The 144,179-nt window shown below is 34.9% G+C and overlaps 1 protein-coding gene across 2 annotated transcripts; it reads right to left on the reverse strand.

The window, feature by feature from the left end:
* Positions 1-40,308: 40,308 nt before the first annotated feature.
* tafa5l (TAFA chemokine like family member 5, like) lies at positions 40,309-113,826 on the reverse strand. 2 transcript variants are annotated; one of them, XM_051117835.1, is made up of 6 exons: positions 113,659-113,826; positions 109,556-110,206; positions 89,077-89,226; positions 76,567-76,694; positions 51,247-51,294; positions 40,309-41,628 (listed from the first exon to the last, which is right to left on the reverse strand). In XM_051117835.1, exons 2-5 carry the CDS (start codon positions 109,650-109,652, stop codon positions 51,271-51,273), a joined length of 399 nt encoding a protein of 132 aa, XP_050973792.1. In that variant the 5' UTR covers positions 109,653-110,206; positions 113,659-113,826; the 3' UTR covers positions 40,309-41,628; positions 51,247-51,270. The 2 variants fall into 2 exon arrangements, with proteins under 2 accessions (XP_050973792.1, XP_050973791.1); XM_051117834.1 differs by lacking the exon at positions 113,659-113,826 and having other exon boundaries at positions 109,556-110,319.
* Between the last annotated feature and the right edge of the window lie 30,353 nt (positions 113,827-144,179).

The raw sequence follows: 144,179 nt of genomic DNA on the forward strand, positions 1-144,179 counted from the left end.
GCAAAAATTATTTTCTTGTTTTCAGAAAAAATACATCAAATCAAGTTTTGCTTAGAACAAGCAAAATAATCTGCCATTGGGGTAAGCAAATGAATCTTATTTCAAGCAGAAAACAAGATTATTTTGCTTACCCCATTGGTAGATTATTTTGCTTGTTTAAGCAAAAAGTTCATTTTGACTTGTTTTTTCTGAAAACAAAACAATAATTTTTGCTTGTCTAGAAAATTATTTTTAAATATTTTAAAATTTAGAATTTTTAGATGTCTGGAGACAAGACAAAAAAATCTAAGTAAGAAAAGCATTTTTTTGCAGTGTAATACTATAGGTAAAACATCACTACAGAAAATTCCTTCATATTAATATAATAATAATTCATATTAATTGTGCCTTATTATTACAGATTTTTGTAACAGTGCAACATAATTAGCTACTTTTATTTGAATTATTAAAAAAACATGTTTAGTATGAAGCATAAATTTAAATGTAAAAATTAAAATCCTTCAATCCCTAACACATCTGAACTCTGAGGTAATTAAATTCTGCTCTGTACGTTGTTTTACTTTCAATGTAATGTACAGAGTGCTTTCTTTGTGTACAAATAATTTTTCAGGCTTACAGCATTAGTAAGACTGTTAATGCCTCTCTGCTCTTAGAGTTGGTGCCAAATCAGGATGGAGGTTTCAGGCATGCGAGTGGGAGCCAAGAGTGCACGGCTAAATTTTCAATGAACGTATATGCCGTCACAAAACCAACTCCCATGCAATGAGTCTTAACGAGAGCACTTGGAAACTCTCCTGTTTGAGCAGCCGTGCTTTTAAACCTCTAGAGCAATTAGCTTGAATGTTTGTTGAAAACAATAGGAAGACGATCACCACATATTGTTTCTCTTTAATTGTGAACCATCATGTTTGGTTTCGAGGTTGATTCTTCAATGCACACAGGAGAAAATTTAAAAAAACAAGCCCCAAGCTGTAGAATAGAAAACAGGGGGGGCGTACGCGAAACACAGAAAGCCTTTGTGCAATTTATGTACAGAAAAAGAAGTGTCTGCCTTCTCTTTGTGCTCAAGTGCGTCTCCAGTGTGCCGCTCTGTATTAGATTAAAACCTCCATTTGATTCTCTAAGGCTAATAAAAGTAGCTCCTTAAAAACCTTTCTATTTTCTCTCGTTTACAACCTAAGTTAAGAGTTCATTAGTGTCACCTCAGTGGTTCATTCATTAATTTAGGACCTTGTCCTTTTCATGCCAGAACGGCTGGCAAAGGAACAAATAGCTTGTTACACTGTTACTTTATTAGGACCAAGTGTTCTGTTCGTTTTTGGTCTTCTTTGATCTCTTTCTCTCTTATCAAAATCTCTTTCACTACGTGTCCTGAGAATTCAGTGAACCATTCATATCTCACAATAAGATACATCTCGCAATCAGTATCAAACAGTCTGATACAGCTTCCGAAAATCGATGGAACACAATCAGTGTAGCCCAAACCAAGAGCAGATGATTGCGCTCTACCAGCTCTTCCATTGATTGTAACGACACCAAATAAAAGACTGTGGGTTTTGTTGTTTACAAGAGGTTTTTTTTTTTCCCACCAAGAACAAAAACTTTGATATAGTGATATCACAACAGTCCTGAAACAAAAGTAAATAACTGACAGCAACCCTCACTTTGAGACACTAACACACCAAAGGTTGTGAAACTTAATTTAAATAAGTACATAATTTCTAAATATCATCCCTTGGTGCAGAATGGCTTTTTCTATTCATTAACTCAATATAAACTGCTCCAGTTTCAAAAAAAATACTCATGAAGTTAATGGTCTACCAAAACTTGTCATAAAAATTCAATAAACAAGACGGCACATGTATAATTAATTTTTTTTTTTTTTTTTTTTTTGAAATTGCGAGTAAATTTCACAAACAGTTACTGGCAATGGGAATGGCATTAGAGATTTGTCAGTTGGTAATTGCAAGATTTTATCTTAAAATTCTTACTTTTTTTTGCAGTTCTAAGGATATATATATATATATATATATATATATTATATACATACATATATATATATATATATATATATATATTTACATACACTGCCTTTTCAAGTCTTTTCTACTTATCAAGGCTGCCTTTTTTATTAAAAATACAGAAAAAAATTGAAAAAAAATACAGAAATTTTTTTTTATTGTCAAATAATATTGCAATTTAAAATAGTGGTTTGATCAGATGCCCATTTTCCACAAGTTGATATGATTCTTTAGGGTCTTAATGAAAAGTCTATAATATACTTTGGTTAAAAATTCTCAATGGTAGTGTAAAACAACACCCTTTTTACCTTGTCAAAATGAGCTCTGCAAAAATCATTGCATTCTGAGGGATTGTTCCTTTAAGTGCATATGTGCTCTGCTCGCCCTGCCCCTCTCTTCTCTCTACTGCTCTGAGAGATTGTTTACTTTAGCTGCATTAGGGCGTTTAGCTGCAAAACTTGCTAACTAGCATGTTATTAGTATAGGTGCTTGTAGAGATTCATTAAAAAAAACCCTTATACACAGTTCTGCTGTAGGTGAAGCTGGATCACAAATAATTTCTGCGAACATAGACGCATTTATGTAGATTGGGAGGCGCATTCCCTTCACAAACAACATAATCCACTATATTTTCAGCGTCTCAGATGTCGGGAGTAAATGACAACCACTATGTTCATTATTACATCCAGCAACACAACACCTCAATCGCTCAGTTGGAGATATTCTTGTGTAACTTACATCCCTGCTTCGGCATCAAAACAATGGAGGTCTGGCTGTTACAGCTGATCTGAGGTAAGACGCTCATGTCAATCAACTATCATGTGACACTGAAGACTAGAGTAATGGTTGATGAAAATTCAGCTTTGCACCACAGAAATAAATTATATTTTAAAGTATATTAATATAGAATACGGTTATTTTAAATTGCAGTAATATTTCGTAATACTTTTCTTTTTATTTTTAATCAAATAAATTGAACTTTGATAAGAATAAGAGACTTCTCATTGATCCCAAACTTTTGAATGGCAGTATATGTAGTTTTTATATATATATATTTAAGTTTATATCTTGCAGTTCTGAGTTTATATTTCCTAATTTTGAGAAAAAAAAATGTGAGATATAAACTCAGAATTGTGAGATAAATAGTCACAAATACCTTTTATTCCATCCTGTGGCCAAATCAAGCCTCTACAAATAGCAAGTAACTTAACTAAATAAAACATGAAATTCTGTAGAGAAAGTAGAAAAAAAAATGAAACATTTTCTTAATTACATCTTCAAAACATCATTCTTTACTGTGAACTGTTAATTCTATTGTTTGTTTATGGTGGTACAGAATCAGGGTTGCCAGGTTTTCACCAGAACCCGCCCAACTGCTTCTAAAAACTAGCCCAAAAGCATTTTGAGGGAGGTCCCCCATTATAAATCGTGTTCTGGGAGATAAAATAGACATTTTTTCTCAGGGTTCCCCTGGTAAATTTGCATTTCAAGGGCTAAATATGACGTTATTGGGGTTGCTTCAACCCGCAGACATAAAAAACTATCCGCGGCAACAGTGTAAAAGTAGCCCAATTCCTCAGTAAAAACACGGACTTGGCAACACTGTACAGAATACACAATGTATGCAAACTGCATCTAAAATTGCTATCAAACTTTGAAGTTTACATTTACAACCCCCAAACAAAGAGATATGTGATCCAGACAATGTTATTTTCCATTCGAACTTCTCCATTGTGCATGAACCATGGTGAATGACAATTTAAAATGACCAAAAAATAAACTATAAATGATAATCCCCTCCAAACACACACATACAACACATTCTCCCACACGCAATCATAATCTTGAGTGCGCGGTGAGTGCAAATGTGCATGACCAATTTGGTGTGGTTTAGATCATCAAATGACCCATCACAGGTACTGATGTGAGAATTGAATGGTTTCTGGCTTTGTCACTTCCCCTGGTACAGGAAGCAGCTCCCTGTGGCCTTAATTATAGAGAAAGCTCACAACTCTAGTCTTTCACTGCCACACTGGCCCCTCTCTGTCTCTCTCTTCCACCCTCTCATCAGTTCAAACACCATCTCACCTTCTGCTCCAATTACCCTGGCCACTTTCTGCAGTGACACTGAGCTCAGAAATGGTGCTGTGGTCACCGTGTGGCTCTGGAGCTGAATCTTGACTAATTCTGTATGTTAGCTAGGTCTAATTCATCACTTCTTAAAACAATATTATAACTGACACAAGGTTTATCCAAAAGCAGTTCAATATTTTTAGATTAATGAATATTTCTGAATTAATTTTGTGATACTTTACAATATAATCTCGTTTTGTTTATTGCTCACAGTACATTAAATAATGTTAACACACAACAGTGAAATTAAATTAGGATTGTGGATATAGGCTGTTGTTCACTGTTTATGTTAACTAATGTAGCTAACTAATGTAGATAGTTTTGCCATGACATATTTTATCCAATAAAGTTCATCAACTTGGTGGAGAGTGTAATTTCTGCAACAGTAACTCCACCAAACAGGGTTGCCAGGTCTGCAAAACTAAACCAGTCCAATTGCTCTTCCAAACCTAGTCCATTTGCATTTTTCCCCCCTCAGTTGGGGCTCTCAAAATTGTGTTTCATGAGAAGGCTATATCTCGTAGTTTAAAAAACAACCCACAGTAACAGTATAAAAGTATCCAGATTCTGCGCTAAAACCATAGACTTGGCAACACTGCACCAAAATGAAATTAAAAACAAAGAATGTCTGTTTTCAAACAGGTTACCTGAACACTCCTCCCACGGCCTGCCATTGGACAAACATACGGATAGTCCCACCTCCAAACTCCCACCACTGGTCAAGCCGCTATTGCTGGTGGAAATAAAACAAACAAATTTTAAATTGCACCACAAATTGGTGTCTCTGCACTGCAAAAAAAGGCTTATCTTATTTAGTATTTGTGTCTTGTTTCTAGTCAAAATATATATGCATATACTAGATAAGCAAAATAACATTAGCCATTTAGTCTTGTTTTAAGCAAAATGAACTTAATGTAGTTTTTTCCCCCCGGAAGCAAGTAAAATTAGCTGCCAGTGGGGTAAATAAAAAAATTTTTTACCCCTGGAAACAAGACTTAATATCTAATGTTAATGTTGCTTATCTAGTAAATCCATCTTAATGTAAGATTTTTTAGATATTTTGACTAGAAACAAAACAAAATGCTAAGTAAGACAAGCCTTTCTTTGCGGTGTGTATATTACGCTTGCATAGAAGGGATTTCAATTTTACAAAGAATCAAAATAGCATTTTCTTAATGAAAATGCATAATCATGCAATTACTAAATAACATTCAATCACAGTAAAAATATATATGTAAAGCCTCAGGAAATGTTCTAATAATGCAAAAATGCCCAGAGACAACATGAGTCATCTATCTCTCATGCAGATTCTTATGTTAGTGTGTCAGAGTTACTAAAATATATATTTCAGTTTCATATATGATTTCAAATATAAGTTTGACAATAGCTGTAGGCTCTAACCATGATATGATAATCTGTTTGACAGTCAATCCTTAAAGAAAAACACAATATGTAGTATCAACTGCAGGGGGATGGATGACTATTTACCCATTTTGCACATACAGAACAGTCATACAGCTCTCTATTACAGTCATACAACTATTCAATAACTACGCAGTTTTCATACTGCATGAATGATTTATTCATATTCTACTTCCTTTTCATATTAGTTATTATAAAATTAATAAAATAATAAATCTGGTTGTGGTATGTCTCTGTGGTCTTTTTCTTGCAATGTAATAAAATCACTTAATCTCAAATCAATATTTCATGTCCATTTCTTTCTTTATGTGTTAAGTAATCGGGCAAGTGGGCTAATGTACATTCAGATGGTCATTATCACAAAATAAACCCTTTCAAAGTGGTGGAGGACCTGATCATCCTGTCTGGGTTTATTTTGTGATAATGACCGGCTGAAAATTATACTTAATTTTTCTCAAGAGTCTGAATGTGGCACAGTTCCTTGATTCATATAATTTTGAGTAGGCCAGGCTACAGGTTGTTATTTTCATGCAGACTGAATTTCAATGAAAGAGATTTTTAGGGACTCAGCGGGAGATTGTTAAAGAAGTAACAAAGAACAACATTTTTTTTTTTACATTCAAAACACTGGGAAGGAAAGCGAAGACGAAAATGGAAACAATATCAATAAAATGCTGGATTAAAATTACCAATAGCACTTTTATTAAAGATTTGGTTGTTCTGCTAATGTTTTTGATCCTCACAGCAGGGGAGATAAAACAAATGAATCACATTAGCAGATGTAGCAACCCAAGCAGAACCTTGATATTTCACAGCAAATTACTCAGACTGACTCTCACTAATAGATGGAGAGAATTTTTGACATTTGTGACATCACGTGTTCTTTCAAAGGCTAAATGGCCTGGCATAAAAAGTGTTAAAGCATGAAAATAATGAAAATTATGTGTGAGCCTAGATCAGATAAATGATGTTTCTTATGCTTCACTCTGAAAGTCTTGAATAGAAGAATCTCTACTAGACAGACAGACAGACAGATAGATAGATAGATAGACAGATAGATAGATAGATGACAGACAGAAAGACAGACAGAAGGACGAATGGACAGATAGATAGATAGATAGACAGACAGACAGAAAGACAGACAGACGGATAGACGGAAAGACAGACAGATGGATAGATGAATGGACGGACAGACAGACGGAAAGACAAACGGATAGATGGAAAGACAGATAGACAGAAAGGCAGACACACAGATAGATAGACAGACAGACGGATGGACAGACAGACAGACAGGCAGAGACAGAGAGACGGATAGACGGAAAGACAGATAGACCGACAGATGGAAATGATGGATAGACAGATGGACAGGCTAACAGACAGACAGACATACGGACAGACAGACAGATAGACAGACAGATAGACAAAGGCAGACAGACAGACAGACAGATAGATAGACAGACAGACAGACAGATAGATAGACAGATAGACAGACAGATTGACAGATTGACAGACAGACAGACAGACAGAAAGACGGATGCACGGACAGACAGACAGGCAGAGACAGATAGACAGACAGATGGAAAGACAGATAGATAGACAGACGGACAGAAAGACAGACAGATGGATAGACAGACATGGATAGACAGATGGACAGACAGATGGATGGGTGGATAGACAGACGGACAGACTGACGAATGGACAGATGGATGGACTGAGAGACAGATAGACAGACAGACAGACAGACAGACAGACAGATAGACAGATAGACAGACAGATAGATAGATAGATAGATAGACGGACGGACGGACGGACAGACAGATAGATAGACAGATGGAAAGACAGATAGATAGACAGACGGACAGAAAGACAGACAGATGGATAGACAGACATGGATAGACAGATGGACAGACAGACAGATGGATGGGTGGATAGACGGACGGACAGACTGACGAATGGACAGATGGATGGACTGAGAGACAGATAGACAGACAGACAGATAGACAGACAGATAGATAGATAGATAGATAGATAGATAGACAGATAGATAGATGGACGGACGGATAGATAGACAGACAGACAGACAGATGGACAGACGGACAGATTGACAGACAGACAGACAGAGAGATTGACAGACAGACAGACAGACTGACAGACTGACAGATTGACAGACAGACAGATAGAAAGACGGATGGACGGACAGACAGACAGGCAGAGACAGATAGACAGATGGAAAGACAGATAGATAGACAGATGGACAGAAAGACAGACAGATGGATAGACAGACATGGATAGACAGATGGACAGACAGACAGACAGATGGATGGGTGGATGGACGGACGGACGGACAGACTGACGAATGGACAGATGGATGGACTGAGAGACAGATAGACAGACAGACAGACAGACAGACAGACAGACAGATAGACAGATAGACAGACAAAAAGACGGACAGACAGACAGGTAGATAGACGCATTTTTAAAATTTGTAAATAAATAAACCTGTACATATATTTAAATGTTCATGCTTTACATGCTGTCAGCATGTAATTTTCAGTCTCTATACAAAAATTTGTGTATATGCTTCACATAGGAATACCTACAAATTAAAAATAAGATGTCACTGGATGACAGCCCCATTAACTCACCACCATCTTCACAGCTCTGTATGTTGTAGGAGACTTTGGGGATCTGCTGACATTGCCTTGAGCTTGTTCTGTAGTTGGTGAGGTAGAAAGGTGTTGAAGGCTCTACAGAAGTCAAAGATCAGTCCTGACAGTAGTGCTAGACATAGCAAGGTGGAAGCAGGACCTGTTGAGAAAGCAGATGAGGGCATCGTCCACACCTGTGTGCCTGCAGTGGGACCGGGTCAGAGCTGTTTAAGGACCAACCTCTCAAAGGTCCTCCTGATGCGTGAAGTGAGACAAACTGATCTGAAGTCCTCACAGGTGCCGGGGAGCTTTGGAAACATTCACAGTGTTCTCTAGAGCTGGGGCACCTTCATCAAACTCAACAAGAACAGCTGCACAAGAGAGTCACATCTGTTGAAGATATGATTCAGATCATTTTCTCTTCCACACAAGTCTGGATTGATGTCATGGTAGCAGACGTGGGTACAATTCTCATCAGATGAGAGTGAAAGACAGGTGCTAATTGCTTGGTCACATTTGATTCTGTCTCAGTTAAGCGAGTGCTGAGAGGTATTCTGGGATCTTCTGAAAGCTTTGAAGTAATTTCACTGTGTGTCTGCTTTCAAATTAAGGTGGAATTGGTATTTTTGAAATTTTTCTAGATATTTTTTTTAACTGTCAAGAGAAAAAGATTGTTTTAACAGTCTTAAATAAATAACTCCTTGGCTAATTCAGTCACGGACAGCCATACACAGTACAAAACATTCAGCTTTTATTTACAAATTACTTTAATATTAAAATGTAAGTCCTCAGAGATCATTTAAGAGAAAATTTTACCCAAAACAGAAAATTTGATAAAAATGTGCTCACCCTCAGGACATCCAAGATGTAGATGAGTTTGTTTCTTCATCAAAACAGATTTGCAGATATTTAGCATTACATCACTTCCTGGATCTTCTATAGTAAGGCATTTTAACTTCAAACCATCATTTCTGGCCAAAATAACCAGTCCACAATCCATAATGATGCTTCCTCAAGTGAAAAAGTCTCCTGTTGTCCTCTCACATGTGGATTATTTCTGAATTATTGTGATGTTTTTATCAGCTGTTTGGACTATCACTCTGATGGCACCCATTCACTGCAGAGAATCCACTGATGAGCAAATCCAAAATGTAGAAATTTTGCATTATATCACTTGCTGGATCTTCGGGTGTGAATGGGTGCCATCAGAATGAGAATCCAAACAGCTGATAAAAACATCAAAATAATCCACAAGTAATCTAAACAAATCCAATCCATCAATTAGCGCCTTACTAGGTGAAAAACTGTATATCTGTAAGGCATTTTAACTTCAAACCGTTGTTTCTGGCCAAAACAACCAGTCCATAATACATAATAATGCTTCCTCAAGTGAAAAAGTCTCCTGTTGTCCTCTCACATCCACACAGCTTTTTACTTCACAAGATAGTAATTGATGGACTGGAGTCATGTAAATTACTTTTGGATTATTGTAATGTTTTTATCAGCTGTTTTGGACTATCATTCTGACGGCACCCATTCACTGCAGAGGATCCATTGATGAGCAAATCCAAAACTAGCGAAAATCCAAAATGTAGATGAGTTTGTTCTTTCATTGGAACAGATTTGGAGAAATTTAGCATTACATCACTTGCTGGATCTTCAGGTGTAAATGGGTGCCATCAGAATAAGAATCCAAACAGCTGATAAAAATATCACAGTAATCCACAAGTAATCAAAACAATTCCAATCCATCAATGAGCACCTTGCTAGGTGAAAAACTGTATATTTGTAAGACATTTTAACTTCAAACTGTCATTTGTGGCTAAAATAACCAGTCCATCATTCATAATAATGCTTCCTCAAGTGAAAAAGTCTCCTGTTGTCCTCTCACATCAAAATCTACGCAGCTTTTCACTTTACAAGTATTAATTGATGGAATGGAGTCATGTGGATTTTTGTGCATTTTTGTGATGTTTTTATCAGCTATTTGGGCTCTCATTCTGATGGCACCCATTCACTGCAAAGGATTCATTGATAAACAGATAATTTAATGCTCAATGTATCTAAATCTGTTACAATGAATAAACTTATCTACATCTTGGATGGCCTGAGGTTGAGCAAACTGACCACAAATTTTAATTTTTGGGTGACTTATTCCTTTAAAAACAATCAACGCAACTATTTTACTGTGTAATGTATGATGTTTATGTAAAACAAGAAAGAGAAAATCAGTCACTCCACCGAAATCTGCTAAATTACTGTTTTCTTCAGTAAAGTAGATTACACACTTTTGTCTTCTAAGCATTTTTGTCAATGTATCCACATGCTCCACTTTCCACTATAATGATAATAACCCCAAAAACTCATAAAAACTTTTCCAAATCCCAACATAGCAGAATATTAAACTGTAACAAGTCCCGCCTGTTCAAAAACACATAAAATAGCATTTAATTTCCATATTTAGGCTTACTCTCCCCATCCAGTCCTATCCAAGGCATGCTGGGAACAAGAAACCCCCTGCTTACATTCAGGAAATGCTATGCGAACGCCCACAGAAATTACTCATATAGTCCCACTGCAAATGGATAAGGTAAACTTCTGTTGGACAAATTTTAATGGCTAGCACTGAAATTGCAGTGAAATTAAATTGAAAAATCTTTATCATTAGCACATTTTAATTAAGTCAATTGAGAAAGGAGGGGAAAAACAGTTTTGAGTGTTTTTGAAAATCCAAATTAAACTCCAAAGGAAACTAAAATTCACTAATTAAATTCACCTCCTCCAGAAATTGCCAGCTACTTTTTGCCACAACAAAAATGTGTGTGTGTGTGTGTGTGTGTATATAGTAATGGGTGTCACAGATGTCATAGCTAAAAATCAAATTCAAGTACATATTTAGTGGATAAATGTATAGATCATACTTGAGTATCAGAGTTTCCATATTATCTACACTGTTTCCAACCCACTGTAACATAAACCACAAGTGAGCTGAACATGAGTGGATATATATCAGGAGTTTGTTTGCATTTGGTGTTGTCATTTCGCTAGAATGGGTAGTGAGCTGTGGGGAAGCAAAAGGGAGGAGGAGAGCACGTCTAATAGCTGTGTGTGGGAGAGAATACTTCATCCGCAATGACAACTCAACAAAACATGAAATATAACAAACCGTAGCACCGGATCGCCGCTCGTTAACACATTTTAGCAAAATGACAACTCCCGTTCAAGAGTTAGAGACACTTCCTCTATTAGACACACCTGTTGTGAGTTATTTCATAAAATGAAGACATGTCCCCACCAAGGGATCAAGGTTTAGCTGTTTAGCATGGTCCAGTTTGCCCCTGCTGGTAGAGGTCGTGACTACACCATCTGCCCAGCTAACAAAAACATTTTAGTTAATTAAGTTATGAAAACGTTACTTCTGAATGTTCTCTGAAAGTTCAAATTGTCCACATTCTGAAATGTTTTTTTCTTGGTTATGTAAATATTAGAAAAAATATTAAAGGATTAGTCCACTTCCAGAACAAAAATATACAGATAATGTACTCACCCCCTTGTCATCCAAGATGTTCATGTCTTTCTTTCTTCAATCGTAAATAATTCGTTTTTTGAGGAAAACATTTCAGGATTTCTCTCTTTGTAATAGACTTCTATGGTGCCCCCAAATCTGAACATCGAAAAGGCAGTTTAAGTGCAGCTTCAAAGGGCTCTAAACGATCCCAGCCAATGAATAAGGGTCTTATCTATATAAATTACAATTTATATACTTCTTAACCTACTTCAAACGCTCGTCTTATCTAGCTCTGTGTGAACTGTTTTTTTTTTTTCCGGTCACGATAGTTAGGATATGTCAAAAAACTCCCATCTCATTTTCTCCTCCAACTTCAAAATCATCCTAAATCGATGCTTTACCTTTTTTTGTAAAGGGTGTGTCTTCTTCACATGTTCAGTTCGTAAACTCTGGGTTGGTACTTCTGCAGTGATGTAGGATGATTTTGAAGTTAACCCTAACTTACAGCTAAACAAGACGAGGTTAAAAGTATATAAATTGTATTTAAAAATAAATAAATAAAATAACCGATCGGTTCGTTAGGTAAGACTCTTCTTCCTCAGCTGGGATCATATAGAGCCCTTTGAAGCTGCATTTAAACTGAAATGTTTTCCTCAAAAAAAAAAATCATTTCTTTACGATTGAAGAAAGACATGAACATCTTGGATGACAAGTGGGTGAGTACATTATCTGTACATTTTGTCCTGAAAATGAACTAATCCTTTAAGGGAAAGTTATGTTTAATTTCCATTTAATGTTTGCAATAGTTCCATTTTGCAAATGTTATGTTAACATCACTTTTTAATGTTTACTTAAGTAGCAACATTTAAAAAAAGTTTTTTGTGCTAACATTTTGAAAATGTTATTAAAAATGACATAAATGCACACGGAAGGCTCTTTAAACTGTATAAAGGACTTTTTTTACATGTTGGCTGTCTTTAATGTCACATTTCAGGAAGGTTTTGCTAATTAAGTGATGTCATTATGCGATAAGTCACATGACATTTACAGTTCAAGTGACTGGTTTCAAAAAGTGGTCAAATATGCAAAGATATCATGCACAATTTGAGCCAATGCCACTGAGATGAAGTTAGATTTCTTCATACATTACAGACCTCTTTGGTCTTTGTTATAAACTATTATGATTAGCATAAATTCTCATAATTCGAATTTCATAAAATGGCTACAACACACATAATTGTCCTGCATTTCTATTTGTCACGCTGCCCTCTTTAAGTCCAATAACAAGCTGCTTTCCACTTCATAAAGTCCTTTGTGTCTAGAGGTGACAAACACATACAGCGAATTGCTTGCAGATTACATTATATTTCTGTTTATTAACTTTCTGAAGAGGTGTAATGAGGGCAGTAGGGGTAGATTCGGTTAGTGCACACGCGCTCTAGTGCTTGGCTCGTTTTAGGGAGCGAGATAGAGAGAGACGAGAGAAAAGGAGGGAAAGAGAGAGGGACGGAGCGCGAGAAAGAGAGAGCGAGCGAGCCATCTGGACATCGCCTGCCTCTGGGGACAGGGGGCACCATATTGGGTCTGGCTCTCTCTTCAAGGCACATTTCACAACATTTGCCAAGAGACCCGGATAACAGCAGCACTGCGACTGAGACCACTGCTTATAATTCATCCAAGCTGTTGGTTTGCATCTCGCAACATCTCTCAATGTTAAAGCTGTCAGTTTCAGCACTCCTTCAGCCCTCTGGGTATTGATTAGGTTCTGGCACACATAATGGTTACAGGGATTAAGGAGAAGATCCCCAGATATGATCCATTGCTCACACCTCATGCATGCATGATCACATGATTTTAGAAGTGCCGTCACTGCATGTTGTTTATCTGAGCATGGATATTTTCCCTCACAGGGATTATATCAGTGTAGATAATATACTTTAAAAGAGCTCAGCTGTTTAGCCACAATACCTTCAAACAGTTTGCTCTCAGGGGACATTGTATACTATGAAAATGTCATTTCTGCTTATGCAAGGGATTTAGCATTTAAAATACAGAGCACCGTAATGTTTAATTCAGATTGCATAATCTGCTAATTATGCTCTTGATAATAAGAAGCCAAATTTTAGGATGACGTATGTTATTTTTTGGATGTTGAAGGGGAAGCTCACCCAAAAATGAAAATTCTGTCATTAATTACTCATCCTCATGTCGTTCCAAACCCGTAAGACCTTCATTCGTTTTCCAAACACAAATGAAGATATTTTTGATGAAATCAGAGAGCTTTCTCACCCTGCATAGACAGCAACGGAAGAGAAAAAATGGTTGAAAAATGTCCCTATTTTGGTTTTCTTTGTACACAAAAAGTATTGTTGTAGCTTTATAAAGTTAAGGTTAAACCACCGATGTCACATGGACTATTTTAACAATATCCTTGCTACCTTTCTGGACCTCAAACATGGTAGTTACGTTGCTGTCAGGGTCAGAAAGCTCTCGGATCGTATCAAAAATATCTTAATTTGTGTTCTGAAGATGAACAAAGGTCTTACGAGTTTGGAACGACATGAGGGTGAGTAATTAATGAAAGAATTTTTATCTTTTGGTAAACTATCCCTATAGCACCAAAGTAACAGTAGATGTTTCAGGAATATGACTATAACTGGATATTGGCATGTAGATGTCTTCAGGTCAGCACTTTTATCAAACATATGAAGTTTGGTGCAGATTGAACATGGTATGTTTGAGTTAGTGAAAAACATGATGTATCTTGTTGCCAACATGTGGTGCTATGACTGTAACTGCAAATTGTCATAGATGTCTTCAGTCCAGGACTCTTACCAAACATGCAAAGTTTGGTGCAGATTGGACATTGCATGTTTAAGTTACTGTTAAACAAGTCATTTACTGTTGCCAGCAGGTGGCGCTATGATTATAATGGAATATTGGCCTTCAGATATGTTTAGGCCAGGACTCTTATTAAACGTGTGAAGTTTGGGGCTGATTGGACATTTTATGGCTAAGCTACAACAACTTCTATTCCCACAGAACATCAAAATTTGTCACACCACCATGGACACACCCTTTAATGAAAACTCAAGATCTTTGCAATTTAACTTCACAAAGGCCTTTAGATTAGACTGACCAAATATAAAGCTGAAGTCATTAAATCTCTAGGAGATTTAATGGTGCAGATCGGACATTGTATGTCTGAATTATAACAACTTCCTTTTTCACGGCGAACCTCGAAGTTTGTCAGGCCACCACAGACACGCCCTCCAATGAAAACTCAAGATCTTCACAATTTAATGTCATAGAGGGCTTTAGATTACACTGACCAAATTTGGTGTTGATCTGTTTAAATCTCGAGGAGGAGTTTGTTTAAATACAACACCTGAAAATGGCAAAAACGGCACAAAATAACACACTTCCTGTTGGGTTTCGGACTTCATAGGTATTGGTGTGTTACATGTGTCGACTGAATTTCATTCATTACATACGTGAAACATAGCTCGTCGGGCACTTCGTTGAAATTTTATAGGTGGCGCTATCAAGCCATTTTGCCACACTCACTTCTGAAACCCATATCAGATTTAAGTTTTTCACCACTTTTGGCGTGTGTCCAGTTTATGTTCCTTGTTTGCTGGTTCTAACTCCAACTAAAGTTAATAGGTGGTAAAGATACGTAGGAGCAGTATTAATTAAGATGTTAGCTTAATATTTTTACCTACCAGACTGGAAATGATAAGAACAAACACAAGTGTTGTCAAGATTCTTGCCCTGGAAATCCTTATTCAGTTTGGCCAACCACAAGCACCTTTTGTTCCTCAAACAGTTTTTGTACTCTTCTACTTAACTTGTTGTAGCTTTTGGCAGTCTATAGTACTCCAAATGTTTTTCCCAGTCCGACTGATTAGTACAGCCCAAAACATGACAATAATTGACTATTTTCAGCAGCAATAATCAGCAAAATATGCGAGTTTCGTTCAGTTCGCTGGCATTGTTTACATTCAGTGCCGATACCGACACTCTATACATATTGTATCTATGCCACTAAACACTCACATTTTATTCAGAGTGCTTATTTCTGCTAGCTTTAATATAATTGAAAAGGAAGTCACTGAAAATGTAAGTCAGAAGCAGTTTTGATTAAGCATCAGCAGCGATCAGCTGTTTGTTTGCCTTTGTCATACGAGGTCGGTTTAGCTGCATACACAATGACCTGTTTCCAAATGCTCTGTGACATTTTGTTGCTCTTGCAGTGTGCATGAGACGTGAACAAAAGCACAGCACACAGCAGATGAAGGGTAAAGGAAAGCACAAACACAGGCGATTTCCTCAGGAAACACTCCGCCAGCAGCAAGCATCTCAAATATTCCCTTTTCTCTCCAGTGATAAAGGCACGTCTATTTGAAGCTAATTAAATGCAGGCTAGTGGCTCAATCTCGCGCTTCTGAGGGCTGCATGCAGAGGGTTTGTTTCAGAGCGGTGAGGTGGAAATTGCGTCTTTATCTTGTCGTTGCAGTGAGCTGTAAAGGGCTCTGTTCATCCAACCACACATTACACTTTGTGGATACAGAACGCAAGGAATCCCGACCGAGCCCTTAAGGGGAGGTACCTGTTAGCGAGTGAAAACAAGGATATATGTTTGTGCGTGTAAGTGAGTGGGTGGCTCGCGGGGTCGAATACAAGTAACGTTTGTTTGCAAAAGGCCTCGTGAACTCTCCTTTGATGAATCGAGATGTTCCTTGCGGCTACCGCGTATTTATAATAATTGCTCTTCTTTCAAATAAAAAGCCCAGCATACGCGAGATACAGTACTTTGATCTGAGCTATTAAACAAATGAAAGAAATGAGCCGGGGAAAAAAGATAATTCATAGATAAACAACAGTGGTGTATGATGATGAGGACAGAGCAGGCAGAGCACAGCTGCTCAGTGGTGGATCTCTGAAGTGCTGTTGCCATGGAGGAGCTGTTTCTAATGCAGTGCTAGATTCATGAGTCATGCTCAGCTCTGGTATATGTTTAAGGAGTTGAAAAGGTAAAATCATGAGAAACTGAAATGTCTTTTTACAGTAAAAGTTTGATGTGCTATAAAAACACATTGGTACTTTCAGAACTCAAAACCTGCTTCACAAAGACGTTTTGTTGAGGTGCAAGACCACCTCGTTCCGGGGTTCTTGCAGCTTTGTTTTTCATATTTTTTGCCATTACAGAAACAAATACATCACATACACACAGCAGCAATGACTATTCAGTGATCAAGTGAAACAAGAGAAGGTAACACAGACATTATTATACCTAAACACAAGAAGAACTAATAAGTTACCAAAACCTTGTTTTTAATTGTTTTAAAGTGCAAGAAAAATATATTTCAAAAGATTTCTTTCAAATAAATGTGATTCTTTTGAATTTTCTATTCATCAACAAATCCTTAAATAAAACGCATTACACAAAAATATTAAGCAGCACAACTATAATCAAATTTGATAATAATAAGATGTTTCTTAAGCAGCAAATCAGCATATTAGAATGATTTCTAAAGGATCATGTGACACTGAACACTTTAAGTAATGAAGCTGAAAATTCTGCTTTGCGTCACAAGAATAAATGACATTTTAAAATATATTCAAATAGAAAACTTATTTGTAACCATTTTTCACAATATCACAGTTTCTACTGTATTTCTGATCAAATAAATGCACAAGAGACTGATAGCTTTGTATACATATGTATATGTAAATTAAATATTTTAAGACTCCAAGATTTATAAAGAAAAGGGGGAAAAAAGTAAAAATTACAGTTAAAGTCAAAAGTTTTCCTACACCTTGCACAATCTGCAAAATGTTAATTATTTAACCAAAATAATAGGGATCATATAAAATGCATGTTTTTGTTTTTTTTTGTACTGACTTGAATAAGATATTTCACATAAAAGACATTTACATATAGTCCACAGGAGAAAATAGCTGAACTTATAAAAATGACCCTGTTCAAAAGTTTACATACACTTGATTCTTAATACTGTGTTGTTACCTGAATGATCAACAATTGTGTTTTTTTTTTGTTCATGAGTCCCTTGTTTGTCCTGAACAGTTAAACTGCCTGCTGTTCTTCAGAAAAATCCTTCAGGTCCCACAAATTATTTGGTTTTTCAGCATTGAAAATTTTTTGAATTTGAAGATCAGGGTAATTGTAACTTTTTTTGTCTTCTGGGAAACATGCAAGTATCTTCTGTAGCATCTGAAGGGCAGTACTAAATAAAAAAAAAAAAAAGATATTTAGGGAAAATAAGAAAAATGTACACATCTTCATTCTGTTCAAAAGTTTACTCTTAACGCATTGTCTCTCCTTCTGAAGCATCAGTGAGTGTTTGAACCTTCTGTAATAGTTGCATATGAGTCCCTCAATTGTCCTCAGTGTAAAAAGATGGATCTCAAAATAATACAGTCATTGTTGAAAAGGGTTTAAATACACAAAAATGCTGAAAAACCAATTAATTTGTGGGACCTGATATTTTTTTTTTTTCTGAAAATTACATGCATTTTGTATGATGCCTCTTATTTTGGTAAAATGACTAATAGTTTGCAGATTCTGCAAGGTGTATGTAAACTTTTGAGTTAAACTGTATATTACTTAAGGCCTAAAACTTCTCTATGCATCTCTATGCAAGCACACATACACCCTTTTGCATTGTTAAGTTCCAAAATTAGTCAGATTACAAGTAAACTGTATAAAACCGTGTTAGAAGTATCTTGCGAATAAGCAAGTCAGTTAAAGTCAGTTAAATACCAACTTGTCTAAACAACATTTAGGTTAATGGCACAGACATCTGAAGGGAATGTTATTGCCCCCTTGAATACTGAAGTTTGTTGCGTCTGCCTTGCGTAAAGCAAGTCTCTTATAGTCACGCCAGGTGCGCCGTCAACTCCCAAATCACACAGAACCTTTCCATCTTTATGACTGTCCTCAAACATAAGGCCTTTTTGCTCCGCTCACATAATTAAGATGAGATTTATCTCTGTAGCAACACCACTTTCTAAATGAGTTTCTGACATTTTCCTGACATTTTGCTTCCTCAAGTGGCCCCAACTCAAAATCCCCACCCTGCAAAACACAGCTGGGCCAATTCCCCTCGCTGCGGCAGTGCAACGGAGAGATGTCAACTTGATAGACATTCACAGACTCAATTATACCATATTGATCTCCAAGGCTAAGAGGTTTAAACAACATAGACTAGCCTGAAACGGCTAATAGCCTATGTCACTGTCAGCAAACATGACAATCCATCCACACCCCCACACACACAATTGGTTTTACAGTAACAGCTTGCTGCAAAAGAGAACTTGGCTGCAGTTACAGACAATTGTCGGTGGAAAATAATGCAAATCTATCTCATTTTGGCCAATTGCAGGTTCCTATGGCTATTATAACTACTAATGTGTGCGCACCTGTGTCTGTCTTGAGTAAATAAGTGCAGAGCTGGGAGTGGCATTATGGTTGACGAAGAAATTTGCCGTGCACCGCTGAACCACAGCTGCTGCCCTCCTCCACATGTGTTTACACTGCCTCAGTTTGATTAACAACTAGTGATCCAGAACGCCTTATGTCTGGCTCTGAGAAGTTACTTTCGTTACTCAACGGTGAAGACTAAACAAACCAAGGAGGTTACATTTTGGCAACATCTTGCAGTTGTAGGCTGTGCTGGAATACACTACATGACTTTTAAAATCCATACATATTTTAAAACACTAGGCATAATATACTTAACGACTTTGTAAATAGTGACAAAGGAAAAACTGGCCATCACTTTAAAATTTACTTTAAAATTGTTCCGATCACAACAAACTTACGCAGAAACTTGCGCCTTGTTGCTAGGAAATGCTTGACAAATAAAAGCAATACGTGTTCAAAAACTGGCTCAAAATATCAAACATGTTTTACATCCTCTGAATGCATGGATTGATTCTTACATCGTGTATACATTGGACACGAACGACGCGACATAAGACAACGGAACCCAGTCTCACCAGCTCATAGAGAAATAACGAGATGAATAACAATGCACAGTAAACCGTAAAACTGTTTGCACTACAAACCAGTGTATTCATAATAAAGACAATCCATTAAAATAATTTGGTAAGACACACCAATATCAAGCAGCAAAATGAGCTGTTTTGTACAGCTAAAAATAGCTGGACACGCATGAGGCCGGAAGCCCGACCCATAAAATGTACAAATAGTAGCTGCGCCCATTCTTATGGGAAAAATAAGATGGATATGTGTGATTTTCTATGAAATCGGTAAACTCAAATCTGCAGACTGGCTATGACTTTTGGTAACTAGTGTCAGCATCTCCAGACTGCAAATCAGGAAAAAAAAATCCTTTATTGAATTCCGACCTTAAGTTTTAAAAACTTCTCTGATTGCTATTGGAATGTTTAAAATGTCTAGTTTTTTATGTTTAATAAGCATTTTTCTTGCACTGTACTAAATTACATTTGTAAGAAATCTGTAATCAAATTGGCTGTACAAGTCAGTTCAACTTAAATTATATAAAATTAACGGAATATAAAAATATAAAAGTATAAATAAATATAAAAGTAACAGAAAAAAAACACGTTACCATGATTTACTGATCACTTTATTTTTTACAGTGTGAACATTAAAGGAGAAGTGCACTTCCAAAACAAAGATTCACATATAATGTCCCCCCCCCCCCCCCCATATATGTCAAAAATCATTTCAGAATCATCCTACATCACTGCAGAAGTACTGACACAGTTTTTGCAAAGTGAACATGCAAAGATCATCAAACACCCTTCACAAAAAAGTTAAAACAGCGATATAGGACGATTTTGAAGTTGAGGGAGAACATGAGATAGGAGTTTTGTGATGTATCCTAACTGTAACGAACCGGAACAAAGTCCAAGCAGAGTAAGTGTGGCATTAAAAAGTATAGAAATTTTATTTTTTTAAATGAAAGTAACCGATTCGCTGTTTCGCTAAATAAGACCCTTCTTCTTCAGCTGGGATCATTTACAATCGCATTTGGGATCGTTTGAAGCAGCATTTAAACTGCATTTTGGAAGTTCAAAATCAGGGCACCATAGCAGTCCATTATATGAAGATAAAAAATGCTAAAATGTTTTCCTCAAAAAACATAATTTCTTTACGACTGAAGAAATACAGACATGAACATCTTGGATAACAAGGGGGTGAGTAAATTATTTGTAAATTGTCGTTCTGGAAGTGGACTTCTCCTTTAAAGAAAACATTCAATTTTATAATTTTCCAAACACTGCGGAAATAAAGATTGTGCAACATCTAGTAACATTTAATATTTAAAATAGGGGTGGGAATCTTTCTTTACCTCACGATTTGATTCATATCGATTCTTGGGGTCACGATTCAATTAAAAATCGATTCATGATTTTTAACCACGATTCAGTTTTTTATAATTTTTTTTTTTTTTTTTTGTGCACAATGGACATCAAATGCACCAGTAGGGCAGCGCCTCACACGTCTGAGGGGCACGTTGTAACATGACCATATGACAGCTTAAAATGTTTTCTGATCTAACGAAAAAAATAAGCAAGACAGACTAAAATATTTTGTCAATAAAATAAAATGATTAACTTTTTCAGATAAAATAATGGCGTTTGTTTAAGAATGAAAAATTATCTAATTTTGGAGTTTGACAATGAACACATCACAACCATGCTTGGATCAGCCCTGATTGCAAAACAGAGCTATACAGTATAGTTCAAAACAATGTGTGCAAATGAAAAAACACATTCAGACATTCAGAAAAAACACTCGCCTCCCTTCACAGGCATCCCTCATTGAACAGGAGACACATAAAGCGAGCCAAAATGCTTTACATTTCTTGAAATAATAATAATTTCTGAATATTAAACCTTGATTGTCTGTCTTTATTTACCTGTTTCTTGTGGTTTCTTATTAAAATCTATATAAGTAAATAGCATATGTTACATCAGCATAGTTTAATATAGCGGGGCACATTGTAACGCAGTGTTACAACATTCCTCATATGTGCAATTGGACTTTTAAACCATTTAGTGTCTTCTGAGATGAAAAATTTACTTCAGGCAGAAATTTACTTTTACTATGGTAAAATACATTTTCAGTGATATCTTCAAAAGGGTTTTGAATTTTGGCACATTTTTTTCCTCTACATAGTGTTGATATGGCAAAAAGTGAATAGCGTAAATTTGGTTATGCTAGTATGCGTGGAAATATTTAAACCATGTGTGTTACAATTCCCATTACAGATGTGTATGTAGCCTACTACAGAACCTGTAAAAAAAAATAAATATGAGATGGGAGGAAAAATATATTTCAGTGCTTTGTCTCGCAATTATAACGTTGGGTAAGTATACCTACTATATAAATTGCGAGATCAGATGTTTGCCAATGGTGCTCAGGATCTGAAAATCATTTGCCATCGTCCCACCAGTCATCTCTCCTTTCTCTTTTTATGCAGTAATTGAAATTTTACGTAATGTAATATAGCAGGATATGGCTAGTAAGCATCTAACCATATGTCCCTTTAGTGGCTCTGTAGAACGTGTTGTTTGTTTTCTGTGCATTTCTGATTATGGATTCACTATGGGCTTGTTAAGTGATGACGTAATGCGTCCAACAAACCCTGTTTCTGGGTCCAAACCCCAGCTTTCTTTTTTTTTCCCTCACCTGAGAATACTCTCTGCAGCCGTTTATGAGCACTGTTTATTCATATTAAACATTTAAGCTAAACATTTTCAAATTTACAGTGTACACTATAGTCTCCGTGCTCACAGCGTCACAAACAAAAATTATTTTTATATTTATTTATTTATATTTGAAGAGTTCAGATGCAAAACCAGCTAAAAGCCATCTCGGTCAAAAATGAGATAATGATACTGAGTGAATGTTCCTGACACATAGTATACGTCCATCAAATACTTTTACTTCAAACTTGTTAAATTCCAGCCTCAGCCCAATCAGAAGTACCAGTACTTACACAGAAACCTATACAAATTGGCCAGAAAGAAATGCTAATTTCAAAGAAATACGTCAGATGGATTTAGAGGCGAATTCGGAATTCATCCCTACTTCCAACAATAACAAAAGATCAACTAGATAAAAAAAAGTATAAGACAAACTTTAAGTTGTCTTCAGAAAGCCGGAACATCAATTTTGAAGAGTTTAAAAAGTTGTAAATGTTTTAGGTTTGATGATTTTCAGTCTGAAATAGTTTGAAGTTTAACATAGTTTTAAAGCTTAAATCTTGAATGTTTTGAAAGCAATACAGTCTGTCAGATAGATGGCATGTTTCTAGCTTGATTAGCAAGTTGCTGGTATGTTGCTAACATGTTTCTAAAATGAGGCTAATCCAAAATTCAGTTCAGTTTTTGTGCAGTTAAATTTAACTGTAAAGCTAGTTTATTATGAAACAGGTTCACTTCAGCAATCAGCAGCTCTACAAAAGCTTGGATAGCACTAGCTCTGCCCTGGTGAAAAAAACAGCATATGCTGGTAGATATGTTTTGATATGCTGTTTTTTTTTTTGTTTTTTTTTTACCAGGGTGGGATGCGCTTCCACGACGCAACGTACTATAAAGTTTAAAAAGTTGTAAATGTTTTAGGTTTGATGATTTTCAGTCTGAAATAGTTTGAAGTTTAACATAGTTTTAAAGCTTAAATCTTGAATGTTTTGAAAGCAATATAGTCTGTCAGATAGATGGCATGTTTCTAGCTTGATTAGCAAGTTGCTGGTATGTTGCTAACATGTTTTTAACATGATTAGCATGTTACTAGCATGTTGCCAACATATTTATCATGTTGCTAGCACGTTTTTAGCATGATTAACAGGTTGCTAGCAATCGAGGAACTGATTGAGGTGCTCTACAAGATTTTTCCTCCGATTCTCAGGAGGGAAAAATTGGGGCAAAATCAGCCTAAAATCCTGTAGTGTGAGCCCCCTATGTGGGACAGAAGAGCTGTCAGTCAATAATTGGGAAAACAAGTAACAGATATTTTCTTGTAAATTAAAAACAAATTAGTTACTTTACTAGTTACTTGAAAAAGTAATCTGATTACTTGTAATGCATTACCCCCAACCTAACCAGAATGTTAGCCAATGTTTTGAGAACATTTACTGTTAGCTTGGTTGTTGCAGCTGTTTGTTGTATAACACAATTTTTGTACATTTTCATCGTGGAGGGTGCTTTTATTACCTCTGTTTTGTTTCCATGGCAAAATCATGTCCACTCAGGCCCCAGAGCTGAAATATATTTCAGATTACATATAGAACCCAATCAGGTGGCCGTGACCTTCTGAAATAAGAAAGCACAGGTACATAAACTGTAACTTATTTGGTCCATAATTTAGCTGATGTCCGTCTCTTTGGTTCTCTCTGGTGCAGTGGGAGGTGAAGTGTCGGATTCGCATTTGATGATGTATGTAAACTGTATGTGTGTGTGTGTGTGCCCTGCAGCCAGCTGCCCAATCTGCTGTGTACAAACCCACAGATATTTCACACAGCACGCCGTAATGAATCGATGCAACTCTGTGATTTTTTTTTTTCTGCAAAGCCTGCTTTTTTTGCTGTCTTGTTTATGCCTGCCTGATTTTAATCACACGTCTTGTTTCATATTCAACCTCATTGGAGGCTGTTTTGCAAAGCGTTTTTACACTTTGATCCTACCCGAGCTGATGCTCCCTCCGGAATAACAATGAAGACGTATGTATTTACGAATTAAAGAATTCTTGTCATGGATATTTATGCTTTTTTTTAAAGATATATTAAAGTATCTTTACGCACATTGTCTGCTTACTGTCTTTTATTCAGTTTGCCCAGTCAAACATATCAAAAACACTCTTTTCTATTATTTTGACAAATTATTATCAAAACAGAAGTCTCGTTTTATCTCGGTCTCTGTGGCTGCAGCAGGATTGACTTCAAAACGAAAAACAGGAGAAAAAGAGAAAAATAATCGAGCCGCGAAGTACAATCCAATTTGGCATACCAGCACAAAGATGGCCAAGTGCCCTGGAGAAGACAAATAATATTAAACACAGCGTCAGTATTTCCAGGAAAATGCATTTTGAGAGATGTCCTGAGGCAATGCAGCCCTGTTATTGCACTAAAGTGAAGTTAGGATGCCAAAAAGTATGCTGGCTGTTTTGCAAGGGTAAACTATAAGGCAGGAAATGAACACTTACTTCGCACTGACTCATCCTGATATCACCGAGGACTTCACATGTTCTTCGTCTTATTGTGTATAATTAATCAGTGCACATTATACCAAAGATAAATATATTTGTTTACGAAATCAAAATGAAGTCATTTGCACAATTTTTGGCAAGTCATATAGGCCAAGCAAGTAGATATTTCAGCATCGTTTTGGATAAAATCATCTGCTAAATATATATGTAAATGTTTTAAATTACACAGTCGATTAACATAATAATGACTGTATATATATATATATATATATATTATTTATTTATATATTTTTTTAAATAGACTGTATAGATCCATGTTCATTTGCATTTTAAGTTACAGTACCAGTCAAAAGTTTTTGAACAGTAACATTTTTTTGTGTTTTTCTTTAAAGAATTCTTTTCTGCTCACCAACCCTATATATATTTGATCCAAAATACAGCAAAATCAGTAATATTATGAAATATTGTTACTATTTTTACTGAACTACTTTCTATTTGAATATATTTTAAAATGCAATTTATTCCTGTGAGCAAAGCATAATGTTCTAAATTTCAGTCTTCAGTGTCACATGATCCCTCAGAAATCATTATTATTATTATTATTATTACTTTTATTTAGCAAGGATGCTTTAAATTGATCAAAAGCGATGATAAAGACATTTATAATGTTACAAAAGATTTCTATTTTAGACAAATGCTGTTCTTCTGAACTTTCTATTCATCAAAGAAATCTACTCAGCCGTTTATATCAGCCGTCAATATAATAATAATAATAATAATAATAATAATAATAATAAATGTTTTCTGAGCAGCAAATCAGAATATAAGAATGATTTCTGAAGGATCATCTGATTGGAGTAATGATGCTAAAAATACAGCTTTGAAATCACAGGAATAAATGTAAATATATTCAGCTAGAAATATTTTAAATCATAGAAATATTTCAAAATTGTACTGTTTTTGCTGTACTTTAAAACAAATAAATTCAGGCTTGGTGAGCAGAAGAGACTTCTTTAAAAAAAAAAAAAAAAAAAAAAAAAAAAATCTTACTGATCAAAAACTTTTGACTGGTAGTGTTAGCTACAAGTCAAAATATAACAGTTTGCTTATATCTTAAGTTTGTACGACTTGTGTATAAGTTTGTTAAGCTATATGAAAAGGTTATATAGAGTTACTTGTATACACCAAAGCATGTTGTATACTCATCGAAATGAAGGAAACTTCCAGAACACCAGAACATAGTAATGGTGACTAAAACAAACATTTTCTTTGACCTTCAACTTCCAAATCCAGTCAAAAAGTCCTGCACAAATCCACTGCAAAATCATATCCAGCTCAATAAATAACCAACAAATAATATGAAGTCCCATCCTGTATTTGCTTCTTATAGAATATCCTGTTTCACTTGGAAATGCATCATGTTATGGAAGTAAAATGAGTTTTGAATGCCATTTCATACAGTTGAACGCAGGTTTGCGCTTGTTTACTGTTGTGGCTAGGTGCTTTCTGAAATATCTAAAACTTGATATGAATCATAGGCCTACCTCCTCATTCAGAAAAAGCACATTTACACAAATGGAGTAAAAACCAAATTGATTTTCATATGCTACTAATTGCAGCTAAAAAACAGATATTTAAAATTTCATGAAGGCGTCAGAAAATGAATATACACGTATGTAGGAAGTATCCTGAGGGCCTGGCTGTAGGCGGATGTCGGGTCTCATTCTCTGCTTCAGTATATGAGTGTCTCTGTGAGAGTGTGTTTTCCGAGTGAACGCTCAGGGTGAGGTGGGTGAGACAGATTTCAAACACTCACATGCTCATGGGCCAACGGCTTCCTGTAGGGGTCAGCTGTAATTTTTTAAGGGGTTTCTTCCTCTTTCTGTCTCTTTCTTCATCCAAATAAACAACCACACCACAAAGTCCCAGTCAGCAGCTGTGGGTTTTCTCTGAGAAGCGAATTCACTAACATTCACTAAAAATGAACTACACCCCCTTATAACATTGTTCATTAGCACACATTGTTTGCAAGGTTTTAGCACCCAATTTAAAGGAATTATGCTAACCTGTTGCTGGATTCGCAAACATTTTAGGAATAAACTACTGTATTCTTCCCTTTTCCAGCTAAACCAAAACAGGTTTGGTTTGGTATATTAGAATATTTTGTATTCCTGTGTTGTCACAAGATGAATTCAAATTATTGACAAAAAGAGAGGTGCATAAAGAGTTATTATAGTTAAAACTAAAACCATAAAAAGCCATTTTCATTACTTAAAAATTAAATGAAAGTTAACTGAAATAAAATATTAAAAAAAAAACTTTTATTTTAGCTAGTTGCATAGGCAACATTTCTTATTTTAATTTAGTTTAAACTTGATGACCTGAAATAACTAATACTATAAATAAAAATTACTAAAGTCTACATAGACATACTAAAATGACTAAAAATGATTACTAAAACTTACTTTTTAACAAAAAATGAAAATGAAAATGTAAAACATTTTAAAAAATAAAAACGGATTCAAAATATTAATAAAAATACTAAAATAATACTGGATGTTTAATATTTAAAATTTTAGAACATTACAAAACAAGTCATGTGTAAAACATTTGATTACTTTTCTGTTTTTGCATCCTTGTAGGAGTATGGGTTATCAACAGGAACTTAAAAAAAAAAGACTTGAGAAAAAAAAAAAAAGATTCTTAGGGAAAAAAGGTTCTTAAGAAACAAATTGGTAAGTGTCTTTTTTTTTGCCATTATTTCAAGTACTGCAGGTAGGAACATCAGCTGAAATGGACACAAGAAAGAAAAGGCCGCAATCATGATTGCCTGTTTTTCCATGGGTGGTAATAAAATGACATTAAATCGCACCAAACAAATTTTGTAAACAAGACACAATCTATAATGAGACTAATTTACATAGAAAGGAGATGTGTTTGCACTACATGCCATGCATTTAGTAGCTAATTTACTAGGCTTAACTAGATTGTGGGTGGTTTGTAAAGAAGACTCAGATTACTGCTGAAACACTGTGTTTAGTGCAAGTCTAGTGAATTCACTCCTGAGAGTGTTTCTTTTTTTTAAAAAATATAAAATGATTCTGACAGTTGGTCTTTTAGACCCAATCAACATATTCATCCAGGACTTGTGCACTGATATAATTTTTTGTATTATAATATAATTCAGGTCATTTTTGTGTTGCACTCAGCCAGATTCCAACCAGCTCGAACAGCCATTATATCTGGCTTTTGAGAGCGATGCAAAGCGAACACCTCAGGTGCAAATGCATGCAACACAGTCGGTGGTCAGTAATGCTGTATCTGGTTTCTCTAAAGGTTTTTTATTTCTCCAGTCTGTCACCTGATGGAGTTTGGTTTCCTTACCGCTTTAGACTTGTTTATTTGGGGTCTAAAAGACATTTAACATTCAGCAATATTATTGACTGGACTGCACTAATAATATTGGTTGAGAATGAAACAAGAATTAAATTTAGCTGAATAATGACACTATTGTCTATGGAGGATCTGCTTTATAGCTGGTTTGAATTTGTTCATAATTAATTTATTTTGCAAAACTGACAGTTACTTAACTGAATTCAATCAACATTGAACTTAGTCAAGCTAAATAATGACACTAGGGCTACGTTTACACTGCAGGCACACACCATATGGAATCTGATCTTTTCAATTTCGATTTGTGCCACTTCCATACGTGGTAGCCTACTAAATCCGACACAGATTAGATGTTTTGCAATGTAACAGCAGCCTGAACATATCGGAACTGCCAATTTTACGTCACTCTGGATAAACAATCGCTACATTTCCGCACTCACTGGAGTTAGTTTACATACCTTAAGTTATCAAGATTGCGAAAGGTAATGTTATTCAGTGGAAGTGTGATGCGTCAGAACTCATAGTATTACAGAGACAACTCTATAAACAAGCAAAATGAGGGCTTGTATCACAAGTTTCAAAAGTCTGTTGTCTTCTGTCACATCCTTGTCTGCATTTTTCATATAGTAAGGGCATCATTCGCTAGCTTCTGGAGCAGATCCTATTATAGATCAACACATAATCGCTTACTTTATGTCCTTGGAGTTTACTTCCGGTGTTATGGATCAACTGGGGATCATGTTAACTGGGGATGTGTGCGTGCACGCAAGTATGTTTACCTGGATTTCCAGCAGATGTTAGACGACAGATTCGTCACATGCGAAATTGCACGGATCATAGATTAAAAAACGCGTCTCACCAGTTGTATACATTTGGTATGAATAATAAAGCGCGTTGATTTCGCCGTGTTCGTGCCTGCGTATTTCACGCAGTTTTAAGGAAGTTTGCCATGCTCTCATGTCACGCTCACAAACCACGCCCACGTCAACATGGGACAATTGTTTTGATGAATGATCAAACTCCTCAACGAACTGAAGCAATAGTGAACGAAATATTCTCTCTTCAATATCTCCGTATAGCATTGTCTGTATACGTGTTGTAATAAACAAATATATAAATTAAGTTAAAATTAGCGGTAGGCTACCTAAAGCAGACAAGAATTACAAAGTCCATTATGTTTTTGACAAGTCTTGTTAATTGATCTGAAGTTTACTGTTGTTCCTAATCAAATTATTAATTTTCTGAAATATTATATTAAAGAAAAGAAATCAACATTTTGCATAGGCTTAGATCTCTGTTTAGACCAATTCATGACTGCTGCTATTCATTTTTTACATACTACATCCTGGGCTCTCATCAGACTACTTGTGTTTCTAACAGTAGAAAACATATAACATATAACAGATTCAAAAGCCAAACTCTATAATATGTGTGATGAACACAGGAAGGTATTTTTTTATACAATTTATATTAGCTATATGTATGTAACATTTGTGGCATGTTTACATTTACAAGGTGACAAAGTGTTTGAGAAGTGTTTAACAATTAAAAATGTAGGGAAAGTTCTTACCAGCTCATGTTCTTTTTCCAGTTTCCATACTGTCTTTTGTCCTGTGACAACCACTCAGTGGCAACCACAACTTTTTCATGTTAAACATGTGATACTGTGATGATGAATTATTACATATATGGCTAATATTCCAATAGACAGTATACATCACTAACCTCATAAACATTTGGCACCTCACATGAATAGGATACCTCTCTCCTAAACATCAATCAGAATAGAATAAGCTTTATTATGTACTTTATTGCAGACTTATACTGAAAATATGACACATATTCAATTTTATAAGTGTAATGTAATGAGCGGGGGCCTCTTTATGTGTGATATAACTTAGAATTATGCCAGTTATCTTCATTTCAGTGGTAACAACCTCACTAACACCTGTAAAGAGATGACAGCAACCCCTGCAAAAACTTCAGATGATCCCATTAGCATGCAAAACTGCAAAATTATCATTATGATCACAATATATAATCAATGCCTTAATATGTTTCTGCTCAGTTGAATGATGTTAATTAACCAGATCCGTATCCAGACCAGATGATGGATCAGAACCTAGAGAGACGATCACAACCTCTCTGAATGTCAGCTGAGACCATGACAACTAGATGTGCCCTAGAGACAGATCCACTTTGTTACAAGACAGCCATCGACACAACTGAACTGAACTGGATGATGACTTCGCTGACTCTACGAAGAGATGACTTTAACAGAAAAATTTACTGTTTATTATTGTGCTCTTTTTAGAGCTGCTTTTCAGGATAATTAAATTTTGTTTGCATTATTGACACACTATTTTCCTGTTTAGCACTGTAAAGCTGCTCTTACTGTATTAAGCACAATATAAATAAAGACTTGACTTGACTTGACACACCTTTATTAAAAAAAAAACAAAACAAAACAACAACATTTTTTTTTGCCATATACGACCCTGGACCACAAAACCAGTCTTAAATAGCACTGGTATATTCAATATTTTTTGTAAATATATCAAAACTTTTTTTTTTTTTTTTGATTAGTAATATGCATTGCTAAGAACTTCCTCAGATTACCCTCAGATTACAGATTTTCAAGTAGTTGTATCTCAGCCAAATAACTATCCTAAAAAACCATACATCAGTAGATCAATAGAAAGCTTATTCATTCAGCTTTTAGCTGATGTATAAATCTCAATTTAAAAAAATTGACCCTAATGACTGGTTTTGTGATTCAGGGTCACATGTGGACATTACACTGACATATGTCTTTTCTGACATAGTAACAGAAACATGCATTTTATGTAATGCTGCCTTGAAGCTACGGTATATGTATTGCGATTTTTGTGATTTTGCTTTAACACCTATGTATATATCTTTGTTAGACATTAAATGTTTTTTAAACATTAAATACATTGAACTTAATCACAGATAATTCACTGGATCCTATCTGTGTCACTAATTCGAAATTATAGGCACAATACAAAACTATAGCTCGTTTATCACTCGTTCTTTATCAATATTTAAAAAAAATGAAAAGAAAGAAAGAAAGAAAGAAAATAAAGTGCTTGACGTCCCTTTAACCACAGCAATATTCCTACTCAAATAAAATTAATACAAGATTTTTAACTACTACACATACAGACGTTTTACAAAGTAAACACCTTATTTAATGGATTTAGAATTGTTATTAGACAAAAAAAAAAAAAAATACATTCAAACTAATGTAGCCTAAACAAAACAATCTGGGCGTGGTCTGTGAGACGCCACTTGAAAACGCATTAAACTGTCCTTAAACTGTCCTTAAACGGCGTCTGATACACTGGAATAGCGAAAGAGAAAACAACAGTCCAATAACGATACAAACATTCACAAATAATGTGGAAAGCTTTGAAATCTGTTCTGTAGAAAATTCCATGTGACGAATCTGTGGCCGTCCAACATCTGCTGGAATCTCAGGTAAAACTATTTGCGTGCACGCGCATGTCCCCAGATAACATGATCCCCAGTTGATCCATAACACCGGACGACAGCACGTTGTGTTGCCAAGTTCTCAGTTTTCCCGCGGAATTAGGATACATTTTCACTGTTGCGCAGGTTGTTTTTGAAGCGACCCCACTAAAGCCCCGTTCACACTACAGACAACGACAAAGCAACGTGATCCCATTCATTTCAATGGAGAGCTACGATTTCCGGCGACAAGAGTGACAGAGGCCGTTGGCGACGCAACAAAGTTCAGAATCCTTCAACTTTATGCAAATAAAGAGCGATTTCGGGAGCGACAGCCAATAGGAAAGGCGACGGTTGAGCTCATATGATCGTTCTCCTCTAGCCTTAGATAAACATATGCAATGGGAAAAAAGTAAGCTCTGCTTTTCGTTCATTTTTTTATGTATTTGTACAGATTTCATTTATATTTATATTATATTTAGTCTTACTCTAGTGGCAAGAAACCTGATTTGCTGTCAAGGCAACCAGTAGTGAGAACGCCCACTAACAACCTCATTGCCAGCCCCTGGCAACATGCAACGACAAAAGTTGCTGCTAGTGTGAACACAGTTTAACACTTTACGGTGCGTTTCCAATGGCAGGTAGCGTGAGCATTTTCAGTACAGCCCAAAACATGACAATAATTGATAATTTTCAGCCGCAATAATCAGCATAATATGCACGTTTTGTTTTGTTCAGTGCCGCCAATTGATGACGTGTTGTGAAAACACTCTATATTAAACTTCACAATGGATGAACTGTACACAGTTATTGAACTGAACTGAATCAACACTAAAAAGACTTGAGGTGAATTTCCCTCTTATTTGAGTTTGTATCTTTTATTGTTATTTTGATTGTTACTCAATTACTTTGTTACTGTGAAGCTGCTTTGAAATGATCTCTATTGTATAAAGCACTAAAAAAGTGACTTTACAACATTGGCGGAGTTTCACTTTTATGCGTGGGGGGGCACCCACTGGCAGACCAGCCAGCAACAGAATTTTTTTTAATTTATGTTCTATATTTCATATATTTATTAGTTATATTTATAGTTCGGAGCCACTTTCCTACTTTCCTCGTAACTGAGGAACTTGTTTCTGATGTAGCCAAACATTTTACTTGCAAAAGCGGGAAAATAACAGAGTCCTCTCTGTCAAGACTCGCGAGGATATGGGGTTTAAATTGAAATTAATTTACCCAAAACTTACTTATTCTATCCACTAAAATAATAAGATAATATAAATAAAATGAAAAAATATGAATTCTTTGATTTTTCATAGCGCAGACAAAATCATCATTGGCTCTTATCTTGTCCCCCCAGCCCCCCCTAAGCTTTACCTATGCTTTACAATGTAATATAAACTGATATTAAAGGAATACCTCACCCAAAAATGAAAATTTGCACCAATATTAATAGTAATATTAACACTGTTAATGTACTCACCCTCAGGCTATTCATAATGTTGTTTGAACATTAATGTGTGTTGGCAGTGTACGTACAAATCTACCCTATAATGATAAAAATTCATGGAGTGGTTTTTAATTAATCTGTAAAAATAATATACCCTTTCATTCTCAGATGCCTGTCGGTGTGACACCGCTCCCACGATAGTTGATTGACATGAGCGTCTTACCTCAGATCAGCTGTAACAGTCCAGTAACTTTCCTCATTTTGATGCCGAAGCAGGGATGTAAGTTAGACAAGAATATCTCCGATTGAGCGATTGAGTTGTTGTGTTGCTGAATGAACATAGTGGTCATCATTTACTCCTGACATCTGAGGGTATATGTAGATCGGGAGGCGCATTCCATTCACAAACAAATGTAATCCACTGCATCTTCAGCGGTGAAGATGCAGTGGATTACATTTGTTTGTGAATGGAATGCGCCTCCCGATCATATACCCGTCTATGTTCGCGCGAATCATTCATGATCCAGCTTCACTTACAGCAGAAGTGTGTATAAGCATTTTTAATGAATCTTTGCGAGTCTTTCCTTATAAAGTGGTAGTTAGGAAGTTTAGTGGCTAAATGCAGCTAAAGTAAACAAGATCGTCATTCCACAGAGAGAAGAGAGGGGCGGGGCGAGCAGAGCTCATTTGCATTTAAAGGAACGAAATTGTTTCCTGTACCTGCTATTTTGATTCTCAAAGTGATGGAACCCATTGACTTACATTTTATGAATCACCAAGGACAATGGTTTTAGCTAAAAAAATCATCTTTAATGTTCTACTGAAGAAAGGAAGTCATCTACATCTTTGATGTCTCAAGGGTGAGTAAATTAACAGCAAAGTTTAATTTTAGGCTGAACCATTCCTTTAATGCACTGCTATTAAAATGTACTTTTTGAGTGCTCAAAAAATGTTTGCATGGACTACAAAATCCTGTGCATGTAATTTTAATATCAGGATCTAAAAGACGACAAAACATGGTAATTATGCCCTTGCATGCTTCATTCATTCTCACACTATCGGCTGTTTAATACCTTCTGGCCCAGACATCTTAGAGCACCATGATTCGTCTTAATTAAGTGTAACGATCTCTTAATCCGGGCATAAACCCCAATTACGCTTGTATTATATAGACTTAATGACAGATGCCTCAGGGTGGATAACTACCAGAAAGGCCTTGGAAGAGTGAAGCTGCGCATCCTCAACTTTTTCAACATCAGCATCCCACAAAACACATTCAAATCCTGGTGGAAAATACATGAGAATTCAATCCACCACATCCATATGTTGGCTTAAGTCATGAGAATGTGACAGGTGATGGCTTCCTTCATGGTTAGCACTGACGGATAGATCATACGGGTGTACTGGAGCTTGATACAGCTGAGATATTGCCATAATAACGCAACCTCTCAAGACCGTTCTGCACTCGTGATTTGATGTTATGGCCTTATTGATCCCATAACCGCAAGCACCGCTCACAATGAGCAAATATGTACATAAATGTCACCTAGGCATCATAGAAATAGATGCTGATGTCCAAGTAAAATAAAGAGTGCGGGATTCCGGCCATTAATGTGGTTGTTCCTATTGATAAATAATAAATCAGAGGTACAGTGGAGGCAGAAGCCTTGAGGTCTTGCAGCATCACACTGGGATGCCATCTGAAATGTAAAAGAATAATGCTGTCAAAGCAGTAAACATCAACCTATAACAACAGCACTTTAGGGATCAACTCATAGATAGCAGTGTGGAGAAGCAGCAGAGTTGTGTGGTTTTTGCCTGGGGCGAGCAACATTTTATTGAAAGTGGGATCGAGGGTGTTCTCTTTCGCTCCAGGATCGCTCCGATACCACCATGCGTCACCACTAACATGGTGTTAGTAGACTTTTAAGATTCGGAAAGAAAAGATGATTTTGAAATATAATTGCAAGAACAATGAGCAAAAAAAAAAAGTTTAGTGAAAATTAACAATGGAGAGCCTATATGTATTAAAGCCTGTTTTGTCTTTGTGTAAAAATAAAGTAATGAGAAACCGAAGTATTACATTAATATTACAGGAAATTAAATCACAATTAATGGATTTAAAATTGGAATTATTATAAAAATGTGAAACATTCTTAATTTTGGCACAATAATTAAAGATTGTGAATAATTCTGTGGTATAATTATAAGAAGGTCAAAACAAGGTCAAAATTGTGAGATATAAAGTCGCAATTATGAAAAAAGAGCTTTAACTATCTAATTAATTACTTTTTCTCTGGACAGCACTATCCTGTAGTTTAATGTCAAACACAACAGACAGAAATAAAATAAATAAATAATAAATATTATAAAATATAAAGTATAACTATAAATATATATTTTTTTCAACCACACTACTATATGTTTAAAAAAAGCCATATCTTTTGTTCAAAAATGATGTTCATATCACATACAACCCTGTCAAATTTTTGTAAAGTTGCTCATTCTACTCTGCATTTAAGCATGAAAATTACCTCAAATATAAATTAATTTCACAGTTTTGCCTTTAGTTAGATTAGGTTATCAAGACATTTAGGTGTGTGCTTCAAAAATAATAAGTGTTTATTGTGATATAACTTGTTTTATTTGTGTCTGAAAAACTATTGTCAACTAAGTTACCCACTAGAAAGCCCCCCCTTCAAAAAGGAATGGTCTGTCCCATTCTCGCACAATTTGCACAGTATGATGATATTTAGTCTAGAAGCACATGGATGAAACACTAGAAATTATGTTCTCTCTCTTTCCCCTAATATTAATTAAACTAGCAAACCTGTCTCGAGTGGATTAATGGACAGTCAACAGTGTTACACAAGTATTATTGCTGCAAAATTTAACAGGACAATTTAACTAAAACTTATGTTTTGTTTATGAAAATATATTTGTAAACATACCATATGCTCAGTAGTTCTAGGCTTCCATGTTGAGTATAGGCCTAAAAAACACTAAAAAATGTTAACTAAGTTACCTATCAACTGTGTTACCCAGTAAAGGTAACATGGTGGACAGTAGCAAACATAGATGGTATTTTATGCACATTTTCCTGCAGATCACCTTTATTTATATAGCACTTTATACAATATAGATTATTTCAAAGCAGCTATGTAAGGTCATGTTTGGGTTTTTGGGAAAAAAGGAAAACTCTTTTCTTCACATTGTCAAATTCTAAATGTAACCCTAATTACTAGAGGTGTAACGATACATGTATTTGTACTGAACCGTCACGGTACGGATATCTCGGTTTGGTGCATGAAGCCTTACGAATACAGGCAATTCGCCCTCAATCCAGAAGGGCGCCGCAGTAATGCAACGCTGTTTGATAACCCACCGCAGAAGAACAGCGAATGCCAGGAGCAGAGTGCACTTGAACATAAAGACGACTAGACAGTGACCATGTGCTGATTGTGAATGCATCTCTCACTGACAAAGGAGTATAACGTTACTTTAAAGGCTTGCGCACTCAAGTGTTTGCGAAATGGAGCTTTGTGCTCTTGTATCCTACCTCACTCATTCGGCACAAATCCAAATATTCCATAATATTTTCATATTGACGATGTATCCAAATGCTAACGTGTTCCTTCGGTGACACAGCGAGGCGGTGTGCGCCGGTGCGATTACTTGAGCTTTCCTCATACCAGCAAAATCAACTTAAACAAAAAACAAATAGGATGTCTCTTTCTGCCATTTGAGTTTCCTTTCTGTCACAAAATTAACTGAAACTCAGCAAATATATGCTACGTTACGTGTCGTTTTTCCCCCTTGTCTAACAGTTAACTAAATTAAATATATGTCAAGTATTTATTCCTTGTATGTATTTATGTACTGCAGATTTTATAGCCTATATATGACATTATAATTTGATATAATATTTAGTATTTTCACATGTAGGTGGAAATTTTTTTTATTGTAATTTGTACTACTGTCTGTTAAAAATAAATGAAAAGAAATCTAGCACAGATTTGTTTTTTTTCCCTGTTGTATTGAACCGTGACCCCCGAACCGAGCTACATACCGAACCGTGACATCTGTGAACCGTTACACCACTACTACTTATCGAAAGACCCATATATATATATATATACAAACAAAATTCTAAAAAGAAAGAAAGAAACAAGGTTTTTTTTTTTTTTAGGAAACTTCATTAGACTTATTTCATTAGTATCTTGTGCTATGACGTCAAAGGCAGTACATAGAAATGTATAATAAATAATATAATATATAATATTTCACAAAAAATATCTGGCACTGGTAAATTATCTACTATAATAAAAGCGCAAATTAGAGAAATATTGGTAACGCTTTACAGTAAGGTTCCATTTGAAAACCACATTAGTAACAAACTATGAAAAATACTTCTAAAGCATTCATTAGTTATTGTTGATTCCAACATTTACAAATACATTATTAAAATCAGAAGTTGTATCTATTAAGGCTATTTAAAATTTAAACTGAGCTAACATAAACTAACAACGAACAGCTGTATTTTATTAACTAACTTTAACAAAGATTAATAAATACACTGTAAAAAAAATGTGGCTTCAACTTAAAATAATTTGTTACCTAGCTGCCTTAACATTTCAAGTTTAGTCAACACAAATATCTAAGTTGTCACTTAGTAGAACTTAACATGTCAAGTTGACTAAACTTATTTGAGTTGACTGAACTTAAAATTTTAAGGCAGCCAGTTAAATTATTTTAAATTGACGCAACAATTTTTTTTTTACAGTGTACTAACAAATGTATTGCTCATTGTTAGTTACTGTTAGTTAATGCATGAAATATAGTGATCAAATGGAACCTTACTGTAAAGTGTTACTAAAATATTTTATGGCTGACAATGAAAAAGTTACCTTTTAGTATTAGAAGGTGCAGTTACAATATCTACCAACAGGGGCAAACTGGACCAAACCTTGACCCCTTTGGATTCTCTCACCAGTGAGTGTGAAACGAGCGAGAAGCATGGAAAACCTGGAGTGGAACTTACCATCACACAACTCCATATACACTGGTAGAGAGAGAATCCATGAGAGAAGGAAAGAGAGAGAGAGAGAGTCCTGTAATTCCTAAATAACTATACGCCATAACGAATGAACACTGAATCTCCTTGAGTTTCTCAGTAATTGGAAGCGAGCGATGTCGTGCTCTGCATATTTGCCAGAAGCATAACAGACTTTATTAGGAACCATAAAAACACCATTAAAATTCACAACTCAGGGAGCCGGGCCTAGCCCACGAGGCTGATGAATTACTGCTCTTCACTGAAAGTGACCATATTCTTTTGCTCTTTCATCTTACGGACTCTGGATATTTTCGCTCCTATACGCAACCAGTTACATCCATCATATGGATTCATCTTCTCTGCTGGCCATGAGGAGAATCTATTTGACAACAGATTGGTGTATTTGTGAATAGCAGACTGCCTCGGTATTAGAGGAAACAAAGAGCAAAACACAAAATATCTATCACATACTTGAAGTCAACATGAAACAGCATTTTTTTGCACTATTTAAGTTCTACCGTGTATTTCCATGATGTATCGTTACGCATTTTCAAATGAAACTGAATATTCACAAGGAAATAGTGTAGATTTTAGCCACTGGAATTTAATTGGATGGTGAAACACAGGCTGACACAGGTTTTGCAGTCTATTAAGGAGGATTACTCAGCATCTGAAAACACCACCATCATTTTTTGGAGATTTAAGTGGCATCAACCGAAGAAAAGATGTTTCAGAGGTGAATTAACATGTTACAATGAAAAGTGCACAAAAAGACCAGGCATGCTTACTAAGTAGATTAACTTTGACTTTTTGACAATATGAATCAGCATCTGCAAAGCATTTAACTTTTTATGCATTTCTGAGTTCTATTGAGATCTGATTGGATTGTTCAAAAATATGATTTCTTTGGCTAATATTAATTTTCTTCACCTGTTATGCCTTGATTAGACAATAAAAGTGTTTTCATGCGTTATATTTGAACAAAGGAATATAAAAAAAGATTTAAAGTTTGGGGGTCAGTAATTAATTCCTTAATTAATTAATTTACTATCTAAAGAAATTACTTTTATTCAGCAAGGATTTTAAACAAAAGTGTTTTATGAGTTCTGCTTTAACAAATGAATATAAAAATGTTTTAATGTTTGAAGTGTGTGGGTCAGGAATGTATTTATCTATTCATTTAAGAAATTAATACTTTTATTTAGCAAGGATGTGAAACAAAAATGTTTTTATGAGTTCTGCTTGAACAAATGAATATAATTTTTTTTTTTTTTTAGATTTATATGAAGTGTGGGGGTCAGGAATGTATTCATCTATCTATTTATTTAAGAAATTAATACTTTTATTTAGCAAGGATGCAAAACAAAAGTGCTTTTATGAGTTATGTTTTAACAAAGAAATATAAATTTTGTTTTAGATTTTTATGAAAGAAAAGTTTGGGGTCAGTAATTTATTTATTTATTTACTAAAGAAATTAATACTGTTATTCAGCAAGGGTGCAAAACAAAAGTATTTTTATGAGTTCTGCTTTAACAAATGAATATAGAAAAATGTTAGATTTATACAAAAAAAAGGTTCGTATAAAAAAATTTGGAGTTAATAAATAAATAAATTAATATTTTATTCAGCAAGTATGCAAAACAAAAGTGTTTTTATGAGTTCTGCTTTTACAAATGAATATAAAAATGTTTTAGATTTATATGAAGTGTGGGGGTCAGGAATGTATTTATTTAGCCTATTTATTTATTTACTAAAGAAATTAATACTTTTATTCAGCAGGGATGCAAAACCAAAGTGTTTTTATCAGTTATGTTTTAACAAAGGCAATATAGAAAAGATTTTTAGATTTATATGAAAAAAGTTTGGGGGTATTTATTTATTTATTGTGAAGAAATTAATACTTTTATTCATCAAGGATGCACTAAATTGATCAAAAGTTACAGTAAAGACTTTTATATTGTTTTTTGGAAAAAAAAAAAAAAAGAATAAAATAAATGCATATTTATTTTGATTTTTTTTTACTTTAATTCCTAAAATCCTGAAAGAAATCTCAGTTTCCACAAAAATTTTAGCTGCACAACTGTTTTCAACACTGATTAAAAAAAACACTTTTCAGCAAATCAGCATATTAGTATAATTTCTGAAGGATTATGTAACACTGAAGACTGGAGTAAAGATGCTGAAAATTCAGCTTTGCATTTTACGATATATTCAAATAGAAAACAGTTATTTTAAACTGCAATAATATTTTGGTTTTACTGTATCTCTGATCAAATAAATACGACGTTATTCAAAAATATTACCTACTCTAAACTTTTGAACGATACCGTGAGTGCACCAATAAATCCAGGACCATTTATTACAAAACTAAACATGCATTTCACGATTTCACGTTGACTTTAAGCAGCGAATGGGCACAGCCCCCAACAGAGAGAGACTCCCCGAAGCGTTGTGCACATTTACATGGACACACCCTTTATTTCCTATCTAGGTCAACACTCCATCGCAAGTGTCAATTTACAGTCAAAATAAAGTATTGATAAAAATGATATATCCATTAGAGACAGACATTTAAAGCAGAGAGTGAAAGAGACGCCCCAGAGAGGAAGGGACAGATGACATCCACACATTGTTTGCTAATCTTTAAATCATCCATGATTAGAGTTGACGGCATCGGTGCATTGCCATTCTCAGACAGAGAGCTCAACAGCACACAATCCATATGGTCAAACCGCGTGAGGTCAAATCTACAGGATACATCAGTCATCTGCTGCAATTTCATAGGAAAACGCTGCTGTTTAGTTCAAGGTCTCTTCTGCACATCCTCTGCCTTTCATCGACGACGCGTCCTCGCTGCGAAGATGCAGTCGGGGTCCTTCGAGATCCTTCTTACGCAACCGCGAGGAACTTATGTAATCGTAGTCTGAAAGGTACAGTCCTCTCTATCGGTTTAACTGGAAAGCGAGTGAAATGTTCTCCTACCTAATGTGTTTTGAGATCAAAACTTAAACAGTTCAGTTATGTCAAGGTTGGGTTGAAGATGTGGCGTGTCCCCAGCGGTGGGACGATGGCGGCCGCTGGGACTCGATGACCTGCGTGTGACGGTGGAGACGCTTGACTGACTGCAACCATGGTGCACGGATTCCATTTCCTGTTGGAGGGTGACGGGGAGAGGGGCGGCTGATATCTTTAGCTCCGAAATGAGAGGATGGACACAAATGTGTGGGGGCTGATGGATGATTCCTGTTTGGCGTCGCTCCTGTGAATGTCAGCAAACCTGTGCACACACAAAGAGAAAACCATCGGCGGGGACATTAGGGAAATGCATTTTGCGGCTGATCAAAGGCAAGAAAAAACGACACGCATTACCTTTTCCTGCCTCGTCTTTTCATGTTTGTTGATCTTGTGGCTCTTTTGTTTGTGTTTACTTAGTGAATGATGATTTTTATATGACAGCATTCTGAAGAGCGCCGGCTTTGAAAGGCACATGCTTTTGAAAAATGTAAATGGCACAGGGTGAACGCCTGTGTTCTTCAGCGCGAAAGCCTTAGTAAAATGATTATTTTGTTACACGCAGGCCTTTCAGCCTTCGTCTTGCGGCACCATTACGTTTTTTAAAGGGAAAATTATGCCACCCGTTGTCTGTCTGAGTGTTAATTCGCATTAAGAGAATTAAAATTGAATATGTAAATGTACATTGCCTGCGCACTAATCAGCATTGTTTCCTCCGAGCTGGTGTCCTGCTAAGATATTCAGTTATTTTAAATACAATCATGCTTTAGTACAGTTCTTTGCTCGCTTTTAATCAAAGTGCATAATTAATCTTTCTTTTGTGCTTTGTTGCTGTCGTACTTGTAATATTCTGCATAGAAAACCTCACGCTTGTACTCTTTGGGGTTCGCACACTTTTAGACCAATGAGTTCACTCACAATGATTCGCTGAGGAATCATTCAGATCTGTGAGTGGTTGAGGCAACTCATCAAAAAATACATTAAAAAAATTCTATTTCAATTAAAAAGTTTAGTTTCTGGCTTAAATTTTTATGCATGACTGAAAGTCATTTCATTTTAAATTATATTAAACTGACTTCAAAATCAAGTCGAATCTCTCATAACTTGAAGTTAAATTTGTTCAATTAATTTGATGAAATAAAGTAATGGCTGCCAAGACTTATTTCTAAAGTGAACTTGAGTCTGAGACTTGGACTTGATAAAAAATACAGTATTTGAAACGTCTACTTCTTTAAGGAGAAATATTTTTTTCTGTTTACATAAAAGTTTCTGTTTAAATAAAAGTTTCTTGTTCAGAAAATGTCTGGCACTTATAAGCATATAAGTGCATCTGTGCATCTGTGACTTTTTCTTCACAGAAAGATTCTAAAAATGCATAATCATTTAATGACGTTAAACGTAAGTATAAAAGCATAAAAGGATATGGATTAGAGGACAAGAAAAACCTGGTTACCATAGTAACCTATTCATTTACCTTCAGTAAAACACTGAAAAATGTCTTAATGAGCAGGCATTTACAAGTGAAAAAGTTCTTAAAGTTCAGAAAAATTAGGTGAACAATTCCAGCCTTGACAACTTGTATAACAGATAATGAAAATATACTCTTAACTGTAAATGCTTAGTATTCTTCAGACAAGTTTGACTAGATTGTGCATCAGCAATTTGTCTGATATCTATAGTTAACAAGCAATTTTTGCACAGAAGATGACACTTTTATGCACTCACAATGTGACTCACATTGAATTAATGCATTTGAGGTACTGTATAGTACATTTGATCAATTCACGCACTGTCCAGGATTCGAACCCATGACCCTGGTGAGAAAGCGTCAGAAAGTTGCAGTTAAAGAAATGTTTTAGTTTAGGAAATGTGATTGGCTAATAAGAGTGCGCTATTCAGTGCTTGAAGTGGAAAAAAAGAAATGCCGGTACTCCACGCCCCAATTAACACGCTGACGCTTTGACTCTGAGTACTGGTAAAACACATCAGAAGTGCCGGTGTTATGCCGAATTCTGACCCCCGCCAGATTACTACCCCCCTAGTATTGGTAGGTTTAGGGTTAGGTGTGAGGGAGGGGTTAGGATTAGGGGTGGGGTAAGGATTAGGCAAATCACATAATGATTTCAAGGAGAGAGGGTAATAATTTGGCGGGGGTTGAAAATGGGTACCGGTGCGTACCTGCCCACTTCAAGCACTTGGTGCTGTTAGAGTCCAACAGAACTCCAACGGCCATTTGTAATTACCGTTTGTAATTGTATCACTCCGCTTGCGGTACTACTTACAGCAAGTGTCATGGCGGACGCTCACTATAATTTTAAAAATATTAGTTTCTGTGTCACTGAATGTACTTTTAAGAGGTTTTCAGCCGAGGATGTACTTGTTTATAGGTCAAATATGCAGTTTGTTAATAAAAATAACGTCTATTTGAAAATTTGCGTCTACGTTTTTGGACGCGAGCTTATTAAGATCTTCTGGAACATACCACTGGCTCTAATGTCTCTATAGTGGTTAAACATGAGATATAATTAGTTTTGGGGTACATCTAACAGGCAGTCGTTGGTCTCATTAATCTATTATTTGTTCCAGATAGGATATTTTTGGCAAAATCTCATGTACATGTAAATTCAATACTGTAAATCAGAACGCCTTTACTTTTGACTGAATTGCCTAGCAACTTTTTTTGATGTTTTTTGTTGTTTATTAAATATTATTATTCAGCAAATAATACTTTATATAAATAATATATGTAATAATAGCGTTTAGTATAGAGTATGGGAACGTGACGTCAGCAACGCACGGCATTCTGGGACTTACGGACACTACAGACTAGACTGGGTAATAGTGGAGGTAGATGTTAAAATGTATATTGTACATTTAAAAACACATTAGAATGGGGAACGCTTGTTGTGAGATAAACTGACATATCTGCTGTCATGACCGGAGTGGAGAACGGATCTAAAATGAAGCGCAATTTTTTGCTTTTCAGCTTGAAACGACACAATGGCGAAAGCAGCTCAATGAAAACAAACAACTTCAAAATCTGGCTTTGTCGTTGGTATTTATTATTAATTACAGATTCATAATTTCTGATCCACTTGAATGTGTAAGTACTCACGCTATGAATAACACGTTTGGAAATGTAATTTAATCTGTGATTATGACTCGTTGCGATCACTGTCATTGTTCATAAAGCAACTCATCTGATTTACTGTTCAGCAGATCTTTGTAAGAAATCATGTATTTGTTCAATTTAAGTCCAGTAAAACTTGGCACTTCATCCCTTAGGCAGTATGATTAAATACATCAGCGCTTACTTTACTTAGGAATATTCATTCATGGATTTGTGCTACGCCACCACCTGCATCATCTTTACACACAGACTAAACTTACTAGAGAAGCGTGACATAATATACCTCTGTAAACAAACGTAATTTAAATTCATGTCTTCATATCGCACACTTTAATGCTTGTTGAATGGAACATATACGCTGTCTTCGAACTGGAATCAGGGCGGAATATTTCGAGTTCGCAGGGCACTTACTTTTGAATTGAACAGACATCTGAGATACACACAAAATGTGCGGTGGTTCACTTGCATGATCAACTGGCTGAGATCAAGCTATGGTGTGTTTATTTTATCTGGCAGATACATCAGTGCCACCTAGTTATTAAAAACTGCAAAAGAGAAATTAATTTGGTCCTGTGTGTGGTACAATAGAAGGCAGCCGTATGATTTCTGTGAGTGTGTATGTGTCGTGTTCTGGCCACACGACTCAGTGCTTGAATGAATGCAATGGATTCCAATATTAGTACAATTATTCTAAGCAAGTGCAAGCAGCTCTTAAAAACATCAACGCAAATACAGTCCTTTTTTCCTCTAGTGATTTGTGTTTATTGTCATTGTACATTATTTAGCGTGTCCTAAAACATGGCGGCGACTACCCAGAATGCAATGCGCGGTGACGTAGACTCCCAAGCTCTATTGAGAAACTTTGCGCGTGATGGTGATTTTAGTGACGTTATTCCACCTTTAGAAGGTGACAAGAGACTGCTTTTATGAGTGAGTCAGAAGTAAAGGGACTCTGTTAAAGATGAACTTCATTTGGACAACTTTAAAGGGAATTTTCTCAATAGTTGGATTTTTTTTGAACCCTTAGATTCCAGATTTTCAAATAATTGTGTCTCGGCCAAATATTGTTCTTTCCTAACAAACCATGCATCAATAGAAAGCTTATTTATTCAACTTTCAGAGTATGTATAAATCTCAATTTCGAAAAATTTACACTTATGACTAGTTTTGTGGTCCATGGTCACACATATACATACATACATATATGTTTCCCCTAGGTTTATGGTTTTGGGTGGGGGGGTTGTATTTGATGGTATCTCAATATTTTCTGGGATTTTATTGATAAGGATAATTAACTTAATATTAATTTCTTGTTTATTGAACTGTTGTATAAAATCAATCCATGTAGAGACAGAAATGACATTCCGTTGTGTAAATAAGATAAATAACATAAGCCTATTTAGTTTGTTTAATAGAAGAACAAGGTATGGTCGTGTTCTATAGGAAAGGTAACATTAAATGACTTTTGTTGTGATTAATAGATCTTTAACAAATTTTTTTAAAAAAAGTTAACTAATTATTCGCACATTATTTCTGAAATTAATAGCAACAAATTTTTTTAAATATACTCTTTACACTGCAATAATTTCACATTGTTCTTTGATTAACAGACATCACAGTAGCTGGGTTATGAGGTTATTTGGCTGCTATTACTTTAAGAGCTTAACGTTCAAACGGATTTGACACGCATGCTCATAGTTTCATTCATGGTTTAATAAGCAATGATACAGGCTGCAGCGCGTGCTGCCGCATTTGTGCATGCTAGGAGCACAGTATAACGGCTGACAGGACAGGTAAATTAGTTTTTACTGACACATGCCCTGACAACATCTCATCTGACTGCGGTTCACTGTTGTTCTACTGAAGCTCCTCATCACCTGTACATTACCCGGGCTCGTTTGTCTAGCGCCTGGCCCTGGAGTGAAGTTGGAGTACGCATATGAAAATTCTCACATTTGATGTGGTCGTAAAGATGTTCTGCGTCTAAATAAATGCAATTCTTGTCAAGGAAAAAGAGACCGAAGCAGCAGTTGTGAGTAGGGTGGCCAACCCCAGCTCCGTCCCTGTGTTAACTGTGTTAAATATTTTTAAAGCTGTTAAACTGCAAAAATTAATCGGGTGCATTAATGCACTAATTTTGACGGCACACACACATATACAGCAGGTAAAATAAAAATTGTACACGTTAACATTTTTCCCAGTAAATATATTCCTAAAGGTGCTGTTGACATGAAATTTTCACCAGATGTCGAAAACAATCCATACACATAAAACAAAACAAATAATTTCAGAAATTAATTTATGTGTAATAAAATGGAATGACATGGGGAAAAAATATTGAACTACAGAAATTTATTTAATACTTTGCACAAAAGCCTTTGTTGGTAATGACAGCTTCAGGATGCCTACTGTATGGAGAAACTAGTCGCATGCATTGCTCAGGTGTGATTTTGGCCCATTCTTCCACAGAGTCTTCAAATCTTAAAGGTTCTGTGGGCCTTTTCTATGAAATCTGATCTTTAGTTCTCATTTTCTAATGGATTCAAGTCAGGTGATTGGCTGGGCCTTTCTAGGAGCTTTATTTTCTTTTTCTGAAACCAAATGAGAGTTTCCCTTGGCTGTGTTTGGGATCGTTGTCTTGCTGAAATGTCCACCCTTGTTTCATCTTCATCATCCTGGCACTGTAGCTGTTGGTACTGAACCAGCTAATATTAATTTCCACTGACAAAGGGCAGGATTGCTTTCTAATTACTGATAGATTTAAGCTGGTGTCTTGGCTTTCCATGCATTTTTGCCTTTTTTGCACCTTCCTTACTTCTATACTTTTGCACCTTCCTTCAATACTTTTTCCCTGTGTCATTCCATTTTATTACACATAACTTAATTTATGAACTTTTGTTTTGTTTTCTTTGTATGTATGGATTGCTTGGGTTGTTACTGACGTTTGGTGAAAATTTCAAGTCAACAGCACCTTTGAAAATATATTTACTGAGAAAAACAGTAACGTGTTCAATACTTATTTTACCCGCTGTGTGTGTGTGTGTGTGTGTGTATATATATATATATATATATATATGGGCCATTCCATTGAAAGGGTGCCATTCTGTCCCCAGGACATAACATAGACTCCTAAATAGATATTTTACCATATATATATATATATATATATATTTTTTTTTTACAAATTGTGTAGGAAAAGTAATAGATTAATATATGTCAATAGTGCAACTTAAAAAAATCTACATCATAACACGAGTTCTGACCTTTGTCCCAAAAGACTTTCTTCGTTGCCTTTTTCCCTATCACGCTTTAGAGATAATAAGAAATTATATATCATTTCAAAACTTAAAATTCATCCTTTGAAGGCATTTTAAAATCAGACATTGCATTACCACGGAAAATGTACATCAAAATCATATTACAAAATGTTTTCATTCATGAATTATAAAAATTTAAGTCTGGATAGTGCATTTTTATGTCTGTGTTGAAAAATGGGAGGGACAGTTAAAGGGTTAAGCAAAGTGTCCTGCACATTAATCTAACTGCAAATTTAAAATATTTAATTAAAAATATTAAAAACTACCTAAAACACTGAAAATAAAGAATTTATACATGTCCCCAGTGTCTAACTCTACATTTTAACATGAAATATAATGTTTAACATCCTTTAGAAATAATTTTTATTTTGCATTTTTGTGTACCTCCATATCCCATGTGTGATTTAAATACATTTATTTCAAAATAAATACATAATAGTGTAAATAAAATAAAAATCCCCAGGTTTTCACTCAGTCCTGTTACCCTAACATATCCCCCCCTCTAAAAACATTGGGAAAATTCTACAAGACACATTTTCAACATAATATTGCAACATCTGGATCTTCTGAAGGCAATGAAATGACTGAAAGCATGTGGTCTTTCAAATTTTGATGAATCACTATAATTTGCTGAGTATCCTCATAATTAGTATGTACTCCATGTGGGTATTTTATGTATTTGGTCATTTTATCCTAAAATCTCAATTCTGTTACTTTCAGTCCTGTTAATCATATACTCAAATATCCTATACTCAGCTATAGTAACTGAGTAATAGTAACAGAAATGAGTGATTTATTAATATAAATATTAGTCTACATCCATATTAATCTAGATAAATTTGAAAGTGCATCTTTTTCTCAATGTTTTGGCCTTTAATCCACACTGACAGTGTTTTTGCCCATTGAAAACCTATGGTTGTTCCGGCATTGTTGTTTTATATTATGACAGAAAATGTACCTGCAATTACTGTCTTGTGGCAATTATGTATTAGACGTTTGAGTGTGACCTGTGCTGTAAGAAAACAATATCCACAGAAAAACTGGAAAAGCATTACTTGTTTAGTTCATTTATATATTTATTTATTTTTAAAGATTTATTTATGGGCTTTTTATGCCTTTATTTGTACAGGACAGTGTAGAGTAGACAGGAAAGCATTGGGTGAAGAGAGAGGGGAGTGGGATCGGCAAAGGACCACGAGCCTGGAATTGAACTCGGGTCGCCGTGAACGCAATTGCGCTGTATGTCGGCACACTAACTGCGAGGCTACTGGTGCCAACAAGTTTTTTTTAATGGTGTTTTTAATTTAATATTTAATATTTATTATTTTTCGTTATTTATATCTTATCTCATAACCTGTCCTCTACCCCTAAACATAACCCTAACAAAAACTTCTGCAGACCACTAGATTTAAATAGAAACATAATTTGGCCTCTTTTTTTAGCAGTGAGGTCAGCTCGGTAGTCAGTGTTTAACACTCTTCACTATATCAGTGCAAGCATTAATACCTCACATGTGCAGTCAAACCTATATACACTAATATAATGGATATTCATTTCTGTTGCCTAGTTTCATTCCTGTTACTAAATAGTTTTTTTTCTTTAAAAAATAAAGTTAAACCACTATTCTTTTAATTAAGTTCGGTCAATCATTTGTCCCATTGTTTAATAAACTGCATCACAAAAAATTGATAAGCTTGAGGTTTGAGTCACCTTTAAAATGAAAAAATTGGTTTGTGTACTTTAGAAAAATACACCTTGTGTAGATAAATAGTGATTTGTTTATACCAATACAGACCAATACAGATTTTGCATAGGTAAATATGTGTATTACTAGAATCCATTTGAAAAAAGCTAGAAAATTACATTTTTTTTTTGGAAGAGTTTGAGAAGCAAATGGCATCCATTCGATTGAATTGCCCAAAAAAAAAAACCATTTATAAAAGAATATATATTATATACGTCTGGCTTTCAGTGTTTAGTGTGCCAGCTGCATATTTATCTCATATTTAACTGGCATCTTACTCGGAGAACTGAAAAAGAAATTATGCAGTTATTTCATTTTTTCCAGCAGTAAACATGGGAACCCTTGAGTTTGAGAAAAAAACAATCATATCTGTTCAGTGCTGTTTAACGAACAATCTCCAGAATTTATCATTCATAAAGAACTCGCAATTGGGATATGTAAGCCAGACATTCCCCCAAATTACTCGAATCAATTTTTAATGCACGTCAATGTAATCAGAACACAATTTCGTACATTCCAGTTCCTCTCTGAGTAAATATTTATGACGCTCCCTCTATGCCGTTTCTCCATCTCTCCGTGATTGCCTGCGATGTGCGCGGCGTTCTCTCGAGGCTGAAGGACGCAACATGCTGGAAATGTTGATAACACTGGCATGAACCAGAGCCGCCATACAGAATTTCATTTCCTAGAACCACCGCAGAGCCACAAAGCCTACAATCCTCCCCAGAAGTCTTACACAACAGCTTCCCTCTGAGATGTTCCTTAAGTGCTCACTCTGGACCCTTTTATAATGGAGCTTTTCAATAAAAAGTCTTCCCTTATGACTAGCTTTTTAATAAAGTGCTTTTCAAAGAAATAAAGGCATGTGCAACTCAAATACAGCTCTGACTGTTGGAATAACACTGGCGTGAAAAGGCATTGTTTCCCAAAGGACACTTTTCAATACGGAGAAAACGGTGTTGGAGGTGGTTTTATAACAATATTCAGCATTTTATTTTGCCTCGTAATGAAAAGCCCGGAAAGCGATTGCTCAGAAACTGACAGGTGCTAATTGCCTTAAGGATTAACATACATTTATGCAAATTCCTGTCCTCATATTATCCTCCTGCACTGCGAAACTAGTCTTTCCCAAACCATATACACTCACTGGGAATCGCTCGAAGCATGACGGAAAGACAAACAACAGCTGGCATGTAAATATATCTTGTTAAATATAACCGTATCTCCTTCTTTGCTACCGTCACGCCATCTGCAATCGCTACCGAGGCAGAACACGAGGGATTTTGGGTTTCAGCTCACGTCCCGCAACATCATCTTCTCCCTTCATCTCTCGATCCGCGGCAAAACCGGTGCCCCCAGCTGCCCTCTAATCCAGCTTTAGCCCTTCCGCTGATCAGGTGCGTCACTCTTAACACAACTTCATCAGTGCCGGCGGGGCACAATTGGCTGGATAAATGATAAGATTTCCACTCGATTTCTGCTCTGCCTTATTTCACCTCTGTACCTGTGCTCTGTATCTGTCATGTTGCTTTAAAGGGAACGCCGTGATAGTTTGCTAGCCGCGTTTTCTGCTTTGGACCTGCTCGCTGGACGGTCGGCGTCTTTGCATATTAGATTTAGAGACGATGATGGCTTACTAAGGAAAAGTAAACAGAGCGAGATAAGATATAATCTTACTGAAGCACCGCTCACCTCCTCACGGCAATCTGAAGTCCTTTAGGATGGCTCCTTGGGCAGAGGCTGTAAAAAAAAAAGGAAGAAAGAAGAGATTTTTGATTAGACCTATATTATTATGTAATTAATTTCTACTAAATAACATAAAAAATATGGCCCTTTACTTCACAGTCATGCAAAGGGTTTCAAATGGTTGAGAAACATACAAAAAAGCATCATTCTATAGCATAACAGTTTATTAAATAATAGGAAACAGATTAAACTATAAACTATAACTCTGTTTTGCCCATTTTTTTTAATTGGCTGTAATACCTGAAACAGCTGATCTTCACTTCTATTAGTTCCACCAAAGTTAAGCAATAGTGCAAAACAAATTTGCAAGAATAAAACACAAAACAAGCATTTCATAACTTAACCTTTTAACTGTCACCCGCCCCCTCAGAGGGACGCCTAAGTTTACTTAACTATGTTACAATTAAATTCTAATATAATCATCACATATATTGTTGGAAAGGTCTAAGACTCCTAAATAGTTATTTTACCACTGTTTTTTGTTACAGATTATGTAGGAACAGTAATAGATTAATTTATAACAAGAGTGCACCTCATAAATCTACATCATACCAGGACTTCTGAGTCCCTATCATGTTTTAGAAATTATAAACTGTTTAAAACCTCTAAATTCATCCTTTGAAACCCACTTTAAAATCTGACATTACCTTACTATGAAAATTGTACTTTAAAATCACATCACAAAATGTTTTTTTGTTCATGAATTATAACAATTTAAGTTTGGATAGTGCACTTTCATGTCTGTGTTCAAAAATGGGGTGACAGTTAAATGGTTAAGTTTAATGCAATTAATTAATTAAAAAAAAGCAAAACCCTACTAAACTAAAACTAAATTGTGGGAAAAATATTCCCAAGATTAAGGTTCAGAGTAAAGAGGCTGTTCAAATGTGCAAATTGTGATTTGTCCACCATTTTCTTTAAGAGTAATTGAATTAATTTATTATGTTATTGAGACTGATGAGTGGTATGTATTTTGAGATTTTAGGAAAGGCAAGTTCTTTTTTTTTTATATAGCACATTTTATACAGTGGTATTTCAAAGCAATCATAAAAAGTTTCATAAGAAATATATATATTCTTTTTTTTTTTTTTTTGTGAAAAAGTAAGTAGTAAAAATTAGTAAGTAGTAGAATTAGTTAAAATTAAATAAGATTATCCATTAAAATAAAAATGAAGACAATGAAAGAATAAAATAATTAAAATAAAAACAATAGATGATTAAAAAACATTGAATAAAATAAAATAAAATAAAATAAAATTAAATTAAATTAAAATGATTACGATAAGCAGCAATGTCAGTGACCCTGGACCACAAAACCAGTCATAAGGGTCAGTGTTTTGAAATTGAGATTTATACATCATCTGAAAGCAGAATAAATAATTATTTTCCATGTATGGTTTGTCAGAATAGGACAATATTTGGCAGAAATAAAACTATTTGAAAATCTGTAATCTAAGGGTGCAAAAAAATCAAAATGTTGAGAAAATCACCTTTAAATTTGTCCAATGAATTCTTAGCAATGCATATTACTTATCAAAAATTAAGTTTTGATATATTTACGGTAGGAAATTTACAAAATATCTTCATGGAACATGATCTTTACTTAATATCCTAATGATTTTTGGCATAAAAGAAAAATTGATCATTTTGATGAAAAAAATGTATTGTTGGCTATTGCTACAAAAATACCTGTGCTACTATGACTGGTTTTGTGGTCCAGGGTCACGTATTAATAAATAAATCACACATAATAAATTTAGCCAAATCAGAAAATCAACATTTGAGTATGACCCACAAAAGACCTTCATGAATAAAAAAAAAAAAAAAAAAAATCCTACTGAAATATATGGTTAAATTAATAGTGTGGCTGTTTTTATTTAATCACTGCCCAGCAGTGCATGTCTGCAACACTCTCAACTTCGCTAACATTGCTAATTCAGGTCCTTTGCTGTCTGGTTTAAACTCTCAAAGTGCCTCAAATTAGCCAGCCCTGTATTCTGCACTTCACAGGGCTTTTTTTGAAGTCTATTCTCTCAGATCAAGTAGAAGAAACTCCCAACTTTCCACTTGCTCGTTCAATGTTTATAAAAACCTCTTAACCCCTCAAGACTTTGAGTCCTTCATTGGCAAGCTCTTGGATCTTGGACCCGGTACACTCATTGGCATGCAGAAGGCTCTGTAAGCCACTCGTTGGCACCCGTGCTGATTGGCTCATCACTGCGTCATTCACAATGGTGTTGACAGTGCCCGTGATTCTAGGGGTAGAGCTGCTTTTTCCAGTGCCCGCCCGCCCGTATGCCTCTCCGCCCTGGAAGTCTGGCGCTATCTGCGAAAACCTTCACGCAGCGCATCTGATCTGCTGCACCTCTTCTCAAACATGTCATCTAAATGCTAAGCACTCATGCTGCATTGTTAAATGAAAACAACAAGAACAGCAAAAGCAAACAAGACAATCCTGCAACTAGCTGCAAGCTTTTTGATTTGATTTTTTCCAATTTCTCTTTTTCAAGATCCTAGACACATTCTTCTTTCCGCTGGAGATGTGAGGGGAATTCTGAGAGCGTTATCACGTAAGCTCGGTGCGCACTACTGTATATGGTTTTTGCCACAGTTTCGCAGTCTCACACAAACTTTGGGAATTATCTTTGATTGCTTGGTGTGACATGATCGACAGCGGGTTAATTGCCTTGGCGATGAATTTCGGCCCCAGATGAAGTGTCTCAAAATTTGAGCCACAGTCCTTGTGTCTAATGAAGAACTAAAAAGTGCAATTGCTAGTGTTAGCAGGTCTACATTTCATCGCATTACGATGAAACTAAAAAGAAATGCCTTTTTGTATTTAGTATTTTTTAATGTATTTGTTTTTAAAACAACACTTCCATAATTTATTGTTTGTTTTATGTATTTGTAAGTTAACTTGTTTATTGTTCTGCATTGGTTGCTTTTCCTCTTACTTTACATAATGTTGTTCTAAAGCTCAAATAAATATAAAAAAAACTACGTTGGTTAGTCATAAAATCCCTTTTTGAGCCAGCCACATTAGACTCCCAATAGTCTAATTTCATTTTTTCCATGCAGAACATTGCCAACAAATGCTAATTTGGCTCTATGGCTGATACAATAGAGTGCAACAGTGCCTGTCCACTTTTTTCAGCAGCCTTGGTTTAGAAAGTATTTTTCCCCATTAATTTTTCCCATTGGGTCTTTTTTGGGGGACTATAAGCCATTAACTGAACCAACCAGCTAGAAGGTGAATTACTACATTACACATTTTGGAAACACTTCAGTTTAGGGAACACAAATTAAGAGTTTTCCCCAATAAACTCCTACTTTGCTGCTTGCTGAAAGTAAGTGAGGTAGTTGTTTGTAGTAGCTTTGTTTAAAGTTAATAGATCTGGAATATGGTCAAAACAGAATAATGCACTAATATGTGCTTTATAAGTACTAATAAACAGCCAACAACCATGCTAGTAATAAGCAAGCTAATAAACAACTAGTTAATAGTGAATAGTGTTCTCTAATCTACAGTGTTACTCGGCTTTTGATTTGAAACCAAAAATACTTGTGAAGATTGTGAACTTAACAGCTATAATGAGGGAAAGAACTACAAACCTGTGCAGGATTGTAAATGACAATCAAACTAGAAACAATGGAGAAATAAAAAACTATTGATTTAAAGATGATGATTATGAATACAGAAACTATATATTTAGTCTACTGCAAAATATGCATATTATGCATAAAAAAAATCATTTGAGAGCATAAGGAAAGTATAAAAGCCTGTTTCCGCCACTGAATAAATAATTAAAAATATGTAATTCCGACTTTTTATCTCACAATTCAGACTTTTTTCTTGCAATTTTGAGACAAACTCATAATTGCGATAAATTGTCAAAGTCAAAAACTCAGTTGTGTTGTTTCAATTGCAATTGTGAGTTATAAAGTCAGAATAGTGTCATACAAACTTGCATCTCCAAGAAAAACTCACAATTTTGACTTTTGTCTTACAAATGGGAATTTGTGAGAAAAAAGTAAAATATAATTTTTTATATATTTTTTATTCTGCAGTTCTGACTTTTTTGTTGTGATTCTGATTTTTTTCTCAGAATTGTGAGATATAAACTCAAAGTTGTGTTATAAAGTCAGAACCGTGAGATATAAACTGCCAACTCTGAGAAAGTCACAACTATTTGTCAGAACTGAGATACAGTATAAACTTGTAATTGCAATAAATTGTTATAAAGTAAGAATTGCGAGATATTGAGATTTTTGAGAAATTGGGATATCTTACAGTTCTGACTTTTTTTCCGCAAATTGCATGACAAACTTACCACTGCGAGCTATAAAGTCTTTAGCAATTCTGACTTTTTTCTGCAAATGCAAGTTTGTATCTCACAATTCAGATCTTGTTCTTATGATTCTGACTTTTTTCTCAGAATTGTGAGATATAAACTCGCAATTGCATGTTATAAAGTCAGAAGTGCGAGAAATAAAATCACATTTCTGTGAAAAAAGTAACAATTGCGAGATATAAACTTGCAATTCTGAGAAAAAAGTCAGAATTGCAACTATTTCTCAGACCTAAGATATTAACTCGTAATTGCGGTAAATTGTTATAAAGTCAGAAGAACTGTGAGATACAAACTCGATATGTGCAATATCTCACAATTCTGACTTTTTTTCTCAAAATTGTATGATATAAAGTCAGAACAGTGGGATGTAAACTTGCAATTGCAAGAAATAAAGTCAGAATTGTGAGATATAAATTTGTAACTACGATAAATTGTTATAAAGTCAGAAATGTGAGATATAAACTTCAATTCTGACTTTTTTTCACAAAATTGCATGATATAAACTCGCAATTGCGAGAAATAGTCAAAACTGTAAGATAAAAACTTCCAATTCTGACTTTTTTCTGCAAATGCTAGTTTGTATCTCACAATTCTGACTTTTTTCTCAGAATAAACTCGCATTTCTAAGAAAAAAAGTGTCAAAATTGCAACTATTTCTCTGAATTTAGATACATAAATTCGTAACTGCGATAAATTGTGATAAAGTCAGAATTGCAAGATATAAACTAATTTCTGAGAAATTAAGTCAGAATTTTTGAGATATAATCTTGCCATCTAATATCCCGCTATTGTGACTTAATAACACAAATTCTGACTTATTCTGACATATATATCATGCAATGCTGACTTTATAACTGCAAGTTTATATCATGCAATTCTGAGAAAAAAAGTCAGAATTGTGAGATAAAATATTGCAATTACCTTTGTTTATTTTTTTATTCAGTGGGAGAAACTGGCATTGATAGGAACTCTATTGCTGTGTTCAAAATTAAATATTTCCCTACTATTTAGTATGCAATAAATAGTATGCCAACAACAGTGTGTCTAAATACACAGTATTCATAAAATAGTGGGCAGTTCTTTTGGCTCAGCTTGCTGGTTCAGATTCTCTGATTGGTGGAGATTCTCTGCAGAATCATGGGTATTGTAGTTTTTCCTTGTAAGTTATAGTTCACAATCCTATAAAGAAAAACAATGTCATTTTTACTTATGAAACACAATTTTTGCATTTCATAGATGAAATAAAACTTCTTGTCAGTGCTGTCAGTCGTGACCAAATTCTAATCTCAGTGGTGTCATATCATTACCATTAATGACCATGACCATTATAATGCACAGCCATAATTTACAAAAAAAAAAACTAAATCACACCATCTTATCCATGTTGGCACAAGGATGGCTTGCTTCTAACAGAAAAATCACTAAGAGCAGCAGCCATGACTGCACAGGCCCGCTTCTTACGACTGAGTTTCTCGAGTGCTTTATGCCCGACTTGATATTGATTTGGTGACACCAACTCTGAGGAAAAACTGCTGAGGCAGCCATTGTAGGAGGCACTATTAACTGTTCATGCTAATTAATGGGCTAAAAAGGTGAATGCGGTCTCCTGTGGTAAAGAAGGAAGGAGGCAGAATGAGAGTGAGTGAGAGAGCGAGCCAGGGGGATGTGGAAAGACGGAGCCATTTCTTGTGTCTGCAAACAATCGGCTGAAACAGCTCCTCTGTTAGCGTGTTACCACAGGGGATTGTGTGCCGCCACAGTACTGTGAATGTCGTAGGGCATTAGTCTGCAAGAGGAAGATGAAGAGTATGTAAACTTGCCTGCTAGCAGAGAGGCCCAGATTACAAATGTGTACTTTGCTAATTGAGCGGATTAGCTATCATTAGCGCAAATGATGCTACTGCTCCAGGTGCTAGCGTCGCAGGAGGTAAAAAGTGCTTAACGGAAACAATTTTATTAACAGCAACACTATTTACTCTCTGAACGAGTAAGTACAGCGCTGTTATCTTTTACAAACCGCCCCATCCCATCCTCACAAAAAAAAAAAAAAATACTGTGAGGAACAAGATAACTGATATGACGAGGCCTGTTTTGCAAATATTCCTTTCGGCCCTCATAATAAGAGGTTACAGCCAGTTTAAATTAATATTATGAAATTAACAGTAAAGACATTTATAATGTTACAAAAAATTTTGATTTCAAATAAATGCATCATGATTTTCACTAAAATATTAAGTTGTACAACTGTTTTGTTTTCAACAATAATAAGAAATGCGTCTTGAGCACCAAATCAGTATATTAGAATGATTTCTGAAGGATCATGTGACACTGAAAACTGGAATAATGATGCTGAAAATTTAGGTTTGCATCACAGTAATAAATTACATTTTAAAATATATTTAAATAGAAAACAATTATTTTAATTTGTAATATTTTTTCACAATATTACTGTATGTACTGTATTTGTACTGACAAATAAATGCAACTTTAGCGAGGATAAGAGACCTCTTTCAAAAACATTAAATAATTTTACAGACTTTTGAATGGTACAGAAAATATAGAAATTAAGTATATACACTGTGTGCAGAATTATTAGGCATGTTGATATTCTGGTCATATTTTTTTTCCAAACACATTTTACCAATTCCAAACCACATCAGTCTTAGTAACTACTGTTAATTTTGTATTTAATCATTTATATGTGATGTATAATTGTCCGTGAAGGCTGGAAGTGAAAAACTCCTTATATTCAGGTGTGCAGGATTATTAGGCATGTTTTCGTTTACAGCTAAAATGAGCCAAAAAAGATATTTAACCCAGACTGAAAAGTCCAAATTATTAAATGCCCATGAGAAGAATGCAATACTAATGCATTACAAGAATTTGCAAAGTTAAGGCTTGACCATTGGACAGAGAAATGCTTGTTGAGTCTGCATGGTCAGAAAAAACAGGTGGAGAAGAAAAGATGCATGTTAACTGCAAAAGAATTAGGAATTAAGGTGAAGAATTAGGTGTGACACCATCAGGAACCGTTTAGTCTCCAGCGCCACCATTTTCCAGAACTGCAACCTACCTGGAGTCTTCAGAAGTGCAATGTGTCAGGTTCTCAGAGACTTTGCTTGGTAAAAAATCCTAAAAAATGCCCCTTACTTAATAAGAATAACAAGCTGACGTGTTGTGAAATACATGAAGACAGTTTTTTTATATGCTTTAGAGACAGATAAGTTGAGAGTGACTCTTGAAGGACAAGCATCACATCCTCTTGTGCCTCTGATTCAAGAATTTATCTTCCAAAATCTGGCAGTAAGTTTTGGGAGTTCATGTTTAGTCTCTTATCCTGAAAAGTCTGACTTGCAGAGATGGATAATTCTGCACACCTGAATATAAGGAGTTTTTCACTTCCAGCCTTCACGGACAATTATATATCACATATAAATGATTAAACACAAAATTAACAGTAGTTATTAAGACTGATGTGGTTTGGAATTGGTAAAATGTGTTTGGAAAAAAAATATGACCAGAATATCAACATGCCTAATAATTCTGCACACAGTGTAATACTAATCAAATAATAGAATACTAATCAAATAATACATAAAACAAAAGTTATTTTTACTCATCATTCCAATGCACAACTTTTTTTTATTCCAAAGAACTGTTTTGACTATTTTTTGACTATTTAACATGTGGGCGAGAAAAAACTTCAATTTTCGGTGAAACTAGTACTTTAAAAAATGTAATACATTTTACATAACAATCAGATCAGCATTGTGTGATGTAAAAATCTGTATAATTAGATAATTCAAGAGGTATCATGAACTAACAATGTTCAGCAACATTTCCATTTTATTCACTGCCTTTATTAAAGGATTAGTTCACTCCAGAATTAAAATCTCCTGATAATTTACTCACCCCCATGTCATCCAAGATGTTCATGTCTTTCTTCAGGTGAAAAGAAATGAAGGTTTTTGAGGAAAACATTCCAGGATTTTTCTCCATATAGTGGACTTCAATGGGAATCAGCGGGTTGAAGGTCCAAATTGCAGTTTCAATGCAGCTTCAAAGGTCTCTACATGACCCCAGTCGAAGAAAAGTGTCTTATCTAGCGAAACCACAAATGCTTGTCTTGCACTAGCCAGACTTAACGCATTACATAGTCACATAGAAAAGATCACGTATGATGTTGGCGGAAGTACTGACCCAGTGTTTACAAAACAAATGTGCAAAGAAAGTCAGAGGTGGAGGAGAAAAATGAGACCCTACCTTTCTGAACCAAAATACACAGATTAAGAACTAACTACATTTGACCTTTCCAACATTATTATGCAATGCGTGAAATCGTGGACATGCATCGCAGATCTAGTGCAAGACAAGCATTTGTGGTTAAAAATATATGGTTTTTTTTTTTTTTTTAAGAAAAAGATATGACCCTTATTTCTTGGGATCGTGTAGAGCCTTTTGAAGCTGTATTGATACTGCAATTTGGACCTTCAACCCGTTGATTCCCATTGAAGTCCACTATATGGAGAAAAATCCTGGAATGTTTTTCTTTTTCGACTGAAGAAAGACATGAACATCTTGGATGATATGGGGGTGAGTAAATTAACAGGAAATTTTAATTCAGTACTGAACTAATCTTTTCATCTAGGAGTTAATGTTAATTCACAAAAATTACACACTGATGTTTTTTTTATGCAACTTATCGTGTCAAAACACAATGCTAGGCATTGCAATTCAATTTCTCTGAAGTTCGACTGTACATGCGGTCCTCAGACACTCGATGTGTGAAACAGGCCTAAGGAAGGCATTTGGTAGAGTGCGGCCGTTCAACCTCATGCCGTTTAGGCAGGGATTAGTGATTTTGTAACCGTGGGAGACGTGCATTAACACATTCGTGTTAGTCTCCATTTCCACGGTAACAGCAGGCACGGCTACGAAATTAAAAACGATACGCGCCCTTTTTGCGGGAGGCGGCGAGGGCCGTTTCTCCAACCTGCCTCGGCTGGATTTTGAATTTAAGGATTGATTAATCTCCTCCAGTGGCTGCGAGAGGAGCAATTAAGGCAATTATAAATCACTGGCAAACTGCAGGGACGAACCTGATGGGTAATATAGCGTATATTGATGGAGTAGCCTTTGAAAATGACTGCTAAACGCGAGTCAGCGAATAGTTAGGAGACATTCCTCAGGCTTTATCAAGCATCTCAGTGAAATTAATTTCAAAAAGAAGCCAGATTCCCTAGTGCGATATGCGCTTTTCAAGCCGCCCGTGGGAGTCCAGGTCACAATGGAGTGAGTGTGTTCCTCTGGCTTTCATGTGTTTTTCCTTTTGTTCTCTGGTAGATGCAGGGCTCACACGACAAAGAGAGTTAATAGATGAATAAAGAAATTAATAAATTAACAGATGGATATGTGAAATGGTAAAGAGGGTCTTTAAAGATAGATCTGGATTCCCATCCCGGCTGCATACGTACGTTCATCTCTTGGTATTCGAATTCTTTGAAATATCACAGTCTCAATCACCACAGATTCATTATTGAAAGCACCTTCTTTGGAAGATGTTTCAAATCAATTTTTCATCCTGTTGGTTATCCTGTAGTAGAGAAGTGTAGTCTCTAGTCACGTTATGCTAATATGTCTTCAAAAAAATCCAAAATGGTAGCGGGGGCCTCAAAGAAGAAGGACAATATGAGACATCCTCTGATCACGGCCTGATAGACCCGCAGCACACATTGCCAAAATATTCCTCAGGGAAATGCGAAGCGCTGCATGTGGGATGCAAAAACGATAGTTCAAAGAAACCCTGGAAATCCTTCAGATGGAAAATGGCCTAAACGTGGTCTAAGTGACGGGGCGGCTGGCTGAGAGGGGCTTCTAACGGAAAAGAGAAGAGGCCAAAAACATAAAAGAATCATTTCAAGAGGGAGAGGCGGCGGAGGAGGAGAGTTTCATGAAAACAAGAAACGATGCGTGCTAAGAAAACTCGAAGAAAAGAACGCATGTTTAATTCACTCAAACCTTAACAAGGCAATCTGTATTTGTCAACCCACTAAACGAACAGAAATGGCACATTTAGATGTAATTGCCAGTGTTGTGCTGCGCTCATTCTCTCTGCTCGGAAATAAACGGAAACATTTTGATATTGATTAGAGCCAGCTTTGATAAGGCAATTACTCGTAACGATCTCTTGAGGACCAGATACATAATTTGAACGCATGGATGTGTTCGGGGCTTTTCGATCAAACCTGTGTTTTGACATCGAAGATGTATGCTTGTTGTCATGAAATATCAAATTTGCATGATTTATTTGGGTAACAAGAATTTAAATACCTGTAGAAAGCAACAACTGAAAACATTCAGGGCATATTTGACATTGAAAGCATTTTATAACAATAACAAATTCTAAATACATTACTTCTTTAACACTGCAAGATTTTCCATGTGTTTTATGTATAAACAAGTGAAAAAAATCTTTGTAAGACAAAGTTCTATTAAAAACACAAACAAGTCTAAATATAGTATGCAGTGTTGCTTCCTAGGTACATTTATCCAGTTATTAAACATTTACTCAACCTTGTCATTCCAAATCTGTATGACTTTCTTCTGCAGAGCACAAAAAAAGATATTTTGTGAATTTTCTGTGTTATTCCATGAATTGGAAATCAATGGTAACCAAAAGTGGTTAAGAATATTTTTAAACATATCTTCTTTTGTGTTCCAAGAATACACAATACTTACAAAAGGTTTGGAACAACTAGACAAAGACATTTTATTTAGAAGTTTCATGTATCAAAAGTCTTACTATAAACAATTGTTATTTGTGAATTCCTCTTTTAGTGACTCGAAAGAGAGATAACCGAGTACATAATTCAAACAGCAACTGAACTTTTCATAATGCTTATTTCAAAACCCTGCAAAAAATGTCTTCTTTTTTCAATCGTACAATGGATTATCTTTATAAAATGAGGTAGAGAATATAGCTTTCTATACGATCCTAAAAGGCTAAAGCATTTCCAGTATAAAACACTCTTTGTTCTTGTAAAAATGCCTGAGACTGCATAAAGAACACTGATAATCATCATAACTGTAAGACTTAAAGGGATCTCAGGGTATTAAGACTTGTATGCATTAATATAACATAAATGTGACCCTGGACCACAAAACCAGTCTTAAGTAGCACAGGTAAATTTATAGCAATAGCCAACAATACATTGTATGGGTCAAAATTATCGATTTTTCTTTTATACCAAAAATAATTAGGATATTAAGTGAAGATCGTGTTCCATGAAGATATTTTGTAAATTTCCTACCATAAATACATCAAAACTTAATTTTTAATTAGTAATATGCATTGCTAAGAACTTCATTTGGGCAACTTTAAAAGCGATTTTCTCTGTATTTTGATTTTTTTGCACCCTCATATTACAGATTTTCAAATAGTTGTATCTCAGCTAAATATTGTCCTATCCTAACAAACCATACATCAGTGGAAAGCTTATTTATTCAACTTTCATGATTTATAAATCTCACTTATGACTGGTTTGTGGTCCGAGGTCACAAATGATGTCTCCTACTGAAATATGTAGTAGAAAACTCACGAAAGACTTAACGTTATTTAAAAAATCCACATTGTTTTATGCATATTTTGAACTATGGGGCGGCGGCATTATTTTGACGATGTAAAATGGTTGCACTCTGTGAGCTATTGGCGCTACCTAGTGCTATTTTTACCACAACACAACTTGGAAAATAAAATACTGATATGATGCCACATTGTGCGGCATTACATTGTAATTTTCAGTCAAAGGGCAACAAGTGAAGCGATGTTAGTCTTCACTGCTTTTCCTTGCAATAAGAAGGTGAGAAAATAATGGGAAGATGCCTGTGGATGAATTAAACTTCCTAAAGACCTGTGTCTTTGTTCTCTCCACTTCAGATGCCTTTGAGGCTTTTAATAGACCACAGATACCGAAAAGAGCTTACAAATGGCAGAGACAAGAAATGCTAGATGCCATCCTGGCAGGTAGTTTTCAGCGCGGATTTCACTCGTTATCCGGGGGTGTTTAGACTCCTTGTGGGGAAAATCAGTACGGCATTTGATTTAAGCCTATGCTTACATCTACCTGCAAGCTCTTCAGTAGCTGTGGTCATCGTACCGGTATTTTCTGTGCTGTGCTGGGGTGAAAATAGCAACAGGCAGTGTCAGTAGCGCACTGAGTGCAACCATTTTACATCATCGAAATAATGGCACCCCCTATAGTCCAAATTGGGGTATGTATAAAACGATGTGGATTTTTTTACATAGCATAAATCTTTAATAGGTTTTCCATTACATATTTCAGTAAGAGACATCATGTTATATTACGCAATTTAAGTCTTAATACTTAGGGACTCTTTTAAAGGATTAGTTTACTTCCAAAACGAACATGTGCAAATAATGTTGTTTAATAATCTTGTTATCCAAGATGTTTATGTCTTTCTTTCTTCAGTCGGAAAGAAATTATGTTTTTTGAGGAAAACATTTCAGCATTTTTCTCCATATAATGGTACTGATATGGTGCCCGGATTCTGAACTTCCGTCAAACGATCCCAAATGTGGTTGTAAACGATCCCAGCCGAGAAAGAAGGGTCTTATCTAGCGTAACGATCGATTATTTTAATGAAATTTAATACAATTTATATAATTTTAAATGCCAAACACTTGTCTTGTTTTACTCTGCCTGGACTGTTTTTGTTTCTGGTTCGTGACAGTTAGGGTATGTCGAAAAAATCCCATCTCATGTTCTCCCTCAACTTCAAAATCATCCTATATCGCTGTTTTACCTTTTTGTTAAGGGTGTTTGGTCTTCTTTGCATGTTCACTTTGCAAAGACTGGGTCGGTACTTCAGCAGCAATGTAGGATGATTTTGAAATACACAGAATACACAGAGTTCAGGGAGAGATCGTTCGAGGCAAGATGAGCGTTTGAGATTAAAACGTATTTAAATAGTATTTTTTTAATGAAAATAACCAATCGTTTCGCTAGATAAGACCCTTCTTCCTTGGCTGGGATCGTTTACAACCTCATTTAAACTGCATTTTGGAAGTTCCAAACTCAGGGCACCATATCAGTCCATTATATGGAGAAAAATGCAGAAATGTTTTTCTCAAAAAACATAATTTCTTTACGACTGAGGAAAGAAAGACATGAACATCTTGGATGACAAGGGGGTGAGTACATTATATGTTTGATTTAGAAGTTTAGAAGTAAATCTTTGGTTTAGAAGTGGACCTTTAAGGAGATTTAATTTTCAAGAACTGTATAGCTACGTCAACTCAAACAAGTACTGCAACTTGAGAAAAAATGAAAAGGAAAAAGTATAGTTTCTCATCAGTTTGCTTTGTAAAACTCTTTTGAATTGCTGTTTGAGGTTTGTTGACAAAGAATCATGAGCTTTCAGTTAATTATTCAGTGATTACGCACAACTGAACAGGTGCAAAAATAAAACACTAACAAAAAAAACAACTAAATTAGCCTTTCATCACAAGGGCCGAATGCAAAACAATCACGCTAACAATGAAAAATTCGATTTGTGAATATAATGATATCATAAGAAACAAATAAAAACGCATCCGCGCTAGGCTTTATAAAATCACAGCCTGCAACGGCAGATAACAAGTTAGATAGATTTCCAAGCATCACTCCGCCGAGAGTAAGGGTGTTTTCTTTTTTGCTAACACCTTGCCACTTCAATTACAAAAAACACCCCACGCTGGCACTCGACTAATGTATTTCTCTCAATTATGAATAAAGGCACACACCGCTGTGTCACACAGGCCCCTTTGAGGACCCACGGAGCTGAATTTGGATGCCCTCCTCCCCACGGATGAGGCGAAGCAGAATCAAATCAGGCGACCCGCTGCGCCACGCGCTCCGCTCCATAAATGTATTCAATAAAAAGAAGAGGGGAGAGGTTGAAAAGGGTACAGACTCTCAAAGGATTGCCAATTCTCCAGTGTGTCAGATATTTAGTGGCCTCTAACAGTGCAGGCGTGAGCAAACGGAGGCGGACGTGAGCGGAAAGCGAGCAGGCGGAGCGGGGGGAGATGGCTCGTGGATGAGACGCCGTGTTTGCTCTGACCCTGTCGCAGCCGATCTCACCGAGACGGCCCCTTCGCCGAATACAACGGCTGGCAGAAAACAATCGCCTCATTCCTTTGTACCGCTCCGTCGCTCCTTCCCTCCCTCTATACGTCTCTTTCCCTCCCTCTATACTTCATCCTTTCTCTGGGTAATGATGACTGTGCAGTGACAGAGCAATGCTATTACCCAGTGGAGGCAGAGATTAAGACAGAGAAAGACACGCCGTCAAAACGAAAAAAAAAAAAAAAAAACACAGAGAAGCACGGGTTTGCATTTCGAGGGGAATTCAGTTCCTTTTTGGTGCTTGACTAAAATATATTTCTTTCAATATAATTGTATAGCTTATAATAATACAATTTGTTTTAAAGTACAGAAACTGGAAAAATAAAGAAGATGAAAGAACAGGAAAATAATGCCTCAGTGAACTAGCCTAAGGCAACAGCAGCAAGACAAAACTTTCTAGCATTAAGGTTTACGCTATATATCTACCAGCTGAGAAACCAAAAATACCATTTTAAGAAACCATGCGATTTTAACAAGGCTGTTTGCATATCAGGGTCGTGCTACATTGAAAACTGAATTGGGAATGGCTTTTAAACTCCAGTTAAATTACTGAATTTGAATTTTATTTGAATTTTTGAATTTGAGGTACCAAATAGAATGCAGAATTGCAATTTGAACTGAAATGTAAGTAGATTAAAATGAGCTGAAAATCAAAGAAATTCATAACATGTGACACTGGACCACAAAATCAGCCATAAGGGTCAGTTTTTTGAAATTGAGATTTATACACCATCTGAATAAGTAAGTTTTCCATTGATGTGTTGTTAGAATAGGACAATATTTGGCCGAGATACAACTATTTGAAAATTTAGAATCTGAGGGTGCAAAAATCTAAATACTGAGAAAATCACCTTTAAAGTTTTCCAAATGAAGTTCTTAGCAATGCATATTACTAATCAAAAATTAAGTTTTGATGCATTCACAGTAGGAAATTCACAAAATATCTTCATAGAACATGATCTTTACTTAATATCCTAATGATTTTTGGCATAGATAGAAAAATCGATAATTTTGACCCATACAATGTATTTTTGGCTATTGCTACAAAATATACCCTTGCTAACTTTAAACTGGTTTTGTCGTCTACAGTCACATATTTGGTGGAAAAAGCATTGTTTGAATTGTTTTACTGTAGTTTATATATCTAAAATGTAATAAATTCATAAATAAATGAATTTAATTTCAATAATAAACATTAAATAATATTTTATGTTTTTAAAACACAAGTTGCTTATTAGTTGTGTTGAAGTTCTTTAAATTGCAATTCAGAAATTTCTCTTGTTGTCAAATTTAACTTCCTGTGGTGTCAATTCAAATCAGAATCCAAATAGCTATTGGCTTTTTGTCAGAAATGTGATGACAGAGGAAGTGGATGTTATTTAGATTAAAAAACAACTATTTTATCCTTTTTTGTAATAAAATAAAACCAGGAACAAACATTAAAAATCTAAAGCATATGAAAATATCCCTTTAATTAAGTAAACAGGTTTAATTTTAATTGCATGTTATCTTTAACCAAATCCACACTCATGCAGAGAAGCTAAATAAAAGCTGACCACATGTTGAGAAAACATCCGTTAAGGCCCTCTAATGACTCTTCGGGAACTTCCTGGTTCCTGCGAGAGCATTATGTTTTCACAGGCACTATAAATGACATGACAGCATGACTCAGTGGTTTGTAACCGGACAGAGTTCGCAAGCGGCCCACCCACTCTCAAGCCCTTTTCCCCAGCTTCGCTAGGCATTCGCGCTCTCGTTCTCTTTGTGTCCTATTCATATCCATCTCCGTGAATATCTCCACAGCGCATGACATGCCAAAGCAGTGGGCTCTCGAGACTATGGCAAATTTGAACCTTTCAGCAGTTCACTAGTGAAGACAAATGGCCAGCGTGTTTAGGGGCCCTCATGAGTGATCTGTATTAATGCCTGGCAGGGATTCAGCGTGCTGCATATGCTAACTCCATTAGCGGGTCAGAACCTGGCTCTGTCTGAATCCCCTGCACGCTGGGAGGGCTGAATATAGGAAAGCTGCAGGTGCGAAGCATGTGAACGCACATATAAAGACAAACACACTCCGTTTGCACACATTTTTTGGATTCGAGCCTACGAAACACTGCACTCTGTGCTTTCTGGTCCGTCTGTTGCTGTGGTTTCACCACTCCATGATGCATCTGCTGTTCAGTCACATTTGCATGAATACGGCAATTCTGTTACACAAATGCAATGTAGCGTTGTTACAAATTGCAACATGCACAGTCCCACTGCAATCTGTGACATACACGCAAATGTTGCCTGGTTTAACAATTGCTATAAAAGAATAGTCATAAAATGTTTTCAATATTTAATTCTGATTGGTCAATCATAACAAAATGTGACCCTGGACCACAAAACCAGTCATGAGGTTTAATTTTTGGAAATGCAGCTTTAGACATCGTCTGAAGGCTGAATAAATAAGCTTTCCATTGATGTATGGTTTGTTAGGATAGGATAATATTTGTGTGAGATACAACTATTTGAAAATCTGTAATCTGAGGGTGCAAAAAAAATAATAAAAATAAATGAATAAATAAATAAATAAATAAATAATAATAATAATAATAATAATAGTAATAATAATAATAAAAGGGAAAAAAAATCACCTTAAAAGTTGTCCAAATGAAGTTTACAGAGATGCATATTACTAATCAAAAATTAAGTTACGGTAGGAAATTTACAAAATATCTTTATGGAACATGATCTTTACTTAATATCATACTGATTTTTGGCCTAAAATAAAAATCTGTAATTTTGCCCTGTACAATGTATTTTTGGCTAATGCTACAAATATACCCGTGCTACTTAAGACTGGTTTTGTGGTCCTGGGTCACAAATATTGCCAGACATTTTTGTATAATGAACACTAAGCTGTATATTTAAAAACGAAATTCAAAATTATTTATGTATTCAGACTAAAAAAAAAAAAAAAAACTTTCGCCAACAACACAGTATATATATATATATATATATATATATATATATATATATACACATATATATATACACATATATATATACGTATACACACACAGTATATTGATAATATTACATTTTAATATAGTTGTTTACCAGTTTTACTTTTTGGAAAGCTCTTGAAACCCTGAAACAGACTTGTATTTTAGCTGCACAGCTGCCATTGAGATGAATGGCAATGCTAATGGAAAGCCTTCTCCAGATATTACAAGCAACCAATTTCCTACACAGCTGTGCTAGTTTCATTTTTCTCAAAGCACTCTGTGGTCTTTTTCTTCTCACATAATAAAATAATAAAACTCAAATCGATATTTCATGTCCCTTTATTTATTTGGTAAACAGGCATGTAATAAGTGAAATAAACTACAGTCAGCTGGTCTTTAGCACAAAATAAACTACATGACCCCTGAGAGGGTCCTGACCACACTACTGAAGATTGTTTTGTGTATTCTGGGTAAAAAAAAAATTCTGTATATTTAATTTGCCATCATTAACCATCCAAGGCCTGATATATCAAATAATAATCAGTTGACTATTAACAATTTGCATCTGTGTTTTATGTTTTGAGTCATATTGGGTACATCATGCCTTTATAGTATGATATGGTAGAAAACACCTTATTCAGAGACTCAAACTGAGCAAAAATATATATACGGCCAAAAATGAAGATTAAACTTGTAAATGCATGAGATTTTGGAACTGTATAGTAGACTATTAACATAAAATGCATATAAATATCTGTTGTCACCAGTGATGGGAATAACAGCGTTATAAATGCGCATTACTAACAGCGTTTTTTTTTTTAAGTAACGAGTAATCAAACAAATTACTTTCTCCCCTGTTACAACGCCGTTACCGTTACTGACACTAAAAGTACTATAATTTATTATAATATTTTTATAATTTAATTATGTCAGTTCATCTGAATGAATGCGCAGCATACCTGTATTTGATGAACTGTAAACTCGAGTGTGAAGGCGACTAGCTGTCGCTTTGTCTCACACACACGCAAAGAAAGATACAGAGCGAGAGTCTTTTATATCATGCAGAATTGATGCGCTACATGTAAACAATATTCTTTGTTGCATTTTCCTGTCAAAATAACGGAGTTCCTTTGGAATTCTTCAGCTTTTAAGAACTGCCAGTTTCTCCGGTAGTAGGCAATCTCATTGGCTGGCGCTCACCTATTATCGTTCCTGTTTTGATTTCAGCAAATCAGTTCGAGCGAACACAGACAACGTGATTAATATTCAAGAACCCAGCAGCTCATTAATCCTTAGTGTGTGTTATATTGTTATTAGTAGTAGAATTCATAGTAGTTTTTATCTTCTCAGTATTATTTTTAGTTTTTTCTTTTCTTTATAGAAACACTAAAAATGACAAACAATCTCTTAAGCACCACCACCAGTCCTAAGTTAAGTCAATATGGCAAATATGCATTTATAAAGTTATTCTAATTACTAAAGTTTTAATTACTAAAGTTTAATGCTAAATTATCAAAAATTTACTTGCCAATGGCAATTCTATTGCCAAGGTTTCCGGTTGATAAAATTTACAATAATTTAATAATTTGATAGGTGTCTCTCACATTGTCCCAAAGCAACATTAAAATAGTGTAAATTAGTGTACAATGCTTTATAATAATAATTTATGTAGTGTCCTTTTTATTTATTCAACATATTGGGGACATCCAAGTTATTTGACATATTTGAACATTTTTTTAAAAAAAAAGTAACACAATAGTTACTTTCCCTGGTAATTAGTTACTTTTTTTAATGATGTAACTTAATTACTAACTCAGTTACTATTTGTAAGAAGTAACTAGTTACTATAACTAATTACTTTTTTAAAGTAACATGCCCAAGACAGGTTGTCACTATATATAATGCCTAATAATATTCTACGCTTCTATTCTAATATTCTTCTCTAGTTTTATGACCAAAACTGTGTATTGTGCTTTTGTTGTCCTGTAAAACATATAATGCAATGCAATACAATGATAACTAAAAATAAAAAAGCCCAATGAAAGCTTCAAAAGCCTGATGTATAATATTTAATTCATTTTAACATGTTTTTTTTCTAAAAGATGATGTATGGATAATCAAGTCAACCTGAGTGACTGCTCATCTTGAAATATTACTAATATAAAGGTTATTCTGGCATTTAGTTTCTAATTTCTAATAAATCATAGATTTTACAGCAAAAAAGAAACGTGTAGTACATGTCTAGAATGGCCTTTTACTTACTAAAGGAGCACAAACTATCCATAAGATGACAGAAGACATATACCGTAGTAGACTGTGTACAACAGGTTTTGTTAATTTAGAAGCCTTATAAATTAATTTATCAAATGTGATACTGTAGGCTGTAAAGGGTTAAAACGTATTATAAATATATGAGCATTACACCGACTGCCCTGCTTTCTAGATCACCATCAGCCATTGAAAAACCCATATAGGTCAGCAACTGCATCTAAATTTCCTCTTTCACTGTTTTGTTAGGAAGCACAGCTCTCTTTATTCCACATCCACTGATTTATAAACCACCTCCTTCACTTGGTAATCATACAATCTACCTAATTTCCTGCTAGACCTCACAATAACCGCCATAACACTTTTCCAGAAGCATATCTATATCCTTCTCTACCCAAGAATGGCTGTCACAAATCTGCCGAAAACTGCCTCTGCTGACACTGTAACACAGTAGCATTCAGTCCATTGTGAAAAGAGGCATTTTGAAAGGATACACACACACACACACACACACACACACACACACACACACTCTCTCTCTCTCTCACACAAACACACACAAAACGCAATCACACGCAAATGGACACTTATTCATAATCACACACAGAAGTAAACATCTGTACATACACACAGACACAGTTCAACTTAATACTTGCTCATATAAGTAAACAACTCCCATGCAAACTCCTCTCCGCTGTCAGACTAGATTATATGGTGCAGGAAACAGGGGCATGAAATCTGCGGCAGCTGCCCCAGGCTGAGAGACACAAGGCTGCGGGCACAGACACACGCACACACAGATTAGACACACACACACATGCCTACACAACCAGACAGACACACAATAAGGATGGTAAGAAAGAGGGAGGAAAAGTGAGCATCACTATGGCCGACTCATTTCCAAGGGCAGAGCACTTCAAGTAAGTATTGTAAGTGTGAATACTGAAAAACAACGTATATGTCACTGCCACTCACTATGAACACGAATGTAACCTTGATAACATAGCAGCAGAAATGATACTTGTAGTTAAGATTGCTACAGAAAATCAAACTTTTGTGTAAAATATTTACTACTCATGTGGTCCTTGATTAAATGAACATAAAATATACAGAAAGACACACAAAGAAAAGAAAATGCCTTGAGTGCATTAGAGTCCTAGGTAAAATAAGACTAAAATACAAGTTCTCTATACATAATATTGCTTTCTCCAGTGAAAAAGTCATTTAATCTGAATCAAGAGGGAAATATGCACAGTTGAAGCACTGTTTACAAGCAAAATCAGTCCAAAACTGTTCTAAACATACATGCTGGTGGATTTTGATGTGAGATAACAACAGGTGATAGATAGATTACAAACAAGTAGCTTTTTGTTTCACAAGATGTTAACTGTTCGACTGGAGTGGTGTGGGTTGCTTGTGGATTATTGTGATGCTTTTATCAGCTGTTTGGACTCTCATTCTGACGGCACCCATTCACATCCATTGGTGAGCAAGTAGCGTCATGCTAAATTTCTCCAAATCTGTTCTGATGAAGAAACAAACTCATCTACGTCTTGGATGGCCTGACGATAAGAACATTTTCAGCTAATTTTCTTAATTGGGTGAACTTATTCCTTTAAAATTAATTGCGCAATTTAGGATGGTAAATGACTAAACTTCCATTGCATGTACGCTTCTCTAACGGTCTTGTGGAAGGGCAGTCTTCTTTCCACAGTGCCCTTCAAATGTGCAAAAATGCAATTTGAAAATTGCCCACAGAAAGAGAGATAAAGAGGGAAGCAAAGAAAGATGATACCTGAGAAAAAAACATATAAAGATAACCTTAAAGCCAATTTGAAATGCCATTTGCAACACATTTTATATGGTAAAAAGTGAAATAAGAAAAAAATGAGAGACAGGATTAGTATTTTGTTCATTTTTTAAAATCATTTTTTTTTCTTTTAATATGTATATATTGTCTTATTTTATTTTAAAATTATTTAATTTTTAATTTATTTAATTGTTATTTTTGTACATCAAGATAAACTATATTAAAATGGAGAATGCTGTCTTGGCAACTAGTTGAATAAAAGTTGGAATGTATTTTATTTGATAAAAATGTTTTTGATTTTTTATGGCTTTAGATAGCTATAATAACCCTGATGTGCACTGATGAATCACAGTAAACACAACAAAAAGACATAAAACACAAAAAAAGCAAAGGCATGCATGCGAACGTTGCAAATTAAGTCATAAATATGCACAAAGCCATGAACACTCAAGCCCTCTGTAACACATGAATGATTTCAGCTACTCTGGCTGAATGGCATAACCCCTCTAACCCGAGCAGAGCCGTGCTCGTTTAATATGCAGCCTCGTTTCTTCCATATCGCTTTTTCTTTCTAAAAACACACTCTAATTCAGCATAATTGCTCTTTGTCATTTTGTGCAAAGCAACTCAAAAAAACAGAATGACTCAAGACATTATGGGGCAGGAGCCTGCAGGGTCAGCATGGCTCAAACACCCCCTGAGCTCAGCACTTACGCCTGTGATGTAGGCAACGCATTACAAACAACGGATCACATCACAGAGCTCAATGCATCTCCTGTACAGCCACTCACACTGGTAGAAGCCTGTCAGGATGAAATTTTAAAAAAAAGGTGATTTCGTTGCCTACACTTTTGTGACACTGCGCTCCAATTTGAATCTAAATTCTGATTCATGCTGAATGCACGAATTCAAACTATGACAACTGACTCAACTGATTTTATTCTGAAATACGTGGTAACTGGCTGTTTTTGGGGTTAGTAATATGTTTTTTAGTGTTTTAGGTAGGGGGCAACGATATGTGTTTTTCAGGGCCGATACCGATTATTACAGGTCAAATAGACCAATAACCGATATTCTGAATCGATATATATATGCTCTGGTAAAAATTTTAATTAATGTCAAAATTAAGAATAACAAGGACTCTGTCAAAACTTTCTTTAAATGCTTTAAGTTATGTTATCTGCAATTCGGTGTTGAAAATGCCAGATATCGATAACCTTAAAACTGCTTAATATCGGTGGCGATAATCAGTCAACCCCTAGTTTTAGGAGACCAACGCTACATTACACTTTATCAAGAATACAATAAAAACACATTTATTGTGAAATATCATAATTTAAAATTAGTTTTTTATTTGAATATATTGTAAAACTTAATTCATCCTGTGATGCAAAGCTGAAATTATTTTATCGGTAAATGACAGATACAATAACCATATAAATGCTTCATATTGGACAGGCCGATAATCGTCGACCTAGTTTTAGGAGACAAACACTGCATTTATCTGATCAAAAATACCATAAAAATATAATTATTGTGAAATATTATTACACTATACATTTTTTTTGGAATAGATTTTAATATGTAATTTATTCCAATGATGCAAAACTGAATTTTCAGCAACCATGATTTCAGTCTTCAGTGTCACACGATCCTTCAGAAAACTGTTTGCTGATTTGCTGCTCAAGAAACATTTATTATTATCAACATTAACAATTGTGTTTCTTATTACATTTGTGGAAACCATGATTTATTTTTTCAGGATTCTTTCATCAATAGAAAATGCAAAAGAACAGCATTTATATGATTTTTTTTTTAATCTTTACTGTCATTTTTAAATCATTTTAATGCATCCAAAAAAAACAAAAAACAAAACAAAACAAAAAAAAAAAAACCCTGAAAATGTGCTCTGTTGACAAATACTCCCCAGTGCTAAAAAATTATGTGGTATTAGGGTTGCAAAATTCCCGGAATTTTTAAGACGGGAAACTTTCCATGGGAATTAACTGGAATATATGGGAATTAACGTGAATATACAGGAATTAACAGGAATTATTGGGAATAAACTGGGAATTTGCAAAACTGCAAACTGGGAATGTAAATATAGCTAAGAAGAAAAACTTCCAGCATAATCTTGGTTAAAACAACCAGATTTAATGCAATTTTAGTTGAATTTCTACCCTACACATTGCTCAGTCACATGCACACAGCACACTCCTTACTGCAGGCCTGTTAAGGCCACACACCCTACATCCACTGTGCATTCCTCTATAACATGCACAGATCAATTCTTGAATCCCACACACAAAATATCAAAATGTCCATTATGGTTAGTGTTCATGTAAATATATATATATATATATATATATATATATATATATATATATGTGTTTAAAACTTCCTTGTGCTGTGTGTAAGCTACTGTGCAGCTAAATTATACCATTGTAAAAACAAATACACTGACTGAGCAAACATTTATGTGAGATGATAATAATTAAAAAACAGTCTAAAAATGACCCTCTCCCACACAGTCGCCCTAGTAGTCACCTAAGGGGGAATTCCCTCCATATTTGTTTATGATACAGCTTCTCTAAATTTCCCCAAATTTCACAATTTCCAAATTGGAATATTTCCAAAATTCCCCGGACAAAGATTCCATGGAAAGTTTCCTTTGCAACCCTATGTGGTATTAATATATTCTTTAACAAAAACGAGTAAAAATGAGTTAGAGACTAATTTTTTCAGAAAAAAAAAAAAAAAAAAAAGTTGCTGCATGACCTCAAAATTATCAACAGATGGTATATGCTATTTACAGGAAGTGTAAAGAGCTGTAAATACTGTTTGCACCAACATCGAATCTTATTTACACTACAAGCAAACCGTTATAGATGGTATTCATACAAAGTGTAAATATACTGTAAGTCATATTCTATCATATTCCAATAAAATATCTGAGCAATGATGGTTGGAATTAGTGAAAATAACCTGGGCCAAAAAGTAGTACTACTTTTTAGTACACTGCTCCCTGAAATGCTTAACTCTGTTTGGTCAGTTGCTGCATTCTGCTATCAAATATTTTACATTATACTCTAACTGACTGTTGTCCCAGGCAACCAATTTTACGCGTTAGCTTTATGTCTCTCACATCACTCGGAGGTGTCTTTCTTCTCACATAATAAAATAATTACAATTCAAATGTCCATTTACATAAAATACGGTACAGTCAGATGGTAATTATCACAAAACAAACCCGTTCAGGGTGATATAACACCCTGTACACACTGCCTCGTGGTCCTGATCACCCCGTCAGGGTTTATTCCGTGATAATGATAGACTGACTCTACATTAACCCTTGCATAATAACATTCATTAATGCATAATGAGCAGACATTATATACTGCTAAACAGATCAGCTGCTGATGTACAATACATTAAAATACAAATATATATATGAATATTTAGAAGGTCTAATGATGTTTCTGGAGTATCTATATGAATGCACATTAACTAATGATCCGCTAAGCATTAATGTCCGGTAATGTAAGTCATTAGAACTTGTTATCCAATGAGCTGAAACACAGGTGTTGTAAGTGATGCAACACTGCGTGAACTAAATGAATAAATTAAATGTTTCAGATATTGAGAATGTGACTCACCGTGACGGTTTTAATGCGGCCACCGCCTTTGGTGCAGGTCCATCCAGAGCGATTGAAGAGTAGGCCGCAGATCTCACCCTCTGTACATGGGGACATCTCACACCACTGCTTGCTTTTCACTATCCGGGCTACAAAAAAACACAGAATTACTGCCTTAGCCCTGTGACTCTTGGGTCATTTCAGACTGTTAACATGAAAAAAAAATATTAAAGTATTGAGTAACAGAAAATAAATCAATATAAACTCACTTTGCACATCAAATAACAACAAATAATTTGCAATTAATGCACAATTTGCAAACAAGTTTTTAAAAAAAAAAAAAAAAAAAAAAAAAAAAGATTAACAGTGTACATCATCATAAAAAAATAATACATATGAGGGATACATTTTAGAAAACATTTTTTAGGACAAATTTAATAATTTATGTATCTTTTTCAAACCAGATATCATGCTGAAAGGCCTAAGGCGGTAATGAGTTATTCAAAAAGGCTCAAATTTGAAAACTTTATTTCAAAACTATATTATTTCTTTTTAAACAATTTCAGAAAAAAAATATGCTTTACTTAGATATTCATGACAACGGCACCAGTGCAAAAACAATGTGGCATTTATATATTCTTTAACAAATTAGCTAAAATGAGAGGATTACATTTTAGAAAATGTCTAGAAAATAGAAAATATTTTATGGCAAATTTGATCATTTATACAACTATTTAAAACTGTATAACAGGCTGAAAGACAAAAATGAAAACTAGTGGTTCAAAAAGGCTTTTATAATATATATATATATATATATATATATATATATATATATAATTTATTTATTTAAATGGTCTTTCTGTTTGTTTAGGCATTCTTGACAATGGCATAGTCTCTAATGCTAAAAACAATGAGTATTTTTTTTTTTTTTTTTTTTTTACAATTTTAGAAGTAAAAATGAGTAAACATTTTATAAATTGCATTTTAGAAAATGTATATTTTTAGGGTAAATTTGATCATTCACATAACTATTTAAACCTGCAAACGTACTGAGAGGCAAAAATGAAAACTAGTTCTTCAAAATCACATTTGAAATATTGCATTTTTTTTTTTAATAAAGCACATTTACTTTATGTTTGTTTAGGGTATTCCTGAGAAAGTCGCATAGTCTCCCATGCTAAAAACAATGTGGTGTTTATATACTGCTTAACAAAAATGAGTGAAAATGAGAGGATTACATTTTTAAAAAATGTATAATATTTTTAGGGCAAATTTGATCAATTACATTATTTTTTTAAACTGCATAACATGTTTAAAGTCTAAAGGTGATAACAAGCAAAGGTTCTTCAAAAAGCCTAAAATTTTAATGTAAATTTAAAAATTAAAATGTGCTTTATGTTTGTTTCGATATTCTTCACACTGTCACAAAGTCCCCAAAGCTAAAAACAACGTGGTCTTTATATATTCTTTAACAAAAATGGGTAAAAATAAGAGGATTATATTTGCTAAATGATCATTTGTTTACATCGTCTGTCATATTACCCTTTTGTTCTTTTAATGGATTTTTTAAAAGATTTTTGTTACTACAAACCATTGAGATCCAACAGGCATCACAAAAAAAACACCCAACCTTTATATTCAACATTAAATATGGATTTGTGTATGAAAGTGGATTTGAGATTATGGCAAAGTCATGCATGTTTCAGTAAGCAGCCTGCAGGCCTTGATTCACTGCACACTTCATTATCGTCACGTCGTAGAACCGAAACCATCAAACAACTCAAAGAGAGCGACATCAGACATGTGTATGCACTGAGGCTCTCGCTTTCAGTTCTCTTGTTTGCTCTGTAGATCCATGTAAAATTCCATAAACCCCTGCTGTTCCTGCGCTTCAGATGCAGATCAACCAGCGTTCAGAGGCTGATGGGAACAAAACAGGTCAAAGAGGATTAGGAGCATCAGACAATTCAGAAGATGGTTGCGTCTCGTCTGCACACCAGGAAAGAACAATAACAAATGAGAATATCTCAGACGCTTCTCCAAGACAGCCATGAGATCAAATGGAAACCTTCTCAGAGGTTTCTACTGAAAAAATACCCTCATTATCTCACAAACATCTAGGGATTCAGAAAAGATTTCAAACTCCTTGACACAACATCCAAGGTCAAAAAGTCTAACACTTCTCATTTTGTTTCTATTATCATTTCTCCAAAGGAATGTTATGAGAACCACAACTACTTATAGAAAGAGTTAACACTTAAAAGAATCCAAAAAAAGAACATTTGGTGGTTTGTTTCTTAATTGGAATGGATCTGGTGAAATTTAGCATGACCTCACTTGCTCATCAATGGATCCTCTGCAGCGAATGGGTGCCGTCAGAATGAGAGTCCAAACAGCTGATAAAAACATCACAACAATACAAAAGCAATCCACACAACTCCAATCTATCATTTAACATCTTTTGAAGCAGGGCTGGGAGATAAATCGATAACGATAATCATAGTGCTTAATGAGTTGCCTTGATAACGATAAGAGTTCGATAAATGTTCGATATAATGTTTATGCGGCAAAGGTGGAACAAAAGAGCGCTAGTCAAAGCGCCACTCAGACCATTTATCCGCTCGGATCAAAGTTCAAACGCCGGCACAGCGCAAACTTACTAGAACAGATGTGTTCACTCTCTGATGAATCTTGGTTCACTAAACAGCGCCAGTTTGAAGCGCTTGAATTCAGGAAGGAACACAAATGACTCAGAAGGCTTTTTAATCTACAAATTGCCACCATTTATCATAGATTTACTGTAGTAGCATTAACTGCACCACGGTGTCATTGTGTCAGAAATGTGGGTATATTTGTGTCGAATTTTATTATATGAGTATTTTAGACATATTAAATGTATTGAAGGAGGAGCAATGGAATATAACACTTTTTTTTTTTTTGTGATTAAGCTATAGTATTTATTAATTCATACAAATACCTAGGAACCATATTACATTTTTACCATGGTATTAAGCTGCTCTATTTGTGGTTTTAACTGTTATTACCATGATGTATGGATGATACTATGGAAGAGCAATGGTTAATTAAAAAAAAAAAAAAAACTCAAACAGTCAGAATGATTATCATCATATAAAAACGAGGTTGCCACAATTTTTACAGAAATTACTGATTTTGATAACGAAACTCAAACTAGAACTCAAACTATTATCAAACGTGTATTTCTAAGAGAAAAAATATATACATATATTATTATTAATATTATCAGGCAACACAATTGTGTTTCTTGATTTGAAACAAAAAACTACGAAATTATTTTTTTTTCTATTAAGATATTATTTTGTTAAATGTTAAACAAAAATTGACAGATAATGTACTCACCCCTTGTCATCCAAGATGTTCATGTCTTTCTTTCTTCAGCCATGAAGAAATTATGTTTTTGTATACTCAAGTAAACAAATTTTTATTTTTCGAAAAAAATTACAGATTGTTTCACTAGATAAGACCCTTCTTCCTCTGCTGGGATCATTTAGAGCCCTTTGAAGCCGCATTTAAACTACATTTTGGAAGTTCAAAATTGGGGCACCAATGAAGTCCATTATATGGAGAAAAATCCTGAAATGTTTTCCTCAAAAACCATAATTTCTTTATGACTGAAGACAGAAAGACATGAACATCTCGGATGACAAGGGGGTGAGTAAATTATTCGTAAATTGTTGTTCTGGAAGTGGAGTTCTCCTTTAGGTCACCTTTTTGGACTCTCATTCTGACGGCACCCATTCACTGCAGAGGATCCACTGGTGAGCAATGCTAAATTTCTCCAAATCTGTTCCGATGAATAAGCAACCTCATCTACATCTTGGATGTCCCGAGGGTGAGTAAATTTCCAGCAAATGTTCATTTTTGCATGAACTACTCGTTTAAACGAAACATAACTGAACACGGATGTGCACAGAATACATTTCCAGGATTTAGATTATCCTTAAATTCCACAAAATCCTCAATTTCATTAGTATAGCATCCCTGTGAGGCCTCAGTTCCTTGATTACTCAGTCCATGCAATTTTCTGTGCACAAAGGCTCGGCTTCCTTTTAGAAATTTCCTGTCACCAGACGCTTAAGATATGTTTACAACCATTTTCTTGATCTGAAACACAGCAGGTCTTTCATGGCAGTTCTTATGAATATTGCGTGTGATAACGTTATCAAAGCTCCATCCCTGAATTTATCAAAGTAAAGTGGCGCCGCCGAAATGAAGGATTATGCCTTTAAACCAACATGGAGCAAAAGCTGCGGACGGCCGAGCCAGCTCTACAGATCTCATCCAAGTCCTCTCGTCCCCGGGGGGCCTAAAACAATCAAATCCATCCCACATCACATAAACAAGCCTCCCTCCGAGGGACAGTATTCAAAAGCACAAATACAACTGGGCCATGAAGAAAGAAAACAAAGAGTGCTAAAGAAAATCAATGAGCTTAAATGAAGCTGGAATGCTTCAGCGAGGTATTTAGCGCGCCGTCGGTCAGGGTGTCTGAGCTGCGATGCTTCATGCTGAGGAATGGCTATATTGAGGTAACGGTTGTGATTACACACTCCAGTTGGAATCTAGTTGAAAGAAGTAGTGGGGTGTGTGGACTAGTTTTAACATCTGTGAAGAAATATCTGCTGAAAGCACACAAGGCACCTAAGCACTAGGCGTGAAATCTTGGCCCAACATGTGAAACATGTCAAATGAAAAACGCCTTGCTGCTATTGTACCAGATCCATGTCACAAGGTAAAACTTTGAACTGCTTCATATATTGTTTTTAGTACTAACTTCAAACAAACTTTAAACCAGTGTCATACTAGTGCTGTAGCTGATAAGGAACTCATACTAGGCTCACATGCTAGTTCTGATCTGCATATTAGATTCACTTTAAGACTTTAATACTAGCACTAGCATTGACTTAACTAGTACTAGCACTAGCATTAACTAGTACTGACAAATCTTTGAACTTAAACAGACTTTAAATCTGCACTCATTCTAGCCTAATAGTAAGACTTTGAACTTGTACTCATACTACAACTAGTACTGTATTTGAACTAGTACTGTTTTTTATTTCAGAGAAGCTCAAGTACTAGGATCTAGAACAAATTTTAAATTAGTACTCTTTCTAGCACTAATACTAATTCTAGTGCCATTTTAGTAGTAGTTCTGACTTTGAACTAGTATTCACACTAGCACTAGAAATGACCTGAATTAGTATGCCTACAAAACTGGTTTTGAAACATCAAAAATTCTAGTACCAATACTGATTTACTTGTCATACTCATTACTGATTTCGAACTAGTACTCATATTAGTACTAGATTTAAACACTGCAAGCTCTGAATTTAAGACTAGTACACATACTAAGGTTAGATCTGGCTGTGCAGTAGTCCTACTGGTTATTCCAGTACTAGTCCTGACTATTCTGACATGGTTACTGGTTTTGACTTTGAACTAGTACTCATACCAGCACTAGATTTTGAAGTACTACACCTACAAGCCTACGTACTAACTTACTGTTTCTAAACTATGTAGTATTCAATCTGACGCTGAACTAGTACACATAATACAAACAGTACACGTTTTGAATTATCACACACACTAGTAACTATCCTGACTAACATTTATACTAGCACTGACTTTGAACTAGTACTGACAAATAAAGTATAACCTTCGATCTAGAACAGATTTTAAATCTGTACACATTCTAGCCTAATATTAATAAGACTTTAAACTAGCACTCATACTACAACTAGTAGTGATTTTGAAGTAGTACTGTTTTTTCACAGCTACCCACGTACTATATTTGATCGTAAACAGATTTTAATTAGTACTCATTCTAGCACTAATACTAAGACTTTGAACTAGTATTATGCTTACACATCTCACAAAAAATCTAGCATTAGATATGCCTCTACAGTAATCCTAGTGCTCGTTTTAGTAGTCGTCCCAACTTTGAACTAGTACTCACACTAGCACTAGAAAAAATGGTTTTGAAATATCATTGTTGTGCCAATCCTGATATGACCTCTCATACTCAGTACTGACTTTGAACTAGTACTCATATTAGTACTAGATTTAAACATTGCAAGCTCTTAATTTCAACTAGTACTCATACTAAGGCTAAATCTGGCTGTGCACTAGTCCTACTAGTCATTCCAGTACTAATCCTGACTTCACATTCTGTTACTGGTTCTAACTTTGAACTAGTACTAGTACTTATACTAGCACTAGAAATGACCTTAAAGTTGTACACCTTGCCCTAGGTCTAACTTACTAGCGCTAAACTAAGTAGTATTCAATCTGACTTTAAACTAGAACATATAATACAAACAATATAGGTTTTGAATTATCACATTTTCTAGAACCTATCCTGACTAACACTCATATTAGCACTAGCACTGACTTTGAACTAGTACAAATAAAGCACTATCTTTGATCTAGAACAGATTTTAAATCTATACTCATTCTAGCCTAATATTAAGACTTTGAAGTAGTACTCATACTACAACTAGTAGTGAACTAGTGTTGTTTTATTCCACATCAACTCAAGTACTATCTTTGATCTAGAACAGATTTTAATTAGTACTCATTCTAACACTAATACTAAGACTTTGGACTAGTACGACTTACACATTGCTAAATCTAGCATCTAATCTTAGTGCTCATTGTAGTAGTCCTGACTTTGAACTAGTACTCACACCTTGTTTTAAAACATCACATATTCTAGTACCAATTCTGATTTTACCTCTCCTACTCAGTACTGACTTTGTACTAGCACTCATATTAGTACTAGATTTAAACACTGGAAGCTCTGAATTTGAACTAGTACAATAGTAGTACTGGTTATTCCAGTACTAGTCCTGATGTCACATTGTCTAATATTGGTTCTGACTTTGAACTAGTAATTATGCTAGACTAGAAATGACTTTGAAGCAGTACTCCTAGCCCTAGTATTAACTTACTAGCACTAAACTAAGTAGTATTTAATTTGACTTAGAATTACTACACATAATACAAACAATATTGGTTTCAAATGATCACATTTTCTAGTACCTATCCTGACTTCTGATTTATTATCAGCACTGACTTGGAACTAGTACTCAATATAATATAACTGAATTTAAAATACTACTCATACTAGGGCTAGATCTGCACTAGTCCTAGTGCTTCTAGTTCTAGTCCTGACTTTACACTTTTGCATATTCTATTACTAGTCCTGACTTATTAACTATTACTTTATGATGCACAGATATTTCAGCTAAAACTAAAAAAAAATCCAAAAATATTGAAATAAGCAGTACAAAGTACTGAAATGTATCATATCTTATGTCATCGAAAAGTGTTTAAACTGCAGAAAGGTGTCAGTTAAAAACAATGTCACATACTGTTACATTTACTTCAGGAAAGCCATTCAATGTTCATATCGCTTGTTAGTCAGCTAAAAAAAACACTCCAGAGAGAAGCATTTTTTAAAAATAATATGCACTATATTATATATTCACTATATTTTGACTTCTTAAATGGTTTTCTTCAATATTTAATGTATGTTTAAATAAATCTGTCATGAAAACAAGTTTTTATTACAGCCACAGTTTAAATGTTTAAATTTACAAATTGGAGCACACATAATTATGACATTTAAAAAACACTATACAAAAACTGCCTTATGTGCAATTTAAATGTTAAGACACAACTCAGTTTTTATTTGAGTGTGGATTATTAAATATACTTTAATTTATTGATTACTAAATAAACTCAGTTTTTGACTTCAGTCTTTGATGCAACACTCTCTCTCATCTTAGCACTAGAAATTCGATTTAATTACTATGCCTACTAGCTATAATATTGACTGTGAACTAGCAGACATAACAGAAAAAAACTGACTAGTACAATCCTGTCTTTGATTTAGCACTCCCACTAGCACTTGCACTGTCTTGGAACCAGCACACACACTAGCACTAAAACTGACTTTGAATTAGTATGTACTCATAATATCATACCACATTCAGGATCACTGAGCTGGTTTTTGTTTCCCTTTTCATTTCATCCTAAAAAGGAAACACCTTGTATAAACAAAGGCGAACAGATGCTGGCCTGAACAGCTTTAAAGGCCTGATCTAAAAACAAGCCTTTAATGTAAAATAAGAATATAGCCTTAATTATCATTAATGCATGTGAGATGCAAATAAACACGCGTCTCACTGGGTACGCTGAAGTGCTCTAACTAGGCCACACAGGGAGCAGAGACCGGCAGATTACAGCGCACACAGAGTTTAGCAGATATTTTCGTACCCTATTTGTTTCATGTGAAGCCTGATGAGGCTCCTGAGCTGCGCTCTCCGCTGTAGAGGCAGCCAGTGAACACATGGCCTCCTGGGGAGCCGTGTGCCTCCTCTCCAAACTCACTGATCATTAACTGCTTGCAAATAGATAGAACAAGAATACTTTCTCTTTCAGGGTCACTGTATATGGGGCAGGAATATGCTAAAATCTCCCCAGAAATACACACAGAAGCAGCGGAACAAAGAATCAATATAAACACGCATGCAGCGGCCCACAAAAACTGATAATTTCCTGTTCCCGTCTGCATGTGAAAAAAGATACCACCCACTGACCAGTGCGTTTGTGAGGAGAGAATGAGTCCAGCTTCAAACAGGATGAATCACACCCACACACACACCGTTTCCCCTGGTACCTCTGTTCTGCATCATGACTCAATTCGTCTCTCTGTGCGCATGCAACACCTGAGCCGGCTCTGTCCAGCACACCTACACCGATTCAGCCGTCTGCGGGGACCCGACCCGCACATGCCCTCCCTCTCTCCCCCGAGACCCTTGACCATCTGCCCCCTGGACTCATCTGCCAGACATAGCCTCACCTGCAGACTGCCATCTGACCGAATAGAGCTCAACAGAGAGCGCACTTTCTTTACCGCTGTGGGTGCAGGAAATATATTTCCATTCATTTTCACTATTTTAAAAGAAACCTGGAGCAATCAAACAGTTAAGATCCGCACACGGTTGTATACCAGGCTTATACCTCTTCAAAAAATCTTTATTAAATGCTGCATCAGAGATCATAAAAATAGCCTTCCACAGTGATGTGGCACTAAGGAAGAGCTTTGTCTTGAAAACATTTTGCACCTTTGCACATTTATTGCACTTTTTGCACTTATTTTTATGAGCTCTGATGCAGCATTTAATAAAGATTTTTTTAAGAGGTATAAGCCTGGTATACAACCGTGTCTTAATTGTTTGATTGCTCCATGTTTTTTTTTGGATCTAAGCACTGGACCAACTTGCATTTTAGATTTTAGACATTTGGCGCTGCTCCTTTTCTGTGACTTTGTAGCACTATTTAAAAGAAAAATTCAATAAAGATTTAGTGCAAAGCTATAAATATTGGTGAGCTGCCTGAAGGACATGTTGACTAATCTGGCAACTAATCTTAACTGGAAGCCCTAAAGCATTTTTAAAATTTAGACAATTTTAGCTTGAAGTGCAGAACGTTCAAAAAGAGAAAGCCTGGTAGAGTCACAATTAAAAGCACCACCACTAAAATATTTACCTATCTGTCTATCTATCTGTCTATCTGTCTGCCTGTATATCTGTCTGTCTGTCTATCTATCATTAAAAAGTGTATAAATTGCTTGTTATTCTAAAGAAACATTGTCCAACAGCAACACCAGCAGGTAAAGTTACAGCGGGCGTCCGCGTCTCTCGCCTCCCGTGAGCCCATTGAGTTTTAACAAACCCCTAAAGCGTGCGGGGGGTTTGTGGTTGGGTAATTGAGAATGAATGCAATGAAGGCAATGCCTCCATCCCGATATGACTGGATATGACTGGTTATGATCGGCTGTGATTGGTTCATATGATAAATTGTATTTATGTGCATTCCGGGTTTCGTGAATCAGTTTGAATGATCAACATAATAGCATCAATGGGAAGACTAATTAAAAAAAAGTAAGTAAACAACTCACACTTAGGTATAACCACTTTGTTACTGGCCTGAAAACATGATCTGTGGGAGTTTTTCAGTGAGTAATCAGCTTGGTGAAATTTAAAGTAAATCCCTGTCTGTGACCAATATTTGCAGAGGTTTGATGACTGATGATCCAAAAAATCCAAAAATAGTTACAAATTAACTTTAAAAAGAATAGCAGAACATAAGTTTACAAATAAAATTGTTTAAATTGTTACTGCCTTGAGTTATTCTAATAAATGTAAAATGCTTAACACTAACTTGATAAGATTCATACATTTATTAATAATTTAATAATAAGTATTATAATTTATAATAATTTAATAAATAAGTTAATAAAGTGAACACTGATTACATTGTTAATCTAAAAGTATTAAATAGAATTATACTTTTTCTTTCTTTGATAGTGTAATCAAACTTTTAAGTGTAATTAAACTTTTTTTGATAGTTTATTTAACCAAGAAAATGTGACTGGGACAAGAATTTACATTTGATTTAAAAAAAAATGTTGAGGACTTTGCCTCTTCATTTCAAAACATATATACACTATATATACACAGTTGAGGTCAAAAGTTTGCATCCCCTGTCAGAATCATAAATAAGAGGGATCATACAAAATGCTTGTTATTGTTTATTTAGTACTAACCTGAATAATATATTTCACATAAAAAAAAAAAATTACATGTAGTCTACAAGAGAAAATAATAGTTAAAAAAAAAGTTTCAAAAGTTTACATCCCATGATTCTTAATACTGTTTTTACCTGAATGATCCACAGCTGTTTTTTGTTTAATGATAACTGTTCATGAGTCCCTTGTTCGTCCCAGTTAAACTGTATAACTTTGAGACTGTATAATTTTGAGATCCATCTTTTGACACTGAGGACAACTGAGGGACTCATATGCAACTATTACAAAAGGTTCAAACACTCACTGATGCTTCAGAAGGAAAAAACATGCTTTAAGAGCCAGATTTTTATTTTGCCTTAAAATCATATATTTTCTTCATTTAGTACTGTCCTTCATAGGCTACAGAAGTTACTTACATGTTTCCCAGAAAACAAAATAAGTTACATGTACCGTGATCATCAAATTCAAAAAGTTTTTGATATACTTATATATACAAGGATGCATTATGTTGATTTTTTTTTATACAGATTTATGTTTTTAAAAAATGCTGTTGAAAAAAAGAAAACAACAACATTGATAATAATAACAAATGACTTCAGAGCACCAAATCTGTCTATTAGCATGATCCTGTCTCGTGGTACTTTGCCGATCCCACTTCCCTCTCTCTTCACCCAGTGCTTTCCTGTCTGGTATACACTGTCCTCTCCAAAAAAAAAGGCATAAAAAGCCCATATATAAATCTTAAAAACGGAAAATAGTTATTTGAAATTGTAAGATTATTTCACAATATTAGTTTTACTGTAATTTTCATAAATATTTGCAGCCTTAGTGAGCATAAGGGACTTATGAAATCTTACTGACCCCAAACTTCATTTAAATGAAATCAGAGATTTCATTTATATCTCATATAAATATTGTAAATTACATGGACTGTACAAAAGTATATCCTGATGCTTCACCTCAGAGCTTATATTTGTACCATGAAATATTTATACATTTACATTAAAACTCAATTTCATCATGGAAATTGTGCCATTTTAAATTTCTAAATCCCTCTGTTGAGCTCTATAATGCAGCGGATATGAGGAATGAATGAGAAGCTGTGATAGATAGATAGACTGCTGATGGATGGATGGATCTTTAATGTAATTTCTTTGAAAGTTTAATTGTCTCAGTACAGCAGTCATGAGGTAGCCTGTAATTTTACAGCATGTGCGCGTGTTCACGCAACAGGTCCTTCTTTAATGGATCCACTACTAATGGAGCATGAAGGCAGCAGAGAAAGCCAATAAAAATCAATTTCCCACAGCTGTAATTATGGTACTCTCTTGGTTAATTACTCTGGTCTTGCCGTTACAAAGTGCTACTAATGTGTCGTTGAAGAGCTCAAGCTGTATAGCATTTACCAAAAAACACCACAGCACTGAAAAAAGCGAACTACACGACCCCAGCTGTCAGGAGAGTTGGGTTTATTTGCTACGGCAACAACGACTACCATCATATTCAGGTTTACAACCTAAGAAAGGCTGAAAGCCCATGAGATACTCCGCCACATCCGGCGCTCGGCAGAACAGACAGGCTCAAATATTCCTCCTAAACCGCAGTGACAGACACAATCCAAAGATTACATTTTTCTTTCCCTTTTCACCGATCCTCATCCGTCCTCGACTTTGACATAGCACACGCTGCAGAGAGGAGCATTTCTTTATATGTAGCAAGTCTGACTATTGTGTTATATTGTGTGATACAAGATTTTGACACGAGACAAAAAAAACAATGCAATGCAAATTCAACAGTGAATTTGAACGACATGACGTGGCTTGTTGCATGCTGTGAGCGGATATATGTGTGCACATTTATAATGTGAGAATGTGTGTGTGTGGGATGCATCTCACCGTCCACGCATGCTGGTCGGGCCCGTGTGGTGCCAGCGATCTGTCCTCTCCGGCAGGCACAGCGGGCTGTCTGCCTAGCGATAGTGCGCTTGGGTTGACTGCTGTCTCTATTCAACATCACTATCTCACATGTGCCTACTGCCAACTGACCTGTGGAGGACACACACACACACACACACACATATATACATTTCAGAAAGCGTGACATTAAAAATCATATCAGTAGTAACATCTTGTCATATAAACTTTAACATGAAGGTTTAATATCCCTTAAAATGAGCCTATCTTTGAGTGCATTGTTATGTACCAGTCTGAGAGTCACTGCCAAAGCAATCATGGAGGGAAATAAACACGGATGGCTTTTGGTGAAATAGAACATTTAAAGGAACGGTTCACCCAAAAATGAACACTGCTGCTGTTTACTCAGCCTCATGTCGTTTCAAACCTGTATAACTTTCTTTTTTGTGCAGAACACAAAGGTAATTTGTAAATCAATACAATGTGAGTGAATGAGAACTGTGGCTGTCAAGCTCCAAAATGGCACCACAAATGTGGTTCATTTGATGCGTGCAGTATAAAATTGGTTTATTTCATTCAACAACTATATTTGGGACTTCTGAAGCCTCACAATAGATTTTCATGAGGAATATTTTATGAACGAGAAATTCTTTAAGTTTACAAAACATGAATGAATGATTGAATTGGACTGATGACTCACTGATTCAGTTTCAGAGGTTACTCAAAGTTTAATAGTGAAAAACAACTTCAGTTGAGACTGTGCATTATGCAAAACAATCATACATCAGAAGGCCACTTTTGGACCACTTTTATAGTGCTTTTTTGTCCTTTTTTATGTTTTAAAGCCTAGACATCATTCACTGTAAATGCATGGAAAATAACAACCTGTACAAGCAGTTATAAGACAGAAAGTCATATGGATTGGAAACAAAATTTTCATTTTTTTTGTGTGAAATGTAGTCTAACAGCTCTGAATACCAGCATAAGATCTTATTTTCTCATTGCCTATGCTATGAAAATAATGTAACATTCATAACAAAAGTAAATGCCAACTGCATACCACAAATGTGCATAATTTGACTCACGCACTATAAAAGAGGTTCATTTGAGTCAACGACTGTATTCAGAGTCTTCCACACAGTAGTTTTGCATGAGGGACTTTTTGAATGAATCTTTTGAGTTTGAGTTTAGAATTCTTTTGCGTCTTTGAGTTCTTGTAAGTGAATTGGTTGATTAAGCTCAAATGATTCCTGTCTGGATGATTTATTCTAAACCAGATTGATTTGGATCTCCAGTTTAACACACCGACTCAATGATTCAGTTTCAGAGGTTACTGCACGTTTAACAATGAAAAACAATTGCAGTTTTGACTGTGTATACACAAAGCTATCATATATCAGAAGGTACTTTTAAACCACTTTTATAGAGCTTTCTGGTCCGTTTTTCATTGTAATTGCATGGAAAAAATAACTCGTACAATCAGTTATAAGACCAAAAGTCTTATGGATTGGAAACAACATCTTCATTTTTTGGTTGAAATATTATTTTAAATAGATATCTAGTCCAGCAGCTCTGAATACCAGCAGAAATCTAATCTTCTTATTACTGATGCTATGGAAATCATGTAACATTCATACAGTACATTGAATGTGAATGAAAACTGTGGCTGTCACGCTCTAAAATAATACCACAAAAATGGTTCAACTGACTTGTGTACCATAAAGATGCACCATATGATAGTTTTGCATGAGGACATTTATGTTCTTGTAAATGAACTGGTTGATCAAGCTCACAAATAAGTCTTGTCTGAATGATTCATTCATGAATCAGACTGATTTGGATCTGTAGTTTAACATACCGACTTAACATACCGTTTCAGAGGATACTGCAAGTTTAGAAGTGAAAAACAACTTCAGTTTCGACTGTGCATTATACAAAGCTATCATATAGCAGAAGGCCTCTTTTGGACCACTTTTATACAGCCTGTACAATCATTTATAAGACCAAAAATCATATGGACTGTCACTGGAAACAACATTTTCATTTTTTGGTTAAATACTATTTTAAAATACATATCTGCTCTAACACCTCTAAATTTCAGCATAAAATCTAATTTTCTGAAAATTAGATTTTATGCTATGAAAATCATGTAACATTCATACAATACAATGAATGTGAATGAGAACCGGGGCTGGGGCTTTGGATCTGTAGTTTAATGCATGACTCAATGATTCAGTTTCTGAGGTTACCGCAAGTTTAACAGTGAAAAACAAGTTTTTTGGTCCTTTTTGAAGTTTGAAAGCCCCAGTCATCATTCATTGTAATTGCATGGAAAAAAACAACCAGGTTGACAGAAAGGCATATGGATTAGGAACAACATTTTTATTTTTGGGTCCTTTTAAAATAGATATCTAGCCCAGCAGCTCTAAATACCAGGATAAAATCTAATTTTTTTAGATTTGGTTCTCTAGTTCTACTTGCTGACTCAATGATTTGCTCTCAGAGGTTACCCAAAGATTACCACTGAGGAACAACTTCAATTTTTTTTACTGTGTATCATACAGAGCTACCATACATCAGAAGGACACTTTTGAACCACTTTTTGGTCCTTTCTAAAGTTTGAAAGCCCCAGGCATCATTCATTGTAACTGCATGGAAAAAAAACTACCTGCACAATCTGTTATAGGACCAAAACTAGTCATATCGATTGGATACAACATTTTCATTTTTGGGGTGAAATATTCTTGTAAAATAGATATCTAATCCAAAAGAATTTCAGCATAACATCAAATTTTCTCATTGGTTATGCTATGAAAATCATGTAACATTTATACAATACAATGAATGAGAATTGGGGCTGTCACGCTCTAAAAAGATACCACAAAAGTGGTTCAATTGACTCATGCACTATAAATTTGGTTTATTTGAGTCAATTATTTTCCAAGTTTTCCAAAGCCATATGATAGTTTTGCACAAGGACTTTTGTGTTCTTGTAAATGAACTGGTTGATCAAGCTCACAAATGATTCTTGTCTGAATGATTCATTCGTGAATCGGATTGATTTGGATCTTTAGTTCAACACACCAACTCACTGATTCAAATTTCAGAGGTTACCACAAGTTTAACAGTGAAAAACAACTTCAGTTTCAACTGTGCATTACACAAAGCTATCATATATCAAAAGACCACATTTGGACCACTTTTATAGAGCTTTCTGGGCCTTTTTAAATTTTGAAAGCCACAGTCATCATTCATTGTAATTGCATGGGGAAAAAAATCAACCTGAAAAATCAGTTATAAGACCAAAAGTCAAATGGATTGGAAACAACATTTTCCTTTTTTGGTTGAAATATTATTTTAAAATGCATATCTAGTCCAACAGCTCTGAATATCAGCATAAAATCTAATTTTCTCATTGCTTATGCTATGAAAATCATGTAACATTTATAAAATACAATGAAAGTGGATGAGAAGTGGGGCTGTCACACTCTAAAATGACACAACAAAAGTGGTTCAATTGATTTGTGCACAATAAAGATGGTTTATTTGAGTCAATGGCTGTTTTCTAAGTCTTCTAAAGCCATATAGTTTTGCATGAAGAATTTTGTGTATGAATTATTGTAAATGAATTGGTTGATCAAGCTCACAAATGATTCTTGTCTGAATGATTCATTCATGAATCAGATTGATTTGGATCTGTAGTTTAACACACCGACTCAATGATTCAGTTTCAGAGGTTACCGCAAGTTTAACAGTGAAAAACAACTTCAGTTTCGACTGTGCATTACACAAAGCTATCATATAGCAGAAGGCCACTTTTGGGCCACTTTTGGACCACTTTTATAGAGCTTTCTGGCCTTTTTTGAAGTTTGAAAGCTCCAGTCATCATTCATCGTAATTGCATGGAAAAAAAACACCCTGTACAGTCAGGTTGACAGAAAGTCATATAGATAAGGAAAAACATTTTCATTTTTGGGTCCTTTTAAAATAGATATCTAGCCCAGTAGCTCTGAATAACAGTATAAAATCTAATTTTTGGTTTTGGTTGATTTGGTACTCCAGTTCATCTGATGATTTGCTCTCAGAGGTTACCCAAAGAGTACCACTAAGGAACAACTTAAATTTTAACTGAGAGCTTTTTGGTCCTTTCTGAAGTTTAAAAGCCCCAGGCATCATTTATTGTAACTGCATGGAAAAAAATACCTGTACAATCTGTTATAGGACCAAAACTAGTCATATCGATTGGAAACAACATTTTCATTTTTTGGGTGAAATATTCTTTTAAAATAGATATCTAGTCCAACAGCTTTGAATACCAGCATAAAATCTCATTTTCTTATTGCTGATGTTATGAAAATCATGTAACATTCATAGAGTACAATGAAAGTGAAGGAGAACTGGGGCTGTCATGCTCCAAAATGACACCACAAAAGTGGTTCATTTGAGTCAACAACTATTTTCCAAGCCATCTAAAGCCATACAGTAGTTTTGCATGAGGAATTTTGTGAATGAATCATTCTTTTGAGTCTTTGAGTTCTTGTAAATGATTTGGTCGATCAAGCTTACAATTGATTCTGATGGTCTGAATGATTCATTCATGAATCGAACTGATCTGGATCTCTAGTTCAACACACCGACTCAGTGATTCAGTTTTAAAGGTTACACAAGTTTAACAGTGAAAAACAACTTCAATTCTAACTGTGCATTGCACAAACTTTTGGACCACTTTTATAGAGCTTTTTGAAGTTTGAAAGTCCCAGTCATGCTTCATTGTAATTGCATGGAAAAGAACAACCTGTACAATCAGGTTGACAGTAAGTTATATGGATTGGGAACAACATTTTAAAATAGACATCCAGCCCAGTAGCTCTGAATACCAGCATAAAATCTAATTTTCTCATTGTATGAACTATGAAAATCATTTAAATTGAATACTAGATCTCTCCAAACATATCCAGACATCTGAAATGAACCAAAATAGGCAAGCAAGCTTCAAGTATCATGGTGAGGTTCAACTAATTTACTCATTTTGGTGTCTTTAGAAGACAACAGATCCCTGAGATAATTTTAAGGTGTCACTTAAATGGTAGCTTTTGCTTGTCTAAAGGTGTCCATTGTTGCTCAAGCCTTTTATAAAACAAAATCTCTTTCTCTTAGGTCCTTCGAGAGCACTTCCCCTCAATGGTTTCTCTGACAGGCATAAATGCTTGGCTGAGTATTTTTGACACTTTTAGTGTGCTGGCAAAGCGTACAACTTCTATTCAAGTGACCACAATGACCAGCAAGCTTTGTAGAAAAAGAACGAAAAGTGCAAAAAGTCTGGCTAGACATTAGCTGACTCATACATAATCATAATCATAATTCACGTCAGAGAGAAAAGTCTTCCTTGCTCCTGAGCTTCCCGTCTTCGCTCTTTCTTTGTGTTTGATCAAAAAGGAAAAGTGGCCGGGTACAACTCTATGAATCCGCCTGTTTAAAATGGCAATAAAAGCAGATTTACAATATTAATTAATCTTGTGCAATACCGTTGAAGGGCCAACAGAGATGTGATGAAAGGGGATTTTTATATGTGTAATAGAACTCGGGAACAGTGATGAATTACCAGCGACTCGTGCTTTAAGATTCCCTTTCACAGGAAGCTCATCTCAAGGGCGCAATAATTCACTCTGATCAGACCGAATGGAGAGCCAATCAGATCTCGCCATCAAAAAAAGGCAAAAAGCCTAACTATTGTCTCCGAAAAGCACCGACACTGCAACTTAAATCAATGCTTGATGGAAGACGGTCCAAAAGGAGCACCATATTCTCCGTTCGTCGACGCGTCAGACTTGATTCCAGCTTTAAGCTGCTGCTGATTGCGGGGCTGAACGGCTTATTGCTATTCATCATATTTTACACTCTCCCCTCACCCTAACATGCACAAAACAGCACACCCACCCTCCCGTTGCATTAGCACTTGACCCATTGAAATGCAAAGATAGCAGTGTGGAGCTGATGACCGCTACTGCTTGGTCAACAGTCGGCACAGGCTGAGCTGATTAAGACGGACGTGTCGAACGCAAAGCTCGGACTCCCCACAGGACGACCGAACGCTATCACAGTCCAGCGGCCTGGGCAATTACTATTTCAAAACAACAGGTTAAGGTCAGCCAAGCCAGAGAAGACACCTGCCTTTCAGGAAGAAACCAGAGGGATTGAACTCGATGTGCAATGGACAGACACTCAGCCCAAGTAAAAGACCTTTCTTTTAAAAAATGAACACTAGTAAATATATGTACTTTTGCACATTTTCTGAAGGATTAGTGTCTGCATTAAAAGAGAAGTTCACTTCCAGAACAAAATTTTACAGATAATTTACTCACCTCCTTGTCATCCAAGATGTTCGTGTCTTTCTCCAACTTCCGAAATGCAGTTTAAATGCAGCTTCAAATGGCTCTAAACGATGGTTAGGTTTCGGGGAGGGTTAGGATTAGGGGTGGGGTTAGGATTAGGCAATCAGGTAGCGATGTCAATAGGTAATAATTTTGCGGGGGTTGAAAATGGGCACAACACCGGTTCAATAAGGTCAATACAGTTAGGGTATGTCGAAAAACTCCCATCTCGTTTTCTGCCCCAACTTCAACCTACATCGCTACAGAACTACCGATCCAGTGTTTACAAAGTGAAAATGCAAAGAAGATCAAATTCTTACCAAAAAAAAAAAAAAAAAAAAAGCTAAAAGAGCGATGTAGGACTTTGACGTTGAAGAAGAAAACGTGATGGTAGTTTTTCGACATACCCTAACTGCATTGACCCAGATTACACAGACTACGCATGTGCATCGCAGAGACAAGACAAGAGGAGCATTTGAGGTTAAAAAGTATATAAATAGTCAATTTGTTCCGAAAATGACCTATTGTTTTGCTAGATAAGACTTTTCTTTCTCAGTTGGGATTGTTTAGAGCCATTTGAAGCTGCATTTAAACTGCATTTGGAAGTTAAAAACTTGGGGGCACCATTGTCCAGTATATGGAGAATATTTCTGAAATGTTTTCCTCAAGACACATAATTTCTTATCGACTGAAGAAAAGAAAGACATGAACATCTTGGATGAAATGGGGGTGAGTAAATTACCTGTAAATTTTTGTTCTGGAAATGGACTTCTCCTTTAATGAACTAACGTTCAGCCCATTCTTACTTCAAAATCTCTCTTGGCGTGTTCCAAAAAAGTTTTCTCTTGCGACAACACAATACACAACGTTATGCACCAAGAGCAAAACTTACACGCGATTTCAGGCGGCACGTGTCAGATGCAAAGTCTATTGAAATTGTTTTAACCTTGACGGCGATGGGGGCATCTTGTTGAGTGGAGATGAGAAATCCCAGCAGACATCATTATTGTAAAGACTATGGAGAACGCTGAAGGTCACCTCTCTCTGTCTCGCTCCCTCTCTCGCTCTGATCAGCCTCCTCCAAAATAGAGCCACAACCTCTTTCCATAACGGCCCACATTAATCCTCCACAGCTCAGAATTTAGATAAGAGAATTAACCCCTCCTTCAGTCCTCTGATGCTTCTCTGTTTGCCCCTCTTTTATTCTGTTTCATTTCATACCCAGATGTTTCTTCAACTACAGCACTTTGGGCTCTGTTAGAAAATAAATTCACACTTTACACACTCACACTAGTTAATTTGATTTGTCTGCCAAAAGCAAATAAGAATAATGACATTTGTCATTTCTAAAAGGCATGAACATTTTTTTTGTGCATAACTTGACAAAATTAGTGTATGAGTGGTTTGAATTCAGGTATTAAGTTATATATATAGCTATATATATATTTAGTTTCAGTCATGCCTTTCACTGGTGGTGCTGTTGTTGTCTTGGTAACCAAGTACACTGACTTGAAATGAAGGGTTGCGATGGATGTCAGTCATAATTTGTGTAAAAATGGAAATCAAAATATGAGACAAGTATAAGGAAAAAAATGAGAATTTAGTGCAAAATATGTGCACTTATAAATGTCACAATGCAATGAATAAATAAATAAATAAAATAAAAGCAAAACAAAATAAAAAACACTATCATTATTTGAGTCTTTGTTTAGATTAGCATTTTACAAATATCATATTTATATTTATATATGCTTTAAGATTAAGATTGAAAACGTTGGTCTGAGATAAAAAATAATAATAATAAAAATAAAATAAAATAAAATAAAATATTGATCTGGGAAAAAGAAATTCACTTTCTAAGAGAATGTGACCTTCACATACAAATAAAAATAAATGTGTATATGGGGTGTAAATTGTTTATTTATCTCTTTAGGTTTTAGATTAGATTTAGACTATTATGATTTTAAAAATTTCATATTTATATTTATATATTCTTTGTCTGTGACAAATGTAAAAAACAAAAAAAAACAAAAAAAAAAACACCTTGGTCTGGGAAAAAGTAAGTCACTTTTAAAGAGAGTATGAGCTTCACATAACAAACAAAAAACAAAAATAATTGTGTATACGGGGTGTAAATTGTTTATTTAACTCTTTAGGTTTTAGATTAGATTTAGATTTAAAAATGAAATATTCATATTTATACTTTGTCTGGGACAAATGTAATAAAATAAAATAAAATAAAATAAAATAAAATGTTGGTCTGGGACAAATATAAAACAAGAATACATAAAATAATTTTGAGCAAAATAAATAAATCAACAAATAAATAAATAAAATGTAAAGACATTTTAAACACTTTCCAAGAGAATGTGACCTTTACATAACAAACAAAAATAAAAATAAAAATAAATTAAAAATATGTGCATGGGGTATAGACTGTTTATTTGACAATTTAGGATTAGGTTTAGATTATCATCATTTTAAAAATGTAATATTTTAATTTATATACGCTTTGTCTGGGACAAATGTAAAAAATAATAAAATAAAATAAAATAAAATAAAATAAAATAAAATAAAATAAAATAAAAATATAAAACAATAACAATTCCTCTGAGCAAAATAAAATAAATAAATAAATAAATAAATAAAATATGAAGACATTTTAAACACTTTCCAAGAGAGTGTGACCTTCACATAACAAACAGAAATATTAAAATAAAAATAACAATAAATGTAAAAAATGTGTATAGGGTATAAATTGTTTATTTGACTCTTTAGGATTAAGTTAAGATTAACATCATTTAAAAAAAAAAAAGAAAAAAAAAAAAAGGTGAAGGCACTTTAAACACTTTCCAAGAGGGTGTGACCTTCATATAACAAACAGAAATAAAAATAAAAATAAATTAAAAATATGTGTATGGGGTATAGACTGTTTATTTGACAATTTAGGATTAGGTTTAGATTATCATCTTTTTAAAAATTTAATATTTTAATTTATATATGCTTTGTCTGGGACAAATGTAAAAAATAATAAAATAAAATAAAATAAAATAAAATAAAATAAAATAAAATAAAATAAAATAAAATAAAATAAAATAAAATAAAAATATAAAACAATAACAATTCCTCTGAGCAAAATATAATAAAATAAATAAATAAATAAATAAAATCTGAAGACATTTTAAACACTTTCCAAGAGAGTGTGACCTTCACATAACAAACAGAAATAAAAAAAAATAATAATAATAACAATAAATGTAAAAAATGTGTATAGGATATAAATTGTTTATTTGACTCTTTAGGATTAAGTTAAGATTAACATCATTTAAAAAAAAAAAAAAAAAAAAAAAAAAAAAAAAAAAAAGAAAACAAAGGTGAAAGCACTTTAAACACTTTCCCAGAGGGTGTGACCTTCATATAACAAACAGAAATAACAAAAAATAAATAAACACAAATTAAAAATGTGAATATAGGGTGTAATATGACTCTTTAGGTTTTAGATTGAGTTTAGATTATCATCATTTTAAAAATGTGATATTTACATTTATGTATGTTTAAGGTGGAAAACAAACAAACGTAAAACCGTTATACAAAAATAAAATGGTGAAGGCATGTTAAACACTTTTCAAAAGTGTGCAGCCTTCATGTGAAACAATAAATACATAAAAAAGTAATTTAATATTTTAATTAGTTTTAATAAAAATCAACCCCTGGGACATAAGAGTGCCAGTAAATAAAGAAACATCCGCAAAACACACACACACACACACACACACACACACACAAACACACACACAGAAACAGCTGTGTGCTGCTGGCCGGGGATATCTATGGCATGAAATACCAGCATTCTGTCCATGTTTAACAGCCAGAGGATGAATGGGGAAGGATGGAGATAAGCCTCGGAAAACAGGATGGAAAGAGAGCGAGAAAGAGATAGAGTCAGAGGGCTTGATGTGCCAAAAGCTTGACAGCCATTCCATCACAGGTTGTTAAGTTAATTGATATGACAGGAGGTTTTTCTGCCTGTTTAGTCCAGACACGACAGACCGAATCAAACGATAAGGATCTACATGCACCTGGGCACAGAGCAGCACACAGACACCCTGCAGGAGCACAGAGCGGGTCACCAAACTCAGCTCTGCTCTTCTGCAGACTCTACTTCCTCCCTCATAGGAACTACATTCAGGTCTGCAGTGTCATTTTCAGGCGAAACATGTAGGTGCAACTGCAAGGAAACATATAGTTTAAAGCTAGTGCAGTTCAAACACCACCTCCTCTCCAAACACTGCACCACAGGACAGCTGACAGGAAGATGACACCTGTTTCTTTCTAGAGTTTGCAACAACAGATAAGGGTTAGACAAAACACATCTCGCTGCAGACTCTCACTGGGTTTCAATCGCTCGAATCAGCGGGAGTGCTAAAAGTTTAACACACAATGACAGTGAATGGATGAATCTCATGAAAATTGTTAAGTCCAGGGTCTATTTCATACCAAATTGAAAAGAAAAAAAAAAGAAAAGAAAAGAGGAAAAAACGAACTGCGAATACAAAGTAGTTTGTAATAAGAAAGTATTTAATTCGATTTTTAAGACCAAAGAGATTTTTTGCATTGCAGCATTTTAATCATAATTAAGCACATTTTATTACTAATTCTCATTACTGTAATGCAAAATAATAATAAATACTACTACTACTACCAATAATAATGCAAAACTACATAGGACAACAGAAGGTATGGTAAAATCAATAATAATAATAATTATTATTATTGTTTTTTTTTATTATTATTTTTTCAATTATTTTTACTCTAATGTCAGAACATTTTACTTGGAAGTATTTTGTCATTTTGTGTTCTCATTTAAAAATATTCTATTATAAGATTAAAATTAAATCAAATAAAATGAATATCAAATAAAAATAAAATGTATTATATTATCATATAATTAAAATAATAAAAAAAATCAAATTAAATAAAAAAATACATTATAGTGATAAATAAAATTAAAATAAAATGTGTTCTGTCATAAATCAAAATATAATAATATAATAAAATAATGACATTAACAAAAAGTGTTATATGTTATCATAAGATTAAATACAAAATAAAATAAAAATACAATATAATGATCAATTAAATTAAAATAAAATGATTTATAAAATGATTTATAAACGAATAAAAAAAAAAAAAAAATAATGACAAATAAAATCAAAAATAAAATGTTATATTATCAAAAGATTTACATAATAAAAATAAAAAATAAAATAAAAAATACAATATAATGATAAATTAAAAGAAAATAAAATGTGTTTCATTATAAGATTAAAAAATGACAAGTAAAATAAAAAACAAATGTGTTATATTATCATAAGATTAAAAACTAAAAATTAAATTAAATAAAAAATACATTATAAAGATAATATAAAATGTCTTCTATTATAAGATTAAGCTAAAATAAAATAAAATAATGACAAATAAAATAAAATATAAAATGTTATATTATCAAAAGATTAACATCATAAAAAAAATTAAAGTAAAATAAAATGTTTTGTAAGATTAAAATAAATTAATAAAATGACAAATAAAATTAAAATAACATACAATATGATAAATTAAAAGAAAATTAAATGTGTTCCGTTATAAGATTAAAATAAAAAACAATAAAATAACCAATAAAAAAAAAAAAATCTAATGTGTTATATTATCATAAGATTAAAAAATAAAAATTTAATTAAAAATAATAAAATAAAATAATTAAAATTAAAATTAAAATTAAATAAAAGTATTACCGTTTTCCCCTCATGGAACACAAAGGAGATGTTTATTACAGAATGTCAAGCTGCTCTTTCCCATACAGTCCAAATGAATTGGTCACGACAAGCAAGATTTTGAGAAAATAACTTAAAATTCAGTCCATTCCTCACACAAAGCTATTGTATTGTGCAGTACATTGCATCAGTAGATACAGAATTTCACACACAAGTCATCGGGACTACTTTCATGATGTTTTATGGTGCTTTCTTCCATGCTTTTTTTTTCCCTCACAAACCCACTTTTATCACAAGGAAGACAACAGTTCAGACACTGTGTTAAACATCTCCACAAATGACTTGAGAGAGCGTAAATGCAAGTATTCCTTTAAGTAAAATGTACTATTCTCTTTCTTTTCAGTGGAATATGACGTTCTTGAAAGGTATTGAGAGATTTACTCAAATACATCTCTTCAGTCCACAGACAGTCGAGCTAAACCTTTGTTACTGTACAAGTGGAAATGAGCGCTGCTTGAGCCGCAGATAAAAAAAAAAAAACGCCTCTCTATAGAGTTTGTCTTTGCTGTTAACAGTTATGTTCAGCAATAGTAACGGCCATAACCTCCTGCATTGTGAACTGAAGAGCTAATTAACCCACCCTAACCCTCTAAGAACCTGTTTAAACATCTCTGTCATTTAGCATCAACCTCAAGTGGAATGAGGACAGCTATAACAAAAACTGACACAAGTTAGCAACAAGCCAGGGAACAAAGGTCGCACACTTCATACAACAGTAAACTCAGACAGCAATCCTCAGGAGAGAAAGCGAGAGAAAGCAGCGAAGCTAAAATACTGCAGAACATCATATCATTCATCTTCATATATTAGACGCTCAAAAATTCCTCTCAGCTCAGAGAGAGAGAGAGAGAGCACACAGGAACACAACGAACTAGAGCGGGGTGGCATTTGACATGAATTAAATTTATATTCACCCAGCAGCGAAAAATGTTAAAAAATGGGTGGCACAATGCTACACAATTGATTTTGCCTTAAAAAGCTTTCGAGTTTTGCATAAACATCCGTTCGCTTCCACGGCTTCATTACCTACAGAGGCACAAGTGGTTTCTCGGCACTAAATTTATGACACGGGCCATCATTAACATCTGGCATGCTGGGAGCTAGTGGCCTTTGTTGAGGAAGAAATTGCATTTTGCAAATTGTGCTGCTGGAAATGACATATCTGTCCTGCCCACCTACACAACATTATGACAATGGCATTTAGGGAGAGTGCAAAAATAACCAGCGATTCATACACTGTGCTTCAGCCAAGTAATCCCACAGGACAAATTTATTGCTCAGAGGTTGCTCGTTCACAGCTTGAGAGAATTAATGGAGTTCTCCGTTATCTATTATCGGGTATCAAGCATCAGCTTTGTCTCGGATGTTGCTCTGACAGGGTTGTGCAGCATTCAGATATGAATTTGAGAATGCTTGTTCAATTCTAATTCAGTTGCTGAACTTGCAAACAGGATGGAGGACTACAATTCAAACTTGAATGTAAGGAAGTAAAATTACAGTGAGAGATAGAAAAATAGAAAGAATGATAGATTGATAGAACAATAGAATGATAGAGCGAAAGATAAACAGAAGGACAGAGAGATGAAACAACAGAATGACTGATAGAACGATGGAACGATACAAAATATGATAGAACAATAGATAAAACAACAGAAGGATAGAAAGATAGAAAGAAAGATATAACGATAGAACGACAGATCGATACAAAAAATGATAGAACAATAGATAGATCAACATGACAATCAATGACAGACAGATACAACGACAGAACAATAGAAAGAATGGCAGAACAAATGAACGATAGATAGATGGATAGATAGATAGATAGATAGATAGATAGAAGAAAAGAACGACAGATAGAATGAACGATAGATAGATAATAGAACAACAGAATGACAGAAAGAGAGAAAGATACAATGATAGAACAGTAGAAAGAACGATAGAGCAAACAAACGAATGAACGATAGATAGATAAACAGAGATAGATGATAGAACAACAGAAAGATCAAACGATACATGGATGGATGGATGGATGGATAGAAAGATAGAAAGAATGATAGATACAACGATAGAACAATAGAAAGAATGACAGATAGATAGATAGATAGATAGATAGATAGATAGATAGATAGATAGATAGATAGATAGATGGATGGACGGATAGACAGACAGACAGACAGACAGACAGACATGATGGATGGATGGATGGATGGATGGATGGACAGACAGACAGACAGATAGACAGACAGACAGACAGACAGACAGACAGACAGATAGACAGATAGATAGATAGATAGATAGATAGATGGACAGACGGACGGACAGATAGATAGATAGATAGACAGACAGACATGATGGATGGATGGATGGATGGATAGATAGATAGATAGATAGATAGATAGATAGATAGATAGATAGATAGATAGATAGATAGATAGACGGACGGACGGACGGATGGACGGAGAGATAGATAGATAGACAGACAGACAGACATGATGGATAGATAGATAGATAGATAGATAGATAGATAGATAGATAGATAGATAGATAGATAGATGGACGGACAGACAGACAGACTGACAGACAGACATGATGGATGGATGGATGGATGGATGGATGGATGATAGATAGATAGATAGATAGACAGATAGATAGATAGATAGATAGATAGATAGATAGATAGATAGATAGATAGATAGATAGATAGATAGAACGATAAACAGGCAGACAGACAGACAGATAGATAGATAGACATGATGGATGAATGGATGGATGGATAGATAGATAGACAGACATGATGGATGGAGGGATAGATGGATAGACAGATAGACAGATAGTTAGATAGATGGACGGACGGACGGACGGACAGACAGACAGACAGACAGACAGATAGATAGATAGACATGATGGATGAATGGATGGATGGATAGATAGATAGATAGACAGACATGATGGATGGAGGGATAGATGGATAGACAGATAGACAGATAGATAGATAGATGGACGGACGGACGGACGGACGGACGGACGGACGGACGGACGGACAGACAGACAGACAGACAGACAGATAGATAGATAGATAGGTTCTAAAACACTGTTGAGATCTTTGTTGAAACTCCAGACTACTGGAGTCTTTCTTTCCTACAGGATGTGCCGAGAACTTCTGCTGCATTATAATTAGAATCATCTCTTCCCACCCACTGATACCCGAGCTCAATGGTGGAAGCCGAAAGGTGTCGGCGGTGGCAGGGCGAAAAGTCCGCAGAGGGAACTCTGACATTTCCAAATGTATTGTTAAATAAACTGGCAGCGCTGATGTTGGTGACAGCTCATCCATCTGTCTGTTCTGTGGCCCAGAGTGCACACCCACAGCCAAGCGCACTTTGATTTCCTGTCTTTGCCATGACGAATGGCGGCGCTTTGTGGGGGGAGCTGTCAGGCCAGGATTCACAGCCACTCGGCGCGACCCACACATTTCTCTGTTACCGAACCCCCCAAAAGGGCCTGACAGACCGAAGCACGTGTCGCAGGTAATGGGCCTGTCTTAAAAAGCACACAGTAGGCCTTTTATTTCATCACTTTCCTGCGCTGTAAATCCATTTCCGAAGCCAAACACACTCCATCTGTCTCTCAACCGCAGACACGTTCACTAATATGAATTATTCTCGTCTGTAGAGAGGTTTTTGGATACCAGTCAGAGAACAACATCGACTACAAATCATGTCATCTTAAATCATAGCTGGTGGTTGTCAAAGTTGGTCAGAAATTTCACCCGCCAAGAATCAACAGATGAATTACCTTTCCATGAGAGCACTTCCAGAAAAGGCCTCAAGAAATTGCCTGACGAACTCGCTTTTCTATTTGCTCGTTGATCTATTTCCTATTGAAACAAGATGTTTAGGTGGGACATGTTGCAAAATAGCCGATAATGTTTAGTAAAGTAACTAAAGCTATTCCATATATTCAATATATTCCACAGTCTTTCAGAATACTGGATCCTGCAGGTATGCAGTAAAACAGTTTAATGCTTCGCAACAACAAACTGTAAAAAATAAAAATAAAAAAAATTGGGTCAACTTAAAATAATTTGTTACCTGGCTGCCTTAAAATGTAAGTTTAGTCAGCTCAGATAAGTTTAGTCAACCTGAAATGTTAAGTTGTATGAAGTGACATCATAGATATTTGTGTTATTTGTAGAGATATATGTGATATTTGTAACATAAAATTTAAGGCAGCCAGGTAACAATTTATTTTAAGTTGAAGCCACAATTTTTTTACAGTGCACATGTGTGTACATATAATTAACAAGTATGCTTCATCAGTGTTATTATCATTAATGAAAACTAAAATGAAAACTAAAAAGATTTGAGTTAACTGAAATAAAAAAATATATTTTCATATCGACAGTAATTTTAAGTTTCTATATTATTTATCATAATAAATATACATTAAAAAATAAAATACATAAGAATATATTATAAATAAATAATTAAATGTCAAACATGTCAAATGCACAAATGTAAATGTAAATAAACTAAATAAAACATTAAAATGCAAATATAGTTTCACATGACCCCAAATTTCTCATTAAAGCATTTTCATGTTCACAATAATTTTAAGTTGAAATTGAAAACAATTATTTATTAAAAAAGTAAAACTAAAAGAAAATAAAAATACATAATGTTATTCATAAATAAATGTATTGAAAGTCAAACATGTCAAATACACAAATGTTAGTGTAAAAACTAAATGAAATGTGAAAATGAAAATCTAAAGTTAAACCACCAAAAAATGATGCTTTACAACATCTACAACAAAAAAAATATATGCTTTTTATTTTTTTTAAATACTAGTTACTGTAACTTTGACAGCCCTAATAAAACAAAAATTGGAATGCTCTAAACTAAAACTATAAAATACTAAAAATAATAATGACAGAGAGCACTACATTATAAAGACAAATTAAAAAAATAAAACATGATATTGACACTGAAATTTAATTAAAAACTCAAACATATAATAACCATGTGATGGCCATTGAAAGTAGGTTTCACCGGTGACCTATTTTTCCTCACAGGCCTCTCAAAAGCATGAAACAGACTTATGTTTTTCCTTGTCTGTTGCAAAGTGTCTAATATGCCATGATCAGAGGTATTTATGACTCAGGTGATTGGCTCAGAAAATCTTTCTGGAACGGAAGCAAAGGCAGCATCATCCAGGCTGCATGCACCAGCCTAGCAACTGCCATTAAGATGGATGAGACTTCTGGATAGCTCTCCAGGTTTATTAGAACTCCTTGAAAATCAACCTACGAGCGGCTTACAGTTGTCTCTGCATATTAAGCCAGATACAAGAAAGTGCTTAAACATCAGAAAAATGTCACACATCACCTTTAACCGAAGCGAGCAGTATCTCAGATGTGCAGTGCAGCATTTGGTGCGCTTGACAGATAGAGAAAGACGTCGGTCAGTGACATGAGCTTGTGTCCTAACAGCCTGCAGATTTGCACATGCAGAGAAGCTTGTTTGCATCTCACACCACAAAGCAGGCGAATCAAATTTGCACAGGCATTAGTTCGACCGCGCAGTGGTGCGGGAGATGCTCAATGAAACTGAAATCTTTTTACAATATTTAACAAACGACTAATCTTCTGCTCCGAGCTTTCCGGGGAATTCCGCTACGGAAGAAGGGAGAATTTTTAATTGGACTCCTGACAATTGATTTTAATCTTGTAAATCTCTCATCTCGTCACTGTCCCTCTCGTTATGCCCGGGCATCGGTGATGAAAACGCTCGGTGCATTATCGTGATGTCATCACAGCGGCTCTGTTGTGATTCTGGATGACAGCCCTGGCCTGAGAGGACAGCATAATTAAATCACGACTATAACAAACGTGCTGCTGGCGCACAAAGACACACACGCGTCTCCGTATCGCTTACATCTTACCACAATTAAAGCGGTATTGAAATACGCATGTGTACGCTGGATCTTTTAAAAGGCCATTAAAAAGACAAGGGCGACGCAGGTTTTCATCACATGCCTGTGGTGCTTGAAGGGTCAAGGCCTCGTCGAAACCACATGCTTTCATCTGTAAATGACTCGGAGCCAAACAGTGGCAAAGGTCGATGGTCACACACATTGATTGGTCGATATCTCACCCACAACTTCAGCTGGGTCACGGATATCATTATCGAAATGAAAGGCAACCACACTGTTGCACCACAGCAATCGAAGGTTGTCACTTCATCCAACTGTAGACCAAAATAATGTTCCTTAAATAGATTTTTGTCATCATTTACTCATTCCAAACCCATATGTCTTTCTTCAGTGGAAAGAAATTCATAAGTAATATATATATATATATATATATATATTTAAAAAAGTCTTTGATGCAATGTAAGTGACTTTCTTCAGTGAAAAATAAATAAATAAATGGCTAGACTGCTAAAAATGTATTTATTTACTAATTGGATAAAAGTCAAAGGGACCCAAAACAGTGGTATATTATGGTTTTTATTTGCAAAAAAAAAATATATATATATATATATATATATATATATATTTATTTTTTATTTTTTTTTGTATGCAATGTACAATGTAAGTAGCATGTAAATAAAATATAAATGCATTCTTATTTTTATATTATGGTTTTAATTAATAATAAAAAAATCTATCTATCTATCTATCTATCTATCTATCTACATATATATATATATATATATATATATATATATATAATGATCAAAAATTAATTCAATGCAATGTACAATGTAAGTAGCATGTAAAATAAATGTAAATAAATTAAATGAAACATGAACATGCAATAGAGAGAAACTAGACTGTTAAAAGGCTATTTATTTAGTTATTTATTTATTGTTTTGTTTGATGTTTTCTTTTTTTCTTTCTTACTTTTTTTTTATTTTGGCAGAATACAAAAGAATATATTCTAAAAAACAAATATTCAAAATAAAAGTCAAAAGGGCCCAAAATCTATTTATACATGAACAACATTACAAAGACTTCACAGCAGAAATATCCCCTCACCTTGGCTGTGAAATACAACATATTCACTGACATTTGATTCGTGATTTATCAGCTTCTGCAGCTGTACCTGATGCAAAAATTTCAGGCCCTGAGGTATTTCATGTTTCTTCATGGTGGTCAGAATAAAAAATGTATTTCAGCAAAGGAGTTTCCCTCCTTAGTTTGAGCCGGAGGCCATGAAGCCCAAATAAAGCTCAGCCATTAACTGAGAGGATGTAGAAGGGATGTTTGATCCCTCAAACACAAGACACCAGTTCACGCCTACAAACGCTCAATGCGCCGAACGTCTCCATTAAACGTGAGGATTTGTGCGGCAGGGAGCCCATAAATCTGCAGTATTACCGTGCTAAGACGTCGCCGTGAGATGAAGTGTTAATGTCTGTAATATCTCTTATTATATCCCATCTTAACTCCAAAGCCCATCGCACCCCCCGCTGACAGCCATCTGCAAAACTTCCACATCAGTACACAAACGCCGTGCCATGTATGACATGCCTCCCAGTGCCTTTTTAGGGCAGTTAGCTTATCAAATGTGAGTCACATTCTTACCCCTGACTCAAATCATGACTATCCTCTTCATTACCTCTAAAACACACAAAAACGCCAGACACACACATGCAACAAAACATTGTGTAATGCATGTCAGGAGGCATAGATGCAAATGCATGCATACGAAAGCACTGGTCCCTGAACACATCTTTCACAGCATTAGAAGAAGGAAAAAAAACTTCAGAGCTTCACACTACAACTGATCTGACACACACAATGCACCTCTGAAAGCCATTCATGCAGAAAAGAAAATCACAAATTTTAACAATGAAACTAACTGAGCTTAGATTTCTTCAAATTTGTGGTTTAGATCTCATATTTGGTTCCTAGGAGAATCCACTGAGACAAAGTTACATCTCCAGTAAATCTCCTGAGCTGTGAAAGAGCAGCCCCTGAGCAATACAATTTTCCTCTGGGTTGTGAAGCATGCCCTCTATATTATGCTATAGATTTCCATAATAATATCACAAGCTCTCCGGTGTCTCTCAGAGGAGTTGTTTTGAGTCCTACACTATGTGGTTTCTCCCCTGGGTGTTAAGGCACAGAAGAAATCTGACAGCTGCATTTTTAAACAACTTTAAAATAGGGACACAATCAGGTGAGTCTATGCATAGAGATTTCAGGTTACCATAGTGAAAGTAATGTATAGTGATGCTCAACACTTGCCTTCTTTCAGGATGTGGGTGTAGATCATCCACAGCATGAGCAGGCAGCAGAGAGACGCGCCTCCGCCGGCACAGAGCGCCCGCATCCCCGACTGCATCCTAACTACGTCCCGCAGAAAATACTCCCGGCACCCAGCCTAAAGCAAGTTCAGAGCAAGCTCGGCTACTTCCATAGATTTTCACGGGAATGTGGCCGGGATGCGAGGAGAGAGTTAATCCGACGTGAATTTACGCGCAGTGGTTTCCATTTTACGCATCTCATAAAACGCATTAAAATATTTAATTTGCAGGGAGGGGCATTAAAAAGTCATCATTTAACGGGTACTTGCCCAATCTGATTTTAACAATAAAGGCTAATGTGTGTTTTAATTAAAAAGCGAAAGCAAAGCAAATCAAATTGATGGAAAACTCATCCAAGCAAAAGTAAAATGAGTCATAATTTGGTCCGTTGGAAATTGCGCAAATCCTCTGCGGTCTGGAGAAGTATCCACACAGGGTGAAATGGTCAGTGGTAACAGGTCCAGAATGTACGGATGCTGACTGTAGATGAGCTGGAGACGGAGGTTCGGTTCTGGATCTTCAGAAATGCGTCTTCCTCAATGTCACTCCGACGTTCCCAAACCGGATCGTGTCAAATCATACAGAATCTGCCCTGTGGAGTTACAGAGAACAGCAGTGAAGCGTTTCGCGCACATTCTCCGTGATTCGTGGCTGGATTCAGAGCTGAGTTCTCCCTCCTCTAGCACGGGCGCGCACACACAAATACACGCACACATACACACACTTGCAATGTGGGGAGAAGGGATGGAGACCGTAAGGAATTTAACTATTCCGGTTCCCTAACGATTATTTTAGCACTTAAGGAAGAAATTATTTGACGATGCAATAGAACTGTTCAGTTTGTGGTCCTAAAACCCAGAAAAAATGGATTTTCAAAGTAGGTTTCCTTACATATTCTGATTTATGACTAGCCTTCATTAAGTTCTGCGGTTAATTTAAAAGTCTTTAAGGTTTGTTCTACTTCAGTTACGTCAACTGATAACAGCCTACGTTTTATAAGGACCTGCTGGTCGAAAATCGCCTCGCACAAGTTATTCGTTTGGGAATCGCTCTGTACGTCGCGTCTAATTCAGTGAAAAGAGCCGAGTCGGAGTCATTCCTTTGGGAATCAAATTATATTGGTCGCGCTGTATGTGTTTGATTCAGTAAAAAGTACCGGATCTTCATAGTCATTCTCTCTGAAATCAAACTGTAGGCTACTAGTCGCGCAATATGCGTTTGAGTCAGTAAAAAGAACCGGTTTATCGGAGTTAGTCCCTGTGGAATCGAACTGTACTAGTCGCGCAATGCGTTTGATTCAATAAAAAAAGAGCCGGCTCTTCGGAGTCATTCCCTCTGGAATCGAAATGTCCTGGACTCGAGCTGTAAGTATTTGATACAGTAAAAAGAACCGGCTTATCGAAGTTATTCCCTCCAGAATCGAACTGTACTAGTTGCACTATGTGTTTGATTCAGTAAAAAGGACCGGCTCTTCGGAGTCATTCCCTGTGGAATCGAACTGTACTAGTCGCGCTGTAAGCATCTAATACAGTTAAAAGAACCGGCTTATCGGAGTTATTCCCTCTGCAATTGAACTGTACTATCTGCACTGTTTGCGTTTGATTCAGTAAAAAAAAAAAGAACCGGTTTATCGGAGGTTTCCCCTCTGGAATCGAACTAGTCGCTCTATGCGTTTGATTCAGTAAAAAGAACCGGCTCTTCGGAGTCATTTCTTTTGGAATCGAACTGTACTAGTCACGCTGTTCGCGATTGAGTCAGTAAAACAAGAACCGGTTTATCGGAGTCATTCCCTCTGGAATCGAACTAGGCGCGCTATGCGTTTGATTCAGTAAAAAGAACCGGCTCTTTTGAGTCATTCCCTCTAGAATCGAACTATAATAATCACGCTATGCGTTTGATTCAGTAAAAAAGAACCGGCTCTTCTGAGTCATAATCATTCTCTCTGGAATCGAAATGAACTAGTCGTGCTATCCGTTTGATTTAGTAAAAAATAACCGGCTTATCAGAGCTACCCCCATTTGACATCGGACTGTACTAGTCGCGCTGTTCGTGTTTGAGTCAGTAAAAAAGAACCGGTTTAACGGATTTATTCCATCTGGAATCGAACTAGTCGCACTATGCGTTTGATTCAGTAAAAAGAACCGGCTCTTTTGAGTCATTCCATCTGGAATCGAACTATAATAGTTACGCTATGCGTTTGATTCAGTAAAAAGAACCGGCTCGTTTGAGTCATTCCATCTGGGATCGAACTAAAATAATTACGCTATGCGTTTCATTCAGTAAAAAGAACCGGCTCTTTGGAGTCATTCCCTCTGGGATCGAACTGTAGTTGCGCTACGCGTCTGATTCAGTAAAAAGAACCGGCTCTTTTGAGTCATTCCATCTGGGATCGAACTGTAGTTGCGCTATGCGTCTGATTCAGTAAAAAGAACCGGCTCTTTTGAGTCATTCCATCTGGAATCGAACTATAATAGTTACGCTATGCGTTTGATTCAGTAAAAAGAACCGGCTCTTTTGAGTCATTCCATCTGGGATCGAACTATAATAGTTACGCTATGCGTCTGATTCAGTAAAAAGAACCGGCTCTTTTAAGTCATTCCATCTGGAATCGAAATATAATAGTTACGCTATGCGTCTGATTCAGTAAAAAGAACCGGCTCTTTTGAGTCATTCCCTCTGGGATCGAACTGTAGTTGCGCTACGCGTCTGATTCAGTAAAAAGAACCGGCTCTTTTGAGTCATTCCATCTGGAATCGAACTATAATAGTTACGCTATGCGTTTGATTCAGTAAAAAGAACCGGCTCTTTTGAGTCATTCCATCTGGAATCGAACTATAATAGTTACGCTATGCGTTTGATTCAGTAAAAAGAACCGGCTCTTTTGAGTCATTCCCTCTGGGATCGAACTATAATAGTTACGCTATGCGTCTGATTCAGTAAAAAGAACCGGCTTTTCGGAGTCATTCCCTTTGCATCTAAATGTACCAGTCATGTTGTTTGATCCAGAAAAAAGAACGAACTTTTTGGAGTTATTGCTTTGGATTCGGACTACAGGTCGCGTTGTATGCGTTTGATTCAGTAAAAAGAACCGGCTCTCCGGAGTCATTCCCTTTGCATGGAAATATACTAGTTATGCTGTTTGCCTTTGATACAGTAAACAGAACCAATTTTTGGAGTTATTCCCTTTGGATTCGGACTACAGGTCGCGCTGTATGCGTTGAATTCAGTAAAAAAAGAACCGGCTTTCCAGAGTCATTGCTTCGGGAATCGAACTATACTGGTCGCGCTGTGTTCGATTCACTAAATACAAGCGGTTCATTAGTTACTCCTTTACTCCATCGGGACAAAAGATTTAAACATTCTATAGCTAAATCAATAAATGCCTCAAGCGAAGTTAAAAGCGAAATTAAAAATGTTAATATTTACGAATATCCAGTTTTTAATAACCAGCCATTTACTATAAAAAAACAATGTAGACTAACTTTTTCAGATTATCTCCTACTGACAAAACTACAAAAAATAAAAACTAGTGATACAAAAAAGAAGAATGCTACTTACTGTACGCATCCTTTCACATGCTGAAATAGCACATATCCATTTTTCATGAAGTCATTGTTTACACTTATTTTCTTCAGAGAGACCCAGCAATATTTGCAAAGTATTATATGATCTTGTAACAAAGTATAGGGTTGTGACTGGAATGAATACTATACAGGATTAGTTACACAAATAAACAACTGGAATGCTTTCTTTTATATGAGTGAATATATACATAAAACAGCAGCCCATAAAAAGCCTCTTCTAATGCAATATGCATAGAGCAGTGTGCATTATCCAAACAGGATGATTTAAACAATGACATTTCCATGAGCTTTACATAAAGTATTAAACATGGTCACAATCTATCAAACTTATCAGAATACAACAGCAATGATGACTCCACGATAATGCAATATGGGTTAAAAATTGTTATATACCACTATACAGTAGGCATCACAAGGAAAATACCATACATCATAAACAGATAGATTTAGAGACACATACCTCAGGTGATTTGTAGAAATATTCTGCAAGCTGTAGTGACTGACATGAGAATGCTTTCCAAAACACACCACAAAAAATGTCAAATGGAGTCAAGCTTTTTTTCCTTTGCAAATTCTACTGTGCTCTATCAATATGTTGTTTTTCCTCTCACTCTCTCTCTCCCTCCCAAAATCTGCACGTCATTCCCTGGGAGATAAGACCAGGTACACTGCTTCATCTCCATATTTTGGTATTCTGCACTGCACTGCGCTGGTGTACAATCCATTCGCATCTTTCAAGATTCATAGCAAACCACCATTAGACATTTTTTTCTCCTTCTGCTATTGGCGTTACAAAAAACGTTCCCTATCCTTAGTCAGCAATGTGAAATGAACATATTGCTCCACATTGATTATTCATTCGCTCTCATGTCTTTCCAAACCAGTATGACTGACTGTCTTTCTTTCATGGATCACAAAAGATGATTTTTTCTTTCCTTTCAAAGACCACGTTCAGTGACCAGGGGCTTTCAGGCTCTAAAAAGGACAAACAGACATCATAAAAGTACTCATACCACATTTGTCATATACATTTTCAATTGGACTTTTATGGTGCTTTTATGTTCTTTTTGAAGCTTGGCACCTGGCACCTGAAAGATTTCATTTGTGTGGAAAAACCAGAGTGAAAATGCTTCAAAACATCTTTTGCGTTCAAATACAATAAAATTAACAATAAATAAAATAATAATAAAAATAAAAATAATAAATGGAAAATAAAAGCAAGCAAGCATAATTATCCTTTGTACAATTAATGACTTAACATGTTCAGTTACATTTTTAGGGATAAAAGCTAAGTAATAACTTTAAAATTGTTATAATATTATTATTATTGTTATTATTATTATTATTGCTGTTGTTGCTGCTGCTTCTGAATATGTTTTTATGTATTTATTTGTAAATAAATAAGTAATTACATTATTTTATTAAAAATAAATACATAAAAATGGTTCATCACATTTTATGTATTTAATGATTTATTTATTTGTAAATAATAATAAATAATAGGGATGTCAAAAGCAAAGAATAATTAATCTCTGTGCAATTAATATTATTGTTGCTGCTGCTGAACAAAATGTGAATAATGTTTTTCATTTATGTGTAAATAATAAATTATATTTTATTAAATAAATATGTAAAAATGATTCATCAAATTTTATGTATTTATAATAATAATAATAATAATAATAATAATAATAATATTATTATTATTATTATTGTTGTTGTTGAACAAAATATGTGAAACCATTTTTTTTTATTATTTATTTTTGTAAATAATTAATAAATAATAGGGATATCAAAAGAAGCAAGCATAATTAATCTCTGTCTAATCTAATTTAATTAATCTAATTAATGTTCAGTTAATTTTTTGGGGAAAAAGCCAATGAACAAATATTTGTATAATAATAATAATATCATTAATAATGCTGTTGTTTAACAAAATATGTAAATTGTTTTATTTATTTGTAAACAATGAATAATAATTATGATATAATTATGTTATAAATACATGAAAAAACATGGTTCGTCACATTTTATATATTTATAATAATAATAGTAATAAATTATTATTATTATTAATTTTTATTTCTGTTGTTGAACAAAATATGTTAAAATTTGTATTTATTTATTTGTAAATAATTAATTATGGTATAATTATCTTATTATAAATAAATACATACATAAAATGGTTCATCACATTTTATACATTTATAATAATAATAATAATATTATTATTATTATTTATAAATGCTGTATTCTTTTCAAATAACATATACACAGTAACCTGGGGCATTCCAAGCGTCAAAAAACACAAAAACACAGCATAAAAGTATTCCTACGACTTGTGTCATATGCATTTTCTGGTTGTTTGGACTACTATTATGGTGATTGTGTGTCCTTCAGGTAACGCTTAAGTAAAATACAGGTTTACAACAGCATGCATGCACACATGATAACAGAACCTTCATTTTTGGGTAAATATTATTCCTCTAAGTACCCTGGAAGACTAATCGAGCACCGTCTATGTTTAAGCGAGGCTTTCACATATTGCAGCAGACAGCTCGGGGCACGCACACTTTCTTCTAGAAACCTTTAAATATCCATTAAGCCTTTTTCAAAAGTCAAACTGACAGATTTTCTACATCGATTTGGCCTCTTCTACAGTCTTCTTTAAGAACAGTAAACAACAGATGACACCCAAGCTATATTTCAGAGAGCATCCGAGCTCCAAAACGTGACCAGCAGCCCTTAAAAAAAGCAATAATCTCAGACCAGCGCCGCTCGCTTCCTCTTAGGAAAGAAAAGCCAGTCTGAAAACCCAACGCAATGCTCTCTACTGACCGAAAAAACCTTGAAACAACCTCACATATAGATCTGAATTCATTATCACACATCAAAGCAAATCTAATTTCATATATTGTTTCCGAAGCAGTGTGTGTGTGCGTGCGTGTGATGTACTGGCGCTCTGAAGTCAGTACACACGGGCCATCTGTGCGGCCAATAAAGTCGGTGTTTGTGGAGCACGCTGTCAGATTTAGCGCCCTGCTGATGCCTCTCCATCTTCTAAATGACCGTCGTTAAAAACTCCCCACTCATACAGAAGCATATCAATAATTCAGACCCAGACCCTACAACCATCCAGCACCATTTGCGGTCGGAGGGGACACTCTCACACCAACAGGGTCCCAGGAAAACATTGGGCCGTAATTATCAGATGCCGACGTCAACTTTCCCAACGATCTGATATAGGTGACGCAGGTTATTCTTCAGGACGAGGGAGCGTGACAGCGCTGGGAGACCTTTGGCACTGAAGTCTATTAAAAAAGACCCTCGGTCATCGCCCTCAGGGCCGTTCATCCTTCATTTTAATGGTCTGAGAGAGCTGAAGCGCATTCTTTAGCTGTGTCACCGTTCTGTCGCTCGGAGAGGATGGAGCGGCTCCGGTGTCTCTTTGGCAGATGTCTGGAGACCCATCCAAATGGAATCAGCTGCTTTGAATCACAGGATTTCATCCATGCAGAGGCAGCATATGGTTCGTGTTTGTGCGGTTAACTTTGCTTTTCCTTATTAGCATCCTCTACCCCGCGCCTTGAGAGAAATATCACAATTTGGCTTGCCGTGGAACATCATTATTCTTGCAAGAGCGCAATAAGAACAGACCTCACTCTACGGCAATCAATATTTACAACTGTGGCCGTGCCTTTGCATCTATTGTTTGGGTTTTATCACTTGCTGCTGCGCCGGTCCTCAGTTATGCTTCTGCGGATCTGCGCTGCCACTGCGCGCAAGCTGTATGCTGACATTTTCTGCCAATTTGTAAGAAGAGGAAATAAATGCAATCCAATTACTGTATAAAAAACAATTATGTGGAAGCGCATAATGGATGCTATTAGTCTCTTCTGCAATGAATACATGAATATGGTATATGTTGATGTCAGTCATGCTGGTGATTCTCAACAAGCACTACGTGCTCCCTGGTGGGCACCTGGAGAGATTTCAGTTTTGCATTTTCTTTTTAAACCTATGAAACATAAATTATGAGTTTGAAATAAAAATATTAGGGGTGTCAAAAAAAGTAAGCATAATTAATCTCTTTGTAATAACTGATTTACCACATTCAGTTAAATTTTTACAGCAGAGCAAAAAGCAAAAGCGAAGTACAAGTAGTAGTAATAAATAACAATAATAATAATAATAATAATAATAATAATAATAATAAACTTTCGTAGTATTATAATACTAATTTTTAAATTTTATTATTTTTAAATAATAATAATAATTTAAAAACATTTATTATTATTATAAAATAAATTATATTATGAAAAAATATATAATTTAGTAGCATTTTAAAAATTATAATTTATTTAAACTTACGTATGCATGTATTTATTTTTAGATAATAATAATAACAATTTAAAAACTATTATTATTATTATCATTATTATTAAATAAATTATATTATAAAATCATATATAAATGAATAATATTTTTAAAATTTATATTTTATTATTATTATTATTATTATATAAATACATACATTTTTTATGCATGCATTTATTTTGAAATATTAATAATATTAATATTTTAGTATTTTAATATTAAAGTTTTATTATAAAATAAATTATAAACAGTGTAAAAACTAATAATAATAATATTAATAATAATTAAAAAACTTTAATAACTATTATTATTATAAAATATATTAGAAAATAATATATAAATATTAATAATTAAAAACCTTTTTAATTATTATTATTAAATAAATAATATAAAAATAATAGATCAATTAATAATAATTATTAGTAATAATAATAATAATGATTATTATTACTATTATTATTCATATTTAAATACAATATGAAAATATTTATGTATGCATGTATTTAAAAAAAATAATCATCATCATCCTTCTTATTAAAATATAATAGCATAAATAAACAAAAATATATGTAAGTCTTAATTTGTAATAATAACATATTATAATATGTTACATAATATATTCTAAAAGTAATGTACATATTAGAAGCAAAAGAAAAGTATTAAGTATTATTATTATTAATAAAAAAAAATACAAAAGCATTATTATAAAATAAAGTATATTTTGAAAATAATTAATAAAATAATTAATCATTTAATAAATGAATATTTGTATTATTTTTTATTAGTACTACTAATACTATTATAATATTTCTTATTATTTTTAATTAATAATACTAATACTATTATAATATTTCTTATTAAGAGGGTAATTAAGAGGGTAAATAACAGTCAAACACTGCTAATCAAATACCTTTGATTAAATAATCATCAGCAAGTCTGAGCGCCTCTATAAAAGCATAAGCTTTGGCAGTTTGCAGGTCCTTCAGGTGTGTGTTAACAAAATGCCAAGGAGGTAAGACATCAGCAATCATCTTAGAGAAGCAATTGTTGCTGCCATCAATCTGAGAAGAGTAATATGGCCATTTCCAAACAATTTGAAGTTTATTCACAAGTGGAAGACATTTAAAACAGACACCTCTCCTTCCAGGAGTGGTCGTCCCAGAAAATTCACCCCAAGATCAGAGCGTGTAAAGTTCAGAGAAATGACAGACAACCCAAGAACTACACCTCAGACTCTACAGGCCTCAGTTAACATGTTAAATGATAAAGTTCATGACAATACCCTTAGAAAATATGGGACAAAAATGGTATGTTTGGAAGGCTTGGCAGAAGAAAGCCTCTTCTATCTAAAAAAAACACTTGCAGCACAGTTTAGGTTTGCAAAGATGCATCTGAACAAAACAAGTCTTCTAGAATAATGTCCTTTGAACAGACGAGACCGAAGTGGAGATGTTTGGCCATAATGCACAGCGCCAAGTTTGGTGAAAACCTAAAGAGCATATTAAAAGCATATCGACACAAACACATGAATCCAAAACACAAGCATGCTGGAGGAGGGCTGATCATATTGGGCTTGTTTTGTAGCCACAGGACCTGGGCACCTCACATTCATTGAGTTGGCCGTGAACTCCTCTGTATATCAAAGTATTTTAGAGTCAAATGCGAGGGCATCTGTCCAACATCTAAAGTTCTGCCAAAATTGGGTCGTGCAACAGGACAATGATCCCAAGCACACCAGCAAATCTACAACAGAATGGCTGAAAAGAAAAGAGTCAAGGTGTTGCAACAGTCCAGTCCAAGTCCAGAGCTCATCCTGACTCAAATGCTGTGGTGAGAGCTGTGCATAAGCAAATGCCCACAAACCTCAATAGAAGGGTGGTCCAATTCCTCCAGAGACTGATAAAGTCACACAAAATATGAATGCTTCAAGTTATTGCTGCTAAAAGTGGATCTACAGGCTATCGACTCATAGGGTGTCCTAACTTGTCACACATGGCCTTTCCCTCTTGGCTGTATTTTTCTTAAATATATAATGACACAGTGTGATATGTCATGTGATGATGTTTATCTGAGGATTTATTTTCCAAATTTTAAGACTTGCCAAGGACCAGATAACTTTTTATTATGTCCTGATACAGAAATCCATGAAATTTAATAGGGTGTCCTAACTTTTTCACCTGACTGTATATATAATATACAGGTACATCTCAATAAATTACAATGTTGTGGAAAAGTTCAGTTATTTCAGTAATTAAACTCAAATTGTGAAACTTGTGTATTAAATAAATTCAATGCACAAAGACTGAAGTAGTTTAAAACTTCGTTGACACCCTTCACAAGGAGGGTAAGCCACAAACATTCATTGCCAAAGAAGCTGGCTGTTCACAGAGTGCTGTATCCAAGCATGTTAACAGAAAGTTGAGTGGAAGGAAAAAGTGTGGAAGAAAAAGATGCACAACCAACCGAGAGAACCGCAGCCTTGAGAGACTTGTCAAGAAAAATCGATTCAAGAATTTGGGTGAACTTCACAAGGAATGGGCTGAGGCTGGGGCCAAGGCATCAAGAGCCACCACACACAGATGTGTTAAGGAATTTGGCTACAGTTTTCGTATTCCTCTTATTAAGCCACTCCTGAACCACAGACAATGTCAGAGGAGTCTTACCTGGGCTAAGGAGAAGAAGAAATGGACCGTTGCCCAGTGGCCCAAAGTCCTCTTTTCAGATGAGAGCAAGTTTTGTATTTCATTTGGAAACCAAGGTCCTAGAGTCTGGAGGAAGGGTGGAGAAGCTCATAGCCCAAGTTGCTTGAAGTCCAGTGTTAAGTTTCCACAATCTGTGATGATTTGGGGTGCAATGTCATCTGCTGGTGTTGGTCCACTGTGTTAGTCCATGCTTCTTTCTGCTGACCAGCATTTTAAAAATGCTGATTTTATTTTCCAGCAGGATTTGGCACCTGCCCACACTGCCAAAAGCACCAAAAGATGGTTAAATTACCATGGTGTTGGTGTGCTTGACTGGCCAGCAAACTCACCAGACCTGAACCTCATAGATAATCTATGGGGTATTGTCAAGAGGAAAATGAAAAACAAGAGACCAAACAATGCAGATGAGCTGAAGACCACTGTCAAAGAAACCTGGGTTTCCATACCACCTCAGCAGTGCCACAGACTGATCACCTCCATGCCACGCCGAACTGATGCAGTAATTAAAGCAAAAGGAGCCCCTACCAAGTACTGAGTACATATACAGTAAATGAATATACTTTTCAGAAGACCAACAATTCACTAAAATGTTTTTTTTTTTTTTTTTTTTTTTTGGTCTTATGAAGTATTCTAATTTGTTGAGATGAGTGAATTGGTGGGTTTTGTTAAATGTGAGCCAAAATCATCACAATTAAAAGAACCAAAGACTTAAACTACTTTAGTCTGTGTTCACTGAATTTATTTAATACACGAGTTTCACAATTTGAGGTGAATTTCTGAAATAAATGAACTTTTCCACGACATTCTAATTTACTGAGATGCACCTGTATATTATAATTATTATAATTATTATTATAAAAAATAGATGTATAAATAAATCAAAATATCTGTAAGCTATCGATCATGTCTTAATTTCTTATATATATATATATATTATAAATATACTTTAAATATAAAACATAAATATACTTAATAATAACATTTCAATACAGCTAAATAGACCAACTTATGGAGCTGTAGGGATAAAAATGACAAAACTGGGAAACAACGAGCAACAAAGTTAATAGGTTTACACATTGTGTGCTTATGCTAAATGTTTATTCTATTTAGATTTGAGAAACAAACTAGGGTCGAATCTATGAAACTCATCAACATCACAGCACACAAAGTAGGGTGAGATGCAAATTGGTTTTGATTAACAGGGCTCTGTATCGACCATCTGTGTCGGCAATTATAAGAATGACAATTTAGGATTTATAATGCATTCATATCGCTTTATATGAAAGGTCTGTGACTTACTCAGAATGATGACTTTCATTAAAGCATGATAATATGACAGCAGCGTCCCATTTGTAATTAGGAGTCTCCTGACTGTCAGCACTGACAAACCACAGAATAAAGCATCCAAGGTCAAATCAATATTATGAAATGAACTCAGATGATCGGACGGTATTATAAAGTCATCAATAATATTTTTTAATAAACAGCTTCGACCTGTATAACAACACATTTGGACGGACAAAATCCTCATTTGGTTCAAGCTGTGACTAACAGTGGAATTACTTCTGTTGCTGTTCAAGTGGCTTCCTCCTCAATACAAATAATGCTGAGAGGAATAAAAAACAAACAGAGATGCTGGAAAACTAAGCGCACGATGAATAGAGAAATAAAGTGACGCAAGGTCAGAATAAACAAGCAAGAGAAGCGAAAATATTGCAACCTCCCGTTTTAAGAGCCACAAGCCGGCATATAACAAATATCAGATGTTAAAAAAAACGTTACGCTTTACATTTTTATTCTATCACACAGATGAGATTTTTGTTAACGACAGAGCATAATAGCATGTGTTTTGAGGATGGCATTATGGGTAATCACTTGTGTTTCTTATCTCACGCCTGTTAACGACAGTGTTCGTTAAAACAGCAAAATTGCCTCTGTCAAGTGCTTCTTTCATTGGAAATGAGCTCTTTATCGGAACCTGCAGCCAGAGGAAACATCATACATCAGCCTCTCTGCTTTATCGTATTTTCAATTCTTCCCCCTAATGGAGTTATCTGCAATTTCTCCGCTATCAGCCCGAACACTGGAACCGAGCTGGTTTGAGGAATGTGGTTTGATTTGCATTGTTTAATAGCTTTTTTCCCCCCCTTACACTTCCAATGATTAGTGAACGTACTTTGCGGACAATGGCCGTCCAATCATTAATCTTCTTGAGCTCGTTATTGCGGAAGTATTGGGAGTGAATAATCTGTGAGTGAATAATTACAGCTGCATTAATAGCAGTAAATAGGAAGTTCTTTACAGAAGAAAGAAACACTCGATGGTATACGCTCATCAAACGCTCCAGAACTGCTCATTAAAACGATTCGGCGATTCAGTCGTCTGTGATAAGTGATACGCGAGCGAATCGTTCTCTCGTTTTCATGTAATCACAGGGGATGATGAAAAAGCGTGCAGCCGGGCAGCTCTCAAGGTCACTTGGTGCTGCTGAGTTGAGATGAAGTTTTATCTGGTCTTATGTGAACACTGAAAAAACTGTTTATATGTAGGTAATGAAATGATCAGAAAGCTATTATTGTGATACACTTCAATGACCAGGCCTCATATTTACTAAACGCTAACGTCAACCTCAGTAGAACACATATTGTTCCCAAACAATGAAAAATATACTGTTTTTTTCCCCCATTACAACCCTGAAGAGAGCTCAGGGCCGTGTGAGGAATACAATTTAGACTGGAAAACAGCAGCCACTGTACAGGTAAATCCATATGTGCAAAGACACTGGGTCTCCCTCCAGCACTTTTCATGATATTAAAAATTGATAAAATAGAAATGTAATATAAAAAAAATTTCTTAACTTCCTACAAATGTGTCAGATAAATTAAATCTATAGTTACTGTTTAAAATAAAATAAAATTAAAAAATGTGTTGGGGCCTAAATTAAATCTATTGTTTGGAAAAAGTTGTTTTTTTTTTCAAAAGTTTTTTTTTTTTTATTTTCTTTGCATTTATAATTAGAAATAAATATTATATTATATTATATTATATTATAAAATGAATAAATCAATAACAGAACGTAATACAATTAAAATGACAAATGAATGGTTTTAATGACTTTAATGATATTAAAAAATGACAAAATAATATAAAATATCACATTTTTGGAGGTCTAACATTCTTCAAATAGTTCAAAAAAATGAAGTCTACTGTTTGGAAAAATAAGTTTCTCTACATTTCATATAAACGAAACTAAATTAAACTACACTAAAATAGAATAAAATAAAATCATAATATAAAATAATACATTTGTTGGGGCCTAACATTCTTAAAACAGGTCAAACAACTTAAACTGCTGAGCCAAATTATCTTCTTTGCATTTATAATAAGAAATAAATATTATATTATACTCCTATATTGTATTATTATATTATAATATATTTTATTATATTATTTTAAAATGAATAATAAATCAGTAAGAGAAGGTAATACAATTAAAATAACAAATGAATGATTGTAATGATATTAAAAAATGATTTGGAGGCCTAACAACTAAATCTACTGTTTGGAAAAATAAGTTATTTAAAATAAAATAAAATAAAATAATAATAATTTTTTTGGGGTGTAACATTTTTTTAAAACAGGTGTATTATATTATATTATATTATATTATATTATATTATATATTTCAATAATACAAACAAATATAAAATAATACATTTGTTGGGGCCTAACATTCTTAAAATAGGTCAAATTAAATCATCTTTTGAGTAAAAAGATTTTCTTTATATTTATAACAAAAGAAAATATTATATTACATTATAAACATTACACTATTATATTATATTATTATATACATTTATAATACTCATTTATATTTGTAAAATAGTACTGTACACATGGTAGCAACAAAAATTAGTGCAACTTGCCTTGCTTTTCAAACAGGATTTGCCTATAGCTTCAGACTCGACTTGCTGTAATGCTGAAAACACAATCCAGCAAAAGTTCTTCTCTTCAGGACGTAAATGTTCTAAAAAAAAGATGAAACATGCAGGACTGTTACCCTTGAAAATAAATTGTATACTTCTGATGCATATACAGTACCTGCTGATTCCACGGCCACCACCAAATCACAGCACGACAGGTTTCTGTGTCTTTGTTTTAAATTGAATTGTTGTTATCAGCAGGTCTGGTTGTAGGCACCTCTTGTTTACTTTGCTTTAATGGTTTTAAGGCCCGAGGCGGCGCTCTGACTGCACTGCTTTCCGGAATCTGCTGGAACAACAGATTTCGGATGAAGGTTCTTCCACAAACAATAACAACAACAAAAACCTTCCTGGAATTGGGAGTTTTAGCCACTCAAACATTGTAAAAACGTTCCACCTCTGAGAAAAAGCCTATGCGACAGGAGACTAAACAATTTCTGTGTGAGGGGGGAAAAAGTCACCAGCACACACATTTATGCTAATGTCTCTCTCTCTCTCTCCCTGTGTCTATTCCTTATATCTTTATGTTTTAAACGTTACAAAACAAGCTGATCCAGATCCATACTCCTACACAACGTGGGGCATGCAGCATCGGCCCGGCACCAATGTTCTGTGTGATCCTGTGGTATTTCTATTCCAATACGGCCACTGAAATAGCATCGGGTCTTTGTAGGGGAAACAAGAGCTAGCTGCCTCCAGACGACATCAAACCCACATTTCATCTTCTCCAGATTTCACCTGGAATGAAAAACATATGCAGCTGAAAATATTGTAAGCAGCATTAGCATTATCTGTTATTCCTCTGAGCATCAGTTATCATTAGTGAAAAAACGCTACTGGTAATTAGAAAATCCAGAGTTTGAGAACAAGCTCCTATTCTCTAATTTAATACTTTTCCCCCTCATTACAGGATATTCTCAGTATAACAATATAAAAAAGTGTTACTGAAAATTAATAAGCAATGGAGCTGAAAAGAATAAAACTGGATGATTGCATTCTCCAGCATGATATGAGAGCGTCTTGCGCTTTAATGGAAGCTGGGAAATCTGATTCACTTGATCAATATCAAAAAATAGAATTAGTCTAGAAACAGCTGGGAATCTTAAACATTTTTCATAAGATTTATTAAAGGAATAGTTCACCATAAAATGAACATTTTCTGAACATTTATCCTCAGGCTATCCAAAATGTGTTTCTACACCAGAACAGATTTGGAGAAATTTAGCATTGCTTTGTTTTCTCACCAATGAATCCTCTGCAGTGAATGGGTGCCGTCAGAATGAGTCTTCAAACAGCTGATAAAAACATCACAAGAATCCACAAGTAATCCACACAACTCCAGTCCATCAATTAATGTCTTGTGAGAGTGAAAACGTGCATGTTTGTAAGAAACAAATTCATCACATCAAGTCGTTTTAACTTTAAACTGTCACTTCTGGCCAAAATCTGTGCATATTTCCCTCCTGATTCAGATGAGACGACTTTAACTGTAGAAAGTAATTTTATGAATAGAAGTTTGAAATTAAGAAATGTTTTGAAGCGAAAAACATCTCAATGATGGATTTGTTTTATCACAAACATGCATCTTTTTACTTTACAGGACTTTAATTGATGGACTGGAGTTGTGTGGATTACTTGTAGATTATTGTGATATTTTTTTATCAGCTGTTTGGACTCTCATTCTGACGGCACCCATCCATTGGTTAGCAAGTGATTTAATGCAGAGTCTTCAATATTTGACGACAGAGACATAGAGCAGGGACCCTCTGACACAAAATGTACTGTAACCTTTGATATTAATAGAAACTAACCATATTATGATTAAGAATAAATTATATGTATATTATGTTAGAACAGTATTTCATAACTACTGCATGCACATTATTGTTGTTGCACATGCATTTATTGTTAAAATCAAGATTTATGCATCATAAAAAAACATGTTGTTTGAAGTTGCTATAAGTTATTTAACAGATTTGCAGAGTCATATATTTTAATATTACCACTCACTTACCTGAATCATAGCTTCAAGTATATTAACAATTCTCATATTAATTTTACTGTTAGATGGACAAATAAATATTTACTTGAACGTTAACTTCAAGTTAATTAAAACTTAACATTACTATGAGATGGACAATTAAGCATCAAAGCACTGAGTATCTGAAATTAGTGAGGGATTTCTAATAAAGTGCAGATAAGCAACGGCTCCTTCATAACAAGAGTAGCAATGTGCAATGAGACATTTAAAATTATTTACAACAAAAGGCATTACTTGTACAAATACAGTGCATGCATAATTATTAGGCAAGTTGATATTCTGATCATATTTTTTTTTTCCAAGCACATTTTACCAATTTGTATTTAATTATTTACAAGTGATATATAATTGTCCATGAAGGCTGGAAGTAAAAAAAATCCTTATATTCAAGTGTGCACAATTATTAAGCAGGTTTTATTTTAATGAGCCTAAAAAAGAGATTTAACTCAGACTCAAAGTCAAAAATGATTAAATGCCCATGAGAAGGATGCAATACTAGAATCTGAATCTGCAAAGTTAAGGCAAGACCATTGGACAGCGAAATGCTCATTGGGTCAGCACAGTCAGAAAAAACAGGTGGGGACCAAATGACATGTTAACTGCAAAAGAATTCAGAATTAAGGTGAAGAATTAGATGTGAAAGCATCAGGAACCATTTAGCCTCCAGCACCACCATTTTCCAGAACTGCAACCTACCTGAAGTCTCCAGAAGTGCAATGTGTTAGATTCTCAGAGACTTTGCTTGGGTAAAAAAAATCCTAAAAAATGACTCTCACTTAATAAGAACCACATGAGAGTCACATAAGACTGACTTTTTTATAGGCTTTATAGACAGAGAAGTTGAGAGTGACTCTTGAAGGGCCAGCATCACATCCTTTTGGGAATTTTGTGAGAGAATTTTTAGTCTCCTATCTCCTATCATGAAAAGTCTGTCTTGCATAGATTAACAAAAATTGAAATCCCTAAACTTACTGCCAGATTCTGGAAGATAAATTCTTGAAAGAGTGGTACAAGAGGAAGTGATGTTGGTCTGTCAAGAGTCACTCTCAACTTATCTGTCTATAAAGCCTATAAAAAAAATCAGTCTTACTACATTCCAGCATGTGATTCTTGTATTTCTATATTAAAAAAAAAAAAAAAAAAAAAAAAAAATATATATATATATATATATATATATATATATATATATATACGAGTATTTATACGGGTATTTTTCCAGTAATCTATTAGTCTGCATTTATATTGCGCATATCTATTTTGACATGCCATATTTTTGTGCAAATATCAATGTTAATTGCAGCTTCAGAGTGAATCATACATTTATGTCCAACATTTCTGACAGGTCAGAAATTCATCTGACTAGCTAATCGCTTCTTGTTTCCCCCTTTACACTGCATGAACACTGCATGAACACTGCATGACAAATGATGCACGACAAAGCTGAAATTCGGGCCCGATTCAAAACTGAGTCATCTTTTATCAGAATTAGACTCAAAAGTGGATGAAAATCACAAAGTGTATGCCCGGCCTAACTGGCCATCAGTTCTCTTAGCAGCGCAAAAAACAATACTTTTAATCAATAGATTATAGCTATATAGCCTTGAAAAGGCAAAAGACCGCTCACTTTACAATTACTACAAAGCAGTCACTCAGAAAACAATGTTTGCACCTTGTTTGCATTTAATCTTCTTCTTTTAACGGCGATTCGCAAACACTTTACTGGTGCCATCTAGGGCGCCATTGCATATAATAAATGCATGCAAAGTGCATTTACTTTTGCATGACTTTTTTAATGGTATGTGATTTCTGCCCAGTAATCCACCAGTTCCGCAAACACTCGGAAACATACATCAAGATCTTGCTTCCTCTGCACCACTTTCAATCCTATAATGCACCACACGAGCATTTAAGCTCAACTTCCATATGAATTAATTGAAAACACATGCTTCGCTTCGCTGCGCTCACTACGTGCCGTAACGGTGCGTTTCCTCTACAGCGTCAAATCTGTACTCAGTGCCGCTGGCAATGCTTCAACACCACTGCTTTGGGGCGTGCGAAATTTAGGGCAGAGCACGCCTCTGAAAAACACTTTATTGGCACCACTTTTTGACCAACCTTTTGTTTAAGCTCAACTTCCATAGGAATTAATTGAAAATGCTTACTCTGCTGCACTTGTTAAGTGCCAGTGGAAACGCATCGTAACTCAGCACTGAACAAAATCTCCAGCATTGTGAGCAGTGAGTGGATTCTTATGGTGCGTTTTCACTGGCACGCACCGAGTGCAGTGGAGCGAGCGTTTTCAATTCATTCCTATGGAAGTTGAGCTTAAAAGCTCAACCTTATGCAAATCTCGAGCAAAAAACGTTGGGCATCAACCAATCGCTGTTTCGTACTTTGCATGCTTTCATTATATGCTATGGTGCTCTAGATGGCACCAATAAAGTGTTTAGTTTGCGAGCCACCATTACAGGGTGTAAACATTGTTTTCAGAGGCATACTCTTCCTTAAATTTGACACGCCTCAAAGCAGTGGCCTTGCAGCGTAGCCAGCGGCACTGAATGCAGATTTGACACTGTAGTGGCACCGTTACAGTGCGTTTCCACTGGCACGTAGCGAGTGGAGCGGAGCAAACGTTTTCCATTCATTCCTATGGAAGTTGAGCGTAAACGCTCGCGGGGTGCATTATGGGATTGAAAAGGGCGCGGAGAAAGCGTTGACAGTGGCTGAAAGCGTCAAAACGGTTGGGCATTCCTCAACTTTATGCAAATCTCTAGCTAAATCGCTGTGAACAGTAGATTTTGACATATGCTTCCAAGTGTTTGCAGAACTGGTGGATTACTAAACTGAAATCACATATCATTGAAAAAGTCATGCAAAAGTAAATGCACTTTGCATGCTTTCATTATAAGCTAGTGTTTAGTTTGCGAACAGCATTTAAAAGAAGAAGATGAAAAGCAAACAGGGTGTAAACATTGTTTTCAGAGGCATGCTCTGCCCTAAATTTCACATGCCCCAAAGCAGTGGCGTTGTAGCGTTGCCAGTGGCACTGAGCGCGGATTTGAAGCTGTAGTGGAAAAGCAGTTTCCACTGGCACGTAGTGAGTGGAGCGGAGCGAGCGTTTCCATTCATTCCTATGGAAGTTGAGCGCAAACGCTCATGGGGTGCATTTTGGGATTGAAAGCGGCACGGAGAAAGCGTTGAGAGCGGCTGAGAGCACTTACTGCCAATAGAAAACAATTCAAAAATGCAGTGGCATTGTAGCATTGCCGGCGGCACTAAGCGCAGATTTGACGCTGTAGTGGAAAAGCACCGTTACTGGCACGTAGCGAGCACGACGAAGCTGAGCTTAAACGCACTCGTGGTGCATTATGGGATTGAAAGCGGCTGATAGAGTCAAAAAGTGCAAAATAGGCTAGGCGACAACCAATCGCTGTGAAAAGTAGGCAAGGCAAGATTTTGATGCATGTCTTCAAATGTTTGCTGAACTGGTGGATTACTGAGCTGAAATCACTTGTCGTTGAAGTTGTATGTTTTATTTAGGGCTGTCTCTATAGGCTACAATCATCATTTTGAATCATTTTGTACCTACACGGCACCAGTATGTGTTTAGTTTGCGAACCGCCGTTAAATGAAGATGAAACGCAAACAGGGTGTAAACACTGTTTTCAGAGGCATGCTCTGCCCTAAAGTTCACACGCCCCAAAGCAGCGTTGCCAGCGGCACTGAGCACAGATTTGACACTGTAGTGGAAATGCACCGTTGCGGCACGTAGGGAGCACAGTGAAGCTAACATTTTCAATTCACTCCTATGGAAGTTGAGCTTAAACGCTTGCGTGGGACATTCCTCAACATTATGCAAAGCTAGAGCAAAAAACAGTAAAACACTGTGAAAAGCAGGCAAGGCGCGATTTTGACGTATGTTTCCGAGTGTTTGCGGAACTGGTGGATTACTGAGCTGAAATCACATATCATTTAACAAGTCATGCAAAGGTAAATGCACTTTGCATGCTTTCATTATATGCTATGGCACCCTAGATGGCACCAATAAAGTGTTTGCGAACCACAAGAAGATGATGAAACGCAAAAAGGGTATAAACATTGTTTCTCTGCCCTAAAGTTCACACGCCCCAAAGCAGTGGTGTTGTAGCGTTGCCAGCCGCACTGAGCGCAGATTTGACGCTGTAGTGGAAACGCACCGTTAGACACATCTGATTGGCCATTGCGCAATGTTCAAGAGATCAACAAACATGTCTGTGATTGGCTAAATTTCTCACCACTTGCAAAACACACTGTAATAACGCAATGGAGCGTTTGCTAAATCTTTTTCGCCAGTAATATTGTTTCATTACAGTATCAACTGAGGGTGCTCTTGCTTTTGTTTCAGGGGGCTTATATTTAAAACTGACTTTCTGATTTTTTTTACCCATGCTTTAGTTTTTTTAAACAAAAAATTATTTGTGATCAAACATTAATTTGCAGACCCCTGCACTACCGCTGCAGACCCCCTAAGGGGCTAAAGATCCTTGATGTAACGCTAAATGTAATAATTTTAATAAGAAACTACCTATCTACATCTTAGATTACCTGAGGGTGAGTATATGTACAGCAAATTTTCATTTTTGGGAGAGCTATTCCTTTAAATGTTTAAAAATCCAAAACCTTTAAACCCAGAGGATTTTTTTAAACTCCAGGTTTTCAATGTAGTTTCAGACTGTTGAGCCCCACAGAGGCCTCAAAAAAAAGTACTTATAAAAAAGCAAACCACTTTTTAACCTTCACATACACAGAATCAGACCTCTGAAGTCAGCACTCAGTAGATCTTACAGTTAAAGACATATGATATGAGACAGGAAATATGAACATCACCTCTACTCACATGGGCTGAACATCTATGCAAGAGAAAAAAAAGCAGCAAAAAGTGATCCTTGGCGCTAAGATATACAGGTACCTGTGCAGCCAAGCAGCAGACAGGAAATTAAAAGAGCTCATAATCAACTCTGCTCGGAGATCATTGTATTCTTCTCTGGCTTGTAAAAACTTAATATCAGCATATCTGAGAATAACACATCACTGTTCCATGAAATGTTTTTTTTACTGAAATAGAAAAGAAAACTGTGTTTTTTTCCCCCAATATACAGTAAACTCAGCTGCAAGTATCTCACATTCTCAAAGTAAATATAAAATCAAAATGCACCCTGTTGACTTTCCTAATACACGCCCCTGGCCTTATCATGAACTATTCATCAGAAAGAAAAATATATTTCATCAATACTTGATAACCTTCTCCACCTTTGAAACAACATTCTTTTCCAGTTGATGGATGTAAACTAATAAACAGCCATACTACAGCTCAAAACTTTGGAGTCAGTACATTTTTTGTACTGACTGTACATATTTTTGTAAAATATTATTGGAATTTAAAATAGTGGTTTTCTATTTTAATATATTTTAAAATTGAACTTATTTCTTTGATGCAAAGCTGAATTTTCAGCATCATTACTCCAGTCTTCAGTGTCACATGATCTGCCAAAAATCATTCTAATATGCTGATTTATTATCAGTGTTGGAAATGTTGTGCTGCTTAATATTTATTTATTTATTTGTGGAACCTGTGATATTTTTTCAGGATTCTTTGATGAATAAAATGTAAAAAAAAAAAACAGCATTTATTTAAAATAGAAATCTGTCAACAATATACACTACGGTTTAAAGTTTGGAGTCAGTAAATTTTTTCTTTCTTTCTTTATTTGAAAGAAATTAATTGTTTTATTCATCAAGGATGTGTTAAATTGATAAAAAAAAGTGATAGCAAAGACTTATATTGTTGTTGATGAAAACTCAGATTTGCTTTACAGAAATAAATTATATTTTAAAGTATATTAAAATAGGAAACTGTTATTTTAAATTGCAATAATTTTTATAATATATATTTTTTTGTTTTTGATCAAATAAATTAAACTTTGATGAGCATAAGAAACTTTAAAAAACATAAAAAAATCTTACTGATCCCAAACTTGAACTTTTGATATATAACATTTAAATAATATAATAAATAAAATATAAATATTTTTCGTAAATTTTGTAAATAAAACAGTTATGACATTTATTACATTTTATAAATTTCAAAACACTTTTTAATATAAATAATAAAATAATAAAATAATAATAATAATAATAATAATAATATGTAATTTATGTTCTAATTTAATTTTCAGCATTATTACTGCAGTCTTATAACTGAACTATATTTAGGCAATAATCAGTTCTGTTATATAGAATTTGTATTCAAATTTAAACTGTGTCAAATTCAAATCCAGCCTTAAATCGTCTCTGAACTTTATATATTACATAATCATACAGCACCAAGTGCTGATGCAGCATTATGAAACAAAGCTAGGACATTTTCTACAAGGGCTTTTAATATTTGTGCTGGTGAGATTAGTACAACAATTGGATTCTTAACTGAGTCACTGAATCCTTTAAAAAAAAATTGGCTGTCGCTTCTGGTCAGAGAGAAAAATGGGTTTTAACTTTCAACTTCCTGTGAACCCAACTAAACAGAGAGCGGATAATAGGAACCGGAAAGACATGACAAAAAACGTGATGGCTAAAAAGCGCTGAAGAGGAGCTCAGAGATACTCAGAGCAACAATAGCTAATCACATATGACATTAATAACTTTTAAACCTCAATATATCAACACACACTGTCAACCAGGCTCACTTAGACGCCGTTTAACTGCGTCCACTTTACTACATTTTCTTAAGCATGCTGTTTAAATGATCATCAAGGTCTCCAGCTGTCTTTTAATCTGTACTAAAACTTTCCTACAAAAGTTTCAATAGATATTTGATCCTTTTATACATAGGGTGGAAAGGGAGATTCTGTCATGATAAAAGGTAAATCAAATGTTCAAAGGTGTCAAATCAAAGGTTTATTGTTGCTCATCTACTGTGGGAAAGAGAACAAAATGTTTCTCTAGTTACTTTGGAGCAAACATTTAGCATGAGACAGGAAATGATGAACATAGCTTTAAAGGCATAAAAGAAAATCTTATTGTGCAAGAGTAGATTTAATTTAGGGCTGTCAAACGATTAAACGATTTTTCCTTAATATATGTGTGTGTAATTATTATGCATATATAAATACAAGCACATTCATGTATATCTTTATAATTTTTATATAATGTATATTATATACAAATAAAAACATTTTGTACATAAATAATGTATTTCTCTTAAATAAATACATTATTTTTTGCGTATTTATATAGACATAATAATTACACACAGTACACACACATATTAGGCAAACTCAAACTTTTATTTTGTATGCGATTAATTGTTTGACAGCCCTAATTTAATTATTACCCTTATATAAAAATTAAGCAATAAGATTTAATAATGAGCACTTCTAAGACCAGTGTTGGAAGTAACACAATACAAAAGTAATAACATTACAGTAGTATATTACATTTTACTGTAACGCAGTAATATAATGCATTACTAATAAAATTTGGGTAATATTATTACTTGTTACAATCTTAGTAACACAAGTTACAACAAAATATACTGACCAAAATTATAAACGCAACACTTTTGTTTTTGCTCCCATTTTTGTTGAGCTGAACTCAAAGATCTAAGACTTTTTTTATGTACACAAAAGGCCTATTTCTCTCACATATTGTTCACAAATCTGTCTAAATCTGTGTTAGTGAGCACTTCTGCTTTGCCGAGATAATCCATCCATCTCACAGGTGTGGCATATCAAGATGCTGATTAGCTGATTGGGGGGGGGGTCCAAAAACCACTCATTATCTGGTGTAACCACCATTTGCCTCACACGGTGCAACACATCTCCTTCGCATAGAGTTGATCAGATTGTTGATTGTGGCCTGTGGAATGTTGGTCCACTCCTCTTCAATGGCTGTGCGAAGTTGCTGGATATTGGGAGGAACTGGAACACGCTGTCGTATACGCCGATCCAGAGCATCCCAAACATGCTCAATGGGTGACATGTCCGGTGAGTATGCTGGCCATGCAAGAACTGGGATGTTTTCAGCTTCCAGGAACTGTGTACAGATCCTTGCAACATGGGGCCGTGCATCATGCTGCAACATGAGGTGATGGTCGTCGATGAATGGCACAACAATGAGCCTCAGGATCTCGTTACGGTATCTCTGTGCATTCAAAATGCACCTGTGTTCATTGTCCATAACATATGCCTGCCTATATCATAACCCCACCGCCACCATGGGCCATTCGATCCACAATGTTGACATCAGCAAACCGCTCACCCACACGACGGCATACACGCTGTCTGCCATCTGCCCTGTACAGTGAAAACCGGGATTCATCCATGAAGAGAACACCTCTCCAAAGTGCCAGACGGCATCGAATGTGAGCATTTGCCTACTTAAGTCGGTTAAGCAGATGAGTTTCCTTGAGACGGTTTCTGACAGTTTGTGCAGAAATTCTTTGGTTATGCAAACCGATTGTTGCAGCAGCTGTCCGGGTGGCTGGTCTCAGATGGTCTTGGAGGTGAAGATGCTGGATGTGGAGGTCCTGGGCTGGTGTGGTTACACGTGGTCTGCGGTTGTTAGGCCGGTTGGATGTACTGCCAAATTCTCTGAAACACCTTTGGAGGCGGCTTATGGTAGAGAAATTAATATTCAATTCACGGGCAACAGCTCTGGTGGACATTCCTGCAGTCAGCAGGCCAATCGCACGCTCCCTCAAAATTTGCGACATCTGTGGCATTGTGCTGTGTGATAAAACTGCACATTTTAGAGTGGCCTTTTACTGTGGCCAGTCTAAGGCACACCTGTGCAATAATCATGCTGTCTAATCAGCATCTTGATATGCCACACCTGTGAGGTGGATGGATTATCTCGGCAAAGGAGAAGTGCTCACTAACACAGATTTAGACAGATTTGTAAACAATATTTGAGAGAAATAGACCTTTTGTGTAGATAGAAAAAACAAAAGTGTTTCGTTTATAATTTTGGTCAGTATTTTAACAGCACCAGAGAAAACAATCTGCATGTAAAATAGTTTGTCTATTTCCTGTTGCTGGAATTGGTTAAGATGACTGCCGACGGATTCTACATGTGTCCGATGAACACACTCCCGTTGAATTCATTTAATCAGAGAAAAGAATAAAAATTGCATAACCAGGTGTAATCTATGTGCAACGCCAAACTCTCAACAAGGTTAATAGCACAAATAACTCACACATACAGCATTGCAAACGTTGCAGCCTGTTCATTATCAGAATAAAATACAGTCAACCAAACATATACACTGATTAATTAAAATGCGCGTACTGCGTAGTACAAACTGTGCCATTCAGCCTGAGGTCGGGCCAAACACATATTTGCTCATGTAAGGAAGTTTTTATGTGCGTTAAGTACAAAGCCTGGTTTACTAATAAATAATAGTTTAGCATTCAAATACATCACAGATATGTAAATATACATTTAATTGGATTCATGCCGACTGAGAAAAGTAGACTGCATAAGAACAACGTGTTTGCTTTCAGTTTCCCTTTAAATTAGCCTAACTCGTTTTGGCTTGTTTAGCAACTTATATATTTCATTCTTGTTTTGTTCTGAAAAACGTTCAAAATAGTCTAATGGATAGGTATTGTGTTTATTGTTTGTACATTATAACATTTCATAACTTTATTTACCGGTGTCATTTCTGAACATAATTGTGCTTATTTGTTTAACCTAAACTACAACGTAACATTAATGTAGACATTTTGGTATCTAAATATGATTTTATAATTTTATGCTATATAGACCTACCTCATTAACCTCCACTGGATGTATAATGAGCAGCAATAAACTACATTTTGGTATTTTATAATGTCTAGTCATATTTCTGTGGATATTTTGGTGAAAGTAACTCAAAAGTAACTCAGAAGTAGTGTAACACATTACAGTTCAGAGACAGTAATATTGTAATGTAACTAATTATTTTTAAAAGATAGTAACTAGTAATATAAAATGTATTACATTTTGGAAGTAACTTGCCAACCACTGTCTAAGACTGAAAAATGAACGTAGATGTATAAAAAGTGTGTGTGTGTATGCATATATATATATATATATATATATATATATATATATATATATATATATATATATATATATATATACATACAGATAGATAGCTATAGATATATATAGATATAAATAAAATGCTATGGAAGTGAGTCATTTCATAGGCTTTTTTCATGATAATACAATATGGCTTCAGATAAACCTGATTTATTATTCTGAGAGGAAAGCCACCGAAAAAGGAACCGAAAGAGTGAACACAGTTTAAGCATCATAACATCTCATGTGTGGTCTCAGCGCTGATCCCAGAAGACACAAACAGTCTATTTTTCTCTCTCTTAAACATGCACACACACACACACATTCCTGCACAGACTGGTCTCTGTGGATCCCCCCCAAAGTAAACGGTTTGGTCTCAGTCTCTAACACGCACAGACAGCCTTAAAATTGTTTAGTGCTGCTCATGGAAGGAGTTCAAGCGTGCACTGATCTGCAGAGAAAAGCGCATATACTGTCCTCGCTTCACCTACAGATCATGATGCACAGTGCTAATGGAGGATTCCTCTAGAACAATCGCCGGATGCACTGCATGTTTGCCATTGTGTGCTGCTGGTGGTTTCGCTCAAATTACACATTTTAATTGTGGGATAATTTTCACAAAGAAAGAAAATGATCAAAAGAAAATAAAGTATAAATAAAAGCAATAAGAATTTATTTTTGATCTAAAGAATATTACTCTACTTTAAGACCAAAACAATTGTTTTGCATTGTGACAGAATTTCCACAACAGAAGCACATTACCCTAATGCTAAGAAAAATAATGATAATTATGCATCATATAATGCATAAAATAATTAATTAAACATTAATAAATTAATTTTTGTAAAATTAATAAAATATTACATATTTTTATTAAAAATATTAAAATATTAATATTAACATGTTTGCATTATGACAACATTTCCATCGTGATTAAGCAAATAACCATTATGCAAAGAGAAATAGTGAACAAGCTAAATAATAATAATTATTATTAATAATAATAATTATAATAATAATGTTAAAATTAATATTATTAATATTTGTTTGCAATATTTACATCATGATTAAGCATATTACCTTGATAAATAATAAACTTAAGCACATAACCATAATACAACGAAAAATAATGCTAATGCTAAATGATCTGTACATATAATAATAATAATAATAATAATAATAATAATAATAATAATAATAATAATAATAATAATAATAGTAATATAATAATATTCATATTCATATTCGTTTGCAATATTTCCATCATGATTAAGCATATTACCTTGATTAATAATACATTACTTGATTAAGCACATAACCATAATACAAAGAACAATAATGATAATGCTAAATAATCTGTACATATTATTATTATTATTATTATTATTATTATTATTATTATGTTACAATTAATAATATGTTAATAATTTATTAATAATAATTATTAATAATACAATTTGCAATATTTACATCATGATAAAGCATATTACCTTGACATAATACAGTCCAAAAAACTGATTAAGCACATAACCATAATACAAAGAAAAATAATGATAATGCTAAATAATTTGGAAGTATACTACTACTACTACTACTACTACTACTACTAATGTGTTACAATTAATAATATTATTATACCTTAATAAAGAATTTATTTATTTTAATTTTATATGATCAATATTATTTGCATACAACTGCTAAAATTAATATTATTATTTAATTAATAGTTTAACACTTAATTAATATTTTAGTGTTGCTGGCTTTAATGTATGCTTACTTTAATAGAAAATAATTATATTATAGTATTTTACTGTAATACAGTATACAATGATAATGTATTACAATTTATATTATTAATTATATTACAATTAATAATATCATTAACATTAACATTTGTTTGCAATATTTCCATCATGACTAAGCATATTACCTTGCAATTAATTTAATTTACTATTACCAATATTATTTGCAAACGATTGCTAATATTAATATTATTATATAATTAATATTTTAGTGTTACTGGCTTTCATTTATGCTTACTTGAATTGAAAATAATTGTATTACAGTATTTTACTGTAACACAGTATGCAATAATAATGTATTACAATTAATGATATTATTAAAATGAACATTTGTTCGCAATATTTTCATGATTAAGCATATTACCATGATAAATAATTAATTTAATTTAATTTAATATTATCAACATTATCTGCAAACAATTGTTAATATTAATATTACTATTTAATAGAAAATAATTACATTACAGTATTTTACTATAGGAAAAAAACCTGACTCACAGCATAACAGTGCAGTAAATTTGCTTAACAGTCATTAAAATAACATAATACTGGGAAATACATTTTCTTCATGCATAATAATGTATAACAATAATAGCAATTAAATGCACACAAAAATGCCGTAGTCTTGAACAGACATCGCTGAATTTACAGCATATTTATGCTCTAAAAATATAGGCTAATGTGGGTTTTCATGATGCTTGTTATTATCTTTGACGGTTTTCTAAAGCCCTGGGACAGACGTTTCATGTCAGGAGTGAATCACAGCACAGAAACAGACACAGTTCTTGCATAATGCAGTCCAATAATCTCATGCATTTGCTTTGTTGTTGTTTGCTGTGAAAGCTCCCCTGTGTGACACCTCAACATCGCTCTGTACCAAGAGAATTTACAAACATCCATCTCTTCGACGAAGATTAACGCTGAAACTGTACCAACACGACTGAAATATCTTCCCTCTCCCAGTCAGGCCTGTCTGTTCAGTGCATCCACACCATTGCCCCCCAAAAAACTTTAGGCCAGTCTGAAGAGCAGAGCACATAAAAGATGCAGCGAAGAGCTTGTGTAGAATTGTCAGATTGTCAGGCGGTGAAGCGAACGAGAGAAAGCTCGGCTGTCTCTGTCGTTTTCGCTAATGCAGCTTCACCCTGACAGCGGCAGGAATGTTCCCCGGCTCACGGCCAACTCAAAGCGCAGGTAGAACGGAGCAAAACATCCATTTTTCATTGGGATGTTTTCCCAGGGAGCCAGGAGACACTTTAAAAATCGGCCCTGCCGGGAAATTGTGCATTCTGCGAGTGGCCTGGGCGAACAGAATAAAATTTGAATACAAATTGATTTTGTTTCAGATGGACAGCAGTTTTGAGCGTAGATAAAAGTGCGCTAAAAGACACAGAGTCCAGTCTCCGAGCAATTTTCAGCCACGCGGACTAGCTTTCCGACACGCCTCATATTTAAAACATAGGTTAAAGTTGCTACAAGCTGTTAGCCTGGGACCTCGACACCGAGACGCACTTACGTCGGATGTAAGAAGTCACGCTCGCCGCTCTCAAACAACCACTCCTGCGGCGTGATACATTGCTGCTTTCCAACAGCTGCCTTTGCGATACTGTTTTAGGTAAAGCTTTGGCTCTGTTAGAGCAATCCTGATAAGAGATGGCTATCACGCCGCTCTCCGTGAATGATGAATACTACACACACCATCAGAACCTCACATGAACGCGGTTCTCCAAGCTCTGTGCACACAAGCCAAATCCCTAACCACACACATCAAACCCACCATCAAATACCCCACATCCCAGTCCAGTATAAAGCAGATTATCTTCCAGAGCTTTGGAAAACTGCACTCTAAAAAGGACAGTTCTTTACATGTGACATATCTTCCTGAAGAACTGATTTACACTAAAATAGTTACATGCATTCTTCATTCCTGCCTTTTTGTTTTTAAATATTTAACTGTCAAACATTCTTTCAAAGCCACCTTATTACTGATATTCTGGAGCTCAACCATCTAACTACACAGACAGTCAACACATTTAAACCATTCCAGTATAAAACATATTATCTCACAGGGCTTTGGAGAACTATAGTCTGAAAAGCATGTTTTTTTGAAAGTACATAGTAACAGTTCTATTTAGAACCATATCAGCCTGGAGAACACATTTTAAAATGGTCCTAATCTAACATTGGAGAACCATAGTCTAAGAAACTATGGTTCTTTAAAGGGGTCATCGGATGGCCATTTTCCACAAGTTGATATGATTCTTTAGGGTCTTAATGAAAAGTCTATAATACAAATTCTCAATGGTAGTGTAAAACAACACCCTTTTTACCTTACCAAAATCAGCTCTGCAAAAATCATCCCATTCTAGTCAAGGCTGCTTTAAATGCAAATGAGCTCTGCTCGCCCCGCCCCTCTCTTCTCTCTGTGATGTGACAAGTCTGTTTACTTTAGCCGCATTTAGCTGCTAAATTTGCTAACTAGCACATTATTAGTAAAGACGATGTGTGACGGCACACCTGACAGGCATCTGAGAATGGCTCGATTTGAAAAAGGGGATATTATTTTTACAGATTAATTAAAAACCACTACATGGATTTTTATCATTATAGGGTAGATTTGTACATACACTGCCAGCACACATTTATGTTCAAACAGCATGTAAAAGTGAACTTAGCATCTGATGACCCCTTTAAAAATTCTTTACACAACAGTTCCATTTAGAACTTTTTTCCCGTCTTTTTGTTTTTTGAATCTGAGCTGTCAAAATTTCTTTTAAAGCTGCCTTATTATCGATTTTCTGCAGATCCATATTATTCTGAGACATTGCATTAGAATTTAGGATTCATTATTCCTGCTTTTTTGTAAAAAATTTTTGTTAAATCTGTAACTGTCAAAAATTCTTTCAAAGCCACCTCATTATTGATTCTATTTAGATCCATATCATACTGAAGAACTGTTTTATGGTAAAACAGTTATTTGCATTAGACTTTAGGATTCTTTATTCACGCCTTTTTATTTTTACATCTGTAACTGTCAAAAAATATTTCAAAGCCACCATATTATTGATTTTCTGGAACTCAACCATCTAACTACACAGACTATCAACATATTTTTAACAGCGAGTAATATCCTTCTTACACACATCAAACCCACCATCAAATATTGTACTACTATAAAGCAAATCACCGCCCAGGGGTTTGGAGAACTATAGTTTAAAAAAGTATGGTTCTTTAAAAGTTCTTCACACATAGTAACTTTTTTATATTTAGAAAAATATCATCCTTAAAGGAACACACCACTTTTTTTGAAAATAGGCTCATTGTCCAACTCTCCTAGAGTTAAACAGTTGAATCCGTTACCGTTTTCGAATCCATTCAGCACTTTTAGCATAGCTTAGCATAGATCACTGAATCTGATTAGACCTATAGCATCTCGCTCAAAAATGACCATATATAAGGATGATAATTTTCCTATTTAAAACTTGACTCTTCTGTAGTTACATTGTGTACTAAGACTGCCAGAAAATGAAAAGTTGTGATTTTCTAGGGTGATATGGCTAGGAACTATACTCTCATTCTGGCGTAATAATCAAGGAACTTTGCTGCTGTACCATGGGTGGAGCAGTCACAATGATATTACGCAGCGCGTGAAAATGACCAGCACTTCAGCACTATCATTGCGCCTGCTGCACCCATGGTACGGCAGCAAAGTTCCTCGATTATTACGTCAAAATGAGAGTTTCACGAGTTCGTCTGCCCATCCAGTCCTGATGGGCAATGGTAAACAAACTTGGCTTGCTGTCCTTAATGGGGGCTCGAAGCTGAGGCTCGGCTTGAGTGCAGAGTTCGACCCCCCCATTGCAATATTACCTAAAGGGAGAATAACAGAAACAGAGGAGGAGAAGGGGAGGTGGAGGGATGCCGGAAGAACGGAGGCTGGAACAGTGCAATGAGAGCTGTAATGATGACTGACAGGACTGAATGATTAGGCTCCTCCTGAACCTACGTTTGGAACTTCATATAGTTCCTAGCCATATCGACCTAGAAAATCACAACTTTTAATTTTTCGTCTGTCTTTATACACGATGTACAGAAGAGTCCAGTTTTAAATAGGAAACATATAGAAACTCTTTGGTCATTTTTGAGCAAGATGCTAACAGTCTACTCGGATTCAATGATCTATGCTAAGCTATGCTAAAAGTGCTACCGCCAGACCCGAAGAACGGCTGAATGGATTCAAAAACGGTAAAACTTAACTGTTTAACTCTAGGGAAGTTGGAAAATGAGCCTATTTTCAAAAAAAAAAAAAAGTGGAGTGTTCCTTTAAGAATCATTCAAGGCTAAAAATGACAACATAGTCTAAAAAAGCATGGTTCTTTACATTTAACAACAGTTCCACCTTTTTTTGTTTTTTTAAATCTGTAACTGTCAATTTTTTTTTTCAAAGCCACCACCCTGATAGCACACACACACCAAAAAAAAAAAAAAAAAAAAAAAAACTGAGTTGCCATTACTTAAGAGTTTAAGTTGGAAACATGTAAGTCTAATAGAACAAACAAGAATAAAATGAGTTCAAAATACATAAAAGGCTGATGCAAATAGTTGCCTCAAATTTACTGAGTAAAATGGGCACAGTATTTTTTTTTAACATCACAGAGACGTCTATTTGATGCCTGCATTTACATCTGGAAGACATATTTTTTTGAGTGTTTGCTGATCTGCAATATGTCTATAGGACGTTTCCTATCAGATGTTAAATAGATGTTCATTAGATGTCTTCAAGATGTGTATGATTTGGAATGTATGTAAAACTGGCATCTTACAGACGTCTGTCAAATGTTTGTACACAGCAGATGCTTTCCAGATCAAGCGATCTTTAACAGACATCTTGCAGATGTTCATGTGCTATCTGGGCATATTATTGATTTTCTGGAGCTCAACGATACTACACAGACTGTCAACATATTCTTCACAGGCATGAGATATCCTTCTTATAAACATCAAACCCACCATCAAATATCATACGTCCCAAACTAATATAAAGCAAATTATCTCCCAGGGCTCTGGAGAACTATAGTCTAAAAAAGTATGATTCTTTAAAAGTTCTTTACACATAGAAACAGTTCTATTTAAAAAAATATCAACCCTAAGAACCATTTAATACTAAAACGGTTGTTGGTGTTAGACTTTAGAATTCTTTATTCCCACCTTTTTGTTTTTTTAAATCTGTAACTGTCAAAAGTTCTTTCAAAGCCGCCTTATTATTGATTTTCTGCAGTTTATTTAGATCTATATCATCCTGAAGAACTGTTTTATGCTAAAATTGTTATTTGCATTAAACTTTAGGATTCTTCATTCCCACCTTTTTGTTTTTAAATCTGTAACTGTCAAAAAAAGTATTTCCACCTCATTATTGATTTTCTGGAGCTCAACCATCTAACTACACAGATTGTCAACACACTCTCAACAGATATGTGGTGTCGTTTTTAAATTGTCTAAACATTTTAACTTTCAAATTGTATCTGGTTTCCTACCAATTAAGTAAGTGACAGAGATCATTTATGATCCATACTGAGTTTTCAATTTTTATTTGGGTTTCTGCTTAAACATTCACAAAAACATTATTATTTTTTCATGGTCATGTCAATTATCATTTATTAATGTATTTAGCTAATAACTGTTGTTAGAGCACTGCCATTTTGCTACAGTTTCAAATATCTATTAAAAGGAAAACTAATCCGTTTTTAATGTAAAACCCTAATATAGGCTACAAGGCATTATAAGACCTTTTTACAGGGATAGAAGCAATAAAATTAATAAAATACTACATGCAAATATATTTGCATTATTATATAGCACAGTTCTTTATGGGTGATTCTGTTATTGTTAGAAGCCGAAGAGCCCTAATCTGTTACTGTTTAGAACCATTTTCTTAATGTATTTAACAATATCTCATCTCACAATCTGCAGGTTTT

This window comes from Labeo rohita, chromosome 8 (genome assembly GCF_022985175.1).
Source record: "Labeo rohita strain BAU-BD-2019 chromosome 8, IGBB_LRoh.1.0, whole genome shotgun sequence".
In the NCBI taxonomy this organism is placed as follows: Eukaryota; Metazoa; Chordata; class Actinopteri; order Cypriniformes; family Cyprinidae; genus Labeo; species Labeo rohita.

Excerpts from the sequence above, each read along its gene's own strand:
- tafa5l (XM_051117835.1), bottom strand. The coding sequence starts at position 109,652 with ATGCAGTCGGGGATGCGGGCGCTCTGTGCCGGCGGAGGCGCGTCTCTC. Across the intron at positions 89,227-109,555 it reads CACCCACATCCTGAAAGAAG|GTCAGTTGGCAGTAGGCACA; the intron begins GCAAGTGTTGAG and ends TGTCCTCCACAG. Across the intron at positions 76,695-89,076 it reads CCGACCAGCATGCGTGGACG|CCCGGATAGTGAAAAGCAAG; the intron begins GTGAGATGCATC and ends GTTTTTTTGTAG.